This window comes from Lemur catta, chromosome 7 (assembly GCF_020740605.2).
Source record: "Lemur catta isolate mLemCat1 chromosome 7, mLemCat1.pri, whole genome shotgun sequence".
Lineage (NCBI taxonomy): Eukaryota > Metazoa > Chordata > Mammalia > Primates > Lemuridae > Lemur > Lemur catta.
Genome location: NC_059134.1, coordinates 98,634,924 through 98,745,814, shown reverse-complemented (window position 1 = coordinate 98,745,814; position 110,891 = coordinate 98,634,924). Strand labels below are relative to the sequence as shown.

Here is a 110,891-nt window from a genome sequence, read left to right as displayed (position 1 = left end):
AATTTTTTTCCTTCAGAAATAATATACATGCAGAGTTAAAAATCACATAGCACAAAAGGGCTTGTGACAAAAAGTTAAGGTTACTCCCTGGCCCTCCCTAGTCCTCAGAAACAGTTCAGCCTAGCTTTCTGGCAGCTGCTGGCAATGGGAGTCACTCTGACATTATGTTCAAAGTGAAATGTTTGCAAAACCAACAACATAGCATCCCTCAAAGGAGTCACCATTGTCCTAGGAAGGTCAGTAGCTGAGACTGCCTTCCTCGCTGACCCCTTCTGTTTAAAAAAACTTTAGACAAATTAAATATAACAGAATTTAATTGAGCAAAGAACGATTCGTGAATCAGGCAGCCCACAGAACCAGAGTAGGTTGAGTGACTCTGGGGCTGCTTCATAGTTGGATAACATTTATACACAGAAAAAGAAAAGTGATGTCCAGAAAATGAATGTGAGGTACAGAAACAGCTGGATTGGTTACAGCACAGCATTTGCCTTATCTGAACATGGTTTGAATTGTTGGCTGCCTGTGATTGGCTGAAACTCTGTGATTGGTACAAGAATAGGTTATAGTCTGTTTACATATCCAGTTAGGTTACAGTTAGCTATGGAGAAAGCTTTAGGCCTGTCAACATAACATCATGAGGTGTTTTATCAATTGGGAGAGGACAGATTTATTTCTTATAAAAAGTTACAACTTTCAGGCTGGGACCCAGGGTGAAACCAGAGGCAGGTACCTCAAAGCAGGAGGGGTTGGGGCAGGAGCTTTATGCTGACTGGGTTGGCTAAACATACATATTCAACAGGTTGCAGGAAGAGCTATGAAAATTCATGTGCATTGAATAAACATGTATGTCATATATGACCCATGTTCACTTGAGGGGAAAGACTTAACATTTAAATGCATTATAATTAGGCCCTATGCATCAAAAGGTGAAGCAGGGACATGAAGACACTCAGTGTGCAGCCTCTGTGAACTGGCCAGCCCAGCCCAGGGTCCGTGGTCTCTTATCAGGAGAAAGTTACTGAAATCAGGCCGGGTGCGGTGGCTCACGCCTGTAATCCTAGCACTCTGGGAGGCCGAGGCGGGTGCATCGCTCGAGGTCAGGAGTTCGAGACCAGCCTGAGCAAGAATGAGACCCCGTCTCTACCAAAAATAGGAAGAAATGATTTGGACAGCTAAAATATATATATAGAAAAAATTAGCCGGGCATGGTGGCACATGCCTGTAGTCCCAGCTACTCGGGAGGCTGAGGCAGTAGGATCGCTTAAGCCCAGGAGTGTGAGGTTGCTGTGAGCTAGGCTGATGCCACGGCACTCACTCTAGCCCGGGCGACAAAGCGAGACTCTGTCTCAAAAAAAAAAAAAGAAAGTTACTGAAATCAATTTCTTGTCCAATCAAAGCTGTAGTTATGGCTTGTGTAACAGTGGGGTAAGTGTCTGGCAGTGGATGAGCTGCAATTGTTTCAATATTGCTTATCTTGAGGCCAGTGTTTAGCTCCTAGAGAAAAAGAAAAATCTCGTGGTAGCTAGAACATAGTTTATTCTTTAAGTGTAGGGGTGCATGACTTAACCTTTGCCTGGCATAGCCTTAGGTCTTGTTCATAATTTGGTATCTTATTGCCACAAAGAGTCTTTCCTGTCAGTCTTATGATCTCTATTTTAACATTAAAGTAGGTCAAATGCAAAACAGAGGGGGTATAATGAAGTGTGTCTGACCTCCCATCCTGTCATGGCTGGGAACTCAGTTTTTAAGGTTTCTCTGAAGTCCCCTTGGCTAACAGGGGGTCTGTTAGGTCAGTTGGGGGGGGAGCTCAGGATTTTATTTTTTGCTCTAAGGCCGAACTTAAAATATATAAAGAAGTAGCTTTAGGCTAAACTTAATTTAATACTTCTAAAGTAGGCTGTGCTCTAAGGCATGACCACTGACTGAAGAAGGCTGAGCACCTGACCCAAGGGTCATTAATCCATAGGCTAACTGGCAGCCTGTGAGATGCAAAGGAAGAGGAACTCTGCTCAGTAGGAGCAATGATGATTATCTTACCAATCAGATTTATTCCCTCTAGAATTTGGATTAGAAATTTTAAGAGACTCTGCTGAGAGGGTGATAAAACACAAGAGAAAGAACAGAGTCAAGCTGAGGAGGATGAGGCTTAGGATGCCGCCATATGTGGTGCTAACACTGCCCTTGGACTTTCTGGTTATGTGACCCAATAATTCCCATTTTGCAGAAGCTGGTTTGAGTTGGGTTTCTCTCACTAGCAACAGTGGTCTTAATTCAATATCTAACAAGGTTCTGAATTTTGGGCAGCTCGGTTTCCTTGGTCTAAGAAGCCAGTCTCCTGGGGTCCCATTTTTACAAAGTGACAATTGTGACACCATTGAGGGGCAAAACGGGAACTGGGATTCACCTCCAGGCCTGGCTGTTCAGTACAAGCTGTGCAGGAAGACTGCGCTAGCATCAGGGGCCTGCTTCATTGGTCATCAGCCTTGTCACTCTGGGCAGGTGAGGATGTAAAGGCCGTCCGTGCTTTATAAAGCCCTACGCACACAGAACGGACTGAAAGTGTAGACTAGGTCCTTGGGAAACGGGTTACTTTTGGGGACATTTAGGTCTGTTGCCACTCCAGTCCTAGGGACAAACTGTGTGATGGAAATGAGCATGTGGTTGGCCCGAGGGCTCCTCGGTCTGAGCTCAGCCCATCTAGGGACTAACCTAGGTACTTCTAGGGCACTTTGAGCAGCTTCCCCAAGGCCAGGCACGGTCCAACACTCGCGAGCCCACTAGAGGCCGGACAGGACGATTGCGCAGGCGCACTCGCGCAGAGCGGCCTGGTCTCCGCCCAGTGAGCCGCGTCTCCCGGGGGGCGTGGCCGGCAGGGGCGGGGCCGGGCGTCCAGCGCGCGCGGGAGGGTCTCGTGGGCCCTCCCGCGGGTGTGGTCCCGGGAGGCCGCGAGTTTGCGGTGGTGGTGCCGTGGTGGTAACCCAGAGGCGCGCGAGGCGGGACGCCCAACGTGGTCGCCCGCGCCGGCGCCCGGACGTTGGAGGGGTGTCACATCCGGCGGGAGAGGGCGGGCCTCGCGGATCCCGGAAGTGTGGGTGCGGCTGTGGTTTAGCCCGCGGTGGCGGCGGCGGCGGTGGCCACGGCAGGTGAGGTGGCCTTGGGGAGGGTCCCGGCTCTACCCCAGGCGGGTGGGGCCGAGCGTGAGGGGTGGGGGCGGTGCTGGCAGTGGCTCCCGGCGCGCCCCCGCCCGCCCCCCTCGTCCTGGCAGACGCCGGTGATTGGGCACGAGGGGCGCGTGACTCGGGCGGAGGGCCGGCGCCCCGGCCCCTCGCTGTGGGAGGGAAGGGAGGGTGCGAGGCGCCGCCCCGGTCCCCCCCTCCCCTCCGCGGTCTCACGTCCAGCTCCACTCCGCCCCTCACCACCGCGCTCCATACATCACCCCTCTGCAGCCCGTGGTCCCATGTGATTGTCTTGCTGTCACAATTCTAGTGACATTAAAGCCAGTTTGCCCATTGTACAGATGCCTAAGAGTGGGGTCTGACTTGCCAGAGGGCACACGGAAGACCAGTGGCAGAGTGACGTTGAGATTCTGGTCGTTGACTCCCTGGCTTGTGCCCTTTCCCCAGGGCGGTGAGAGGCTGGGGCTTGCAGCCTTGGCTCTGTTCTTGTCTTTTATTCTGGAACCCAGACTTGGACATTCCAGCTTCACTGACAAAGGTCAGTGGCGCATATAGACCCAGAGCATGCCTGGTTCCCCATTTTACTCTCACAGCAGGTGAGGTGATTTCTCACTTTATGGATGGGAGAAGAAGTTACCTACCTAGTGCTATGGTGTGAGTGACTGACAGAGTTGATTCTGCATCTCACGGTTTTAGCCCCTGCATTAAGGCAGTGCTTTCTCAGCTACACCTTGTCTGGGCTCAGTCACCCTGAGAGTGTCCATCTTCAGCCCCGGAAACTTTTCACAGACTCACTTCCCTTCACTGCAGCACTATCTCAGTTCTGTTGCTGCCCAGGGCCTTTCCCACCCGCTTCATTGGCTCTGTGCCTCTTACCCAGGAGTCCCATTTCCTTCTGGTGCACCCAAGGTGCTGCCACCTGACTCTCAGTTCTCTGACTCTCAGCTCTAGAGCTGGAGGTTGTGGTGACAGAGGGACTTGGGAAGGAAAGACTCTTTACTTTGGCTGTTGTGCAGAGAGCTTCAACTCTGCAAAGACCTGAACTCTGTAGTTCTGAGTTGGACTGAGGACTGCTGGGGTGAAATATTGGATTCTGGAGTTTTTGTTCTTGGCCAGTCATAATGCCCAGAAAGCCTTTTTCTTAGATTATCCTGGAAATCTGGCTCTGTGCCTTTGTAATTTCCATTAAGTAGAAAATTTTCATTGTAGACTTCATCTGAGCCGTTTCTGCTGGCTGTTTTACGGGTCACAATAGCTCTGATTATTTGCTTGGCTACCATAGGCTAGGCACTGTTCTAGGGGTTCTCTGAATATACTGAATTTTGAGAACATGTCCAAGTAGGTGGTGATCCCATTTTATAGATGAAGTGAATGAGTTGTAGAGATATTAGATAATTTGGCTAGTGTCACACAGCCAGAAAGTGGCCAGGATTTTTAACAAGTCAGTCTCATTTCAAGACTAATGTGCATTTTCCTCTGTGATATTGCCTTTTAGATTTCTTAGTTTCCCACATTTGCGGGACCTTATGAATCATCTGTGATGCTTGTTAAAAATACAGAGCCTGCCTCTGGAGATTCTGTAATATTGTTTGGAGGGGGACCGAAATCTATTTTTAAGAAGTGCACTGGGTGTAAGGCAAGTTCAGGAAACACTGCCTTGAGAACTTTAGATTTCCTGGGCCAGTGGTAGCTTGGAAGTGATATTATTACTAAGGATTGTTGTTTTCTTATTGCTTTGAAATTTGCTAATCTACCCTTAAAAGAACATTAAGATAACTAGCCACATGAGTTATTTCTGGACACTGTTGGCCAATAGTAGTAGGGTTTTTCCAGGCTGACATAATCAGGTCACTGAAGACCTTGTTTTAATCCAGTTGAATCTCTGTTGTGTGGAAATTCTGTTAGAAGTTTCCTTGGAGGATGTAGAGTTTCCAGAAGGTTTTGATTTGGTTGCCCCATGACAGAGAGGTCTCTGTAACGGCAGCAGTCTTTGAGGTTTTCCTAGCTTTAAAGGCATGTTTAATTAGCAGGTGCCTCCTCTACTTCATTTCTTTATCTGCTTTTACTGGTTTATGTGAATACCATTAAGCAAATACCAAACAGGTTTGTCTTGATTTAGCTGGGACTGACAAGTAGGGCTCCTGGGGTTTAGGATGGGCTGGAGACCAGAGGAGCAAGAGGAGCCGAGGGAGGCTCCACCATAAACTTCAGACAGATAGCTCAGGCCAGGTAGGCCTTGCATTGAAGGCCTGTGAATACTTTTAGTCTCTTCCCAAGCAGGATTATAAGTGTCAAAGGGACAAAGTCAGCCTTATAGTGTTTCTTTATTCCCCTGTCCGATAAATGTTGATTTCTAATTTAGTTTCTTTGTAAATAGGAGACATACTTTGTATGATTTGAATTGTTTTAAATTTACTGAGACTTGGTGTATGGTCCAGGATGTGGTCTTCTAAATGTTGTGTGAACACTTGAGAAGATGGTGTATTCTGCTATTGTTTGGTCACATGTTCTATAAATTTCAATGCAGTCAAGTTGATAGTGTTCAACTCTTCTATTCCTTACTGATTTTCTGTCTACTGTTCTTTTAGTTATTGAGAGAGGGACATTGAAACTTGTGACTATTGTAGGGGTGAGGGGAAGCTTGCCCTTTCCCCAGAAAATTCTCTGAAAAATCAACTCACAATTAAGACAGATTAATAAGAGAAAGGTTTATTTACCATGTACATCGAGAGAATCACAGAAGGATCACTGAATATTCCAATGAAGTTCAGATATTTTTATAAATGGCTTTTAGAGAGGAGGGGGGAATGAGGAGTGTAGGTAATTCTATTTAGAGGTGATAAAGTGTTGCTAGGGAGGATGAATGGATGGGGGGGAAACAGATGGCTTGTAAATTAACCTGAGAGACAGGTATTACATTTTAAATGCTTTGGGCCAAGTCTGGTGGCATTCTGCAATAAATTGAGATAACAGGGAGAGGAAGGGAAGTCCATTGGCCCCCTTTGATCTTTTGATTGGGTCAGTCTTTTTTATGCCGATAAAGGGAAAGCCCCCTCCAGTGCTTTGTTGATCTCTGAAAATACTCTTTATACCAAGGAGTCATATTTTCGGGTGAAATTTCCTGAGCTCCTTCACTATAATTTTGGATTTGTGCATTTCTCCTTGTGGTTTTTATTTCATGTGTTTTGAAGCTGTGTTATTGCATAAACATTGATAAGTATTATATTCCCTTGAAGAACTGATCTCTTTTATCATGAAATGACCCATTTAGTCCCTGGAAATATTCTTTGCTCTGAAATCTGCTTTGTCTGATATTAATATAGCTAATCCAGCTTTCTAAAATTAGTGTTAGCAATTGATATCCAGAATATATAAAGATCTTCTACAACTCAATAACAAAAAACAAACAACCCAATTAAAAAATGGGTGAAGGACTTGAATAGATATTTCCCCAAAGAAGATATACAAATGGCCAATAAGTACATGAAAAGATGCTCAACATCACTAGTTATTATGGCAATGCCAATTATTACCATGAGATACCATTTTGTGCCCATTAGGATGGCTATTATCAGAAAAGCAGAAAATAGTAAGTGTTGGTGAAGATTGTGCATTTTTGGTGGGAATGTAAAATGATGCAGCCAGTGGAAAATAGCATGGCAATTGCTCACAAAATTAAAGGTAGAATTGCCGTATGATCTAGCAATTCCAATTCTGTGTATATTTCCAAAAGAAGCAAAAACAGGGACTCGAACAGACATTTGTACACCCATGTTCGTAGCAGCATTATTTACAATAGCCAAAAAGGGAAAGTCACCCAAGTGTCCATTGACAGATGAATGGACAAACAAAATGTGGTACATATATTAGGTAGACTATTATTCAGTCTTAAAAAGGAAAGAAAATTTGATACATGCTTCAGTATGGATGAACCTTGAAGACATTATACTAAATGAAACAAGCCAGTCACAAAAAAGCAAATATTGTACGATTCTTCTTATATGAGCTTCCTAGAGTAGTCCAGTTTCTAGAGACAAAGTATAATGGTGGCTGCTGGGGGAAGGGAAGAATGGGGAGTTAGGGTTTAATGGGTATAAAGTTTCAGTTTGGGATAATGAAAAAGTTCTGGAGAGAGGTGGTGGTGTTGGTTGTACCACAGAGTAAATGTACTTAATGTCAAAGAACTGTACACTTAAAAATGACTAAAATGGTAAATTTTGTTATGTATATTTTCCACAATTAAAAAAATCAAGATTTAAAAGTTATAGTATATCTTTTCAAATTTTTTTACTTTTTTTTTTTTTTTGAGACAAGGTCTTGATCTGTTACCCTGGCTAGAATGCAGTGGTGTCATCATAGCTTACTGCAACCTCAAACTCCTGGGCTCGAGCGATCCTCCTGCCTCAGCTTCTGGAGTAGCTGGGACTACAGGTGCACGCCACCATACACCTAGCTAATTTTTCTATATTTTGTAGAGAGGGGGATCTCACTCTTGTATAGGCTGGTCTTGAACTCGTGGCCTAAAGCCATCTTCCTGCCTTGGTCTCCCAGAGTGCTAGGATTACAGGCATGAGCCACTGTGCCTGGCAATAAATTTTTTTACTTTTAAATGATTTGTATCTTTATATTTAAAGTGGGTTGTTTGTAGGCAGCTTTATAGATGGATGTTGCTTTTTAAAATCCAATCTTATAATCTCTGCCTTTTACTTGGGGTGTTTAGACTATTAATATTTAATGTGATTATTGATATGGTTAAATTTACATCTACCATCTTGCTATTTGTTTTCAATCTGTCCCATGTTCTTTGTTCCCCTTTCCCTTTTTTCTGACTTCTTTGGGGTTGAGTAATTTTTATGATTCCATTTTGTTTCCTTTGCTGGCTTATTAGCTATAACACCTTTTTTTAGTGGTTGCTTTAAGATAGGTAGTATACATCTTTAATTTATCACAGTCTATCTTCAAGTGATATTATACCACTTTAGTGTAAGAACTTTGCAGTAGTATACTTTCATTTCCTCCCTCCTAGGTTTTGTACTGTTGTCATCCATTTCACCTCTATATATGTTATAAATCTCACAATACATTATTATTTTTGCTTTAAATAGTCAATTATGTTGTAAGGAAATTAAAAGGAATAGAAAAGTTCTTTTATATTTACTCATATGTTTTATTCCTCCATGTAGATCCAAATTTCTGTCTTGTTTCATGTTCCTTGTGACTTGAGGACTTCCTTTAACATTTCTTTTAGTGCTGGTCTGTTGCTGGTGAATTCTTCCAGCTCTTGGATGTCTGAAGAAGTCTTTATTTTGGCGTTGTTTTTGAAAAGTATTTCCCTGGGTATAGAAAATTGTAGGTTGACTATTTTTCTTTCAAGATGTTTCAGTGTCTTCTGCTTGCATTGTTTCGTATGAAAAATCTGCTATTATTTTTTGTTCTTCTGTTTATAATGTGTCTTTTCCCTTTTAGTTGCTTTGCTTTTGTCACTGGGTTTAATAATCAGTTTAATTATGATGTGCTTTGGTGTAGTTTTCTTCATGTTTCTTGTGCTTGGAGTTAAGTGAGTTTTTTGGATCTGTGGATTTATAGCTTTCATCTAATTTGGAAATTTTTCAGCTAGTAATTCTTCAAATATTTTCTCTGTTCCTTTTTCTTTTTCCTTTCCCTTTGGGACTTCATGTATGTAAGAGTGCTTGAAGTTGTTCCACATTCCTCTGGTAATTCATTTTTCCCACCAATCTCTCTCCCTCTCTCTCTCTCTCTCTCTCTCTCTCTCTTTCTCTTTGGTTTATTTGGAATAGCTTCTATTGCTGTGCCTTCAAGTTCACTGGTCTTTTCTTCTGCAGTGTCTAGTCTGGTATTCCCATTCAGTGTACTTTTAATCTCAGATATTGTAGTTTTCTTCTCTAGAAGTTTGATTTGGGTCTTTTTTACGTCTTCTGTGTCTCTGCTTAACACTCTCAGTCTTTCTTTTAGCTTTTTGAACATATGGAATGTGGTTATAGGAATTGTTTTAATGTCCTTGCCTGCTGATTTTATTATCTATATAATTTGTGGGTCTGTTTCTATTGATTGTTTTCCTTATCATGGATCATATTTTCTTGCTCTTTTCTATGTCTGTTTGATTAGCTGTCAGATGTGAATTAGACCTTCTTGGGTGCTGAATATTTCTATATTTCTATAAATATTCTTGATATTGTTTTGGGACACTTAAGTTACTTGGAAACAGTTTGATCCTTTAAGCTTTGATCTCTTAAGCTTTATTAGCTGGGAACAGAATGGCCTTTAAAGCAGGCCTAATTTTTCTTCACTGCTGAGGCAGTATCCTCCCTAGTACTCTACTGATGTCCTGTGAATTATGAGGTTTTCCCACTGTGAGAGATGGAGACAAAAACTATTTCTGCCTCCATTTGAGGTCCCAGGATTGTTCCCCTCTGGTCCTGATTGGTGCTAATCAGTACTAGCTGAGCACTAGAGGGCCCTCCGCAGGTTTCTGGGGTTCTCTTTGTAGCTCCCTCCTCTCTGGTACTCTGCCTTGTGAATTCTGAACCTTGGCTTCCCCGGACTCTGAATTCCTCTCCTCAACTCCTTGTGCCATGGCCTGGAGACCCTCTTGGCAGTAAGTTGGGTCAACTGTAGAGCTCACCTTGTTTGTTTCCCCCCTCAGGGATCACTCTTCTGTGCTGTCCATGCCCAGTGTTTGAAAACTATTGTTTCATTTATTTTGCCTGGCTTTGTCTGGCTTTGTAGTTGTTTGAGGCGAGAGAGTAAATCTGGTGCCTGTTCCTCCATGTTGGCCAAAAGTGGAAGTCCCTGTTTGATAAGCGATCATTGGGTGCCTCGTGTGTGCTCAGCATTGACCTTGGTGCTGGGATGCATCAGTGAATGAGACATGGGCTGTGCCCTTCGGGAGCCACATTCTTGCTGCAGAAACATGCTGATTCCTAAATAATAAATGCTGTGTGGTATTTACAGCATACCATGGCAAGGCAGGGTGAATTCTTTGAGAGGAAGGAGCAAGGAAAACTCCACAGAGTTGCTGACATTTGAGGGATGAGCAGGCACTTTCCAGATGGAGGAGGTGTGAGAAAGCATATTCCAGGCAGGGGGAACAGCAAGAGCAAAGGCACGGATGTGTGTGCTGTGAGCTCCTTGAAGGGCAGGATTCCCGTCTTACTGATCTATCGATCAGTATTTGGCAGGTGACTGGAGTATGTTTTTTGTTCTGGGAATACAAGGTAGAATAGGAGTTGGGTTGGGGTAAGCAGCCATTGGAGAAAGGGAGTTTGGGGGTCAGCTGATACAACGCCTTGTATACCAAGCCAAGGAGCACAAGATTGTGAACGTAATACCTAAGCACTGGGGAGCCATGGAAAGTTTTAAAGCAGGGCCCTGAGAGCTCGGATTGACTGGGTTCTCTAGAGGTTACTGGGGTATGTGGAGGAGAGCTGGAGAGGGCCCAACCTGTTAGAACCCAGTGGGCAGCTGCTGGCGAGGCTGGTTCAGGACATACATTCTGCACAAGGATGAAAATGAGTCCAGAGCTCAGTGCAGCTGCTGATACAGCATTGCCACCTTTACCTGTTTGATAATGGCCTTCATGGATTCCTACCTGAGACCAGAGTAGATATGAGGAGGCTCTGGCTTGGTTTCTCTCTTTCTGTGGCTGTACTATAACTCTCAACACACCTGTCTGCCTGTTTATGATTCTGCTGGACCCACAAGTTCATTGGGTCAGGCTTACCACTGGCATGCGTAGGGTCTGCAGCTACCCCACCTTATTGATGGCCAAACATCAGTGAGGACAGAGTCTCCTCACACACCTTGGGTGACCTGTACACACTCCTAGATGTTTGTCCTGAGTGTACCTTTGCCTTGACCTTCATCTCGATCCTTTCTTAATTGAATCTGCTTGCTCAGCTTGCTCTGTGCAGATTAGAAGTGTGGGGTGGGGAAAGACTGACAGCTGCATATTGAAATCCTTTCTGAGCCGATCAGGATGAAGGAGAAACAAATGGGAGTCTCGTGTGAAATTATTGAGGATGTTTTTCTTCTCAGATCAGAGCCATGAGCCAAAGAAGGAAGAGGCTGCCCCGTGGCTGGGCTTTACTGTCAGGAAGTTTCAAGAACAGGCTGTTTATTAAATCACTTGTTTCTTGGTCATCATGGTGATTGATGCTGAATGCTATTGATCCGATTACGTCCGGCCATTGATGTTGTGTTGCTCTGTTGCCTGCTGCCATCTCTGGAGAAATCTTAGGTTCTGTCTCCTCAGAGTCCTCAGGGAAAGTGCCTGAGTTGCAGAGGTAAGAATGGGCTGATGCATGAGCTCAGCCGTGGTGATAAAAACCACCACCATTTATTGATCTCTGCACGAGAGCCGGATGTTAGACTTTCTAGGCAGTAACTCAATTCATCCTTACGAAAGCCTTGTCTTTTTTTTTTTTTTTTTGAGACAGAGTCTCACTTTGTTGCCCAGGCTAGAGTGAGTGCCGTGGCGTCAGCCTAGCTCACAGCAACCTCAAACTCCTGGGCTTAAGCCATCCTATTGCCTCAGCTTCCCAAGTAGCTGGGACTACAGGCATGCGCCACCATGCCCGGCTAATTTTTTCTATATATATTTTTAGTTGTCCAGATAATTTATTTCTATTTTTAGTGGAGACGGGGTCTCGCTCAGGCTGGTCTCAAACTCCTGACCTCGAGCGATCCACCCGCCTCGGCCTCCCAGAGTGCTAGGATTACAGGCGTGAGCCACCGGCGCCCAGCCTGGAAGCCTTGTCTTATGGAAGAAATTGAGGCATGGAGAAGTTAAATTACACACCCAAGCTCCCCAGCCAGTAAGTGACCGAGAGCGCAGGCCTTCTGACTTCCAGATTCTGAGCCTTTAATCCCGGGTCTCCCCTGCCGAGCTGAGGTGAAGGAGGCGGAGGCGCTGCTGCTGGTGCTGCTGGTGGCTCCCGGGCATGCACCTGGCTGAAGAGTTGGTAAGGGAGAGAGAGTAGTTCCTGCTCTGGTACTGGTTGAGGACGGTATTAGGCTAGGTTCCTCACATAATATAAGTCCTACTCTTTGGGAATCTAGTTGAAAGATATCAGTAATAATGGCTATTTATTTAGTCCCCAGAGCCGCGCCATGTTCCATGGACGTGGACTTGACTGAGAGGCGGCCTCGAGTAGCGGGGAAGTGCAGGGGCCCCAAAGCCAGATGCCCCGGCTGAAATTCAGGCTCTGCCATTTCGTCCTTGTGAGACTGTGGGCAGGCACGAAGCTTCCTTGTGGCCCAGTTTTCTCCTGTGTGAGACGAGGGAAACCCAGGATGTATGGTGGCGTCGGCCCCTCGTGGGGATCACGTGAGTTGCCATGTGCAGAGCACCTAGGACAGCGCTCTGCTCGGTGCACGTGAGCCGTGGTACGTGTCCTTCTGTCCCACTGACAGGTCAGTGAGGCTCGGGAGGGCAGCCGGGCAGAGGTGGTGAAGCCTCCCTCACTCTGTCCTGCCGGGCAGACGTCACAGCTGAGAGGGAGTCGGGGAGGGGTATTGAGCAGGGGGTGGCGTGGGGGTGGCAGGGGCTGACACCACAGAAGTGAGGGGTTAGGGGAGTGGTGTTCAAATGGTGTTCTGCGAAGGTGCCTCAGGGGCCACCTTGAGGTCAGGGGGTCATGAGAGGAGGGCTTTCCCCTACCCCTTCACCCAGAACCTGTCCTTTGTGATCTGTTTTGTGTAGTGGGGTTTAGGGTAACGTTTTGTTTGGAAAAAAAATTTTCTTCTCCTTTAAAAAATGTTGAAAGTGACAGGAGTAGGTCATGCCCAGAAAGTGGGCAAAGAGGACAGAGGCGTCGAGTTGACTGGTCAGGCTGCTTAATTGTGCCCTCCCCATGGAAGGACAGGTGGGAGATACAGGGAGGAGGGGGACAGGGAAGGCAGAGGGAGCCAGAAGCCGTGTGACAGGAAAAACTAATCCAGAGGTGCTGCTGGGATGGGTGTGAGCGGAGACAGTGGAGGCAGGAAGACTGGTTTGGAGCTTGCCACAGGGTGGGGATGGGTGCACTTAGGAAACTGCCATCCCCACGTGCACCTGGCTAAATAAAACTTGATGATTGGACATCCCAGATGAGGGAGACCCATGTGTCCCAGCTGACCTAGAAGACTGGAAGTGAGAGTCCGGAGCTGAGGTCACTGATGGAAGTGGGGATTGGGAGGGAAGTCTGGTGTGGGGAGAGGAAAAGCTGGTGAGTGGGGACATGGGCATTTAGACGGGATGCTGGGAAGCAGGGAAGGGTGGAGGTTCGTCAGGTTTGGGAGGAGTCCCCTTAGGGGCTGGGTCAGCCAAGGAAGGTGAGGAGCCAGGGTCCCTGGGAGGGGCTCGGGCCCTGCAGCTTGCGCTGTGCTGACACAGCACCTAGCCAGCTGGTTGGTTTAGCCCATGGGGTGGAGAAGCCAATTTCCTGAAGTCTTCTGCCACTTCCGAGTGCCCCCCACATTCAGCACAGTGCATGGGCTCATCCTTCCGGGGTCTTCTCACTTGGGGGCCCTACCTGAGAAACAGAATGAGAAAGGCTGAATGATTTGCCCAAGGTTATATAGCTAGTGGGGGGTTAGATGTAGGAATCTTTGGCTCTGAGGCCCCTTCAGGAAGTCTTAACTATTTAGCCTTGGTGGGTGGGGAAGGATCTCCAGCCCCCACCCCAGCAATTCCTTAGAAAGAATGAAAACCGTAAACGTCTGCCTTTCTGTGTCTTATGTGCCAACTTTCCCCGTTATGGGGAAGGTCAGTTCAGTGGTGCTTTGAGTCAGGGGAGAAGAGTGCGATGATTGGATTTGTTTTTATTACCTCCTGTGGGAAGTTAGGAAACTAAACAGTCTGGCACTTGGGTGCATGGCTGGAATCATTCTGGGAAAAGTAAACTAGATCAGGTCAAAAAATATTTCCTCATTAAGCAGCAGGATTAGGAAGGTTTCTAAGGCAACGGCAGGTGTTTTCAACATGAGGGGTGGGATGGGGCCAGTTCCCTGTAACACATGCGGATTGAACTTTGCAGGTTGCTATGGTAACGACTTCTTCTGATGCCATAGCTGGCTGAGGGGAATTTATAAGAAACCAAGGGACTTCACAACTCTCCTTGCAGTGTGATTTCAGGCTTGAAGTCACTGGCAAGTGAGGGTTGGCTGGCACCTGTGCTGGGAGCCGACAGAGGCTGGAACGCACCCTACCTGATCACAGGATCTTTGTTGTGATTCAGTAATAGCAGTCATTTTGCTTGACTCGTTATTATACCCCAGGGGTTTCAGGACTCACCCCTAATCATCAGATTACCCCTGAGAGGCAGAATAATTCATCTTTGTTCAGTGCTCAGGAGTTTGCAAGGTGCTTTCAGGGCTGTTTGATTTTCTGAGCCACACAGTGACCCTAAGGTGGATTATCATCATGGTGCCCCATTTTCCAAGTAAGGAAACTGAGGTTAAAGGACTCGATCAAGGTCACACAGTTAAAGAGCCGTGGAGCCAAAGCACAAACCCAGGGCATCTGCCCCCAGATTCTGTGCTTTTCTGCTCTGCATCCTGTTGGGGAGAGCTGGCATCAACCGCTTAGACCGAGGCCAGGGGTGAGGGGTTCCGCAAGCTGCCTCTGCGACCGGCATGCCACACTCTGAGCTCAGCACCCTCGCTGCCTAGAAAATGCTGCATTTTGCATTCCAACTTTATTTTCTTTTTAAAGGTTATTCTTACAAGGGATTTCTGATCAGTTGAAACTATTCGTTTTTGAGTTGAACAATGAGGGCAAAGATCCTCATTGAGCAAGAACCATCAGTAAGTTGCTTTTCTTCCCTGATAAGGACATATCTGGAAGGCTGCCATGAGTTTGAACCCTCCCCGGCATCCTCCTCCACCCCTGTCCTCCGTGAGGTTCTGCAGCCTCCCCTGCTTGGGGACATGGCACTGCCTTTGGCCTAAATCCACTGTGGCCTGTGCTATCTTCCACTAGATCGTGTTCCCTGTGCTCAAGGCCTGTGGGATCGATTTAGTCAAGATACAAAGTAATGGAAAGAAGTTTGAGACCAGAGATAAAAGCAGCAGGTGCCAGTTGGCCAAGGCTTCGCTGTCCCTGAGGGGAGGGCCTGGCTGCACCCAGAAATGCTTCTTCCTTGGTTCTGATTGCAAAGCTCCAGCATTTTCAGCCTTCGTGCCCACCCCCACCCCCACTCAGTGCTTTGTGGCAGAAGATGGGGCTCAGGACTCCTGTGGGGTGTCTTTGTCACCTCTCTCCTCTGTCCCCCCACTCCCTTTTCTGTGATCTGTCACCCTGCACGTGTCTCCCACAGAGGGTTCGGTGTTGATTTCAGGTTAAAAACCAACTGCAACCCACAGGTTTTCATGGCCCACCCAGAGTTTTTTCCAACTTTGAGTTGGCTGTTGGAATTTAAAATGTGGAGATTCTCCTAGATGTGGATTTCTAGCTTCCCCTGGACAGCTGGCAGGTCTGGCAAGGCCGGGCCTGCTGTCCCCCTTGCAGGAGGGGCCCGGAGCACCAGGGCCGCTTCCCAGCTGGACGCACTCCCCGCCTGGCGCTTGGCCTCTGACTCGCAGGCCTGGCCCTTGTGGGCGGCTGGGGTTGTGCCCTCTGGTGGAGGTGAAAACTGCAGAGGAGACACAGCTTTTTCAGAAAAAAGGAAAAAACAAAAGCAAGCCTTTTCGCTTCTCAGGGGCTCTTAGCGAGGCAGCAGGGACACATTTTCTCTTCCTGGTGCAAGGAACACAGACCAGCTCATGCATTGCTTTCCCACCTTGTTCCCAGCCTGATCACCTTCGAGTTGATGGTATCACCCCAAAAAGAGTTGTTGTCCCGCTGTGCCTGTGAGCCTGTGCAGCTGCCAGCCCTCCCGTTCTCCCGGCCCTCGCATCTGCGTGGCTCCCACAGGGGCTCAGCTGCTCCCAGCCGGGCCCTCGAGCTGCCCACCCCCCACTCCTCATTCCGCTGGTCCCCCTCCCTCTGTTAGGCCCGTCTCATCTGTATGCACAGTGATTTGTTATGAGGTTTTTTTTGGCTTTTTAAAACCAAACCGAGATACTCGAGAGTCAGGATCAGTGTGGGGCCTTGTTCTTGGCGCACACTAACTGTTCATTCAGTAGAGGAGGGAAGCAATGGAGGGAGGCACGAATAAGTGGAAGAAGGCCCTGTCTTCACCTCCTCTCACAGGACTCATCTGCTGGCTGACTGCCGTGTCTGTCCCTCCCGCCCTTCCTCCATCACTCTTTGGGCAACATTATTCTGAGCTGTCTGCCAGCCTGTCTGGCTGGGCACTGGGAAGACAAAGGTGAATAAGACATCCTCTTTGTCTTCGAGGGGCTTATTTCTTTGCTCCTTCAACTCGTCTCTCCTCCCCTTCCCCAACAGCAAATGCCAGATGTCACCAGAGCAGTCCCCGCATCCTCTTGGGCAGGTTGGCAATGGAAGGCATCAGGCCAGGGCCCTGCTGCTGAGGGTCCTGGTAATTGGCCCTGCCAGACCCTCCAGAAACAAAAGCCCATGGACTCTGGGTCCCTGAATGACATCTCAGGAACCCCAGTTCTCTAGTTCGAGATATTTCAGGTGGCTGTGTCCACTCCGAGAAGCACTGGTTTGGACTTTCCCCACGCTGGGTGACTGGGAGTCAGATGCTGCCAGCAGGGGCTTCGGCGGCCCCTTCTTGGTCTGCAGCTTCGTGGGCCCTTCGTGCACAATAGTTTCCTATTCTCCCTCCTTTTCCAAATTAGGGACCCAGAGAAGTACTTGCTGCTTCCGACTTCCCTGGGTGGCTCAGAGGAGCAGGTGATGGGTCTGTGACTTGGGAGAGAAAGGTGCTGGTAACTTCCAGGGGCGGGTGATGCTGCAGTAAACCTCACAAGATGGTACTTGCCTGCCCGGCCTGCGTGCTGTGTGAGTGGTGGAGGAGCCGCCTGTCCTGGAGGCGGGGGCAGGGAGGGGCCGGGGTAGGCAGCCTGCTTGGGTAGGCTGCCAATCTCCGGATCTTGGGCCTTATCTATAGCCGAACTCCTTATCTTCGTTGCACCCTGTGGTGGGCAGAGCAAGTGAGGCAAAGGCCTTGGTGGAATGAAAAGACCAGGGAGGGAAGGGACAGGGGCCTCTGGTGGTTTGACCCCCAAAAGCATATAGGACCTGAGGCAGTACCCTTCCTATTTCTTTCTGGGCTTCATTTCATCTCTGAAATAAGGCGTAATTAAGCCCCGTGCTCGCTTTACTTACTAGAGTGATTACATAAATTAATGAGAGAGTTTATAGAGGGCTTTGATCTCAGAAGAAAGGAGCCATGTGAGTGTAAGGGTTTGTTTACCCATTTTATAGATGAAGAAAATTGAGCCCCTGAAAAGAGAACGTTTGACCTCTGGCTATTTGGAAAAGTTGGGAGCAGGGTGCTGAGCACACCTCATTCTGGAAGAAATGGGACATGTGTGTCTTGCATGTGCCGGCAGTGCCTTCTGAAGCAGAGGAGAGGCAGTGGGCAGAAGAGGTGGCAGCTGAGTAGAACCACCTGGGCCCTTCCCCAGCTTGGCCTCCAGGTAGGGTGGGGACCCCTGGCCTGTCAGCCTGATGGTGTAGCAGGCATCGTCTTTGTGTGACTCTCCGCCGTGGAGGTGGGCTCTCTTCTTGTGAGCTGTAGCCCCGATGTTCTGCCTGTTGGTGTTGATAACGTGCAGGGCAACTCTGACGCTGCCTCACTCGGCCATCCACATTGTCAGGGGACTGCAAATCTAGAGCTTAAATTCTGGCTAGAAGACCCCTGTCCTGTACACCTCGGCATCGCCGTCTCACCTTGTCCACACGGCCAAGCCGTAGTCACTGGAGGGAAGTACATCGGGGTCCTGGGCAGAGACTCACTCAGTAGAAACAGCACAGCCTGCGTTCTCATCCTGCCTCTGCCGTGACTGGTTGACAGACCCCTTCTTCTCCTGGGGTCTTTGCTTTTCCTCTGTCAAATTCGGCCATGTCCACCCTTGTTCCCTTAGAGTGTTAGAGAAAGGGAGAAGGAGGAAAATAGAAGCCAAACTAGTTTTATCTGTCTAGTTTGGTTATAATGAAACCTTCATTAAAAATTATGTTAAGAACCCTGGCTATTCTGAAGTTCTAGCTCTGGAGGGGGACTTTGGACTCTGGCTTTAAGCAGGGATTCCAGGTGATGCTGATGCACATGTTGAGAAACCCCCAGACTGGTTAAGACCCTGCCACAGAGCTGCGTTACGTTGCGCAAGTTATGTACCTCTCTCTGCCTCCTCTGGGAGGCCGGGTGACATTGATGCTGCTGTATAAGATGGTCTTGAGGGTCGTTGTGACAGCAGTTGCTCATGGGGTGCTTACTATGTTCTAGGCACTGCTCTGTTTTATGTATGGGGAAACTGAGGCACGAAAGGTTAGATAACACAGCTGGTAAGTGGCAGAGCTGGGATTCATACCCAGGCAGGCTGGCTCCAGAGCAGACTCCATACCTGTAGGCTGGTAGCTCTCAAAATGTGTTCCAGGGACCCCCGGGGGTCTCCAAAGACCCTTTGAGGCTATCCATGAGGTTAGAATGATTTTCATAATAATTCTAAGAAATCGTTTTCCTTTTCACTCTCTTTCTCGCATGAGTATACAGTGGAGTTTTCAGCGGCTATGCAACCTGTGATCATGTCTTCGTTATGGTGGCTAATGGGATGTGTGCTTGAGTATTATTCTTGTGTTTTAAAAATTCCTCGCTTTTAATTTCTAATGTGGTAAGTGCTGATACCTGTAATCTACATGAACAAAAACTGTCTGGGGTCCTCAGTACTGTTGGGAGTGAAAAGGGGTCCTGAGACCAAAAAGTTTGCGATCTGTTGTTCGAGGCTGTGTTGCCTTAAATGTGATACTTGTGCATGTAGCCACACCTCCCATGGTGTGTGGCTGTGGGGAGAGTTTGTGCCCATCCCAGGGAAGCTTGGGCGCGGAAGCCTCCCTGCGTGAGAGAGCGAGCGCTGAACCTGCGGGCTGCTCTGGCCGACAGCACTGGCGACCACGCTGTTTGTGTGTGGTCAGCCTGCTGCCCACGCCGGGGCTCCCATCCTCCGCCTTGCCGTGTCTGCTGTGCTCGGCCCTGACTGCAGGAGTGAGCAGGCACTCGGCTCTGTGGCAGGCCTCTCCCTGGGTGGAGCTGCCGTGGCTCAGCCAGTTTTCTGCTGGGCCAGGCCAGAGGACTTTGTGATAGTAAGTAATGTCTGTGCTGTTGGAATCTCGCACCAGTGTGTGTTCCAGTCCAGGCCTCACGCCAAGTCAGCTCGTTGCCTGCATTTTCTCATGGAACCTCACACCAACCCTGTGAGGGAGGTGCTATTGTTTAGACCCGTTTTACAGATGAAACACCTGAGGCTCAGGGAGGTTCCAGTTGTGTGAGGTCCCACAGCTGGCAAGTGGCAGGGCCTAGACTCAGACTAGCTCTGCCTCTCTGGAGCCTGGGCCCCTGATATGTTCTGGTATCTTCAGAATGGGGCTTCTGCTGTGGCAGACTCCCTTGTGTCCGTGGCGTGGTGGCGGCGTGTCTCCTGGAGTTCTGTTCCCTGGCTCCAGCTTTAAACCAAGGGTGTTTGGAGCAGCAGGCTGAGGTGTGAATTTTGGCTCTGCCATTTGCTGGCTGCGACCTCCCTGACCTTTCTGGTCTCCCGTCCGCAGTGGCACAGTTGCTGCTCCCTGGCCTCATGAGGAAAGACAGTGCAGGGAAAACTCACGTTGCAGGTGCTTAGAAACCAGTGACTTCCACTGTGACACAACTGGCACAGAGCTATCGTCTTTCTCAGAATCTGGCCCTGGACCAGCTGTGTCAGTGTCTCCGGGACAGACTCTGGGTTCTGGGCCCTGCCCTGACATACTGATGCGGACTCTGAGGCTGGGGCCGGGCACCTGTGCTGTCAGCCAGCTGTCCCTGGGACCCAGGTGCACCTTGAAGTTTGGCAATCCCTGCTCAGAGGTTGGGAGCTACATTCAACCCTCAGGAGATAACAGATAGTGCTTGGGTCCCTATCTGGATAGCTCTTTATCAGTAGGGTGGCCATATGATTTGTTGTTTCAACCAGGGTGTTTCTGAGCCTGAAAGGGGACCCCCGAGGAGTGCACAGGACTTCTTGGCACACAGAGCACTTCGGCACTGTTTACCAGTTTCTCCTTTCGTCTTTTGGACGGCCCTAGGAGATGCCATTCCCTTCCTACCGGAGAAGGTTCCTTCCGTCCACACATCTGTAACCCTGGTCCTTGATTCCAAAATGCCTGCATGGCTCAGTCATCAGCGTTGGCTCACCTTAGCTGAGCACTGGTGCCGGAGGGTGTGGAGGACCCTAGATTTCTGTTGGAATCTTTTGAAAACTAACATAACCTTTGCAGTGAGAAAAGCCAGCGTTAAAGCTATGAAACACACATCTAGAAAAGATAAGACCCAGATGAAAATGGAGGATTCTGTCAGCAGAAAGGAAGCAGGTGTGGGGTGTGTTTGTGCCTCCTCTCCTCAGTCCCTGGGGTTCCCTCCTGGGCCTGGCTGTGACCTGTCAGTCAATCAATTGATGGCCCTCTGGGCAGAGGGACAGGAAGAGACCCTGACACCAGCTCTCGGACAAAGCAGATGCCCTGTTCGGATCAATTTGTTTTCTTCCTGATTGCCTGAGAGGCCAATTGGGTGATTTTTTTCCCCCCTGCTCTGATAAGGACGTTCATGTAACAGACGTTCATGTAACAGTCTGTTTTTGTGATGTGGAGAAGGCTGCAACTGCAGGGAATTCTCGAGGGAAACCTGAGGTTATCGAGTGCTAAATATAACCAGCAGTGACACAGTTGAGCCTGTGGTGTGAAGCCAGCAAAGCCCCTGTGCATGGAGGTCGGGGTATTTCTGGTTCAGACAGAAATCGACACCTGCCAGAGGGCATGCTGGCATCAGTGCTTGCAGGCAACTTTGGGCCAAATTTAGTCTCTGTCCCTGCTGCCTGGCTCTCTCCTCCTGTCTTTTCCTGTCTGTTTCTTGGGGTGCTCCATCCGGCACCTGAGGGACTGTGGTCCTGCCTGCTGGCTGCCAAGTGCTGTCACATATGCTCTTGTTCCTGGTGTGGGTGGGAGGAGCAGTTCCTTGGTCTCCCTGGGGAGAGGGGTGGGCAGAGCGTCAGGAATGTGCTCACTGGGACCCTTGCCCCTCCTTGACCCTCCTTGGGGAGTGGTGTCATCGCAGGAAACCCCAGTTTGTTTTTGATGAGTAAGATGTATGGGCTCGGGGGTCCCTTCCCCCAGAACTGCCCCTTCCTCACGTGGGTGGTGCTCTGTGTTCACAGGGAAAGATGGAGACGCTGAAGGACAAGACCCTGCAGGAGCTGGAGGAGATGCAGAATGACTCGGCGGAGATTGACCGGCTGGCCCTGGAGTCCTCTGAGGTAGAGGGAGGCCATTCTGGGGCCCAGCAAAGGCCAGCAGATGGGACTTTTTAAGAGGCCATCTGAAAGGATGCTGCTTGTTAGGAGCTTTGGCCAAATTCATCTCCCTTTTCTGTGGACATCACCCTGGTTTGGACCCAGCCAGAGGAGCCCCTGAGGTTTCAGGCCAGTTCCTGGGTCCTCTGGGAGTTCTCGGCAGTGCTAGGGAGCCCAGGGCCCCCACGTGGACTCGGACTCCGGGCACTCCCCGGGGACCCAGGCGCCCCAGGAGTCTCTACACTGTTGTTCCAGCCGGAATCTGAGGCACCTCCTCAAAGCACTGGTATGGCTTTTTAACCACCTTTCCCAGGGGCCTCGTGTGACCCTGTATCTCCAGGTGATTCTAAGATGCCAGAAGCCATTCTTAGCCAGATATAGCCTCTCTCCTCTTTGATGTTGTTTCTTATTGTAACTGGCGCCTAATCCTCTCAACTCCTAATCACAGAGTCCTCGTGGCAATAACTGTCACCCTTGTGTGTGTACAGAGCCTTATACTTCATAAAGGACTTTCCCTGCCCTCCCCATCTCCTGTGACCCCGTGACTCCCCTGTGAGGTCAGCGACCAGATGTGGCCACATAGCTGGAAATGCCCGCAGTCACCCCTTGAGTGGCTGCAGCCCGCCCGTTGTTCTGGAAGCTCCTGCCTCCTGCCCCTGAGGTGAGGGAGACACACGAACACAAGTAATGCCAAGCTTATTTGATTAGCATTTGGAGTATATTTTTATTTTCATTGATGAACAGGTGTGGTATGTCTCTTCTGTGAATTCACAGTATGTTAAAAAAAAAAAAAAAAAAAAAGGCTCCGCAGCCAGCTTCCCTGTCTGTGCCCCTTCTCAGAGCACTTCCCCGGCCCTAGGATGTAAGCACCGACACGTCCCCTGCTCCTGTCCCTGCTTGTGCTCTGCCCAGCCCCTGCCCCCTGCTACCCAAGTGAGGAATCTTTGCTGGGGTTGGAGGTGGCTCCTGGAGGGCAGGATGTGAGGAGAGGTTTGGGGACTGTGTGGAGTGTCCTGCTGCCCAAGGCTTTATTACTGTCCCCAGCTGAGCTCACCCAGCAAGGGTGTGAAGCAAAGCCTGTCTCGCTTACGCTCCAGGGCCACTCAAGTGTTTACTTAGGCTGTGAGCTCTGCCGGGGCATTGCTTGTACCTGGCACAGGTGCTGGGTAGAGCGCAGGTCTTCATTCCATCATCGTCCGTTCATCACATAGGAGGCCCCGAGTGTTTCTTGGCTCTGCTGTGGGCACAGTGTCATGGGAAGCCGAAGGCCTGCTTCCAGAGTGCACAGAGCTGAGGAGGCTCATAGCATCTGTGATGCAGCATAGCTTCACGGGAAATGTAGGCAGAAACAACCTCTTGGGCAAAAAAAGGTAACTTGGCCTGCAGCCACACCTGCCCAGTCGATTTGCAAATCGATTTGAATCCTCTGAGGCCAAATACTCAAATGGATCAGGCAGCAGTGAAGCCTGGCAGCTACTTAGACTTTCCAAGCGCCTTTGACTAGCTTTTCCACCATGGGCTGTAAAGCGATGATTGGATCACTGTGGGATTGTGAGAAGAGATAGGAGCTCGTTTAGTTCGGGGCGTGGACACTGCGTGGAGGGAAGAGAGCTGGCAGAGGCTGTTTCTCTGTGTGGAAGAGTGCACGGTGGGGTGGAGGCGGGCGGGCTCCACAGCTGTCTTATTGACATGTTTTCAGTGACTGTGGGAGCACTCCATAGTGAACTCCTAAAGGAGAAAGATTTTTTTTATTGTTACATAATATTTTACATATTTATGGGGTACCTGTGATGTTTTGTTACGTGTACAGAGTATGTAGTGATCAAGTTAGGGTATTTGGGGCGTCCCTCACCTGGAGCATTTATCGTTTCTGTGTGTTGGTAACATTTCAAGTCCTCAATCCTAGGTGCTTTGAAGTAGACAATACGTGTTGCTAACTGCCTCACCCTAGTCCTCTGTCAGATGCTAGAACTTACTCCTTCCATCTGACTCTCGGTTTGTGCCCCTCAACCCACCTCATGAGAAAGGTTCTGGCAGGCGGTGAGGAGACAGCAGAAATGGGAAGGGCAGGATTTAGGGGAAGAGGATACAGCGTAGCGTTGTTGGTGGACGCAGATGAGGGCTCTGCGGGGGGCACCTGAGCAGGAAGGCTTCAGGCCTTGCACGCTGTGTCAGCCACGTGAATAAAGAAAAACTTCTGTGGCTAATAGAAAAGACATTGAAACTCACCAGTGTCTGTGTCCGTAAGTCAGTTTGCTTGTCCAGTGGCTGAAGAGAGTGTTCATGGCAGGAAACCAGACAGCCCAGTTGTCGGGACAGCTTGTCGGGACCCAGCAGGATGGGCTCTAGGCTGGACAGACCATGGGTCCTGCAGTCCCAGAGCCTGGCAGCCCCATCTGTGGGGGGTGGGCAGGGCGCCGCGGCAGCCCCTTTCCAGTCTGGAGCACGAGGCGCAGGCTGGGGGCCCGATCTGGAGCGCAGGACCTGAGGCTGTGTGGCTGGGGTTGGGAGAGCAGACTGCCCTGGAAGCCCCTTCTTCCAGGGTGCCCACGGGCTTGCTGTGCCTGGTGGGGGATAAAAGCCAGTCTGGCTGATCTGTCACACGCTGCCCATGGTGGAGAAGCTGCATGGTGCAGGGCCAGCGGCTCGGAGGTGGTCCTGCCGGGCTGTGCCCTGCACCCGGGAGTGGGTGCTGAGTCCTCTTCTGGTGCCACATGGTACTGTCAGTGTATTGTCACCACCATCTCAGTGTCATGGGTCTGACTCTTCAGTCCTCTTCTCAGTAAAGAAGAGTTCTTGGCAAATGCATAGGGTCATGGGACAGCTGGCCAGGCTTCCATGGCTTCTGCCTCAGCGGCCGGCAGCAGCGAAGAGCCTTGGGCAACGTGCTGCCTGTGGGGAAGCGTTTTCAGCAGGTGCATCCCAGGGTGCATCTGAGGTGGCCCCGCTGTTGGCTCATCGTATAGCTTCTCAGAGGGTCATGTGTGGCCTAGGAGGGAGGGACAAGTCTCTCCTGAGTCAGTGTCATGGTCTGGTCCAGGGCCCTGGGTCTCTCACCCCTTGAAATAATTTTATTTGGGGGTCTCATCGCACATCCAGCCTGTGGGTCTGGCCTGAGCCACCTAGTCCACCACAGTAGGTCTCTTGACCCCGAAGCTTGGGGATAAGTGGTGGGGACTTCTGGTCCCTTCCCTCCTATAAGGCCTCCAGACTTTCTTATGTGCACTGGTCCACCCCCTCCTTGGAGCTCTGCACACCCCATGTGGGCCTTAATCATGTGGCCTGGTGTGAGCTACTGACCCTCAGTGCCAGTTTGCCACGTGTAGCCATCTCCTGGGCTGATGGTCAGGGATTAAGTGGGGCAGAGAACTTTGCTCAGGGTTCAGACCCAGGTTTGTCTGACTGTAGCTGAAGGCTGAGTGTCACCCTGGCTTCTCCACGGTGAGCGATGAGTCGCTGAAGCCCTTGGCCCAGCCTGCGGGGACGAGTGGTGGTGGAGGTTGTCCTGATGGTCTGTTGTCCTCCCCTTTTAGGTCCAGGACCTGCAGCTGGCACGGGAAATGGCGCTGGCCACCAACCGGAGCCTGGCCGAGCAGAACCTGCAGTTCCAGGGTCCCCTGGAGGTCTCCCGCTCAGTGCTCTCTGACAAATACCAGGAGCTCTGGAAGCTTGTGGAGCGGTGCCAGGAGCAGAAGGCAAAGCTAGGTAGGGTGGCTGGCCCTGGGAGTGTGCTCTTGGGAGGCCCCTCTGTTGACTTGGGGTTGGACTGGGCGGGGCAGCTGGGACAGCGAGAAGGGCAGATGCCCTCTCCTTCCCGGGAGGGGAAGGGCCCATGGTTACCGAGGCTCGCCGTGTTCTGAGCCCAGTGCTAAGTGCTTTACGTACATTTTTCCACAACAGCTATAAAAGGGTACATACTGTTGTTATTCCCATTTTATAGATGAGAAAAATGAGGTCTAGAGAGATTCAAGAACTTGGCTCAGGTTAACCAGCTGGAAATAGGTGGAGGTGGGGTTTGAACCCAGAGAGCCTGCATCCTTTGCTGCTGCTGTTAACTCAGCCAGCTCAGCTTTGTGCTTTACAGAGCTGGTCCGGCTGTCTGTGTCCCAGGACCCGCCACCTGGGGAGGTGGGAGGGACTGTCCTGGTCGTGACAGTGAGGGAGCCTGATACTCACCCAGGTTAGGTAACTTTCCCCAGGCTCGGGGCTGGGTCAGTTGGACTCTGAAGCCTGGGTCCTTTCCTGTCCCAGGCTGGCATAGGGGAGGCTGCTTGGCCAAGGTCTGGGGTGGGCTCAGTCAGGCTCTTTGCTTAGAAAGGTGACCCAAGGGAACTGGACTGAAAGCACCCATGGGCCCACCCAAAGGGACTCTGCAGTAGACCCCAGGGTGGTGGTGGGACCTTGATGCACACAAAGGGCATGCTAAGCGCCTTTCCTGAAAGTTTGGCCTTCGGCACTGAACTGGAAGCACTTTTGAAATGTCAGCTTTTCTGCCCTCCCTTCCAGAGAAATTTTCTTCGGCACTGCAGCCAGGGACACTGTTAGACCTTCTGCAGATCGAAGGCATGAAGATTGAAGAAGAGTCCGAGGTAAGAGGCCAGGTTGACCCCCACTCCTCCTTGGATAGGTGTTGGCCCCTGGAGCAGGAGCCCTTGCGAGGGGCAGCAGATGTCTGCAAAGCATGCGGCAGGGAGCTTTTGTAAATGGCACAAGTGGAGGACACCTTTAGTCCCAGGGGAGGCCGTTTTGGGTACAAATAAGAGGAACCCAGTCCCACTAGCTAAAGCAGAAATGGGTGACGGTGGGCGGGGCCCCGGGCAGCTTGCACAGCAGGAGCCCCCGAGGGACTGAGCCAGGCGCCACCCCGCCCTCTCCCTACTTCCTGCTTCCCTCTGGGGTCTCTTCAGTCTCCCAGGTCTGCCCAGCCCCTGGGCTAGTGTTCATCCATGTGTGATGAACAGACACATGCAGTGGCCACTGTGCGCCTGGCACGATGCCAGGGTGGGGGGGACAGTGACCATGACAAACATAGATCTCGCCTTCCAGGAGCTGACATTCCACCTGGGGAGGCAGTGCGTGTGTGACATGTCAGCAGTGGGAAGGGTGTGAGGAAGAATTCCCAGATAGGGCCAGGGAAGGGCAGGGGGTGCCTGAGGTGGCCGCAGTGGAACCCTGACCTGGGGAAAGCGGGAGGCTGCAATCTCGGCAGGCCCCTGTTGTCACCCGACTTTATGTCTTTCCAGGCCATGGCTGAGAAGTTCCTGGAAGGTGAGGTGCCCTTGGAAACGTTTCTGGAGAACTTTTCCTCCATGAGGATGCTGTCCCACCTGCGCCGGGTTCGTGTGGAAAAGCTCCAGGAAGTGGTGAGGAAGCCCAGAGCTTCCCAGGAGCTGGCCGGCAGTGCCCCTCCACCCCGCCCGCCACCCCTGCCCCGCCCAGTGCCCCAGGCAGCGCCCCCTGTGGCTGAAGAGCAGCCGCAGCCGCTGCCGCCACCACCACCGTCAGCCGTGCCTCCCTACCCTTTGCCCTACAGCCCGTCCCCCAGCATGCCCGTGGGCCCCACCGCCCAAGGAGCGCTGCCACCAGCCCCTTTCCCCGTGGTGTCCCAGCCCTCATTCTATGGCGGGCCCCTGGGCCCCACTTACCCGGCAGCCCAGTCAGGACCCAGGGCTGCTGCGGGCTACTCCTGGTCCCCGCAGAGGAGCATGCCATCCCGGGCGGGCTATCCCGGGACGCCGCCTGGTGCTTCTGGCCCTGGGTACCCCTTGGTGGGAGGGAAGGCCCCCAGTCCTGGTTACCCTCAGCAGTCCCCGTACCTCCCAGCAGGAGGAAAACCTCCCTACCCCATGCAGCCCCAGCTCCCCAGCTTCCCCGGACAGCCCCAGCCCTCAGTGCCCACTCAGCCCCCGTATCCCCCTGGGCCTGCCCCTCCCTACGGGTTTCCACCGCCTCCAGGGCCTGCCTGGTCCGGGTATTAGACCCACGCCTGGCCCTCGGCCCCTCCCTCCTCCCACCTGTACTGCAGCCTTTGGCCCACCCGTCACCGAGACCCAAGGGGAAACTAGAAGTGGCGCTGGCGCTCCCTGTGGACTTGTGTCGACACACAGGCCTTGGAGGGACCTGGCTGGGAGCATGTAGGCCCCCAGAAGGCACTGGGCAGTGTGACCAGGTGGTCCGAGGCAGACAGTCATAACACTTGCCGGCGTTCTGGCCAGAGGTCCTCCTGGGCTCTCCTTTCTGTGACTGGCGGTAGCATTTCTGGTGCTAGCCAGGCTGGCAGTGCAGTGCCTCGCGCGGTGTGTGAGCGAGCGAGCGTATGCACGTGTCTGTGAGCATCTGCCGTGCCTGCGCGCAAGGCCGGCGAACCCCGCGCAGAGCTGTCTTGGTGATGCGGCGGCCCCAGGTTTCTGGCCTTGCTCACCTCCTCCCTCTCCCCTGGGGTTTGGCATATCTGACTTGGGGCCCATGCCAAGGGATGCAGCTCTGTGTGTCTGCCTAGTCCCTCAAAGCTGGTCTGCCCCATGCACCATGGCAAGGATCAGATTAGAGGGGGAGAACAGAGTTAGGAAAAACAATGATTTTTGAGCCCTATAAAGCCATAATTTCACTCCAATAGCTGATGTCAGGCAAGCTCGTCCCTGGCAGCAGTGCGATGCAGGGAGCAGGCTGTGGGTTGTGAAGGCTGACCTCAGACCTGGCTTGCGCTGGTTTGGGAGCCTTGGGTCCTCTGGCTGGAGGGAAGGAAGTAGCCCTAGCCCAGGAGACTGTGGTCGAATTGGGGTCTTTTAGGAGTAGGGGACCAGGTCACCTTCCCAGCCGCCCTTCTCTCTCCGGCCCTACACTTCAGGTTGACTTTTCCTGAGGTCCACCCATCTGTCCAGTTCTTCAGTGCCTTGAATCTCGTTCACAGCAGCCCCCTCCTTCTAGCCCCTCCTCCGGCCTCTTTGATGTAGTTCTCCCCTGCCCCGGTACCTCTCCTGGGACAGACATCGAAAGATGCCCTCACAGTTACTTCCCAAGTGGTGCTCTCTGAAACACCATCTCTACGTTGGGGGTGGTTTCTTTGCACCTCTCTCATCTTCAGAATGTAAAGGGTGGGGGTTGTGACTCCGTGTCAGGCGCAGCCCCAGTGTATTGTGGGGATGTAGGCACGTTCACTAATGAGAATGACAGCAGTAGACCAAGGGGGGTGTGATAACTGAAGCATTAACTTGGTTGTTCCGAATATGAACCAGGGCTCAGGGCAGAGCCTGGAGCTGCTATTGGTGGGGAAGTCGTATGTGCCTTGAAATGTCCACTACCTGAAGACCCAGCATCTGGAGGGCCGGGGGTGCTGGGGCCCAAGGAGGAAACTTGCCCTCCTGGTGCCTGCCCCCTCCCCGGCCTGCCCCCTCCCTGGCCTGCCCCTCCCTGGCCTGCGTGCCATCAGTGGGCGTGTGTGATGCTAGGTGAGTGCTGCCGGCTCCTTCCCAACTGTGCTTGCTTCTCCTAAGTTATTTATAAAGAGAAATCACTAATGGACTCTACTGGTTCCAGTGCTTCTGAACTGGATGAACGATCGCCCATATGTTTGTATAATTAATTGCCATAATAAACTTTGATGAGATATGTGGTGTTGTGGCTCTGCTGGGTTTGAAAAGTGAATATGTGGCTGCTTGTGGGGGCCTTGGTTTCTTCCGAGGCCTTCAGAACTGTGCCCTGCAGAAGGGCCTCTGAGATCCGTGTCCACAAAGCACCATCTGTCTGGATATCACCCTCCCCTGCTCCTTTGTCCAGGGCCTGGGTCTTACCGCATTTCTTTCTTCTCCTGCTCTCTTCTCTTTTTTTTGAGACAGAGTCTTACTCTGTCACCCTGGGTAGAGTGCAGTGGCATCATCATAGCTCACTGCAGCCTCAAACTCCTGGGCTCCAGCAATCCTCCTGCCTCAGCCTCCTGAGCAGCTGGGACTACAGGTGTGAACCACCATGCCTGGCTAACTTTTTCTACTTTTTTTTTTAGTGGAGATGGGTCTCACTCGCTCTTGCTCAGGCTGGTCTTGAACTCCTAGCCTCAAGTGATCCTCCCACCTTGGCTTCCCAGAGTGCTAAGATTACAGGCCTGAGCCACCGCAACCAGCCTGGTTTTCTCTTAGCCATTGTCTTGCTGGAGCCTGCACGGTTGCAGCATGCAAGGCCACACGGTCCCACGAGGGGGCGTCTGGTCCTCAGCTCAGCCTGGAAGGAGCCTGTATTCCCGCCACCCGCTGGCTGGCAGGATGTCTGATTGTCAGCCTGGCCACAGCCCATCCATCTTCTAACCTGGGATTTTGGGGCGTGGGCAGAGGGGCTGCAGGCCATAAACTGGCTGTGGCACCAGCAGGTCCTCTGCCTTGGCCCAGCCTGCCTCCCTGCCTGGTGTCGCCCTGAGCTCTGCTGCTGAGCTGGTTCTCCTGAGGTGTCTTCAGCTTCAGCAGGAAGGGCAGCTTCGAGGGAGTCGGGAGACTGGGCTTTGAACAGTCCCTCTGCCTTTCCTTCCCTGCATGGTGACAAGGGCAGCCACCGTGCATGATGCCCAGAAATGCCCAGAATCAATACTGCATACTCGGCAGGGCCACAGATTGCGTTGTGCTTGCTGTGAGCATTGTCTCCTTGAGTCCTCTCTCAGCCCTATGTTCTCAATTTAAATGGGGAGGAAACCATAGGGCGGTGCCTCAGTGACCAGGTGCACAGCCTGGGGGTGCAGAGGTGAGACTTGGACCTGTCCAGAGCCTGCAGGGGGCTCCTCTGCCCTGCCTCTGTGGTGCCAGAAGTCTGTCCCCAGGATACAGCTGAGAGTCACCAAGCTCCGGTCAAATGTTTACTGCCCTTTGCCCCTGGCTGAACGCTGGCCTTGCCTTGCAAATGTCTGGGGCTCAGGACGCAGGACACCAGGGAGAGCTGGAAGCAACTTGGCTTTGTAGGAAGAAGCTGCAAATCCCACTCTGGGTGCACAGTCAATTCACTTGCCTTGGGTTGGTGCCAGAGTGGCGCTGGGGGCATGGAGGGGCTGACTTTCTAGGCAAGGAGTGTCCTGAGCTGCCTCAGTGGGTCGCTCAGCACGTCTTGCCCTGCTGCTGTTTGCTCTCCTTTCTCCAGGCCACCACGCCTTAGATCACAGCACCACCTCCCTCCCTGCAGCCCAGGATGTCGCTGGGTGGCCGTCACCAGACCACAGTGTGCCTCTTGCTGCAGCATGGCTGCCCAGGGCAGACCCTAAGTGTCAAGTTTAGAGTCTCAGATTCCTAGCGTAGTGAGGATGCTTTGCTGTGCTGGCTGCGGTGAGGCCGTTTGAAATGTCCTTTCAGCTGTTGTGCCGGTTTCATTCCGTACTCCCAGATCCCTGGGTGCGTGGCAACTCTGAAGCTAGACTTGTTGCTTGATAGTCCAAGTGAGCTTTCCTCTGGGCCCTCAGTTGCCTCGACTTGATGTGCTGGAATCGGGTTCACACTCAGCTGCCTCCAGGGACTGGCCAGGTCGCATAATTTCCCTGGGAACATGATTGATTCTAGGGAAGTGGGCAGGGTGTGGGGGACACACGGGTGAATGGGAGGGGGCCCTGCTGGTCTCCGCAGGTGGCTGGGGTGCAGGAATTGCAGCAGGGCACCATCCACACTGGAGGGGCAGTGGGCTGGTCTACCGCCTACTGTGTGGTGGCCAAACTATAGATTAAAGAGTGTTCATCAGGAAAGGCACCGGTAGGAGATGTTTGGTGCCTCACCTCCTTTGCCCCTTCTAAGAGCAGCCTCTCTGTCCCTTTTGGAGGAGTCTCCTCACTCCACCAGGTAGGGGACATCACTGTTGCCAGCATGGTTGGGGCAGATCTGTGACCACCTGGGCTCTCAGAATGGAAGGTGTGGTTGTGGGTGCTGGGGGCAGAGTGCCACCAGACTCTCTGGCATGCTGGCGTCCCCTAAGCGCCCCCCTCCCATATCTGCAGTAACTCCCTTTTGCTCTTCTAGAACTGGCTTCTGTGGCTTGGCCCATTGACATCTGCACTCCCTGTAGACCCAGGGCCGAATCACGCTGCTGCGTCCTGAGGGGCTGCCCGGGGCCGAAGCCTTAGTGGTCCCGGCACAGCCCCTCCCTCTGTGCTGCTCCCGAGCTTCCTAGTGTCCACCTAAAAAGACGCTGAGGCAAAACTGGTAGAGAGTTTGGGCCAGGCTTGAGGACTGCAGCCCAGAAGTATAAATTCAGTTTTTAAAGGAAAAGAAGAGGCAGTTCCTAAACTGTTTGGCAAGAATTTATGTTAAAATGACATAAGCTGTTGATTGGATCTACTTTGTATCACAAATTCCAGGAACTGAAAGATAACGGGTGAGGCAGCCAGTCAGGAAGAAAATGCCTTCACACAATTGAGCCCAGGCGTGTGTGTGTGTGTGTGTGTGTGTGTGTGTGTGTCTCTCTCTCTCTCTCTCTCTCTCTCTCTCTCTCTCTCTCTCTCTCTCTCTCTCTCTGGGCCTGATAAATTTTGCATGCCTCACACTGCTCTGGGCTATTTTTCTCACTAGGTAGATGCCCTCCTCTCACTTGTAGTTAAGGAAACTGAGGCACTTGGTTAGAAGGTTAGCTGTGATTGGCTGGAACTACCTGAAGTTGGGCCTGCTAAAGTGAAATAAAAAACCGAATTGGTCAGGATTTGCTAGGTTTCCCCTCTGCACGGGGCCTTGGGCTGGCACCTGTGCCTCGTGAGTTTGACGGCCAGCGGTCCCTGCTCTGGCGCAGAGGCATCTGTGGGTGAGAGGTGCAGGGGGTCACAGGGTGGACGGCGTGGGCTGAGGCTGTGGGTGGGGCGGCCGTGTAAACCTGGTGCCCACACAGCCCCTGGCTCGCAGACGCTGTCATCGTGCTCAGGGGTGCAGCCTCTGACCTTGCCGGCCACAGAGCTCCCCCGGGAGGTTTCCCCAGAGGGATCCACAGGGGTAGACCATGGACAGAAGAGGCCAGAACATTCCCAGGAAGTACAAAAAGCATTATTTACAAAGAACGTATTAAAAATGCACGAGCTCAGGTGTGAGCTTCCTTGTCATTCCTTATCAGGGTCGGAGTCAAGGACGGAGCTGGGTTCTGCTGCTGCTCCCCTGCACACAGGGTTAGGAAAGGGACCCCCTTCTGGACACCCCTGAGTCTCTACGTGGAAGGCTGCTTGTTTCTGGGCTCTGCCCACCTCAGCTTCCTCACTTGGAGTGGCCGCCCGAGCTGTCGGTCATGGTGGTCCCCGCGGGGGCCAGGGGCCACTGGGGTGTAAGAGCCAGCCTGCCCCCGCAGGGCAGCAGCACCTAAAGGCACCCTGGCCTCTGTCCACGTTCTGTCTGGGCATAGAAATCGGGGTGTCATTTCCAAGTGGTGAATGCAGAGTTTTCTCAGGACAAAGAGGTCTGGCTCTTGGTTTTTTGTTCCCGGCTCCCAGTTCTGTGGGGTGAGAAGGAAACGTGTCAGAGGAAGACACCAGGAGGTTATTCAGGGAGATGGGGACACCGCACGCCCTGGGCTCCATCTCAGGGACAGCGGCGGCTGTCCTGCGTCAGGGGCTTCTCCATGCCGGTGGGCTGGTGTCGCTGGGGGTGTTACTCCATCATAGAACTCTTAGGGGCTCTGTCTGTGTGGCCTACAAGGTGATTTTTGAGGTCCACGATTCCTCTGCTTTAATTGCCAAATCAACTCCCATCACCCAAGTTGCTCGGGGTCCCCTATTCATGTAAGGGTGGGTGGGGACAAAGCCAGGCGCCAAGTGCCTGGTGCTTATCCCCGGGCTGTGGGACCCCTGGTGCCGGCCTCAGGCTGGAGCCGGGCTCACCTTTCACAGCCTCTGAGCCCCGTGCAGGTCATAGTCACTGTCGGAGGAGTTGTCGGGCTGGGTGGAGGAGCGACGCAGGGCCCCTTCCAGAGCTGGGGAAAGAAAGGAGGCCGTTGGCAGAGGGCTTGCAGGGGGCTTGTCCCGCCAGGCTACACAGAGCCGCCCCCCACAGTGGGTCGGAAGATCAGAGGGGCTCTAACAGCCAGAGACAGCTTGGTATCTGTTTTGATCAAATCAGCCAAACGTTCACTAATGATGCTGAACTCTAGGCTCCCTGGGCCCCAAGCCCTCACAGCCCACTTAATGGCTCTCTCCTGGCTCGGGGGGATCCAAGGGGCCTCATTTGCCAGGCTTCTCAGGGCCCTGCAGGGAAGCGGGCCCATTAGGTCACAGCAAGGCTGGGGTTAATGGCGTCTGAGTGCATTCTTCTCTCCAGAGGAGCGGACAGCTGAGGCCTCTGATGGCTGTATATCCCTCCCGCCCCTGCTGTGACCTGCTGTCTAGCAAGCAGTTTGATCCCCCGTGCCCTGGGGCCTCCCTTCTCTCTTTGGGCCGTCACATGACCTTCATGGCATCACATGCCGTGTCTTGGCCGGGCTGCTCCAGCTCTGCCCGCGTGCCTGGGAGCTCCCTGGAGCTTACCTGGGTAAGCGGACACGTAGGAGTTCCTGGGAGGCTGGCTGTATTCGTTATCCACGTGGGAGGCTGTGGGGTTCTCAACCTGGGACCGGACGGTGGCCGTGTGGTTGCGGTGGAAGGACACTGAGTGGATGCAGGAGACAGCATCGTTAGACTCGCTGCTCTGTCCTCTTCCTCCTTCCCCAGCAGGTGCCCAGCACTTCAGAAATTCAATTTCCTGTTCCCATTATGTCACGGGGGGCCAGGGCGAAGGCACCCAGAGCCCCTTCGTCACATCCCCCTCTCCTTTCTCCCTGGGGAGGTCCATGCTGGCAGGGCCAGCGGCAGACTCTCAGAGCAGTCTTGGGCAGGCCGGCAATCCTTCCATCGGCCAGTGGTTCACCCAGCATTTACCAAGCAGGAGACCGGAGCAGAAGTGACAGGGCACATAGGCTCCCTGCCCTTCAGGAGCTGAGGGCCTTTAGATTATAAAAAGGATTGAACAACACAGAGCCTTTTTTTTTTTTTTTTTTTTTTTTGGAGACAGGGTCTCGCTCTGTTGCCTCGGCTAGAGTGCAGTGGTGTCATCATCGCTCACTGCAACCTCAGACTCCTGGGCTCAGGCAACTGCCCGGCTAAATTTTAAACTTTTTGTAGAGATGGAGTCTTGCTGTGTTGCTCAGGCTGGTCTCAAATTCCTGGGCTCAAGTGATCCTCCTCCCTGGGCCTCCCGGAGCCACTGCACCCAGCTTGAACTTGTGAAGGGGGAGAATGTGGAATGGGTGGCAGGAGGTGGGATATGGCTCTAGCCACTAGGGTGGCTCGGGCAGTGACCAGGAGAGAGGACAAAGACCAGGGGTGGGGTGGGCCTGGCTGCATCAGAATGTGCTAAAGCTGTCCCTGAGTTGTTCCATGATAAAACTAGCTTGGCAACCTTTCTTAGTGTATCCCTGCGTTGCAGATGAACAACGCAAAAAGGCCCGTTGAGGTTCTGATAAGTCCTGAAATAATGAGCCGTGTTTAGCTTTGCTTAGCTCATGGTTTTCCAGATCTGTTTGATCATGGAGTCCTCTTTCGTGAGTGCAGCCTTTTGACAGCCACTGGCCACTGTGTTGGGGAATGTGCCGGTGGAGGTGAAGGCCCCCGGGGGCCCCAGAGACGAGGCAAGAGACAGAGGGGACACATGGTCTCTGAGGCTTCCGTGCTAGAGACCACTCAGCCATCTGCCCCATCAAGAAGCCTGAGCTTTCCCCAGTGTGGGGACATCTCTTCGCCACAGTCGCACCTTAGATGAGCACCATGGAGGTCACAGGCCTCAAGTAGCCACAGGCTTTGTCTGTGGTCAGCAGAGAACCTTGTCTCTGCCCCTGTGGCCTCTATCCGGGGGCCAAGGGAGGCTCCTGCCTCTGGGGACACTTACTGTTCTGGTTCATTCCCGTGGGGCCAATCCACTGGCGTTGCTTCTTCTGGCGGACTGGGCAACAGACAGGAAAGTCGCGTCAGGGCCGGTGGGGACGTGGGGCAGGTGGGGGACGTGGGGGAGGTGGGGGACGTGGGGGACGTGGGGGACGTGGGGGAGGTGGGGGAGGTGGGGGACGTGGGGGACGTGGGGGACGTGGGGGAGGTGGGGGAGGTGGGGGACGTGGGGGACGTGGGGGAGGTGGGGGAGGTGGGGGAGGTGGGGGACGTGGGGGAGGTGGGGGAGGTGGGGGAGGTGGGGGAGGTGGGGGACGTGGGGGACGTGGGGGAGGTGGGGGGCGTGGGGGACGTGGGGCAGGTGGGGGAGGTGGGGGAGGTGGGGGAGGTGGGGGACGTGGGGGACGTGGGGGAGGTGGGGGAGGTGGGGGAGGTGGGGGACGTGGGGGACGTGGGGGAGGTGGGGGGCGTGGGGGACGTGGGGCAGGTGGGGGAGGTGGGGGAGGTGGGGGAGGTGGGGGACGTGGGGGACGTGGGGGAGGTGGGGGAGGTGGGGGACGTGGGGGACGTGGGGGAGGTGGGGGAGGTGGGGGAGGTGGGGGACGTGGGGGAGGTGGGGGAGGTGGGGGAGGTGGGGGACGTGGGGGACGTGGGGGAGGTGGGGGGCGTGGGGGACGTGGGGCAGGTGGGGGAGGTGGGGGAGGTGGGGGAGGTGGGGGACGTGGGGGACGTGGGGGAGGTGGGGGAGGTGGGGGAGGTGGGGGACGTGGGGGACGTGGGGGACGTGGGGGAGGTGGGGGAGGTGGGGGAGGTGGGGGACGTGGGGGACGTGGGGGACGTGGGGGAGGTGGGGGACGTGGGGGAGGTGGGGGACGTGGGGGACGTGGGGGAGGTGGGGGAGGTGGGGGAGGTGGGGGACGTGGGGGAGGTGGGGGACGTGGGGGACGTGGGGGACGTGGGGGACGTGGGGCAGGTGGGGGACGTGGGGGGAGGTGGGGGACGTGGGGGACGTGGGGGACGTGGGGCAGGTGGGGGACGTGGGGCCGGTGGGGGACGTGGGGGAGGTGGGGGACGTGGGGGACGTGGGGGACGTGGGGGAGGTGGGGGAGGTGGGGGAGGTGGGGGACGTGGGGGACGTGGGGGACGTGGGGGAGGTGGGGGAGGTGGGGGAGGTGGGGGACGTGGGGGACGTGGGGGAGGTGGGGGACGTGGGGGACGTGGGGCAGGTGGGGGAGGTGGGGGACGTGGGGGAGGTGGGGGACGTGGGGGACGTGGGGGAGGTGGGGGACGTGGGGGACGTGGGGCAGGTGGGGGAGGTGGGGGAGGTGGGGGAGGTGGGGGACGTGGGGGACGTGGGGGAGGTGGGGGACGTGGGGGACGTGGGGCAGGTGGGGGAGGTGGGGGACGTGGGGGAGGTGGGGGACGTGGGGGACGTGGGGGAGGTGGGGGACGTGGGGGACGTGGGGGAGGTGGGGGAGGTGGGGGACGTGGGGGACGTGGGGGACGTGGGGGAGGTGGGGGAGGTGGGGGACGTGGGGGACGTGGGGGAGGTGGGGGAGGTGGGGGAGGTGGGGGAGGTGGGGGACGTGGGGGACGTGGGGGAGGTGGGGGAGGTGGGGGACGTGGGGGACGTGGGGGAGGTGGGGGAGGTGGGGGACGTGGGGGAGGTGGGGGAGGTGGGGGAGGTGGGGGACGTGGGGGACGTGGGGGAGGTGGGGGGCGTGGGGGACGTGGGGCAGGTGGGGGAGGTGGGGGAGGTGGGGGAGGTGGGGGACGTGGGGGACGTGGGGGAGGTGGGGGAGGTGGGGGACGTGGGGGACGTGGGGGACGTGGGGGAGGTGGGGGAGGTGGGGGAGGTGGGGGACGTGGGGGACGTGGGGGACGTGGGGGACGTGGGGCAGGTGGGGGAGGTGGGGGAGGTGGGGGAGGTGGGGGACGTGGGGGACGTGGGGGAGGTGGGGGGCGTGGGGGACGTGGGGGAGGTGGGGGACGTGGGGGACGTGGGGGAGGTGGGGGAGGTGGGGGACGTGGGGGACGTGGGGGAGGTGGGGGACGTGGGGGACGTGGGGGAGGTGGGGGACGTGGGGGACGTGGGGGACGTGGGGCAGGTGGGGGACGTGGGGCAGGTGGGGGACGTGGGGCAGGTGGGGGACGTGGGGCAGGTGGGGGACGTGGGGCAGGTGGGGGACGTGGGGGAGGTGGGGCCGGTGGGGGGCGTGGGGGACGTGGGGGACGTGGGGGACGTGGGGCAGGTGGGGGACGTGGGGCAGGTGGGGGACGTGGGGGAGGTGGGGCCGGTGGGGGGCGTGGGGGACGTGGGGGACGTGGGGGACGTGGGGCAGGTGGGGGACGTGGGGGACGTGGGGCAGGTGGGGGACGTGGGGGACGTGGGGGACGTGGGGGACGTGGGGGACGTGGGGGACGTGGGGCAGGTGGGGCCGGTGGGGGACGTGGGGCAGGTGGGGGAGGTGGGGGACGTGGGGCAGGTGGGGGACGTGGGGGACGTGGGGCAGGTGGGGCAGGTGGGGGACGTGGGGGACGTGGGGGAGGTGGGGCCGGTGGGGGACGTGGGGGACGTGGGGGAGGTGGGGCCGGTGGGGGACGTGGGGGAGGTGGGGGACGTGGGGCAGGTGGGGGACGTGGGGGAGGTGGGGGACGTGGGGCAGGTGGGGGACGTGGGGGACGTGGGGCAGGTGGGGGACGTGGGGCAGGTGGGGGACGTGGGGCAGGTGGGGGACGTGGGGGACGTGGGGCAGGTGGGGGACGTGGGGGACGTGGGGGAGGTGGGGGACGTGGGGGACGTGGGGGACGTGGGGGACGTGGGGCAGGTGGGGCCGGTGGGGGACGTGGGGCAGGTGGGGGAGGTGGGGGACGTGGGGCAGGTGGGGGACGTGGGGGACGTGGGGGAGGTGGGGGACGTGGGGGACGTGGGGCAGGTGGGGCAGGTGGGGGACGTGGGGGACGTGGGGGAGGTGGGGCCGGTGGGGGACGTGGGGGACGTGGGGGAGGTGGGGCCGGTGGGGGACGTGGGGGAGGTGGGGGACGTGGGGCAGGTGGGGGACGTGGGGGAGGTGGGGGACGTGGGGCAGGTGGGGGACGTGGGGGACGTGGGGCAGGTGGGGGACGTGGGGCAGGTGGGGGACGTGGGGCAGGTGGGGGACGTGGGGCCGGTGGGGGACGTGGGGCAGGTGGGGGACGTGGGGCCGGTGGGGGACGTGGGGGAGGTGGGGGACGTGGGGGAGGTGGGGCCGGTGGGGCAGGTGGGGGAGGTGGGGGACGTGGGGGAGGTGGGGGACGTGGGGGACGTGGGGCAGGTGGGGCAGGTGGGGGACGTGGGGGACGTGGGGGAGGTGGGGCCGGTGGGGGACGTGGGGGACGTGGGGGAGGTGGGGCCGGTGGGGGACGTGGGGGAGGTGGGGGACGTGGGGCAGGTGGGGGACGTGGGGGACGTGGGGCAGGTGGGGGACGTGGGGCAGGTGGGGGACGTGGGGGACGTGGGGCAGGTGGGGGACGTGGGGCAGGTGGGGGACGTGGGGGACGTGGGGCAGGTGGGGGACGTGGGGCAGGTGGGGGACGTGGGGGAGGTGGGGGACGTGGGGCAGGTGGGGGACGTGGGGGAGGTGGGGGCGGGGCAGGGCCCGGGAGGGAAGGACGAGGTGTGGGTGCTGCTGAGCGCCTGGCTGCTGGGTTCTCGGGGCCTCAGTTTTCTGACTTCCCTGGGAGGGGAACCGAGCTGAGGAGGGTGCAGAGGTGGCTGGTTCCCCTGGAGAATCAACCACAGGTGTTCAGAACCAGACCTGGGCAGGCGCTGGGGACACAACCCTGCCCCGCGCTGGGCTTTCTGTTCCCAGCCTCTCTGATCTCACTTCCTTGTCTCTGAATAATTTTCTCCCGAGTTCTGCAAGGCAGAGGCAACCTCTGCCTTCACAAGGTGCACAACTGCCAGTTTGGTAGATGAGGAAACAGGCTCAGAGAGAGGAAGCGGCCCAGGCAGCATCGCCGGCAGCTGGCAAGTGGTGGTGCCGGGCCTGGGCCGCCTCTGCTGCCGTCAGAGGTCCTGCCGATGACACTGTGGGCTGCCGCAGCCTAGGGAATGGCCACACCCTCTCTGGACTGGAACTGGTCTCCCTGGGCCCCAGATATGGGCAAATCAGTGATTGTGATTTCCCTGACTTCCTGCTACTTTGGGCAGGAAAAGGCCAGTGGGGAGGAGGGGGTCTGGGGGGTGCAGCTGAGGTGCCCTCAGCCCAGCCCTCTCGAGACGGGACCCCTCTCCCCAGGGTTCCTGCTCAGCCCTTCATCTCCGCACGCGGGCACAGAGCCGTGCAGGGCACCGGCACCTACATTTCTTCACCAGCTTCTTGTAGGCCAGGGGGCCGAACACCACCAGCAGCACCGCCAGGAGCAGCAGGGCCAGGATGATGCTCACCACGGTGCCGGCCGCCGGGCCCCTCGGGTTTGGATCCTGGCCTGGGGGAGGGGAGGAGCCGGGTCAGTTCTAGCCCTGGGGGATGGAAACTGCCCACCCCAGGGAAGCTGCTGGCTGCCGGCCGCCCCCAGCCACCCTTGCTCCTCCCGGGAGCTCCCCAAGCCTGTGTGGAAGGCAGTCACCTGTCTGGCTGCCCCTCCGTTGCTAGAAGTCTCTGCTACCCATTCATCCATCCACCATTTGTCATCTAACAATTGATCCTCCAGCTGTCACTAGCCACCCTCGTTATAAACTAACTCTACCATTTGCTGTCATATGCCATCAATACCAATCAATATACGATCGCATGCCGGTGGCCGAGCGGCCCTCTGTTTATCCATCCGTCCGTCCATCTCTCTTTTATCTGTGTTCAGTTACCATTCATGTAGCGAATAGGTACCGTCTACCCCTGATTGTCTACCTTCTGTCCTGGAGTGTGGCAGGGAGAAGGAAGAGCTCCGCCACCCGTCAGCTGACCTGCCCGTTGCTGTGCCCTGTCCTTACCCGTTCACATTCATTGCTATCTGTCTCTTCCTTCCGGTTCCCCACGTTCCCTCTCTCCTCCCTCTCTAGGGCCCTGTGGCTCTCTGTCTAGCTCCTGGGCCATCCTTGAGAGACATGCACCCTGGCCGGTCCTAGAGGGAAAGTTCGGAACTGCCCTCCACCCACCGTGGGCCGGGGCCAACTCACATGCAACAAACACCCTCTTGCAGTAGGATTTTTTCTCCCAAAGCTCGTGGCACTGGGACAGCTTCTCCTGGGAACAGGAAAACCCCCAGGAGGTCTTCTCGCCGGCGTCCAGCACGTGATAGGAGTGGACACTGCCACACTGCTGCTCCTGGCACACCTCCTGCCACCGCACCATGCCCTTGGCCACAGAGCTGTCGCACAGGGCTGCCCACTGCGTGCCCTGGCGCACCTCCACGCTGCCTTCACACACGCCGCTGCCCCCCACCAGGCGGCTCTGCACCTTGGGCTGGAAATCTGGGAGGGAAGCAATGGGAGGTGAGGGAGCAGGTATGGCCCTGAGCCCGAGTGCTGGTCCCTGCGGCCCATGCCCCCGGCAAAAGAGAGCCCTGGCAGGGTGGAGACACCGTGTGGGACCACCAGGACAGGCCACCTTCCTCTCTGTCCTTCCCTCTTTCTAGCGTCGTCTCTGGCTCTTCCCCCGACCAAGCTCTGCCCCTGGTGCCTCTGGGCGGCTGCTGGCACCATCCTGAGACGCAGCCACAGGGGCACTTTCTGTAAAGAGGCTGGCAGTGTGGCAATGCCTGTTGGCAGCCACCTGGGGGCAGCAGGGAGCTGGCCCCGTTCCAGGGGGGGCAAGGGAAGAGCGTGGGAAATGGGCGCCACCTGGGCCCGCTTCCCTCTTGGCACCATCCGCTCACTCTCCTGCTGCCCGTTGGCAAGAAGGAGGGCTTTTCAGAAGAGGGAAACTGAGGCCCAGGGAAGGGAAAGACCTCCTGCTTTGAGTCCTGGTGGTTCACAGCGGGACAGAACCGAAGAAGCCTGCTGCCCCGGCCGGCCGTGCACCCTGAGGGCCAGGCTTTCAGCATACGGCCCGCCAGAGACTCATATTCGTTTCTGCTTGCCGGGAGCTGGGAGTCCAGGGCTGAGGCCCACGCAGGCTCAGTTTAGAGCGAGCTGTGATCTCACCAGCTTTGGCCAGTTTCCATAGCAACATCCACCTTCAAAGCCCTAGTGTATCTGTTTAGAAGCAGCTTCAAAGGCAAGAACCCAGGGTATGGTTTTGCCCGTGTAGCCTGCAGGATCCTAGCTGAGGGCGAGTGGGGCTGAGAGCCACCCCGTGCTCCCCTCATGGGGCCAGGAGACCCTCGGGGGCTGCCTGTGCCTGGAGGGGGGCAGCGGTTTACTGATTGGCACCATGTATCCAGTGGTGTGGGGCAGCCCTGCTTGCAGGATACCAAGGGGCCCAGAGCAATGCCGCCTCGATCTGTGCGCACGAGTCACCGGGGACCTTGCTGAACTGTGGATTCTCATTGGCAAAGGCTGGGGCGGGGCCTGAGAGGCTGCATTTCTGACCAGCGCCCGGGTGCCGCTGCCGGTCGGCACCGCACTGTGCGTAGCTAAGGCTTAGACGACGGGCTCCGGAGCGACACTGCTTGAGCAGACATCCAGCTAGTGCTCTAGGCCACTGGGCAAGACATTTGACCTCTCTGAGCCTCAGTTTCGTCGTCTGCAAAAAGGGGTAACAATAACAGCCACCTCCTAAGGTCACTGTGAATATGTGTTAATAAAAATGCCCTGGAACGGTCGGCGGCACCAAGCAAGCTCCCGGGAAGTACAGTGTGGCCTCCCTCAGGATACTCCCGGGCCAGGACCCGCTGCCTCTGGAGCCGGGCCCTGACTGGCCTTCCTTGTTTTGAGGCCTTTGATTTCCTTCATCAATCCTGGTTTGGCCTCTTGGGGTCTTACAGACTCAGTCTCAGCTGCCTCCTCCTCTTGGTCTCACCATCGCCATTCTCTCCCCTGTGGCTCAGGGCCCTCTGCAGAGAGCCCTCCTGGGCTCCACCCCCAGGCCTCGGGGACCTCCCACCTCTCACCATCGCTGCAACCTCAGCTCTCAGGATCTACAACCCCCCTCCTGCAAGGCCCGCCCCTCCAAGTGCTCCGTCTTTGGCACAAGCCACAGTTCCCGCCTACAAACGCTTTTCTCTTTTCCTCCCCAAACCCACAAGGAGACTTGCCGTCTGCTGGAGTCCTGCTGCCTCCACTTCCCCACGTGGCAGCCGAGCCAGCGGTTCCTTTGGCTTTGGTCGGTGTTGCTTTGTGGAGACTCCCAGGGCATTGGGTGTGCGTGTGTCCTCCCCCCGCCACCCTGTCCCACCTCCTAGCGGCCGAGGACCAGGCCTCAGCCTCCCTCGTGTTCTCCACAGTGCCTGGTACCCTGCGCGGCAGGCAGGGCTTTTCAGGAAATGTGTGTTCCCTGGCCCAATGGGGACGCTCCGGCTGTGCCCACTCCCAGAGCAGCAGGAGGTGCCAGGGGGCTTGGCCAGGCCTCACTCACCCGAGCAGACGATCGCAAGAGCTTGGCCACCCTCCTGGGGCTGCACTTTCCGGAAGCACTGTTCCAGGGAGGCACAGCTCGAGTTCTGGATCTTCCACCGGATCGGCAAGGGCCTGTGCTCCCAGAGCTCCCCCAGGTCTGGTGCTCTGGTCGCCTCGGCCTCTGGCAGGTGCTTCAAGAAGGAACCGCACTGGAGGGCTGGGCACAGGAGCCCTCCCAGGCTCTGGATGCTGTCCTGGGGCTCATAGGCGATGGTGCCACCCAGGCTGCCGCTGTAGAACTCCACCACGCCGGCACAGCGCAGGCCCCGGGGCCCTGCCGCCAGCTGCAGCCTGGGAGGAGCTGGGAGAAGAGAGGCAGGGCCGGGAGCCGGCCTGAGTGCGGGGCCTTCTGCGGCAGCTCGCCGCACTCTCTGCTGTCTGGCCCCAAGCCACAGACAAATGCTGACCGATGGTTGGCCTTGAGGGGTGGTAAGGTCCCTAATATTGCCCATGACACACTTATACTAGAAATTTCCACATTTAGCTAAAATTCAAATGTACCCAGGCATCCCGGGTTTTCATTTGCTAACTCTGACCACAGGAAGGTCAGAGCCCTCTTACCTGTGGGCTCTGGCGTCGTCGTGGGCGGGGGACTTGTGGGTGGAGGTGTGGTCGTCTTGGGCTCTGCAATGACACAATGAGGGGGACTCTGGGGGAGGGAATGGCAGGAGGAGGGAGGATGGGGAAGGGAGGAAGGGGATGCGGCCGGGGGGTGTGCTGGGGGCAGCTGGCTGTGCTGAGACAAACCAGGTGCTTGCGACATAGGTACCACTTGGCACTTTAAGTCCACTTGATGCTCACATTGTCTCTAAGCCTCCTGGGAGGTGGGCAGTACCACCCCGTTTTACAGATGGGACAATGCAGGTTCAGAGAGGGGACGCTGAAGTTAGCAACTGGCAGAACCAGGTCCTCCTTTTCCATCCTACCAGACGGGTGCCGCGCCCTGTGGGCCCCCACCAGTGTATGTGTCTTGGGGGCTGGTTATCACCTGGGGACCCTTCACCACTTCCACCAGCCTGCTCGGGCCCCAGATGCAGGCCCTGGGCCGGCTCCTCGGGGCTGGTGCCCAGGCCAGGTGTGCCATGTGGCTGGCTGGTTACCCACCTAAGCAGATGAGGCTCAGAGGGTGGCACCCCTTTGTCAAACTGCAGTTGGAGAAGGACCCCATGTGTCCTTGGCAGGTGATCGGGTTCTGGGATCTCTTGAAGTGAGGCAAGGGGCCCAGGTTCAAGGCCTCCCCACAGCGCAGCTTCCGGCAGACTTTCGAGGCCTGGCTGGCGTCCTCCCAGCGGTCTGATGTCCGGCCCCAGCTCTGGCTGCAAACTGTGTGCCACAGGCCACTGAACTGGACTTCCAGCAGGCCCTGGCACCTCGAGTTGGAGCGGATTAGCCTCCCCTGGAAATCTGAGGGTCAGAGAAGGGGGTCAGGCTGGGAAGGGCTGTCCACAGTGGCCCCCCACGGCTCAGCGAGGTCCCCTCCTGCCCCCTGGCTGCCTGGTGAGTTCTGTCTCCTCTGGCCCCGCAGGCACTTTCCAGAAGCCCAGGCTGGGGTGGTCCTGACCCAGGCAGCCCTTAGCTGGACCCAGGAGGGTGGCGCTCCAGGTGTCAGAGCCGGAGGCAACTCAGAGCAGAGGGCAAGGTGTTCTCAGCACCTACCGTCCAGCACGACCGCCCGCTCCTGGGAATTCTGTATCAGTAGGTCTGGGATAGGGCCTGACGTCTTTTTTTTAACTTTTAAAATCAATTTTATCGAGGTACAATTTCCATACAGTGCAATGTACTCACAGGAAGGGTACCCGTTCAATGGAATTTGACAAATGCACATAACCACCACTGTAATCTAGATATGGAACGTTTCCACCACCCATTTAATAGAAAGTTCTCTCCTGCCCCTTTACAGTTAATTTCCCTGAATGCAGCCTCGGGCAACCACTGATCTGCTTTCTGTCACTAGAGATTAGTTTTGCCTGTTCTGCAATGTCATATGAATGGAACCATATGGAATCATACAGCATGTTGTTTTGTTTTTTGGTTTGACTTCTTTCATTCAGCACGCATTGGAGATTTATCCATGTTGCTGCATGTATAAAGTGTATGTATAAGTGATTCATTCTTTTTTGCTGCTGGATGTTTTATCCTATGGATATGCCACAATTGTTGTCCATTCACCATCTGGTTTGTTTTCAGGTTTTTCGACTACTCTAAATAAAGCTGCCACAAACATTCATACACAGGTCTCTGTGTGGGCACACGTTTCCATTGCTCTTGGGTAAATACCTAAGTGGAATCGCTGGGTCATAGGCATGTGGCTTGTGCGATTTTATAAAGCTCCACGAGGGGAAAATACATGTACATACCTGTGTGCACGTATTTGCATGAAGAGCTTTTGGAAGAATATGCAGGGAACAAATAAAAGTGGTCACTACCTGGGTGTTAGGGTGGTGGGGAACAGTTGGGGGGCAGAGATGGAAGTGAGACTCTTCACTGTGGATCTTTTTATATTTTTAAATTTTTGAGCCAGATGAATGTGCCACCTATACAAGAATTTTTTGAAAATGTAGACGACTCTTCCAGGTGATTCTGCAGTGGAGCTTTCCCTGGTTGGGAACCACGGTCAGGCTGCCTTTTTCTTTAGATGAGGACACTTTGGGGCCAAAGCGCAGGGCCAGGGCTTGCCAATGTCACCTGGCCAGTTAGAGGCGAAGCGGGGCTCGTCTCAACACCTAACTTTGGCGGAACACTTCTCGGCTTCCTGCCCAGCGAGTTGACGCATTACAACTTCACCAGGGAAGAAATTTTATTCCCATTTCATAGGTGGGAAAATCGGGGCTCAGGAAAGTCAAGCAACTTGCTAGAGCTTGGAGCTAGGACATGAGTGCCGGATCCAGGTCCTAGCTCAGGGCCTGCCAAGGGCCCTGCGGCCTCCTCTGGCTGCACCATGGCTTTGTGAGACCCTCCAGCCACATTTTTCCACAGACACATTTAGCATGTTGCTGTCCCAGTCAATGCGAAAAAGAGATCTGTGGTGAAACGGAGTGTGGGAACTGCTGGGTTAAAAATGGTTTAACATGTTTCTTTGCTGCAGGACTTCTCAGAGCCTTTACTAGGCCCGTGTATGCTGTCAGCCCTCAGTGGGAGATGAGGTGATGCCTGCCCTTTTTCCAACACATTCCATGGAACCCTATTTGGGAAACACTGGCCTCTAAGCCTGGACATTCAACACACTTTACAAAATCTGGCCCAGCTCCTCTCTGCAGCCTCAGCTGCACATGGCTTTGACTTTGGAACCAAACACAGAACTGGGGAGGAAACAGGGCTTTGCAAGATGCCTTTATGGGCCGGTATGTTTTCTGTGCATAGTGATAAAAATGATCACGAGAACCAGCATTTGTTGGTGCTTTGTGGCCAGGGAGGACATGCACCCGCATGTGGGCATCTTAAATGTGCACATGTCTGTGTCGGTGTGTGTGGTGGGCTTCACTCTGGCGGAGGTGACGGCTTCTTAATCAGAAGGTCCCCCTGTGGCCTGAGGGAACTGCAGCCCCACTCTCCCCCTGCCCCAGGCCTCCCTTCATGTGGCTCCTCCTTACCTGGGTCATCCCAGCTGGGCCCTCCGAGGCAGGAAGTGACTGCAGAAAGAAGAGACAATGGTCAGGAAGTGAAGCCTCCCACCCTCTCCCTTCTCTCCGGCTCACACGCGCAGCTTGAGCAATGGCCCTTTCTGCCTCTCCGACCCCACTGTCACGGGGTTCAGGGCCAGGGGTTTCCATGCTACAGCTTGGAACCCCTGAGTGATCATGAATTCAATGTAGTGGATTGCAACCATCATTTTTTTTTTCTTTTTAAAAATCTTTACTTTTTAAATGAACACTCAGTGAAATCGATTTTTGTTTAGTGCACAATTCTACGAATATTAACAGGTATATACATGTGTCCTGCCCAGGCTGATATGACTTGCAAGTGGCAGGACCTGGACTCAAACCATGAGTCTGACTTCGAAAACCTATATTCTCTGCTCTCGGCCACCCAGTTGCTCCTCCAGAGTGCACGTTTGGAGACACAGAGGTGAGCACGACCCAGACCCGTGGGGACAGGGACTGGGCCTGACCATCCTTGCAGATCCTACACGGAACGGCCCAGCTGGAGAAATTCTAAAAAAGAAATGCTCTGTTGAGAAAAGGTGGTTGTGCACTCCAGGGCTCGGCCTCCCTCTGGGCGCCTGTCTGGTCCTCGCATGAGCGGCGTTTCCTCCCTTCTCCCCCTGTCACCATCGTCGTCACCGTCGTCACCACTTGGACAGCTTTCACTCTTCCAGGCCTTTTTATACAGCGACTCTCTCGATCCTCACCCCAGTGCTATGAAGCAGGTATTATTATTTTGGTCCCCGGTTTATGGGTGAGGAAACCGAGAGGTTAAATGACTTGTCCAGGCAGCTAGTGAGCGCTGGGGCCGGGACTCTGCCCTGGCTGCCTGGCACCGAGTCTGTGCTTTTGCCGGCCCGGCCAAGCTGCCTCCCTTCCCTTCAGGGAGAAGCCTGCCGCGTCCTGCCCTGTGTTTCGCCGATTCCCGCATGTCCCCAGCGTGCAACCCTGACCAGAGGGAACGAACTTGGGGTTCTGTTCAGTCAGTAAGACATGCTGGGGGAAGACTTAGCCATGAACTTACTGTGTGACCGTGGCAAGTCGCTCAACCTTTCTGGGTTCGGTTTCCTCGTCTGTAAAGTAAGGAAGTTAGATTCCTCTATCCCTCACCTTCCTCTTGGTTCAAATTTTAAAAACTATGCAGAACAAATGAAACTTGGTTCTGTGATCTATCTTTAGTTCCTGATGTATCTCAGCAGCTGACGGAGGGCGGGCGAGGAGGACAGCGAGCTACACGGTGGACTTGGAGGCTTCTGGTCTTTGTTCTTTCTACCTGTCCATGAACACATTCATGGTGGGCCACGGCCTATTTTCATTCTTTCAGCTGCTTCTCACAGGGCTCAGACCCACACTCTCCTTCCCCTGAACCCTGCAGACTGTACCAGGGACTCCCTGACGCCCTACGGACTACAACTCACCCCTGCCCTGGGCTTCCTGGAACCCCTGCAGCCTGAGGACCAGTGCTCTGCGGCTGCCAGATCTGTGAGCAGAATCCTTGGGACCTGGAAGCATCGTGCCATTTCCTCATCTGCCATCCACACGTAGACCCCGAGCAGCAGGGGCTGGGAATGAAAATTCTCCGGAGGCCCTTCCTTCCCCTGCCAGCGTCCTCTGAAGCTCCCACAATTTAGAACCTGGACTGGGCAGGCCCAGGCAAAACTCAAGGCCAAAAATGCCAAAGAGGCTGGGCTCAGCGGCTCACGCCTGTAATCTCAGCACTTTGGGAGGCCGAGGTGGGAAGATCGCTTGAAGCCAGGAGTTCGAGACCAGCCTGGACAACATGATGAAATCCTCCATATCTATAAAAAATTTAAAAATTTAAAAATTAATTGGGTGTGGTGGTGCACAACTGTAGTCCCAGCTACTTGGGAGGCTGAGACAGGAGGATCACTTGAGCCCAGAAGTTTGAGGTTATAGTGAGCTATGATTGCACCACTGCACTTTAGCCGGGGTAACAGAGCAAGACCCTGACTCCAAAAAAAAAAAAAAAATCTACATATAAAAAAAGCCAGAGAGAGTTGAAAGGCTTTATTACTTTCCTCAAGCCCCAGTTGCTTTGACCCTGTCCGCCCTGAGGTCTTGGTGAGGATTAGCTAAGTTCCTGAAAGCAGCTCCGAGACCCTTATAGCCTCATCCGCTACCTCCCATCTCCTCTCGCCCCACAGTATTCAGGAAGAACCTGACTTTGGCCCTTAGCTCAGCATCCCATGGGCCGCATCCCACCATGGGGGAGTTTTGTTTGCTCTACACAGTGTTTAAAAAATGTCGAGCCAATTTTTTTTTTTTTTTTTTTTGAGACAGAGTCTCACTTTGTTGCCCGGGCTAGAGTAAGTGCCGTGGCGTCAGCCCAGCTCACAGCAACCTCAAACTCCTGGGCTTAAGTGATCCTACTGCCTCAGCCTCCCGAGTAGCTGGGACTACAGGCATGTGCCACCATGCCCGGCTAATTTTTTCTATATATATTTTTAGTTGGCCAGATAATTTCTTTCTATTTTTAGTAGAGACGGGGGTCTCGCTCAGGCTGGTCTCGAACTCCTGACCTCGAGCGATCCACCCGCCTCGGCCTCCCAGAGTGCTAGGATTACAGGCGTGAGCCACCGCGCCCAGCCTCATGTCAAGCCAATTTTACAAAAAGGTTTCTTGTTATTTTTCTTTGCTTTTTAAACAAATCGTAAGATCCAGATGTTTTTGGGAAACAAGACACGCTGGGCACACTGGCTGCATCACCGCCAGCCCCAGGCAGTGGCTGTGGCCCGTGCCTTCTGTTTTGCCAACGCCTCGGTGGCATCCTACCATCGCCACGTGTCTGGAGGGCCCTGGCTTCAAACACACGACAGTCTCTGCAGCAAAACGTATGAATTTCACACTTAGTGGGATGCATCGAGATTATAAATAGTCTCCCATTTGTTCAGGTCAGGATTTGCATCATATGCATTTGCCAGAAATTTACAAATCCTTTTTGGGTTTTGGAACTGCAGATGATCGTTTGTGGACCTGCACGGTCGGTTCCATTTTACAGATGATGAGGCCGCTGCAGCATGCAGGGGTGAGTACTCACCCAGGAATCTAGCCGGGCCAGCCGGCCTCAGACCCTGTAGTCCCAACCTCTGTCTTGGACTCACTACTACGTCTTGCCTGGACCCTTCGGCATTTGCATTTGAAGCCCCTAAACGCTGGGGAATGGAGGGCAAGGGCGTGGCCTGCTTAAGGGCCAGCGGGCACCTGGGGACACAGAGAAGGGCTGGGACATTACCAATGATAGTGACCATGACAGTGCTCCTGCCCTGTGCAGACCCCAGGGTGCGGGTTTTCACAGAAGACCCCATTTCTTTCCTGAAGCCTCATCTGAGGGAGGCTGTCACCAGCGGACTGATTTAGCTTGGTTTGGACGTCAGGTGTTCCCTTTTTTCCATAAAAAGCGATGCCCTCTGTCAGCCCATAACCCTCTTCGTAACCACAGCCATCTACCTACGTCAAGCGCAATGTGTCTGCCTGTCTTTTTGGGGAGGACTCTGGCTTTTCCTTCCTTGAATCCTCTACTCTGGCTGACTTGGAAGGTCAGAAACGCCTCTGTTCTGAAGCCGCAGTCGTCAGCGCAGCCGTGTCTAACGTGGAGCTGCGACAGCGCTTCAGGAAAACAGAGATCACAGGGGCCAAAGTCCTGTTTCTTGGGCTGAACCCCAGATGCAGTGGCCGGTTTATGATGAGGAGCCTTTTATGTGCAAAACACACATGGAACCCCACTGGGTTTAAACCAGGGAGGCCTGGGGAATGGAGCCGCTGGAAGGAACCCCCCATTTGGGTCTTTGGTTTCGCTCACCCGGGCCCTGCACCAGGCAGCAGACAGAGCATGGTGGGCGAATGGCCTTTGCTGTTTAAATTGTTATTTCTCTCCCTCCCTGGTGGCCTGGTGTGTCTAATTGAATTTGCATGAGTTTCATGCCATGTATGGTGTCTCTGCTGTCACAGTGACAAGCCTTTGTTTTTGTTCAGAGCTTCACATGCTCCAAAACTCTCTCATGACGAGGGCTTGTTCTTTCCACCCATAGCCCTGTGAAGAAGGGACCATTTTCAGATCAGGAAATTGAGGTTCAGAGAAGCTGAGTGACATGCCCAAGTTCACACAACTAGTTGGTGGTGCAGTCAGGACAGAAACCCTGCCTCCATCACCTGACAGGGCCCCCTGTGAGTCAGCCACGGGGATAATCCAGAGCCTGCTTGCCCCATGGTACAAATGGGGGAAACTGAGGCCGAGGGGTTCCCTCTGATGCCTCCACGGGAGTCTGTAGTGGTGCATAAGACCCTTGTCACCTCTGCTGACTGCCACCACCCACTTCTTTTTTTTTTTTTTTGAGACAGAGTCTCACTTTGTTGCCTGGGCTAGAGTAAGTGCCGTGGCGTCAGCCTAGCTCACAGCAACCTCAAACTCCTGGGCTCAAGCGATCCTACTGCCTCAGCCTCCTGAGTAGCTGGGACTACAGGCATGCGCCACCATGCCCAGCTAATTTTTCTATATATATTTTTAGTTGGCCAGATAATTTCTTTCTATTTTAGTAGAGACGGGGTCTCGCTCTTGCTCAGGCTGGTCTTGAACTCCTGACCTCAAGCTATCCACCCGCCTCGGCCTCCCAGAGTGCTAGGATTACAGGCATGAGCCACCGCGCCCGGCCACCACCCACTTCTTATCCTGCTCGTTTGGCATCTGTCCCTCTGTGCCCCCAGGGAGAAGGGAGCACTGGGTCCCTGTGGGAACCGTGAGAGTCAAGCCCCTAATAGGACATGATGATGATGGTGACAATAATGGTGACGGTGGCAGTTATAGAGGAAGTGATCCAGGCCCACAATCTCCTATCTGGAATTCAAAATCCAACATCCCAGAGTCTTTTCTCGTGCATTTGGCGGGAGGGTGTCAGCGGTCTCCCCGGGTCCCTCTGAGTGTGCTAACTCGTATGTTTCACTGCAGAAACAGGGATGCGTGTGATTATGGGGCACTGCCCCAGACCTCCTCGTGTGTGTTATAAACACACAGTACCTACGTGATATTACTTTGTACAATCTGAAAACTTCTGAATTCCCAAACACATCCGGCCCAGGTTCCAGATAAGGGCGTGAGGAGCTGGAGAGGTGAGAGTTATGGTGTCTCCTCTACTCACCCCTGCTCCCGTGTGGCTCTGCAGTGCATGGGAGGAAATGCCCAAGTCCTCACGGAGGCCTCCATGGCCCGTGTGGCGCCGTTTCTCTCCACTGGGCCTCCGCCTGCAGTGCCCCTCCCCGGGTCCCGCACGGCGGCCTCGCTCACGTGCTTCAGGTACTGGCTCACGCACTGAACCCTCCCTGGATACCGCACACCCCCGGCGCTCCCTGTCCCGGCTCTCCTCTGTCTGTCCCCACACCTCTTGTGACTTTCTAGCACTAGCTTAGTTGTCTCTTGTCTGTCTCCCTGTTGCACCGTGACTACCCAGATCTACCGGGACAAGGATTTGTGACTGCTGTGTCAAATAGTTCACTGCTATGTCCCCAGCACTTATACCAGTGCCTGGCACACAGCAGGTGCTCAATAAATCCTTGCTGTCTGAACGAATCTGATGTAATTATCGCAATTATCCTTTGAGGTGGGCGCAGCTATGAGCCTCTGAGAAGACTGAGGCTCCGACAGATGTTCTTGTCATTTGTGGGTGGCCAAGTAGAAATCAAACCTAGGTCTGCATTGCTCCAAAGGCCCCCTCTACAGGGCTGCACACGTGTGCACACACGCACACACATGCACACACACATACACACGCACAAGTAGATGTTCAATCAGTTCTGTCAGGTTGAGCTGAACTCTCTCCCTGGTCACTGCAGGGAAGACCTCTCTGAACTGGTGGAGCCGAATAGTGACAGAAAGGCCAGTGCCAGCCCCTGGGCCTCCAGGTCCCTCCGTTCCTTGCCGGGGGCAGGCAGCTGTGGGTCTGCAAGGAGCCTGATGCTTTGTGCGAAGAGCCAACGAGGGCCTCAGCTCTGCAGCCCGGACAGTGGGCCTGGCGCCTGCTTGCAGCTGGAGCCGCTCCCTCCTCTGCTGTGGATGCCCAGCCCCTCTCGGCCCGTCCTTCCCTGTTGCCTTTGCCCTTGCCGCCCCCTCTGCCTGGGACCCTTTTCTCTTTTTCTCGGCCTAGCTGGCTCCTTCCATCCTTTGGGTCTCAGTTGAGAGGTCACCTCCTTAGACAGGCCCACCGTGCCTGCCCAGCCAAGGGGCCACCCCCCTAGTGCACCCTGCATTGTGCCTCAGCCAGCGGTGCCCTCCATTGCACTTGTCACGGGATTTCAAAATCTGTGACTATCGCGGGTACTTGTTTACTCGTGTTCTCTAATGGGTCTCCACTGTTAGCTGGGCAGACTCATGAGGTTCGGGATTGCTGTCTTGGTCGCTGCTGTGTCCCTGGTGCTCTGCACGGAGTTGGACACACATTAGATGCTCAATAAATATGTGTAGATGAATGAATGGATGAATGAATGAATGAATGAATGAAGAAACAGCCTGTGCAAAAGGATTGCGGGAGGGAGGTCAAGGGCTGGACAGGCCTCTGGCGAGACTCTCCTCCCTCCTGGGTCCTATCTCTCCTTGTGTCTTGCTGACGCTGGTAATAATAATACTAACTGTTGTTGTTATCATGAATGTTTACTGGCACTGCTATACAATGCCAGGCATTGCACTGAAGCTCTAGATGCATTAATTTATTTCATCTTTGTAAGCCTCTGTGAGGGACTGTTACTATTCCAAATTTACAGATGAGGAAACTGATGCTTATAGAACTAGTCCAGGGTCAGCCAGCCGGCAAGTGGCAGACTGGACTTTAAACTGCAGTGGTCAGAGCCTCCCTCCCCCTGCAGGTGAGCCCAGGTAGGCTGGGCTGTGGGAAGTCCTGGCCTGTTGCTAGCACCCCAGGTTCGCCCCAGGGCCCAAAGGTCCCCAGACCCCCACGCCAGCCAGGAGGCTGCGGCGACCCCCAGGGCTCTGGCTCTGAGCATCTCTTCTTGGAAGGGCTGGAGGGGCCTGTGCTCTCTGCCCCCAGCCTCAGCCCTGGCCCCGGTGCCCCTGGCCCCTGGGGGCCGCATATCTGCTGGTGGAGGTTGTGTCCCACGGCCGCTTTCCGATGTGGAAGTGGCTTGCGGGAACTTACGCCTAGCTGAGGGTGCAGAGGCCCCGCGAGGGCAGGCGTGCTGGCTGGGGTCGGCTCTGCTGCCCGCCAGCTGCTCTGCCCTGGCTTTGCACTGGCTTTTCTCCACTGCAAAATGGGGGTCGGGGGCCTGCCCACTTCATAGGCTGCTGTGACGCTTACAGCAGAAAATGGCCTCAAAAGTATTTTGTAAGCGGTGACCCCTTGAACTAGGGGAATGCTTGTTACCCACCAACCAGTTCAGGCCAACAGACACACCGGGGACCATGTGCCCCTGGGCTTCCAGATGGCCCCCATACTGGGGGTGAAGGTGCTGTCTGCAGGTCTTCTGACTCTGGGTTGCGCTGGTCCTGCCAGGAGCCTCGCCCCAAGATGGGATTCAGGGGGGAGGGCCGTGGAGCAGGACCCCTGCTCACGCCCAGCTGGGAGCTTGGCTGGGCCCAGGCTCCCTGTCCCGGGGGTCTGAGGCCACAGGTGAGGGCAGGTGGAGGGTTTCAGGGCCTGGTCCTAGGAATCCCCAGGACCAAGGAGGCCACAGCGGCTCCTTGGCAGGGTCCCGGAAACCCACCGGACTGCCTCTAGGCCTCTGACCTGCGGACAGAAGGCATTTTGTACCTCTTGTTACGTGGGATAAGAGCCATGTGAACACGTCTGCACACGAGCCATCGTCACCTGTGCTGGGGGAGGTGAGCCTGCATTTGGAGGCCATGTGCCCATGAAAGCACACACACAGTTCTCACACACACACACACACACACACGCATGCAGACTCATGCACACTCACACCTGCATACCCAGCGTCTCTAGGAGGGGACTGAGGCTCCCTGCTCAGGCGGACAAGGCCACTGAGTCCTTTCCCTCCACGCTGGAAGCCGCCCGCTTCCGCCTGTTCCCACCCTGGAGTCCAACCTTCCCCCCCTGCCACACCTTCTCAGCCCTTGGAAGCAGTCGGGTGTCCCCCAAGTCACACCCCCTGCATTACATACGAGGGGAGATCGAGCGCTGGGGAGGCGCAGGGACCTACCCGAGGTCACACAGGGTCAGGCTTAGAACCCGGGGCTGGAGTGGGGGCAGACCCAGGGTGTGCTCACGCCCCCTGCCCGGCTGGGCCCCTCTGGGACCGCCCAGGGCCCTGTGCGAGAGGACCGGGGGCTACACTGTGTGTCCTCAGAGGAGGCCCCACCCTGCCGCAGCCCACTCTCTGCCCAGAGCATCATCAGAGCTGCCTCGGGCGGTGGCGAGTTTCCCCGTCCCTGGAGGCAACCAAGTAAAGGCTGGGCACCGTGGCGGGGACCCTGTGGAGGGCGCCCACACAGGACATGGGCCAGACGGCTTGATCTTAGCCTGGGTCCCGCCTGGAAGGGTCTGGGAAGGCCCTCAGCCGCCCAGGCCACCAGGGGTAGGAAGCAGGGCCGGGAGCTGAGCTGGGGCTGGGAGCAGATGGGGCTCCAGAGAGGTGGCACGCAGGCCCAGGGTCAGACTTGGGAAGAACTGGGAGCTGCTCCCTTGCCCCACCACCAGCCCAGGTGTCCTGGCATTGGCCCGGAAGAGGTACTCACCCAGCACCCCCAGCAGGTACAAGGCGGCCAGCCGCGGTTGCTGAGACCCCATGGGCGCAGCCTCTTCCCGTCTCAGTGTCGGGGCGCCCGCTCTCGTGGGTGAGGGTGTCTGCCCAGCGCCTCGCTCCTGGGGAGGCAGGGGCGGGGCGGGGCGGCACACGCAGGGGCAGGGGCGTCGGGGAGTAGCAGTGTGGGGCCTGCGTCATCCGTGTTTGAAGTTGAACTGTCAACTTCCTCCCAGCGAAACCATCTGCCCCAGTTCGAATGGCGGCCCTGGCCTCTGCCAGCTTCCTGCCTGAGGTGCCGAGGCCGGGCAGTGCCCCTGACCACCCCACTCGGGACCGGGCCGTGCATTCTGGGGGGACAAGGCTGGGGGGGGAGCCTGAGCCCACATTGTGGAAGGAGGTGCCTGGCTCCAGCTGAGGGCAGGCCTGGGGGGCGGAGGGGGGGGGGGAGGAGAGAAGCCCCTGATGCGGTGGGCCCCCCGAGAGGGCTCTGAGCTGTGCTGGGTGGTGAGAGCGGGGAGTGGGGGGCATCGCGTCGGTTCTTGCTGCAGACTCTGGTGCAAAACCCAAGTGAAACCCTTTGCTTTCCCTGAGGGACGAGGTCAGGAGTTTGAGGTCAATCCCCACAGGTGCCATTGCACCGGCAACGTGAGAGACGATGCCTCCACGGATTGCATCGGAGTGTGCGCGTGTGAGAGAGAGCTCCGTGTGGATGTCTGTGTGGCCTCTATGTCAGTGTGTGTGATCTCCGTGTTGGGGTGTGTGTGATCTGTGTCAGTGTGTGTGATCTCCATGTTGGGTGTGTGTGATCTGTGTCAGTGTGTGTGATCTCCGTGTTGGGGTGTGTGTGATCTGTGTCAGTGTGTGTGATCTCCGTGTTGGGGGGTGTGATCTGTGTCAGTGTGTGTGATCTCCGTGTTGGGGGGTGTGATCTGTGTCAGTGTGTGTGATCTCCGTGTTGGGGGGTGTGATCTGTGTCAGTGTGTGTGATCTCCGTGTTGGGAATGTGTGATCTGTGTCAGTGTGTGTGATCTCCGTGTTGGGTGTGTGTGATCTGTGTCACTGTGTGTGATCTCCGTGTTGGGGGTGTGTGATCTGTGTCAGTGTGTGTGATCTCCGTGTTGGGGGGTGTGATCTGTGTCAGTGTGTGTGATCTCCGTGTTGGGAATGTGTGATCTGTGTCAGTGTGTGTGATCTCTGTGTTGGGAATGTGTGATCTGTGTCAGTGTGTGTGATCTCCGTGTTGGGTGTGTGTGATCTGTGTCAGTGTGTGTGATCTCCGTGTTGGGGGCTGTGATCTGTGTCAGTGTGTGTGATCTCCGTGTTGGGAATGTGTGATCTGTGTCAGTGTGTGTGATCTCTGTGTTGGGAATGTGTGATCTGTGTCAGTGTGTGTGATCTCCATGTTGGGGGTGTGTGATCTGTGTCAGTGTGTGTGATCTCCGTGTTGGGGGGTGTGATCTGTGTCAGTGTGTGTGATCTCCGTGTTGGGGGTGTGTGATCTGTGTCAGTGTGTGTGATATCCGTGTTGGGGTATATGTGAGCCCCATGTTGGAGCATGTAATCTCCATGTCGACATGTGTGTGATCTGTGTCAATGTGTGTGATCTGCCTGTTGGGGTGTGTGTGTGTGTGTGTGTGTGTGTGTGTGTGTGTGTGTGAGCTCCCTGTCAAAGTTGTTCCTGGAGGGGCCGCACCAACCCCCGGCCCCCTGAAGAAGAGGCAGTGTCCCCAGGATTCTGCCAGGCAGAGGGGGAGGCCCGGGGCAGGGGCAGGGCTCTGGCCTCCCCTGGGCTGGGCCAGGTTCAGTTTTGCCCTCATATCCCTTGTGCTCCAGGATGGCAAAGGCCCAGGCCCCTCGGTGCTTCCTATGTTCTGGGCCGTCCCAGGCAGGTGTGTGTGAAGTGGTCGCTGAGTGCTCAGTGTTGGAGGGCGGGGGTCTGAGCCAGGCCTCTCAGCCCCTCCTTGTCCCCCAGTAGCTCCAGGTCCTCCAGGGTTGGGGCCTCTCCCTCCCTGCGCTGGTGAGGTTGGCTCATGGCCGTGACAGCCACTTAGCTGTCACACTCAGCACTCCCCGGTGTCTGCTAACTCGATGCTGGGGGGCTCCGGGTACTTGAGCCTGTTTAGCTAAGGGCAGCAGCTGGGCCTCCGGTCAAGGAATGAGGACTCCTAAGGAAGCTGTGATCGGGGGCCACACCCCCACCTCACCCAGCCTTTCCGGGCCAGGCCTGGCTGGTTCCCTGCCCCCACCTCACAGCCATCTCTCTGGTCCTGTGACTCTGGAAATCATTTGTTCACTCATTCATTCAACAGTTTTTTGCTGCACGCTGAGCACCAGGGATGCAGAGATGGAGACAGACACGGTCCCTCTCCGGCTTACACGCCACGGCGTCTTCTGGATTAGTTTTCTCTTGCTGACGCCATGTCCATTGGTCTCACAAGCTGTGTGTGTTTGCACACTTCGTTCACATCATTGCGGCCGGAAAGGGAGAAGGTATTTTCATTGAGCGCCTACCTCGAGCCGGGGGCGGCAGCTCCTTTAACCTTCCTAACCATCCCGAGAGGTGGGCACAGTTTCCCATTTCACAGATGAGGATACCGAGGCTCAGAGAGTACCGTGCTTGGCCCCAGGGGGTCAGAGCTGAGATTTGATGCTGCATTTTTCTCCCTCCATAACCCTTGCCACGACCCCCCACCTCCTTACCAAAAGCAAAGAAAACAAACCCAAACCCCTGGCTTTTTATTTGATCTTGGTGTCTTTATCACAGGCGCGGGTATGGTTTCGTCTCTTTTTTTGTTAGTCTGGTTTTGGAAAACTGAAAGTAGCTCAGGGTCTCGGTTGCTGCCTTGCCGGTATCTTGGCATCTGCCTGGCCCTAATTAGGGCCCTGCACCCCCAGAGCCTCCTCCCTGCTCCCCAGCTGCTCCCTCCATGCTGCCCACCCCCCATCAGATACCCCTGCGCTGGCCGGGCCACCCGTTCCGGCCCTCCCGGCCCAGGCCCCCTAGGCCCGCTGTCCCCGCTCAGACCCCAGATCCCTGGCGGGAGTTTCCTGTGCTCATCACCATCACTGCACTTTCCATGACACAGGAGGAAGTCAGCTGAGCCCTGGCTGGGTTTTCCACGCAGCCGAAGTGGGGGAGGGGTTGGCGAGCCCCCGAACTGGTGTCAGAACCTCCCGGCCTCCGCGAGGGAGAGGCGTCGGCCCGTGCCACACCAGGTACCGCTGGGCGGGTGAGCGTGTGTCTGTCAGCCCCCAGCGCTGCCGCAGCCCCTCCGGACTCGGTGACTCCCATGGTTTCCCTTCTTCGCAGGGGCAAAGGGGCCACAGGGGTGTGGGGAAGGGGGAGGAGCTGAGGGTGGAGGGAGAGGTGGCGCGAGGAGGGGCAGGATGCTGAGCAAAGTGACTGGAGCTTAGTAGGGCCTCAGTGTTTGTGAAGTGGAGGAAGGAAGGAATCTACAGGAAGGCTCCCAAAGACGGTGGGAAGGCCTGGTGGGCTGATGAGAAGGGTGGGAAGAGTGTTGCAAGTGTTTGTTGAATGACTCAGTGATCTGAATCCTTGAAAACCTCTACATGGCTGCCTGGGTCGGGGGGTCCGTGGGGGAGCAGCCTGTGCAGCAGTCTTCTCCCCACCCCTGTTTAGGAAGTGCATCCCCTCCCTCGGTCAGACCCTAGGTGGAGGGGAGGGTGGGGGAGAAAGAGGGATATAGGCTCCTGGTTCTAGAAGGGTTCTGGACAGTTCTGGATGGTTCAGGGCGGTTCTGGATGGTTCTGGAAGGGTCTGGACAGGCAGCTGACTGGCATGCAGGGGTGGTGGAGGGGTGCTGGCCTGGCAAGCACCTGCATTTGAGTCCTGCCTTTGCTGTGTGGCCCTGGGCGAGTTTGTGTCATGTTCTGGGCCCCAGTTGGCTCATCTGTAAAATGGGGAGATTGGATGGTTCTGAGCCAGTGCTCTTGTCTTGGGAACCCAGCATGAAGGTGGCCGGCAGGCAGGCCACGTCCCGTCGGAGGTGGGGGATTTTCTGTTCTGGGACCTGGAGGGTTTGACGCCTCCGCTGGGTGAGGGGCTGTCAAGTGTCAGGCTTCCAGGGAAGGACAGAAGACAGAGGATTCCAGTTGCACCGACTGGGGCCATGCTGGTTCCATAAGGTATCTCAGTACGTGCACTTCTCCTGAGGACCAGGTAGGGGTGGGGCCGCTCAGGGGGCCTGTCTTGCCTGCAGGGACTGGTCAGGGCACCCCCAGCCCCACTGTCCCAGCCTCTCCCGGACCACACCGGCCTCCAGTCCCTGAGGTGAAACCCTGAGTAAATTGCTCAAGCCAGTTCCCCCAGTTCCTCATCTGTACCCTGCGGGTGTCTGAAGATGAAGCAGGACAACCTGTGCAGAGAGCACGGCTCGTCCTGGCTGCTCCCAGGGGCTCCAGGAACCGCAGTTGCTGTGCCTTGATGGCCATTTTCAGGGCGGGGAGCATAGGCTTCGGGGGCCCAGAAGCCAGCTTCACGTTCTGATTTGGGTGACCTTGGGCAAGTCACTTTTCTTTTCTTAGACTCATCATCTGCCTGCATCCCGGGGCTTCTGGAAGTTTCCATGATGATGACACGAAGGGCTTGTAAGCCCTAGTGCAGCCCTGAGTGTGAGGGCTGGTCAGTACAGGCCTCCCCTGCGTCCCGCTCACGTCTCCCTCCCCGGGCTGTGCGTGCGGAGGCCCCCGAGTGAGCTGAGCGGCCCTTTCCGTTCCTGCACCCCGCACTGGGCCTCTGCAGGCCTCCCTGCGGCGGGTGTGTGCTAATCGCATCCCACGGCCTGTGGCCCCGAGGTGTCGGCATTCACGTTGTCTCTGCTGCTGCTCCTGTAAGTGAGATCGGACTTGCTCAACCACAGGGCGTAAGTTTTGGATGAGAAAATAAGGCCACCAAGTAGTGTAGGACAGGTGTTAACCCAACCCATTTTTCAGATGCTATAACTGGGGATCAGAGAGGTTAGGTGAATTCTCCAAGGCACACAGCAATCAACAGTGAGGTTTGGACTGGCCGTGGGCACCCCTTTCCCCAGTGCAGCCTCTCTCAGATGCGCCAGTGCTTCCTCGGGCCCTACGGGGTTTCGCTGTGTCATAGCAGAGAGCTTGGGGGCATAGGGGACAGGCAGACCCCGCTCTGTGCCCTTGGTCTGATCCAGCTGCCTTGGCTTTCAGAGCCTCAGATCCCGTCTGAACAACGGGCATGACAGAGCCTTCAAGACGTTCAAGGGATGCTGTGAGACTGGCCGGGGGCACGTACTGGGCCTTCAGAGGGAGGCCTTAGAGCAGCCGTTCAGCGATCCTCCAGTCCTGACTCCGGGCGGAAGCTCTCCTGCCTCTTTCTTTCATTATCCAACCCAAGCCTTCTCTCCCCAGCACCCGGCAGCAGGCACGAAGCCATTTCTCAAACAGATGAATGAATGAATGACAGTGCAGCTTGGACAGGGCACATGAGACAGACGGACCAACCCCTCACCCCCTGCCCTGAGCTTCCAGGCTAGTGGGGAGACCACTGGCAGGCTGCTGGGACAGACCACAAGAAGGGCAGGGCCTGAGGGAGCACAGAGGAGGTGTGTCCAGCCCAGCCTCTGGGAAAGTCAGGGAAGGCTTCCTGGAGGGGGTGACATCCCGGTGGAGACCCGAAGGATGAGTAGTTTTCCAGCACAGTGGTGGGATCCTGGGCTGAGGGACACGTGAGGGCAAAGGCTTCTGGGTCCTGTTAGTGTCATAGCTGTGCTGCTACAATCGAGAGGCGTCCAGAGGTTGGGGGATGCGGGCAGCAGTCCTGGCTCAACCCCTCACTGGCTCTGTGCCTGGGGATGGGGGTCTCCCGAGGCCTCAGTTTATCTATGAAATAAAGGGCTGCACCAGCTGGTCCCTGAGATTCCTCAGTCTGTGAGTCGAGGCTTAGAATCTTATTTAAGGAGCACCATTTACCAGAACCTGAAAAATCAATACAGCCTCTTTTAAAGGACAACAGGACAAAAGTGACAACATCTTTTTTAAAGCTCATACGCATGTTACCTTTAGAGAGCTCTCCTGTAGTCACCAGGGTGAAGGCAGTGCACACAGGGGCTTAGGCCACCAGGGATAAGGGAACGATGCAAGGACAGGGAGAAAGGCAAGTAAGTTCCAGCCCAGCTTCACTCTGGAACGCTCTGGAATACGGCCACCAAGAAAGGGGAGAGACCCCAGCGCAGATGCAGGAACATGGCCGTGATATTCTGCTCAGTGGAAAGACGAAATTGCAGAACGACTTGCAGAGTGCAGTTTTATTTTCATGAAATAAAAAATATGAGCGAGTTGAATAGTTACAGTTTTTACATTTATAGAAAAAGGTTTCTCAGAATATACATCAAAATAATAATAACAGAGATCAATTGTGGAAGTGGGGTTTGGTAGGGATGGTAGAGTAAGATTAGGTAGGACTTTTTATTTTATGCACTTCTTTTTTTTTTTTTTTTTTTTGAGACAGAGTCTTGCTCTGGTGCCCAGGCTAGAGTGCTGTGGCATCAGCCTAGTTCACAGCAACCTCAAACTCCTGGGCTCAAGTGATCCTCCTGCCTCAGCCTCCCGAGTAGCTGGGACTACAGGCATGTGCCACCATGCCTGGCTAGTTTTTTATATATATATACATATATATATATATATATATATATATATATATATATATATATATATATATTTTAGTTGTCCAGCTAATTTCTTTCTATTTTTAGTAGAGATGGGGTCTTGCTCTTGCTCAGGCTGGTCTCGAACTCCTGAGCTCAAACAATCCACCCGCCTTGGCCTCTCAGAGTGCTGGGATTACAGGCGTGAGCCACCACGCCCGGCCTATTTTATGGACTTCTGTATTAATTTTTTTCAGAGAAAGCATATTATGGTTTTATGATAAATTAACAAATAACATAAAAGGGATCTGCAGAAAATCTTTTAAAGAAAAAAGTCCCATATATTTGTTTGTATAATTACATATAACTTATATCATTTTAAATATTTTTCTTGTTAATAAATTAATGCATGTTTCTTGAGAAAAATCAGCAAATACAGTAGAGTATTAAGAAAAAGTAAAACCACCCACAGTCTTACCATCCACTATGACCACGGTTAACACATCAGGGTATACATTTTTATTCCATTTTCTATTTATAAATACAATAATTATACTGTGTTTCAAAATTAGAATCATATATTTATGATACATATCTTTATATATGAAGTATATGTCCTTTATATAAATATATTTTATATGTATAAAAATATATGTAAAAGATATATGCATATACAAAGAAATATACATAATCTTTGTAACCTGCTTTTTCTCTAAAAATATATCTTGAGTATCTTCCCATGTCATAGACTTATTTAATATGGTTTGTAAAAATGGTTCTACAATAATTATAGAAAGTTCTTATGGTCGTTTAACTAACTCCTATTATTGAACATTTGTTGTTTACTTTTTTTTTGCTATTAAAAATAACTTTCTGAGAAATGTTTTTGCTCAATCATCTTTTTTTCATATCCTTATTTCCTTTAAGTAGAATTATGTGAATCAAAGATCACGACCATTTTGAATACCAAAAGTCCTTTTATAAAAATCGAATTAGTGACGTCCACCTCAACTTAGTTCCAGTATCTCTGAATGCCGGTTGCTGCAGTTAATGAGGGGCTTGCTCGAGTAGGTTTATAACCGCCTCAGGGATCAGGATTTTCCATTCTGTGATGGGCTCCCCGGGTACCTTGTGACAGTCAGGAAGGGGCCAGGCCCCCTGCAGGGGGCAAACTTGAGGTAATAGTAAGCCACGTTTTTGATGATTTGCTGGCGTCCAGGGCTCTCCTTGCTGTTTGTCTTTGGCTGTGTGTCCTACTCCGGGCCCGCTGGCGGGAGGTTCTGGGGAGCCGAGGCCACAGCGTGTTCCAGGGATGAGACCGATGTTCTGGGAGATGAGGGGACGGCCCGGGTCAGCCTTGGCCTGGGGAAAGAGGCAGGTCCACACAGGCAACGGTCTGGGGTGGGCGGGTGGGGGGTGCGTACCCCAGCAACTCCCACCCCGTCTGCACCCACGTGGGGCCCTCGCCTGGGTGTGCATCCCAGCAGGCCCCGAAACCTCAGCGTCGCTTCCACGTTCTTGATTCTCTCTGCTCTGCTGAAGGCAGAGCCACACTGGGTTGATCCCATGGGATGGTCCGGAAGCAGGTATTTCCTGGCTTTGTACGCGGTGATAGATATGACGGTGACGATGACGATGTTGCCATTTACTAAGAGCCTGCACAGTGCTGGGGGATCCAAGTAATGACATTATCTTGGTTTTGTCCCAGAGTGAATATGCCACCTTTGCTGATGTGGAGGATGAGTTGAGGTGGCTCACAGATGAGCATTTTTATCTTAATAATCATGTGCTTGTTTTAATTCATATTAACTTATATACTAGGATACAGATATTTAGCACACCAAATTCATAATTTATGAGGATGATATGAAGTTTCATTTGTAGAGTATTTAGGTAAAACTACTGAGTTATGATTTAAAGGAAAACTATTAAGTGAAGAATAATACGTGGTACTTGGATAAGGTAAACATTATGAAAGGAAATTTAAATAGTTGACATTTGGTACCATTTGAGGCACATATCATTTTCATCCCTATTTTGCAGAGGAGAGAATGGAATCTCAGAAGAGTTTAATTAGCCTGAGATTATGCAATTTGCAAGAGGTGGAGCTGGGGCCGGAACCCGGATGCTTAATCAATTAATTAATTATTATTATTATTATTTTTTTGGAGACAGAGTCTTACTCGGTTGCCTGGGCTAGAGTGCCGTGGCATCAGCCTAGCTCACAGCAGCCTCAAACTCCTGGGCTCAAGCGATCCTACTGCCTCAGCCTCCCGAGTAGCTGGGACTACAGGCATGCGCCACTATGCCCGGCTAATTTTTTTCTATATATATTTTTAGCTGTGCAAATCATTTCTTTCTATTTTAAGTAGAGACGGGGTCTTGCTCTTGCTCAGGCTAGTCTCGAACTCCTAACCTCAAACGATCCTCCCGCCTCAGCCTCCCAGAATGCTAGGATTACAGGCGTGAGCCACCGTACCCGGGCTGGATGCTTAATTTAAAAAAACAACTTTTTACTTAAATGTAAGATACACACAGAAATGTGATGCAGTATATTGTAAATGCACCAAACAGCACCCAGAAGCCCCGTCATGTGCTGCCTTCTAGACACTCACTGCTTCCTGTGCAGGTATCCACTGTCCTCACTGTCACCTTGGATTGGTTTTGCCTGTTCTTGAATTTTAGCTAAATAGTCTCACACAGTTTATACTTTTTGGTGTGTGAATTTTTTCTACTCAACATTATGCTTGGGAGATTCATCCATGTGAGCGTGCATAGCGGGAGCTTGTTCTTTTTCCTTGCTGTGTAATATTCATCTGCATGACCACACCACCGTTCATTTACGCATCCTACCACGACAGGCATTTTGTCCGTGCAAAGTCTACATGTTTTAACCTTGAAGCTCTGCTGCCACCCGCAGATACTTGCACATCACAGAGTAAACAGGACTTTCTCTTAAAGAGCTAGGAGACCAAGGAGGATGTGAAACATGCAAAGCCACAGTTACAGAGACAGGTGCTTTCCTGGGCGGCCTCGAGGTAGCCGGGGCGGTGAGGGGTTTAGACGACCTTAACCCTTCTCTTGCAGCAGTGCACTTTAGAAAGCACCCTCCCAGAAGCATCCCTCTTCATGTCTCTGACAGCCCTGTCAGGTAGGGGAGGGTGCCTGTCCCCGGCTGTAAATGAGGAAACTGAGGTTAAAGTGACTCCAACATCACCCGGTGAAAAAGAAACAGACACAGAGTCTGAACTCGCATCTCCTGATGCTAAATCCTCGGCTATCGATGCCTCGTTCCAGTTGCTGGCAAACCCAGGGGAGTTTGCAGGCCCTGGAGACCTTTTCTGTCCTCTTTGAGGGGACTTGCAGTCTGGGATTTGAGCCTTCAGAGGATTTAAAGCACAAACAAGTATCTGGTTTTTTTCGGTGTGAAAAGCTGCTTTCCCCAGGCTCATTTTATTTCACTCGCAAAGCAGAGGGAGGGTCCCCGCTCCCCTCCAGGGGAAGGACTGTGGTCACCGTTGTCAGCACCGGGCGCCGACTGTCTGAGACAGCCGTCCTCACTGAGCACTGCACTTTCACATTCGGCGTGTATAGCCGCCCAGATCTGCAGAACAACCCTGGGAGGAAGGCGGCGCAGATAACATTTGCCCCATTTTCCAGAGATCTGGAGTGACCCACCCATGGTGACGTGGCAGTTAAGGAACGAGACGGACCCAGGGCTCCTGATCTCCAGCCCAGGAGGACGCCCTCCGCCCCTCTCCCCTGGGTGTGTCCAGCGGAGGCCTTTGGTTAGGGCACACCCCACTGTGAGGCCCGGGGGCTCAGAACACAGGGACAGGGAGGCCCGGCCATGTTAGGGGGCTGCCCCAGCACACGTGGCCTGGAGGGTTGGGCCGAGGAGGTCCCACGGCTCCGACATCCTACCCGCTGCAGGACTGTGGGGAGGCTGGGTGTGAGGACCTGCAGAGGGCCCCGGGACAGATGATTCTGGGGCAGCCGCCCTGGCGGGGACAGGGGGTTAAAATGGGTTCCTAGAGCCCCCTCTTAGCCTCTGCCAATCAGCAGTGAGGGAATGGGGACCATAACAGTACCTGCCTCATTGGACTGTCCTGAGGGTTCAGGGAGATAAAGCGGGTAAAGTGAGGCCAGTGCCTGGCACAGAGCACGCACGACACAACCCCCTCCCCCTCGCTCAGCCCAGAGCCTGCAAACGCACACCTCGTCCCTGAGGTTCCAGGAGCGAAGCTATTTGTAACTGTGGGAAACACGATGGGGCTGCGTGAAGCAGAGGAAACCAGTGTGTGAACTGCGACCGCGGACTGTTGTTGCCCGGATTCTGTGACAAGACCACTCTGCCACGTTCCACCAGGCTGGAAAGCAAAACGTGGCCCACGGCACACAAGCCACACCCTGCCTGTGGGCTGGCCCCGGGGGCAGGGGCTGCAGGGAAGCCCCTCGTCTGGGCTGTGTGTGTCTGTGGGGGCTGGGTGCTGCTCTTTGTGCAGGGCTGGCTGAGGCCCCTGGATGGGACAGGCCCTGGGCAGGAAGCCCCGGGCTTGCTGCTGGGCAATACACGGGGTGAGGTCTGGGTGGGGTATGGGAAGGAGGGTGGTGGGCGGAAGGAAGCTGGAGCTGGTCTTGCCTCCACTCTCACCCTCAGCTGGGCCCTGGGCCAAGGCCTCCTCCTCCAGGCAGCCCTCCTTGGTTCCTACTCTGCTTTGAGGTATGGCCAGTGCCATCTTCCTCCATCTTCTTTTCTCCTCTAAGCTCCCTCCGACCTCCTCTCTCTGACAAAGAGGTTGGACAGAAAAGCAAAAAGTCTAAACTTTTGTAACCACGAGAGCTCGTTCCTCTCCAGCCCCTGCTCACAGCCAGTGTGGCCACAGGTGTAACGGAGAAATTCCAGGTCAATTCTGATACAGGATTTGTGGAGAGAATGGAATACTTAAGGTGCAAATGAGGATTTGTCATGCAGGGTCGACTGTTTAGCTGGAAGTCCTTCCGGCACCTGGACCCCAAAGAGGGAGGCTGCGTGCTGGGGCTGAGGGCTGAGGCTGGGGCTCAGAGGGGCTTCCCCCACTATGCGGAGGTCCACAGTGGGGCAGGGCACAGAGCAGCCCCCTCTGGACGTGGGGTCTTACAGCCCAAGGGACACTCAAAGGCCTTGGACAGAGAGCTCCTTTTTGCGGTCCTGTTACCTACTGAGCCCCCATTGTGAGTGAATCTAAGGGAGGCCGTGGGGCCGGCTGCTGGGCTCACTTTGCCCTGGGGGCGCGGATAGCACATCCAGGGGCAGCCAGAATGACACCCAGCAGGACAGGGCTTGGGCCCCAGAGCCTGGACGGGGCTCCCTTCCCTGAGAGCTGCTGGGCCTCCAGGCTCATTCCTGCTGCCTCTGAGCCCCGCTTCAGGGCTCCAGCAGCTGTCTGATGTCATGGTGGCCTTTGGGTGTATTTCTGAGAAGTCCCACACCTTTCGTCCGAGTCTCGGCGCCTCCCGGGCACCTCACAAAGGCTCGAACCTCTGGTGCAGGAGGAGCCAGCGCGGTGTGGCGGCAGCGTGGTTCCATGCTTTGTTGATTCGCTAGGTTTTGCTGCAGTGAATGCAGCGTCTCCCCACTTAAGCAACCGCTGCGTGGTGACCTGGGCTTTGTGCTTTTTGTCGTTATTGCTGGGCTCCATGTGCAACTGATGGTTCTGCTGGAGATGACAGCATTTCCGCACCCTCCCCAAGTCCTGCGATGCAGAGGCCCCTGTTCTGGGGAGCCTCTGGTAGGATGCTGTCTGCTGGGGCTTGTTTTATTTATATTCAGAGCGGAAATGAACTTCGTTGTATAGAGGAGGAAACTGAGGCCCGCAGGGTCAAGTGACCGGCACAGGCCCACACGGCCAGTCCTGACTTCAGATTCCGGGTCCTGGGTGCTTTTGTCCCATTTTCCCAACCTCATGGCTTTCCCCATGGCTGTGGCAACAACAGAAAAGGGGCCAGAGGGAGTTAATACTAGCACTTCCCAGGCAATGGCCGTTTACTCTGCTCGGGATTCTTGTCCAAACGTGGCGGCCACGGCCAGGGTTGGATGGCAGACCAGGGCATGGTTCTGTTGTCTGACCCAGAGTCCCTGCAGGTCCCACAGAACCATCCTGTTTCCTTGACTGTTCCTGGCCTCTTGCTGCATCATCGCCGGCTCCTCAGACTCCAGGGACAGCTGCTCATTTCAAGCAAAACTCTAAATTTACCTGCTAAGTATAATCAGCTGAACAGATCTAGGTCCCAGGCCCCTTACTTTTGGTTGACAACGAGGTGTCACATGCTTGGTCTGCCCTGGGGGATTTGAGGAGCCCAGAGATTGGCCAGGTAGAGAGGGAGCCCCCAGAGCTCACCCCAAGGAGGGATTTGTTCCTCCTGCGGCCACAGTGCTTTTTGATGTTAGATGCTTCTTTGTTCCCCAGGTGTCCGGGGACCTGGGACCCGTGGGTTTTGGAGTGTCTGTTGTGACCAGTTGCAGCTTTGGGAGCTCACAGGGGCAGGGTGGGGACTCCCAGGTTCTCAGAGGAAAACAAAATCTATAAGTGACAGAAATGCGATAGATCTGTTATCAGCTCGGTGAGCTGCAAAACACAAGTTCCCTTCCTATTCTGACAGCGAAAAATTCACAGACGGTTTATCAGACGGCTAGAAAATGAAAAGGTGCCACTTCTCGGTCAGATAACCTGCTCCCCATCTCCTCGGTGTGTTTGCCTGTTTGCCGCTGTGCCGGGCCTGGCTTCGTGGGCGGACAAGGGGACGAGGGGAGGCTCTGGGGCCTTCTGGGTCCAGCCCCTACCTGCAGGCCCACAGGGTGGGCCCCCTCGGGGCAACCGTGGCCCCGTGCTACAGTCCGCCTCACCAATCCGAGGGCAGGGGACTTGGTTTTCTTAACTACCTTTTATTCTGATCAAGAAAAATAATACCTATTCACTATCCCTTGTACAAAGTTTGGACAATGCATAAAGTATATAGAAAAAAATTTAAATCCGCCCAGAATCCTACCACCCAGGGGGGCCCTGTTAATACCCAGCTTCAGCCACTCTCTCACTTAAGTGCTGACCTCCTGGGCTTAAATCTGACTTCTTTAGCACAACCAGTTAAACTGTTATTGACTTCAACTTTGCTTTCCCTTTTAATGCCTTTTGTTTTCCATTGTGAAGGTGGCATGCTTGCTGGAGACAATTTGGAAAGCACAGAAAGATGTTTTCTTGCTTCTTTAAGCAAAGACAAGACATTCATTCCCACTTCCCTAAAGCGACCACTGTTAACAGTTAAGCATAGTCCCTTCTCATCTGTTTGGACTTTTAAAACATGTTTCCTCATTTGAGATCATGTTATATAGAGAATTCTGGGTCCTGGTTTGCCATGGGACAGGGGAAACAGCATGTCCCATGTTAATAAAAACAGTGGCTCTCGCGTATGGCCTGTGCACAGACTCCACTGAGCACGTCACAGGCACCGTCTTGCCTAATCTTCACGTGGCCTGATGGGGCAGGTGTCGTTATTAATTTTGCAGAGGAGGAAACTGAGTTGACCTCATCTGAGGCCTCAGCCCGTCTAGCTTCAAGGTCCTTGCTTTTAATCACTAGATTATGTCTTCTGTGAATTTTTAATAACCTTTCTAGTTTTACATAAAAACAACAAATGACTGTTGCTAAAAATTCAGTAGTTACTGAACAGCATAAAGAATATTCAGGATCCTATTGCCCAGTGATATTTATTCTGACATTTGGCAGCTTTTTGTGCATATGTAGTCATCAGATTTTTATACTTGATATCATCCTTACTTCAGTTTTGAATGTGTTGTTGTTTTTTTTAAAATCTAATTTAATAGGCATTTCTCAAGCCATTAGACCCTCTCAGAAAAACGTAACACGTACTGGCGGTTTCTCAGGCCGTGGCTTGGTTGATCGTAATGAATGTAATCACTTTGCTGAGGTGGAGCTTTCAGGCTGGGGCTGTCTTTCTGAATGTATAAATAATTTAGGAATAAATATGTTTCTGCATTAAACTGTTTCTGTATTTCTGACAGTTTCTTTAGGATGTAACATATTCCCAGAAACTGAATTACTGGGCCGAGGATTTTGATAGCTCTTAATTTTTTATTGCCATGTTATTTTCAAGATGGTCAGTGACTCTTTATTCTTCAGTTAGCAGCATGATGTTTACTTCTAATTAGATGCATCGAATTATGACCTTGTCTTAATTTTCATTCCTTTTATTCCTAATGAAGGAAATGTGTTCATTGGTCACTTGTGTGTCTTCTTTTGTGAATGGTCTAAGACAGACCTTTCCAATCAAACTTTCTGTGATGATAGAAATGGCCTCTACCTGCACTGTGCAAAGGCTACCAGCCAAATGTGGCTATTGAACGCTTAAAATGTGGCTAGTCGACAAACTGAGTTTTAATTTAATTATATTTAAATTCAGATTTAATTTAATTTATTTAAGGTTTTCATTTAAATCTGAATTTAAATAGTCCCCTGTGGCACACTCCTAAGCCTTTCCCCAGTTAGGTGTTGGGGTCTCAGTGGGTGATTTGTATGAGCTCTTTATTTATTACGGCTATTAACCTTTTGTCATATTTTTTGCAAAGATTTCCCCCAGGTTGCTATTTGACCTTTACTTTTTCATTTATGTTGTTTACAGAGTGTCACAATGTTAGGTACCCAAATCTAGTGATCTTTTCTTTTGTGGTTTCTCCCAAAGCTTTAGGGTTAGAAAGTCCTCCCCCACACAAAGGTTTGATAAATTCTCTCATCAACTTTATTGGAGTCTTTCTGTGATTTTTTTCCTTTAGCCCTTTAATCCACCCAGAATTAATTTTGCTGTGTGGTATAAGGTACGGCATGTCTTAGTCACCTCTGTGCTTAGTATAGAGTATGTACTCGGTAAATTTTACCTTAGATGGGACTCTTTGGTGCCCTGCAGGTTAGGGTGGGGTGGGCAGTGGGTAAGCAGGGTGAAATTAAGTAGTAGGTAAAATACTACTATTATGAATTTGAAATGTTTTTAAATTTTTATGTTTATGAAGATTTTAATGACACAAGAAAATGACTCTGATGCGATGTTGTCTTCAAAGAAAGATACAAAATCATACCTACAATGTAATATCAACCATGTTTAAAAATGCAATAAAAATATTCAATGAAATATTCCAAAATATTAGTAGTAATTGTCTCTGGGTGGTCGGTATTTTTTTTCTTGCTTTTTAATTCTTTACGTCTCTAGTTGACTGTAGTACTTTGATGATCAGAAATGTTATTAAATACAGCCCTTGGAGAAACAATGCATGATCCCTTGCTACCTCTAACTCCCCACGGCCATCGTCCACCAAATCTGCGATTCACACGGCCATGCTCTGTGTTAGGTTGGGTGGGCTGTGACCAAGAAAGATCCTCCCTGGGTTTAGGTTCAGGGTGGGACTGGAATTCCTTCTTAGTTACTCACAGTGTGAGAATTTCTCGGGCAAGTGATATAACTCAGAACTGTTTTCTCATTCCTAAAATAGAAAAATAACAGCTTTGCACAGGGACAGTGAGGATATGTTGTTTTTTGTTAATTATACAAGTATGTGCGTGCATGTGTGCACACACACCATATGTATATGCAAAATTGCACATATCGTCAAAACGCATTCAAAGAGCACCAACATAAATTTGTAAAAGGCAACATTCTCTCATCCCTATCCCTCTCCACCAGCCCTATTTCTCAGATGTAACCACCATTGAAAGTTGGTCTGAATTTTTTTCTTCCTTTCTCTTTCTTTCTTTCTTTCTTTCTTTCTTTCTTTCTTTCTTTCTTTCTTTCTTTCTTTCTTTCTTTCTTTCTTTCTTTCTTTCTTTCTTTCTTTCTTTCTCTTTCTCTTCTTTCTTTCTTTCTTTCTTTCTTTCTTTCTTTCTTTCTTTCTTTCTTTCTCTTTTCTTTCTTTCTTTCTTTCTTTCTTTCTTTCTTTCTTTCTTTCTTTCTTTCTTTCTTTCTTTTCTTTTTTTCTTTCTTTCTCTTTCTTTTCTTTCTTTCTCAAAATGGGATCATATTATACTTATTGCTATATAATTGCTCCTTTTTTTCACTTTCCGATAAATCGTGAGTGACTTTCCATGTTCGTACATGTGGATCTGTGTCATTCTCTTTAATGTCTGCATAGTCATTCGCACGATGAATGTGCCATGGTTCTAGTCATCAACAACTTGTCTGCTGCCCCCGTTATAAGGAGAGCACAGCTAACATGCCTTTAGGCACCTGCGTTTAGTGTCTTGTGGGATGGATTTCCAGATGTGGGGCTGTTGCATGCATATGAACATTTAAAAATGTTGGAAGATGATGCCTAAATGGTTCTTTAAAGAAAGTTGAACCACTGACATTATTACTGTCAAGGTAGGAAAGCTCTGACTACCCTTCACCTCCTCAACTTTGGATGTTACTTTTAAAAAAATATTTTAAAATATTTTAAATTTTTTACCAATGTGATAGGTATAACATATCTAATTGAGTTTTTAATTTGTATTTCTTTAATTCTCAGGGAGATGGAAGACTTTTTTATATGTTTTGTGGACATTTGTGTTTTTTCATTGGTTGATTATTCATATCCTTTGCCTGTTTTTCTTTTGGGTTGTGGGTCCCTTCCTGGTTGATTTGTAGAATCTCTCTCTATATATAATGGATATTAATTCTTTGTCTGTTGCATGTGTTGCAAATATTTTCTCCCAGCCTGTCATTTGTTTGCAACTATTTATTTTTATGACATCTCCTACTGTTTATAAGTTTTAAATTTTTATGGGGTTAAAATTCTTTTTCTTTACCTTTATGACTCTTAGGGTTTATATCTTAGAAAGACCTTTTCCACATTGAGGTTACAAAAATTTGTTCTATATTTTCTTCTAGGATTTTTGTTGCTTTATTTTATTTCATAGGAGTTTTTAATTCAATTGTACTTCTATTTTTGAGTATGGTGTGAGATGTGACTTGTTTTAATTATTTAAAATTATCTTTAAAGTTTTGTATTTTTCAGTTATTTTCCTCCAAAAGGAGAGGAGTTGCTTGAACATTAATTTTTGAAAATTTCATGTTTTCCCACCACTGATTAAAAATACCACCACATTAGTGAAGTTTTAAACTAAATTTTATAAATTTATTTTTTTTGATTCTTTCTTCCTTTTCTTTTTTTAGAGACAGGGTCTCACTCTGTTGCCCAGGCTGGAGTATAGTGGCCAGTCATAGCTCACTGCAGCCTCGAACTCCTGAGCTCAAGCCATCCTCCTGCCTCGGCCTCCTGAGTAGCTGGGACTGTAGGTGCACACCACCATGCCTGGCTAATTTAAAAAAAATTTTTTTTTTTTAGAGACGGAGTCTTGCTATGTTGCCCAGGCTGGTCTCAAACTCCTGGCCTCAAGTGATCCTCCAGCCTTGGCTTCCCAAAGTGCTGGGATTACAGGCACGAGCCACTGCACCTCTTTAGTTGGATTCTTTCTTCTTTTCCTTTAATTAATCTATTCCTAAAATAGTACATCCAGTTTTAATTTCTGTAAATCTTTAGCTTGAACTATACTTCCAATGTGTGAAAGGACATTATTCTTCTTTGTCTAATTAATACTTCTTAGTTATTCCCATTCATTTTCAAATAAATTTGTTAAATCTCCCTACCCCTGAAAAATCCCATTGGATTTAAATTTCATTGAATTTATGAATTTATGATTTGAAGTAGAATTAATGTGTTTGTAATACTCAGACTTCCCATCAAGAATCTGGTATTAGATTAAAATTTATGCTCCTGGTCTCAGTTTCCCCATTTGTAAAGAGAGGAGGTTGGATTAGATCTGAAGTTCCCTTCAGGTTCTATAATTGAAAATAACAACAGCAGCAACAACAGCAGCAGCAGTCGTTCTACGGCCTCGAGCCCCGTGCTGGGCGCTAGACAGAAAGCTATAGAAGACATAATCCCCATCCTCCCGGAGTTTTTCATCCAGAGGGGAGATGCAGCACATGCAAGAAATTTTGACCAAAAAAAATTCCCAATTAACGTGTTCCAGATTCATGGGCAAAAGTAGATAAAAGAAAAAAGCTAATCAATGATTGGAAAGAGCTGCAGCTGTTAATCTGGCCAACAATGTTTAGATGCTTTGTAGGTAGAAAAGTTTTTCACTATTTTTAGTGAAATAAAAATAGGAAAAAAAAAAAGAAAAAGAAATTTAGTAAAAATAAAATTTAGCAACGGTGCCTGCATCTAGATTCCTGAACGACCCCCACCTTTCTTGGTGCCTTTTAATTTTTAGTAACCAGCGAGTTGCAACTGATTGTTTGCCTTCGACCCAGTTAGAACGTGCCCGGGCTTGGACTCTCACAGCTTCTTAGGGTCAGATGGAACCTCAGAGACCAGACTCTGCTGTGTAGACCAGGAAAATGAGTCCCAGAGAGGGGAAGGGACTTCCCCAAGGTCACACAGCATACTAGAGCCAGAGGACTCCAGGTCTGTGAGTGCCTCGTGGTTTATCCCCGGGCCTCCAGGGTCTGAGCGCACAACCTACTCAGTGGGGACAAGGGCAACCTGCCCACTCCGACTCCAGGCAGGGCAGTCTGGGGCTCTGTGGAGGGTCTGGTGGGCAGAGCGTGGGGACTGCCCCCCGGGGGCGAGGTGACACCACATCCTGCTGATTCAGGCCTCTTGGGACGCCCTTTTATCCTGAAAACTCCCCATGCTGCATCACCTGCGGTCTGGGGCCCTGGCTTTGGACCGGGGATCTGGCTCTGACTGGAGCCTGTCCCTCCCCTCTCTGGCCTGCTGAAGGAGTCGGCGAGAGCAGACGGTTTCCAAGTCCCCCTCCCGGGACCCCGACCCACCAGAGCTGGCTCGTTGTTTTTTGCATCTCTGCCTTAGGTTGGGTCTGCAGCCCTGTGTGTCCATCTCGTTGGTCTGGGTGCAACACAATCAGAATGTGTGATGGGGGTGACGGTGGGCAGTGGTGACAGATGGGCCCCCGTGGAGTGGTGGAGGATCGGGGAGGAGGGGCACAGCACCCTCAGGCTCACACGCGGTGGCGTGAAGCCATCTTGATGCACCAAGAGGCCACCTCCCTAACCAGCACTGAGCTCCCCAGGATCTGCCCCGTGTGCAACGTGTCAAGCTGTGCCCACAGGAAGCACGAACGTCCCCCAAGTCACTCAGTCTAACAGAAGAGCCCCTGGCTCAGGGTGTCCTCATCTGGCAGGTGGGAAGCTGACCGGGGATGGGACTTGGGCCTTACGACCCTGGGTGAGGACTGGCCCTCACTCTCTAGAGGTGGGAAACGGAGGCCCTGCACTGCCAGTGTCCCCTCCCTGTGGGACTGTCCCAGGTGAGGGCCCCCTTCTTCCCCGCTTGACCGGGTGGGGCCCAGACACTCCGGCTCAGTCCTGCTCTCTTCTCCCTCTGTAAAAACAGCCCCTTCCTTCAGGACGGAGCTGCACCGCCAGCCCCTGAGAAGCCAGAAGGGCCCAGCTTGGGAACTGAGATGTGTGTTTTCACAGCAGCGATGCGGGTCGTCTTGTGGGTGGCTCGTTCATTCACCGTCCCTTCATTCCATAAGCAAGTGCTACAGACCGTGCTCCCTCAGGCAGGCCCGGCTCCGCGTCCCCACGGGGGCCCCCTGCGTTGCTGGGCACATCTCAGCTGCAGGCCTGGTCGGCCTGTCATCCCTGGCCCTTGGTGGCTGGCAGCGACGGTGCTGCCGATCCCCGGCCACAGCGAGGGCCGCGCTGCCCCATGAGTCAGGCGGCCCCGTGTTGCCGAGGGAGCCTCTGCTTCTCGCCTCGGGTGGGCGTCTCTCCTCCCCCAGCGCTGCCACCAGCAGCAGCTCCGCAGGAAGTGGTTCTTTTCTCTCTGTTTCTGCCCCCTCAGTCACACGCGGAGGCTTGGCCGGGGGTGCCAGGCTCCCAGCTGCGGAGGCTCAGAGCACGTTCTCGACAGCAGGTCTGGCTGCAGAGATGGCCCCTGGGGAAACCTCTGGAATATTTAATTTGTCTTTCTAAAATGGATGCATCTTTTCTGTCTTATTCACTAAGAATATTGCCATATACTAGGTGTAAGATTGTTCACAGCATGCAGAAAAGAATAAAAAAGAGAGTAACTTCCCTCTCGGCTCACTAACTAGAGACAACTGCTGTTCATGCGTCTGATTTACGTCTTTGCAGACACTTTTCTGTGCAAACGTGCACTTTTAAGAAAAAGAAGAATGGACTCACACAACACATAGTTTTATGCTTAATGTCACAGCTGACTTCCTGAGTTAGGAAATGAAGAAGCACGTTCGTTGTTTTCAAGGAAGTCATGATGAATGAATCCCATCCTCCCGTCTGGGGACACTCAGGTGATTTCCATTGTTCTCTCACCAGCGCTGCCCCCAGGAACGTCCCTGTGCAGTTACCGTGTGCCCTCCTTCGATGATGGCTTTGCAATAAATCTCTAGGAGTAGTTTATGGGGCATAAGGAAGCACAAGGCTATTGCTTCCCAGCAGGATCTGTTTAAGGTTAGGGGGCAACAAGATCCAACGAAGTGCTCTGCTGTCCTCTCAAGCCCACTTTAGCCCTAATTGCTTCTGCACCTCGATCCCCAATCCCAGTCTCCTGGTTTCTGGCTGACTCATTTTCCCCTGAGGCAAGAGCCTCACCGGCTCTGTCCAGCATGGTCACTGTCATCGTGGTGAGCCTGCGCTTCGGGCCTGGAGGAAGCAGGTGGCGGAGACAGGGTGGAACTGAGCAAGGGCCAAGTCTGATGTCAGGATGGGGGTTCCGGTCCCTCCTGGGCTGCATGTCTTCAGGGCTCAGCCTGGGTGTCCCAGCCTGTGTGACAAGGATGCTGAGATCTTGCTCAGGGCCTCAAAGCTCTTTGTAAATTGTAACAAGCAGGACAGATGTGAGGGAGAAGGATGATCAAGGAGGCCAGAGGTATCTTGAGGCATCAGAACTGAGGGGTCCCTTGTCCCCACTTCTAAGGGGACCCAGGGAGAATGTGCTGTAGACACACTGGACATCTGTAGTCCTTCCCCGGGTGTGACACTGAGGGGCCAGGAGAAAGGGCAAGAGCTTTGCTGCCAAGGCTGTGGTCCCAGAGGGAGGGCGCTGACCCTGGACTCATTCATTTATGCAGCGACTCACCGAGGGCCTGCTGTGTGCTGGGCACCGTTCTTGGTGTTGGAGGATATAGCAGTGAACAAAACAGACCCAGAACATCCTGCCCCCATGCTTCTTACAGTCTGTGGGTCAAGTGGCAGTAAATGCTATGGAGGGGATGAAAGCAGAGGAGGGGAGGAGCAGGGAGGGGTGGCATTTTAAATAGAGTTGTTAGGGACGGCCCACCCAAGGTGGGGAGGGACCAAGTGGATATCTAGTGGAAGAGCATGCCAGGCAGAAGGACCAGCCAGTGCAAAGGCCCTGAGGCAGGAGCTGTCTGGCGTGTCTGGTGGCCGGTGTGGTCCCAGTGGTGCGAGCAGGATAGGGAAGTAGGCTGTGAGGCTGGAGAGGCGACAGGATCACTCTGTATGCAGTGTGGAGTACACCCCAAAGGGAGCGAGGGCAGGAAGCAGGCCAGTTAGGAGGTGAGACCAGGGGGTCTGGACCAGGGGGTTGCAGTGGAGGTGGTGGGGTCAGAGTCTGGCTACATTTTGAAGGCAGAACCAACAGGGTTTCTGGATGGATTGCAGCGGAGACGTGAGAGAAAGAGGAGTCAGGGCTGGCCCCGAGGTTTCTGGCCAGAGCACCTGCAAGGACGGAGGATTCCTGTCCTGAGAGGGGGACGCTCAGGAATTTGCTTTTGGCCACTGACACTTGCGATGCCGTCAGACACCAAGTGGAGATGCTGCTCAGGCTCCGAGGGGTGTGGGTCTGGGGCGCAGACAGGACCAGGCTGGGAGGTACTGGTATCATCACTGTGGACAGGAGGGACGGTGGGTGTTGGCAGCAGGGTCATGCGGTCACTGCCTGGCCTTTCTCCGCCCCACAGTTGTGCCCCAGAGAAGAGAGCCAGGAGCCCCGGAGCCCACCCCACTCTGCCTTCCCGCCACCCCCGTCCCCACCCTCCTCTCCAGCCTTCCCTTCTTAGTCACCTGTTGTCTGAGTGTGGGCTGGGGGAAGGGGTTGCTATTTTGGGCTCCCTCCACCCCCTACTGAGCAGAGGAAAGAGCACATCACCAGAGGCCACCAGCTCCAGCCCCAGCTCTCTCAAAACTAGGTCACGCTGGAGCCCGGGGTCTGTCATTGACCCGAGACTCACACGTCCCTGCTTCTGGTGGGTGCCATCTGTCACCCACAGCTCCTTGGCCTGAGCTCAGAATGCAGAATGGCCGACTCTTTCGCTGGGTCCAAGCACGGCTGTGGATAGGGGCCTTGTTGTGTCCATTGCATTTCCACGGACAGACTTGCTCCCTGGGTGACTGTGCCCTGTGGTCACTAGGAGGCACACAGGGGCCTCAGTCTCCCACTTCACAGGAAGGATTCAAAACCCCAGCAACACGGCCTGTGGCCGAGGCTTCTCATCGCTTGATCAAGCATATGTATATATAAGGTGAGCTCTGAAAACAGATGTGGAGGCAGACACTGTTAATGGCTTTCCTAAAAACACCAAACTTTTTGAGGTATAACGTGCATGCACACACACACACGCCTGTGCGCCCACACGCACCTACGCCCTGTAACCACCGCCCAGCTCGGGAAAGACACGGGACATTTCCAGCCCCCTCCCCTGGCCTCTTCCCGTCCGTCTCCCCCTCCCACCAGGAGCGAAGCCCCGTCCTGACACCTGTCTCTACTGCTTGGTTCCTCGCGCTGCACAGAGGATGAACGCTGCTGTTCGCCCTCTGCTTCCCCGGCTCTCGGGATGCCTGTGGAATTCACCTGTGTTTTTGAGTGTAGCAGCAGTTAGCACTTTTTGTATTGCTGTGTTGTGTTCCATTGTAGAAAAGCTGCCTTTCGTTTTATGCTAATGATTTTCTTCCAAGCACCGGAAGACCTAGACACTGGGTCTTTTCCAGGACTAGCTGCGGAGCCTGGCGTGGAGGCTGGCATGTGTTTGTTGGATGAGTGAGGGCATCGCTGTTATTCCCCCGGTGGGCTGCAGCCAGGGCTGGGTTCTAGCCTCGCAGTGTGTAGTCACCACATTCGTGGACTGCCTCTCAGTCATGCTGGAATTCTCTTTCAAGGACCAAGTAGTTGCTCATGAAAACCTCTGGGGAGGACCCGGAGGCCACAGTCTCCACCCTCCCCCTGCTCTGGCCAGTGCACGTCCTCTCGTCTGTCAGCCCCTTAGCAGACCACTCTGTTGTTGCAATCCCAGTTCTGGGGCTGCCAGAGCCTCTGGTGTGACCCCCTTCCCTCCTTGGGGGAAGGCATGGAGACATTCTTCCCTCAAGCAACCTGAAGCAATGCAGCTGCAGGGGTGAAGTGCCCAAGCCAGAGTGAGGAGACCCGATCCCAGAGCCTAGCTGTGTGACCATGGCCACACCACTGCCCTCTCTGGGCCTTGCTGCCCTCAGCTGAACAGAGAGTCTGGCTTTGTCTCATCTCGGGTTCTCTCAGGGCTTTTGTTCACCTTTGCCGCAGCTGGCTGTGGGAGCCTGGAGGACGGGACCAGAGGGTGACGTTCCAGGACGTCCCTCCGCTGTGGGCTGTCGGGATGGGCCGGGGGTCCCTAGGCTGCTGTGTCAGCATTGCCTGGCGGCAGAAAGCTGTTGCCCGGCGTGTTCAGATCAGCCTCCTCCCGGCTCTGCCCTGGCCCTGGCTTTGATGGTGAAATGTGAAATGAGGAAGCGGCGAGCTCTTGAGTGAAGTTGTATCGAAATGAATCCATCAAGGCAAAGGGATCTTGATTTTCTTCTGTTCCGTGGCTGCTGTTTCCTGAGTGGAAACGTAAGGTGACAGGGTGCTTTCAGTAGAAAACAGAGTGGGGTGGGTGACAGGCAAGCACAGAGGGAGCGTTGCAGCCAGGCTCTGTGCGGAGAGAGGTCCTTCCCGAGGCAGCTGGACCTTCTGCCTTCGTGCCCGGGGCCGGGTCTGCCTAACATCTGGGTGGACCCCAGCGGGAAGAGGCTGGAGGTCTAGACGTTTTGTCTGCTGTTTGTACAAATTCACAACCCACGGGATCAGCATGGATGTGCTCCTGACAGACGTCACTAATCAACGATAGCCTCAGTTTCTGCTGGGTTCAGACGCAGCTCAGAGTCACACTCAGCTTAACGAGTGTTTCATGCCGGCAGATCCGGCGTATGCATTGAAACCTGTTTGTTAATTCTGATCTACACAGACCCAAGGCGTATGTTTCCATGGAAACGTTTGCATGTCAGTTGAGTTTTTTAGCTTTTATCCAGGTTTTTGGCTCAACTTAATCTAGATGCCCGCTAGGTGGACTTTGAGAGCTCAGGAAAGGCCCACCTGGTGCCTCCTGAAACGCCAGGATTTGAGAGGCGTTCCTTGGGGTGCCCTTTTAAACATAGGAAATGGGGGAGCTTTCTGAGTAGCACCTCCGTGTGGATTTTTCAGCCTGAAAGGGTCTTGGGGCAGCGTCAGCGTGGAGGAACTTTGGGACGGGAGAGGAAAGATGGGCGACTTGACCTTCTTGCCCGACTTCCCTTTCGGGGCCAGCCCTGGATTCAAAAACAGACGAGCAACAACGATGACAACGCACGAGCGGCGACGCCTCTCATGTCTGTAGTCACTTCCCAGTGTAGAAAGCGCCCTCACAGCATTAACTTCCTTAATCCTCCCCCTGGGACGTACCATCACCCACACTGCAGAGGAGGAGACAGTCCCCGAGCAGTGCAGCCAGGTGGGCAGCGACACACGCTGACCATGGGCATGACCTCGGCCGAGGGACATGTCCTCATCCACCTCCCAGCTCTCGAATTCCTTTCCTACTTCTCACCTGAGCACGGCAACAGCGAGGCAGGGGGTGCCCCAGTGAAGGGGGGAAGCCCCCCTGAGCCCTCCAAGTGAGTTCTTGGCTTCGTGCGGGAATGAAGTCAAGAGTGAGCCAACCAGCGACAGAAAGTGTACTGAGAGAGAGAGACAGACAGCAGATCCTACTCCACAGAGCAGGGCCCTATCCTGAGCAGGGGGGGACCCCTTATGGGGAACGGTAACGTCCTTAAATGTTCAAAAACCCCATTAGGAGCAGCCGTATGTGACCAGCATTTTCTTGCGGTCAGGCCATAAAGGTGCTGTCACGGAAGGGTAAGCACAGTTGGTAGGGCATCCGGCTGAGTAGTTCATCCATCTTCAGGGGGTCCCAGCGGCTCGCTGGCGGCTTCCTTGTTCGGGGAAGTCAGGGTCCGGTATGGGCCAAATGGCTGCACTCGGGCTCTCTCGACCTTCCTTTCCTGCCTGACCCCGGCATCGTCAGCACATGCTCACCTGCTGTTCCGGAACTGAGCATGTTACTGGCACATTTCAAACGCAGACATGACCTGTCTTTCTCGCCGTGGTCCGTGGGGCTTGGCCCCGTGTCCCCCACTGGAGGGAAGCTCTTGGCGGGACATGACCTTGGGCTGCCCTTGGCATTCCGGACGGTGTGCCGTGGTGAGGGGCTGCTTCGAATTGAAAACGTGGCGGGCAAGAGGTTGAAGTGAGGCGGCTGAGCACGTGGTCGACCTGGCCACTGTTTCTGAAACCTCTGCAATCGGTTTCGTTGAACACTGATGGAATCAGCATATTAAATGCCACACGGCTTTCAGGTTAGCTCTCAAGAGCATCTTCCTTACTTTTCCCTTTGGCTCTCCGTAAGTGGTTCTGGCAGGGTCTCTGCGGGTCCCAGCCTTCCACGTGGAGTCTGCTTGCTAAGCAGCAGCTTCCATCCTGAACCCGGGGAGAGCATAGGGACAGAGTCCCCGTAAAAGCAGCTGCCACAGAAGTTCAGCTGGGGTCAGCCTTCGTACGCTTCCCCCAATTCCGATGCCATGTGGACAGTACTGTGTCTCCTCGTCCTCCCACCTTCCCCCATTTATGCCCCCTCCTGCCCCTCTTCCGCAGAGCTGCTGGAGTCATCTCTGTGCAGTAGAAATTTGGTCACATCATCATTGCCCTCCCCGCACTTAAAACCCTTGAGCCCCAGCTCTTCAGCTCTCTGCCCCGCCCCACCCCACACCCCGGCAGGCCGTGTTGGTGAGCTAACTGGGCCAACAGAGGAGACATCAGGGAGCGACGGGGGCTGCAGTGAACTGGGGTGGGGGACTACACTCCACCTAAAGAGAATTATCCCAACTCTGATTGTTGCCATGGAAGGATATGGCCTCCACGTCCCAGATCCTGGGTGTCCAACATGCCCTTGGAAATCCGGATTTTTATGTGAAATCTCCTAATTTTCAAATGTTTATATTAAAAAAAAAATAGAACGCCACCATGTGGTCACCAACAAAGCTCGTCAGTGGGCCACACACCCACATGTGACCACTGTGCCCTACATGCTACGCTCCCGAGCGCTGGCAACTCTCCATCAAGGCCAGGTTCTTTCCTCCCGTGACTTCCCCATCCCGATCCCGACGCTGTCGTTGGCAGGTCAGCCTGTCCTCGTGTTGTGCTCACATCAGCTACGTGACTTTGGGCCAGTTACCTACCATCTCGGTGCCTCAGTTCCCTCCTCTGCAAAGTGGAAATGGTAATGGCACCTGCCTCCAAGGGTGACGGGGAAGGTTCACGCGTCAATGAGGGTCAAGTGTCAGAAAGTGCTTGGCATATTGCAGGGCTGAGCCAGTGCTCACCGACATCCTCATTGTCCTCATGATTGTGATTGTTGTCCTTCTAGTCTTGACTGCCACCTCCTCTGGGAAGCCTGCCTAGACTTCTTGAGAACAGACTGTCCCCACCCTGCAGCACCCGGTGCACACGCCATCCTCACACCCGTCTCGCTGTGTCGATTGTCTGTTGGCTGCTCGGTCTCCCCTGGGCTGCGGGCACCTTGAGAAGACAAAGTGTGTGTTTCTTTCCATACACAACTCCTAAAAACACGTGTCCGGGAAGGGGCCTCCTTAGAGGCTTACGGAGTGGATGGACCTTGAATGAACGGTGGCTTGGAAGCCTGAACCCACTTGATACATCAATGCAGATTTTGTTTTTACCACCAGGACCAAGGCTGTGCTTCTTCTAGAGGCACAACAGGGTGGGCTTGTCTGGCCTCACCGTGGGGTGACATCATCCTTCCCTTTAGTCCTCCTCCCAGATGGAAGCAAGGACACAGGAAGTGAAATTGACAGTCGCCTGTCAGGTGTGAATGAAAAGGACCGAGCCTCCCCCACCCTCCCCCACCCGACTCCAGTCCCTGGGGCCGGGGGTGCATGAGTCATTGTGTTTTATCAAGATTTTTTGGATGCATTTTTCTGTTTCAAAAGCACGAAGCATTATTACTATGGGTTGAGAACCTGGAGTGCCAAATGACTGTGTCCCAAACAGGATGGCACGATCTGTGTCTGGTAAAGTACCTGGGAGTTTTCTTTGCTCCCTGTGACGGTGGTGGCTGAGCTGTGTGGCCTTACAGTGATGTTATGGTCCCATACAGTATCGATCCGGAACCTCTGAGCCCTGACTAATTCTTCTGCCCTTGAGCTGATGTTTAAAGGAAGAAGAGTAAAGAAAACCAAACCCTCTGTGGTCGCAACCAAGATGTAATGATAGACTTCGAGCCCCGAGAGTCGCACCCAGCCCACTCCGGCACGTTTTGGGGACGCAGTGAAACTGAACCGAGCTGCCTGGCGTCATAAGAGAACCGAGCGAGTGGGGTGAGGAGCTGTGATCAGCACGAGTTCTGTTTCTCGGGGGTTGTACAAACAGGCGCTTGCCGGAAGCTGCCTCGGCGGGAGCAAGGGGGAGCCTTGTGAGGGCCCCGTCCAGTCTTTGCTGGGAATGTTGGAGGTTTTTTCCATTTTCTCATTTTCCATTACTCTTATATGGTTATGACCTGGGACTTTTTTTGTGTGGGGTCCTGGCGGAATGTTTGTGATATTCAGGAGTTCTGGTGGGAGTCGGGTGGGGCGCGGGTAGGGTGAACCTGAAACTTACCCCAGCTTTGTGTTCCGTTCATCAGTACCGATCACTCACATCTTTTAACATTGGTTCAGAAGAGGCATGGCGTGGCGCAAAGGACTTGGGATTTGGAGCCAGTTGGGCCTGGTCTTTCCTGGACAACTCGGTTGGACAAGTTCCTCTACCTGTCTGAGCCCCGTTTCTTCATCTTCAATAATGGAATAATGTATTTGTAACATAGAATTTTGGGGAAAGAAGTAAAGGGACCGTGTGCAGACAGGTCAAGGCAGATTGACCGTGAAGCTGGAGTGGTCAGTTCCAAGGCCCCTCACCTGCACGGCCCTTCCAAGGCCCCTTATCCAATGTTATTTGGGTACTGTTTTATATATTCTTTTTAAAGAGGACCCTCCCAAATTGTATAGGCTTCAGGCTCAACAGAACCTAGACTCCTCCCTGATCATGTATCTTGAACAAAGGACTGGTTCTGCCATCTAAGTGTTAGAATCTTGGCTTCATCTCTTGGCAGGGTCGAGCTGTTGACATACTGTGTTTGTTCGTCTCGTATGTAGTTGCTATGAAAAGTATTATAGTTACTTATCGCCCCAAATAGGAATCACACCCTCAGGGCCAGCCACCCTGTGTAGGTAATAACTATGGAGAGTCCTTACTAGAAAAGAAAAGGCCCAACATAGTCTTCATTTGAGTTAGCTTCAGGGGCGGAGAAAGGAGTAGGTGTGAAGGGCTTGGTCCTAGTTGGGGAATGTCCCAGCTGACATGACAGCTAACACATGTATTGGCCACTGCGGGATCTCACAGGTAGGGTATCAACGGACAGGATGAGGACCCAAAAGGTGGGCAGGGCAGGGGTCATCACTGTCCCCTTTTAGCAGGTGTACACATAGACCCAGAGAGGTCAAGGAGCACATTCAAGGCTGCATCATCCCTAAAGGCACAGCCAGGATTGAAATCCAAATCCTCAAAACTCTAAATTCAACGCCCTTCAACCGACACCACGTTGCTTCTCCAAGAAGCTGCAGGCAAGAAAGACCGCAGGGTGGAGTTGCTGACAGCATTTGTTCCTTATGGAGAGTGACCCCATTTTAACTCTACCCACCGTGGGTTGACGGCAGGGGCTCCGTTTACTAAGCACCCTCCTCGGCGGGGCTCTCCCACTGCAGCCAGGTGCACGTTGGTCTCCCGGGTTTATGGAAGAGGAACCTGAGGCTCACACAGAGGGCAGAGGCTCTTCACCTCTCTCGCTCTCTTTCCTTGTCAGGTTCAAGGTAAAACTGAGGAGGTTGGCAGTGGTTCAACTTATGGAAAACAAAACACCCACTTGAGGCGTGATGACCCTTTGATTCCGTGACTCTATTTTTCCTGGCTGACTGTGGAATCAAGCACTTGGTATTGTGCTGTGATTCATGCTAAATACTGCCCATCTAACAGGTCAATGTTAGACATTAGCTGCCACTAATCTACCCGTATGTCTTCAGCAGGGCTAGGTATCAGTGCTAGGAAGACTCCTAGAACTCTAGGGCTACAAGGCGCTTTTGGGTGCACTCAGGACCCTGTGGGGGGTGGTCAGGCAGGTGACTGTACCCTGTGTGTCAGGCCAGGTGTACACTGACAGGGAGCGGTAAGGCTGTGGCATTCAAATCAAAAACTTCAGTATCCTCTGTGCTGACCAGACGAAACTTGTTGTCTTGGGCAAGTCTGGCCCTACGCTGCCGTTTACAACTTGAGTGTGGTCAAACCCCTTCATTACATCCCCAGGAAAACCGAGGTCCTGAGTGGCAATGTAACCTGCCCAAGGTCAAGTTAGACCATGAATGAGTTCATGAGTCTCAGTTTGTCATTGTAAATTAAGAAACAAAACAAAACATCTACACTTGGATATAAGGTTTTATAGTTTATTTAGTGTGGTCACACGGATTATTTTACTGAGTCCGCATAATATCCTCACTTTATTTTTAAATTAGTTAGTTATTTAGTGACAGGATCTCACTCTGTTGCCCAGGCTAGAGTGCAGTGGTGTGATCATAGCTCACTCTAATCTCAAACTCCTGGACTGAAGCCATCCTCCCACCTCAGCCTCCCGAGTAGCTGGGACTACGAGTATGTACCACCATACCTAGCTAATTTTTTAAACATTTTGCAGAGAAGGGGTCTCACTATGTTGCTCAGGCTGGTTTAGAATTCTTGGCCTCAAGGGATCCTCCTGCCTCGGCCTCCCAAGGTGGTCAGATTACAGGTGTCAGCCACTGCGCCTGGCCAATATCCTCACTTAGCACACAGCTTGCATTGACATTGTTGTTATTGTTAATACCACGGGGCCGATAATGAGTTTTTGGAATTGGTTAACCTTGGGCCCCCTGGGGAAGTGTCATGTTCTAAAACATTTGAGGCAATTCTCAGCCAGCAATTCACTTACTGCTCCCAAGGAAAAATAATGGCCTGACTAGCTCCCAGGGCAGGACGCCGGGCACTGGCCTGTGAGCTCAGGAGTGCCCGTGCCACATGGTTGGTGCCTGTGGAACTCAGCAGGGTGGGGGTGGGATCTTCGTGACTCGACACTTGTCGCACTGAGGCGGTGGGCTTGGAATTGAGTTTCAAGAGTGGGAGGGTGGCAGGTGGGCTGAGGTGCACTTTGGGGTCCAGCTAAGACCTGTTTTCCCAGGAACTGCTGTGGCTGTCGAGGGAGCTGGGGACAAGGAGGGCTGAGCAGGGGAGCTGGCTGGGCCTCAGGGTGGGTGGGCATTCTCCAGGGAATCCAGGGACACGCACCCAGACTGTGGCCAGGCTGTGGCTCCACCGCAGAGGAGCCCAAAGCCCAGCCTGGCTCTCCAGGGCGCAGCAGCTCACAGCCTCAGCTGCTCTTTGGAGTCCGCTTCATTTCGCTTAAACTAAAAAGTCCCTTTGTCCAGGGAGCACCCCAGGCCGACTGAGTGAGGATTCTGGGGTGGGCGCAGACTTCAGGAGTTCTTGTAGCCCCCCCAGGTGGCACCAGGGTTCCAGGCAGTGCGCCAGAGCTTGGAGCTCATGCTGGGCCCAACCGTCATTCGCAGACCCATTTGTTACTGTGACGACCAATTATCATTGCGAGCAAATGGGGTCATGCTGGAAAGCATCTTGCCAGCCACAGGGGCCCTGCAGGCGTACGGTCACAACCATCAATCCATCGCGGGCACCTCAGGGCAGCAGTCTGCTGACAAATGAGTGTCACCAGGCAGCCCCCAGCTTGGTGTTTACTCTGGCAGAGCCCCATTCCCTCCCTCCCTCATTTATCACCCCCCCAACACATCTCCTTCGGGCACCTGTCCTTGGGCTTTGGCGTAAGTGGACCAGGTTTGACTCCTGCGTGTGACCCGGGAGCATGTGTTCCAGTGCTCTGAGCCTCGGTCTCCGTGGCTGTGGAGCAGGGACACAGTTCAGAGGTCGGTAAGAGTCCGCCGGGGTTATCATCTTACCTGGTGCTGGGCGGGGCCCAGGCTGCTCCACCCGCGTCTCCCCCTGATCCCGGGGCCGACCCCCTCCCCTCCCCTCGCCCATCGCCCGTCTCGGGAGCCCGCTCCTCCCCACCCGGGCTTTCAGGCTGACCCCACATCGTGGCCGGAGTTTGGGGAACAGGAAGCAGCTCTGCTCTTGGTCTTGGGGGCTTTCTCTGAGCTGCGGGTCAGGAGTAGTGAGGATGAGGATGATAGTAAGAGCTACTGTTTGCTGAGCTCCTGGCCATGCGCCAGGCGAGTACCAGGGACACGTGTATTAATTAAGGCGTTTAATCTCCACATCAGCCTCATGAGGCTGAAACTGTTACTGTCTGCCTTGGAGAGGTGAGGGGGCGAGGCCCAGAGACGTCGGGAACTTGCCCACGGTCCCAGCTGGTGGGTTCTGGGGTCCCATGCTGATTCCAGGCCTGGGAGGTTATTCACAACCACTCTCTGCTGTGGCCTCACTAATGTATTTAGTCTCATTAGACTGGCCGCTCTGTAAGCCCATTACCGTTCTCAAAATGCTTTGCTATATGGTATCTGAACTGATCCTTACAATAAACACCACTTGCCAGGTACTTTTTAAAAAAACAGCTTTATTGAGGTATCAGTTACATACCATAAAATTCGTCTTTCTTTTTGAGAAGAGGTCTTGCTCTATTGCCCAGCTGGACTCAAACTCCTGGGCTCAAGCAGTTCTCCCACCTCAGCCTCTCAAGTAGCTGGGGGCACAGCCGAATTCATTTGTCTTAGTTGTACAACTTAATGATTTTCAGTAAACTTATAAAGCTGTGCAAACACAATCCAACACTGCAAAAAGATTCCTTGGTGTCCATCCGTAGTCACTCTCCACCCTGCCACGGCCCTAGGCAGCCACCAACCTACGTTTCATCTCTATAGTTTTGCCTTTTCTGGACCTTTCATATAAATGAAATCACACAATGTGTGGTCTTTTGTGCTGGGCCTCTCTTACTTAGCGTGATGTTTTTGAGGTCCATTGATGTCATAGCAGGTGCTAATGTGAGTTCTTTTTTCTGGCTGGGTAGCATTTCATTGTATGGATATATCACTTTTTGTTTATCCAGTTGATGGCCATTTGGGTTGTTTTTAGTTTTGCCACCAGGTTCTCTTGCTGTTGTGCCATTTTATAGTTGAAGAAACTGAGTCCTGAGGATTTTTACCGTCCCCATGTTACAGCTGAAATTCCTGGCTGGTTAACTGGCCATGAAGTCTCAGAGCCAGACCCGCACCCTCACCAGCCCATCTCCAAACCCATTCCATGGGTCCCGAAGTCCCCTGGCTTGCACCACACAGAGCAGCCGTTTTCCCCTTTGCTTTGAGAATTCCTGGCCCCTTGTTCCTCCCACGGTCCCACGGAGGGGCAGCCGCCAGCCGTGAAGAATTCCTGAGGCTGCTGAGGCCTGGAAATCAATTAAGACTGAATCATGGCTCCCTCTCCCCAGAGACACGGGCTCATTTCCTGCGGCCCTGGGGGTGGGGGTGGGGCGGGGGGGGCACAGTGAGGTGTGGTTTGGGCTAGACACGATCCCCCAGGTGGGAGAGCCAGGAGTGCGCTGAACACGCTCTTTTGTGTTAATTTAAAAAATTCCAAAGCACTGAGAAACTAGATCCAGAAACAAGCTGCTCCGGGGCACACAGACTGCATTTTCTGGTCTCTGTTTCCCCTTCCACAGAGTTGGGGAGACACTGCTGGTTGTTCTGGGGACTAATGGTTCAGGGCACTGCCCCGAGACCTCCACCTTCCCCACCTGCGGCCCCCAGGTCTCCTCCAAGGTGCAGGGTCCAGGCCATGGCTGGGGAGATGGGGCAAGGCAGGGGCCCCCCATCTGCGGGCCATGATCCCTGTGGTTGTGGGGGGAGGGTGGCAAGGACAGGGCTCCCCTTGCCCCCCAGGTTTGGAAGGCCTGCTCCAGAGAGGCAGGGCCAGGTGGGAACTGTAACCAAGGACCTGTCCTGAGCCACCCTGGGATGACATGTGGTCCTGTGTGGGTTTGGGTTGGTGTGTGCTGGTGCTGGGCGGCCCCCGGGCCGGGATGGAAGTGTGGGTGTGAGAGGGATCCCCATGCCCTCGGCCTCCCTGCATCGGCTGCTCCGAGCTCCTGTCTCAGGAGGACACTCACCTTTCCTAGGGGCAACAAGGGGCGGGGGAGGGCGTTAGATGGGGACTCAGCTGGTCCTGGAGGAATCCTGGCTCTGTCACCGTCCCTGTGACCCTGGTCCGGGCTATTCGCCTTCTACACGTCCACGTCCACACCTGTGGCGTGGGGTGGGTCACCTGCTCTCCCTCCTGTGTGTGTCTCTGGCATCTGAAGGAGAAGGGGGAGCGCCCTGTGATTCAGGCCAGGCTTGGAGGGTCCCCCGGTTTCAGTGTGACCCAGGGTGACCTGCTGGGAGTATAAAGCCTCTCATTTTCCTGGATTCCTTCCCAGCCCCCAGGCAGTGGTAATCGCAGGCGCCTGCAGGGCCTGGAAGACATTTCAGTAGCTCAGTCCAAGCACTTGAAGTTGAAACACTCGCTGTTTGATTCCTTCCATCCTCCAGAGATGGTTTGTTCGTTTTAGCTGGTGATTATAAATCAAAGGCCGAATGCACAGGAAGCAGCTCTTTTACAGAGATGTTAATGAAGCCAAAGGGAGTGGGGTTTGGAAATGGCCTTTTAGGGGGCCTGGAACGGGGACTGTCAATGACTCTCCTATCCTGGCTGTGCCTTTATAGTACTGAGATCAGCGGTTGGTTCTGTTAAAAATCAAAGATACAGGGAAGTGAGTACGATGCAGCCATTGAAAACAATACAACGGTTTGCAGCGACGAGAAACCGTCGCTCGGGTATGAAGGGCAGCGATCGAGCTCCACGTGTGAACTTACAGCGTAACCACAGCCTCATCATGTGCTATGATTTGTAATTTATAACTTTGTACTTTTTCATTTTTAAAATACTGAATATGTAATGCATACATATATTATAATTTTAATTTACAAAATATTGGCTGCTGATACTTCCGCACTAAAATGAAAGTTTATATTTAAACAGTTACCGTCAGTGGGTGCTCGCCGTGCCCAGGTGCTGCAGACGGCCCCGCGTGTCTTACAGCATCCGCACCACACCCTCGAGGGGCGACTCCTCTCTTCCCCGTTCCGTGGATGGGGAAACAAGGCTGGGGAAGGTTGAACCATAGGCCCAGGGCCGCATGGCTTGGAGGTGAAACCGCCAGACCCCCAAAACCCCAGGGCCCCGCCACTCCGGCTCCCCCACACTCCTCGCTGTTCCAGAGATACTCGCTTCCCAGGTATCTACGCAGCAGGGGCTGGGAGGCCAGGAAAAAAGATGCGTAAATGGGATTCATTGTCTCAGGGGTGGAGAGGTTATTTATGGCTGATTAAAATGTTTTCTTTAGATACTTGTGCATTTTCTAAAACGTCAACGTGTGACTGTGTAGAGGGGGAAAGAGCCTTTCCTCTACCCTCTTTGGTTCAGTGCGGGGCACCTGAGAATCGAACTCATGGAAGACAGTGGGGCGGGAGAGAAGGCTGATTTCACACGCATGCAGGGGCTCCACAGGCAAGCAGTGAAAGCCCAAAGAAGGGATCTCACCCTGGGGTTTACATACCATTTTAACAAGAGGTAGTAAATCACGGAAAAGCAACTAGTCAAAAGAAAGGGTGGGGGTTTTGACTTCTGGGGGCAGTCAATTGTGGGAAGGCAAATGCATGGGGGAAAGTAATGGGAGATAAGGAGGATTAGTAAGGTTTGTTATGCAGCCTAAGTGGGTGCCACATCCCCAGTGAGTAAGAGTGCCCTCCTCGTTCTGGTCTGGGGCAAGGAGATACCTTTGAAAGTGGAATTTTATGTTTCTTTTATTTTTTTATTTCAGCATATTATGGGGGTACATAAGTTTAGGTTACGTATATTGCCCTTGCCTGGAATTTTATGTTTCTTTTACAAAAGGAAAGATATCTGCTTTTAGATAGAGGGAGAGCGGAGAGCTTATTGCTTTCAGCTTAAAATAGCCCTGATGCCAAAGCAGCATATTTGGGGGTGGCATACTGTGATCTCCTTCAACTCTATATCACATTTACGCCAGGAAAAATGTGATTACATTTTTTGTTTTGAGTGTCCTACCTTTAAGGACACAAATGAAAGAAGAAAGATTGTGCATTTAAAATGTCTACTGCAGACTTGCCTATTGAGTGGAAAACCAATGTGCCACTTAAGACATGACTTAGGAAAGGACTGAAAAGCCACTTGGATTAAACAGGCATTAAGAACAACAGGCTGGGCTGGGCGTGGTGGCTCACGCCTGTAATCCTAGCACTCTGGGAGGCCGAGGCTGGCGGATCACTTGAGGTCAGGAGTTCAAGACCAGCCTGAGCAAGAGCAAGACCCAGTTTCTACTAAAAAAATAGAAAAATTAGCCGAGTGTCTTGACACGTGCCTATAGTCCCAGCTACTCAAGAGACTGAAGCAGGAGGATCACTTGAGCCCAGGAGTTCAAGGTTGCAGTGAGCTATGATGACGCCACTGTACTCTTCCCGGGTGACAGAGCAAGACTTAGTCACAAACAAAATCCAAAAAATAAAAAAACGAACAAAAACCAAAAAAGAACAACAGGCTGGAAAGTGACAGGGAGGGGCCCAGGAAAGCAGGCATGGGGCAGACCCTGCGAGGCCTCATGGGGAAACAGAGTCATGGGGAGCAGGGCCAGAGGGGGCCAGGGGCAGGGCACAGCAGTTTGTCAGGGACACAGAAGGGGGTTGCAGGTGGCTTTTCTCTGCTTTGGATGCCTGTGGTGGATGTTGTTTCACTCGTTCCCTTTTAGAACTTGAGGGAACCAAGGGGGAAAAAATCAGTCAATTCATTGTAGAAAAAGGAAACAAAAATCAAACTATAGCAATGATTTGCCATCACAAAGCATTGTTTCATTACAAAATAAAAAAAGACAGACGAGAAAAGCATCCTCTTCCCACAGCGGGGGAACGGCGGTGGCTGTGCAGAGAACACAGAGTTCAGCTGAACGTGCTATGACTGAGTGTGAAAAATAGATCTAAAGGGCTTTGAAAACGTAGAAGGAGTAACAACCACACAGCCTCGGCAGCTCGGGTTTATTAAGTGCTTACTACGTGCCAGGCACCGTGCTGGGAGTGTCACACTGTCACAGTAGCTCGATGCCTGTATCGCGACGGGTCCCTGGCGTCTGTCGTGTGCGAGCCTCGCGGTAAGAAGCTTTGGTGCCTTGGCTCCCTTGGAGTCCAAACGGCCCTGTGAGAGGAGGAGACACAGAGAAGGGACGTCAACAACTACTTAGCAGTGCGAGGTGGGCACCGTGATGTCTGCATTTCACCAGATAAGAAACTCCAGGGAGGTGAATTTCTAACTCCAGGTCATGGGTACATGTGCAGTAAATGTCGAGACGTATTGTATTGGAGAACATTTCCTTAGAGCCCTTGTGTTGTGGTGCTGGGCTGGGTATTGGGGTTTATCTTAATTTGAGCCACTTACAAGACACCGCAGCATGGAGAATTTACTGTCACTGTCTGCTGAGGCCAGGTCTTAATGACAGCTTTGGCCCAACTTTAGTTAACGAGGAAACGTTGTGCTTTCTGTGATCTCGCTTGAAACTGGGTTACTGTTTTAAGAACAGGCAGCCACGTGGCTTCGACTGAGAGCAATGGCCAGGAGGGGGGGCACGGGTCAGGATCGGAAGCCGTCACCTGCTGAACCGTGCTGAACTCGCAACAGGGGGACAGGGGGTGGGAGGACAGAGTGCCCAGCAGGGCCTGGATGGACAGGTCACAGAAGGCTTCCTGGAGGAGGCGGGGCTCACAGGACGGTCCAGAGAAGGGAGGCCAGGTGGGCGGGCCAGGCAGGGGAGAGGGCAAGCACAGTAGCTCAATGACCTGAAAGGAGGTGATGTTTGTGCAATCCGGTGGGGATGTGCACCTGGTGTGGACGTCTTGCTTGTGATTGGGCAGCAGCGTGGAGCTTTAGGTGCTGGAGGGCTTTTTGGTTTTCGTTTTATTTTTAAATTCAGGCTTTTTCTCAGTCACCTTAAAAACTGGTAGGCCACTAAGAGTTCTGGATCCACAGGAGATGGCCTTTCAAGGGTTATTTTAATTTACTGACTTTGTCACCTTTACGGGGGTGGGGTGCGGGGAGGACAGCAGGTCTGTCTTGATGGTTAAGAACAGAACGTGGAGTGGTTCAGGAAGATGTGGAAAGGGCCAACAAGGCACTTTGCTCTGAAGTGGCAGCGACTGGGGTGACTCAGACCAGCCCAACAGAGTGACCCCCCCTCCGCAGGCAACCCAACCATCAAAGGCAGGGAAGGGGCCAGGAGTTAGGGGACCTAACTTGTCCTGTCTGACTTCTAACGCTTATTAATCCCTTTCCCGTTCCACCATGGATATGAGATAGCAGTGCAAGAAAGGAAACAGGATGAAAAAGAACCAAGAAAAATCTGGGTGATAAGAAAATGTGGGTGGAAAATAAGATGAATTTTGTGGGAAGGTTATCCACATGGTGCATCATACCAAAAGGTCTCTCCATTTTATAGGTGGTGGGGCGCTGGTTTGCATCTGAGCTTCCTGGTGGCCAAAGCAAAGAGGCAAACTCAGAGGCCTGAGGACCCTCTCCATTGTATCAAAAGACATTCTCATCATTTCTATGAGCAATAAACAGCAAGTTTCATGGGACCGTTCCTTATAAAATCCCTTGATGACTGACGATCTCCCCCAAAGCTCAATTCAGTGAAAGCAGATCTTTAGGACCAAAGCAAGTTAATGCTTGTGAAAGATATCTATAAGTGGCTGGTTGTAATTACTGTCGTAGCAGGGATTTATGCATCAGAGGATTGGGCCTTTATAAGCCCAGTTTACAGAGTCAGAGACACTGTTTAAAGCTGCAATTCCTGATGAGAGTTTTCCCCAACTGCCTTTAGAAACTGCCCAGTCCTCAGAAATGAAGTGATGTGTAGCACATAGTAGGTGCCCACTTAATGTTTGTCATTGCTGTTGTTGGGTCAGAGCCAATCTGCCCAGTTGAATCACACTCTTTGGCTTGCTACACAACACGCTCTCTGTTAGGAAGAGGCCCATTTTATGAGCATTTGTGAGGGGCATGATGCTGATAGTAGGCAGATTCTTGAGAGACTTGCTGCAGAGCAAACATGAAGCTCAAGGCATCCTAGCGTGTGTGTGTGTGTGTGTGTGTGTGTGTGTATGTGTGTGTGTTCGAGGTTCAAGGAAAGATGCAGGGAAAGAAAAAGGGCAGGACTCTGAGAACAGAATCACTGGGAGGAAGGCAGGTGGCTGCACAGCCCTGCTTTTTGGAGAGATGCTGGCCTGGCTAAGACAGAGCTACATTCTGGTGGTTTATAGCCCAAGATGTTGCCAGAAGCCACCTCCCAGTCATCCTGCGGATCAGGAAATATGTACCGTTGAAGGCTGGCGATAATTTGAAGGCTTCCACAGTATTGTTTTAGAGAGGAACACTATTCTTAGCTGTGCAGATTGCTCTAAATTACACCGAGCACTTCATATTCCTGAGAAATCGGCTGCCACTGCAAGAAATCAGAGAATGCTGCAGCTGGAGGCATTTTGGGAGTCACCCGATGTCCACTATGTCCTCTTCTTACAGAGGAGGAAACTGAGTCCCCGACCAGGATAGTGAATTAACGGTAGATAGGACGCTAGAAGGGAGGCTGACCCCCAGTCCAGCTCGCTTACTTATGACTAAGTAAAATATTGCAGACAACCGCAATGTGCATCAATAATGCACTGGTTAAATAAATAATGGTTTATTCTCACAAGATGCATGGGTGGAAATATTTTAATGCAGACCATTAAAAGAGAATGAGGTTGATGGGCTTTTATTGCTGTAGAAGGATGTCCGTGACATATTGATGGGGGAAAGAAGCAGTTTGTAAAGCAACATGCATGTGTCTCTGTGTAGGTATCTACCTGCTGTTGTACAGTAAAATGTTAGAGGTGGTATCTCCAGGTGGTAGGATTTTAGATTATTTTTACTTTCTTCTTTAGGTTTTGTGCAATGATTAGGTTTAGCCTTTTGTCGTTTATCCTTTTGATGAGTATGGATTTGTTATGAAAAAAAGCTGTATTAATTTTGAAAAATATTAATTGTTCATTTAAGGTAGGTTTCAAAAAATTATCAAGAAAATACATGTGTATGGTCCAAAACTTGGAAAACTGTTTTAAAAACTAGAAAGAAAAAAGAATCCCATCTGATCCTACCAGCCAGAGCGTCATGGGCAGCTGTGAGGTTTGTTTGCTGCACATCTTGCTGGGGTGTATGAAAAGAATCACTTCTGAAAACTGCGTAGAACTCTGTCTGATCTACATACCAGAATTTACCAAATGGGTTTCCTAAATGTTAGACATCTAGTTCTTGTTTTTTCCTTCTGACTCATGTGGTAAATGGCATCTTTGTGCCCATGTTTGTCCACACGGCTTCCTTAGCGGTTCACGGATGTGGGGCTCCTCATCAAAGCACAGGCTTCGCTAAAGCCCTCGGTGCGCGTTTCTCAGCTTCTTTGGAAACCTGCCTCTCAATTGACATTCCAGCCTGAAGTGACAGAAAGTGCCTGTTTGACCCCAGTCTCACAGACTTGTGACTGTCTTTTAAAAATATTGACTAATTAATCAACTTCGAGCATATCAGGCTGAAAATCGAGAGGCTGGTGCTGAGCTCGGGGACGCTAGGGACGCCGTTAGATGCTGGCTTCACGACCTCTGAGTCCTTCCAACTCCCTCCAACAAAGGTCCCCGGGACATGAGGAGAGGTTGGTGTGAACGCACCCGAGGGACAGGACCGAAAGACCAAGGATCGTCACTTATAGATTAAAGGCAGTTCCTCCTAAGCCCAAATGGTATTTGTGTGTGTGTGTGTGTGTGTGTGTGTGTGTTGGAAAGCTGGGGGTTGAGGAATTTTAAAGTTCTCCTAAAGCATAAAATGGAGAGAATTAGCAAGAAATTCTTGAAAAGTAAGAATGGTAAAACAGAGCTTTTCCTTCCAAATATTAAGATTTAAGTGTTTTACAAAAATAGAACTAGAAGGTAATATAGGGCAATGTTTACCTGCTTTAAGGATGAGAGAAAGACTTACCAGGCATAGAATATGAAAGAGGCTGTAAAAGAAAAATGGAAATAGGTTTTAAAATTCTATAAATCATAAAGCACTATGAACAAGCTATTAAGCTATTTGATAACCAACACATATTTACAACATATGTGAAAAAAGATTAATGTTCCTCTTATTTATTCATTCATTTAACATTTATTAAGTGCTTATAATGGTTGAGGCACAGTTCTAAATGCTGGGGACTCAAAAATATATTAAACACTTTTACATGTCTGTAACAAAAAGGAAAAAATAGGTGAAAATATAAGCAACTTACAAAAGAAAAGATAGAAGTAGACAATAAACATGACAAAAACCCTTGACCTCTGCAATAATCATGAGCATGCAAATTTCTCAATAATTTTTCACTCGAAAATAGTTAAAAAATGTTAGGACCGTAGCACTGAATTTTGATCAGTTGAAGGGTAAATAGTTAAAACATTTTGCAGACAATTTAATAATAGTTTTTAAAAATCATTTTTAAGGCCGGGCATGGTGGCTCACTCCTGTAATCCTAGCACTCTGGGGGGCCGAGGTGAAAGGATCACTTGAGCTCAGGAGTTCGAGACCAGCCTGAGCAACAGTGAGACCCTGTCTCTACGAAAAATAGAAAAATTATTGTCTATAGTCCCAGCTACTCGGGAGGCTGAGACAGGAGGATGGCTTGAGCCCAGGAGTTTAAGTTTGCAGTAAGCTATAACAGAGTACAGTAGCCACTGTACTCTAACCAGGGCTACAGAGTGAGACCCTATCTCAAAAAAAAAAAAAAAATTACTTTTAAGTTGAATAATTTGCTCTAGAAATTCTAGCTGTAGGACTTTGTCCTAAGCAATGAATTGGAGATGCAGCCAAGTTTTACCCACAAGAGTGCTTATCGCAGCATTATTATACACACACACACACACACACACACACACACACACACACAGACTTAACTAAAGTGTTTAACGATTGAGTACTAGTTTAATAAATTAAGTTGCACTTATATAATGGAGTATTATGTAGACATTAAAAACCTTGTTTTCTAGGAATCTTTAATGACATATCACTAGGTGAAAAAAAGTAGGATGTAAAACTATATAAATTTTTAAATTATATGTGTTTAAAAGTACACAATGTTCATACATGTATATATATTTAAAGGACTGAAAAGACATGAACAAAAGTTGAAAGAATGCAAAGCATGTTGTCAACTTTGGGGAGCAATCTCTTATTTCTGCTTTTAAATTTTTAATTATTAATATTTTGTCTTAAAAATTACTGCTTTTGTTAATAAGGAGATAATTTAGAATGTTCAGATAAGATTAAAAGTCCAATTAATATCATTCAATGCACGTAAATACCTAGTAAAACACACAGGAGAAAATACCATTATGATGATTTGGATTTTAAACTATATTTTTCTTCTTTTTTGTATTTTCTAAATTTTCTACAACAAATAAATATAGCTTTTATAGCTGGGAAGTAAAACCACAACTATTATTATAAAGTGCCTAAAATGTTGAAATTATATTGCTAGTTATTTATTCCACATTCAGCATGCCCCTAAATTCAGGAGACATAGGATAAACTTATTTTAAAACATTATGTTAGTTATACTTTCCAAATGCTGTGCTCAACATGGTTTTCTTCAACCTCTAGATATTTTTTTCAGGTGAGGTCCCTCTATATTTGAAGCCATAGATCCAACTGTTAATCTGAAAAAAGTGTAATAAGTCTTTTGGACCCTCTGTAATGTGTCTGTGGCTCTAGAAGTTGAAGAAAAACATATTGAGCATAGTATTCAAAGCGTGTAACATGCTGTTTACGTAAATGTGGTCCAACCACTTTGGAAAATGGTTTGACAGTTTCTTATGCAATTAACCATACAGCTCCCATACAACCTGATAATTCTACTCCTAGGTGTTTGCCCAAGAGAAGTGAAAGCTCATATCCCCACATGGCTCGTACATGAAAGTTTATAGCAACACTGCTCTAAGAGTCCCGAATTGGAAACTACCCAAATGTTCATTAATGAGGAAAGGGACAAACAGATGTGTGTGTGTGTGTGTGTGTGTGTGTGTGTGTATCTCCATATTTCCCTACAATAAGAAAGAACAAACCACTGATAACACAACAGCATGGTGACTTCTAGAACATGGTGCTGAGGGAAGGAAGCATAGCATGTAATTCCATTTTATCAAATTCTGGAAATGACAAAAACAAGCCATAGTGACAGAAAGCCCGTCAGTGGTTGCCTGGGGCTGGGGTGGGGTCATGGCTGCAGGGGCGTGAGGACGCTGGTGGGGTGGTGGAGAGGTTCTATATCTCAGCTGTGGTGGTTACATGGATATATGTATTTGTCAAAACACGTCTTACTATCCTCTTAAAAATAGGCATGTTTTATTGTACACAATTATTTCTCAGCAAAGTTAATTTTTTAAAAGGGAGTTTATTCCATGCAGGGCCAGCTGTGTCATTAAAAATTAAGACAGTGGCAGCAAAGGATTAAACTGAGCTCGGGCCCTTCCGAGTGCGGGGCCTGCACAAGTCCTGCACCCACCAAGCTGGCCCCGATGCTGTTTCCTGACTTTTCAGATACTTTCAGAGACCTGGGGGTGTGTGTGTGTATCTGTGTGTGTGTGTGCATGAGAGAGAGAGAGACACACAGAAGGACTATTTCACATAAATGGGATCTTACTATCAATGCTGTTTTTAAATTTCTTTTTTCACTCAATAATAATGGGCTGAGTCACCTCTCCAAGGCAATAAATTGAGCACTACCGCAGTCTCCGCAGAGCATTCTGCTATGAGTGCGCCTAACTGATCAACCACTCTCCTTTGGATGGCATTTTGGGATGTTTTTCCTTCCTCTCAGTCAGCAACACTCAGCCCCCACACAGCGTGGGGCTCTCTCTGTACAACAGAAATTTCTAGGCCCTCCCAGCAGCCCGGGCCCCTCGTGCCCCAGGTGCGATCTCTGCAGACGCGCTCACAGACGGGCTGTTAGCCTTGAGCGTTTCCCTTCCCGCCTTCCCTTTTTCTTGAGCCTGAACAGAGGGGTCAGGGCTCTAGAATGATCCACTTTCTTTAGCTCAGAGGCCGCTGCCCCCTCCCCCTCCAGGACCTGTGTCCCCAGCTCTCGCACTGACTGAGGTCACTCGGAGTCCTCGAAGGCAGAGCACAGGACAGCGACGGGACTCCCGGGGGTCAAGGAGTCCAAGCCCCCGGCCCGGGTGGGGCGTCATTAAGCATCCCCTGCACTTCCTTCAGCCCTGCCAGGCCCTGCAAAGGGTTCTGAGCCTCAGGATTTCCAGAATCTGCCTGGAGGCGGCTTTCTATCCCCAGGGGAGGGGCACTGCTACATTTCAAGGGAGCCTCAACCTATATTTTTACCATACACAGCTCTGTGTTAGCTTCCCACGCCCGGAAATTTCTCCTGGCCGCTGGCTTTTAGGGTCTGCCGAGGTGAAATGATCTGTGCAGCCGCGGGACGTGGGGCCACCCTCTGTCAGCCACCCGGGTCACACGGTGTTTACATCCGTCAGGGCTGTTTGAAATGGGAGACAACGGCGGCCTCTGACTAGCTGCAGTGACTTAGGAAATCCCTCTGTCGCCCTCTCGGCTTTGCTGTCCGATGTGATCTGCGCGTTCGGGGAGCCGTAGGGTCTTTATGGTTTCCTCTAGGCCCGAAATTTCAGGAACTTGTTTCTCTTTGTCCAGAACAGAAGGCACTTTTCTCAGCTTAGAAGGACTTTTTAGTCTGTCCTTCCAGGGCGTCTGGCCTGGGCTCTGCAGAGCACCAGCAATAAATCCTCTGCAAGGGAAGACCCAGAAGGAGGAGGAGGAGAAGGAGAATAAGGGGGACGGGGAGGACGAGGAGGACAAGGAGATGATGATCCCGTGGGCGGGGGCTGCCGTGGGTGCAATGGCAGCTGCTGTTTCTTCTTGGCTGGACAGGCGGCTCTGTGTCCTCCTGGTGGCCTCGTGATCCGTTAGCGGTTGCCTTGAGCACCCTGGGGAGGCATCACCAGGCTCATCTGGATTCATGTCCCTTAGGAAAGAGACTGTAACTGATGAGTGGTTCTGCCAGGGGGACGTGTACACCGTCGAGGAGAAACAAAGCCGGGCCCTGGTGAGAGGAGGCGGAGATGGGTTCTATTCAGCGATTGCAGCTGCAGTGGGGAAGAGGGTCCAGCGTAACTGAGCTAACTCGGGTTCGTGCAGAGAATGGTGTTTCAAAGGGAGGGGAAGAAAGCCAGGGCCCAAGCAGAAGCAGGGAAGTGAAAAATTACAAAAATCAAGTTCGATAAGAGGGTGGTCAATGTGGGTGCCACGAGGCAGCTGTGTGGCTGACGGCCTTTACCAAAGTGAGGCTCCTGCCTGCTCTTGCTGGTGACTGCTCTGCACAGGGATGGCTCTGCTGGGGTGAGGGAGATACATGTTCATCTCAAAGGGACAGAGAAAGGATTTAACGACTGTAGGTTTTTAAATAAACATCCATGCTCAGGTGTTGGCAGCCCCTAGCTTTTCCAGACAGGAGCTCAAGGGGGCTGGGTCAGCCCCGGGGACGTGGCCTGAGGCTGCTGGAAGCTTTGCTAGACTAGAGCTTGGTCAGCGTGTTGGTGCAGGAGTTTGGACAGAGTGGTTCCCCAGCGCAGAGATCTGCCTGTGCATCTTCGCGCAGGCTGCGTGGGAACCAATTTCGAGCTCCTCGACTTCCTCCCTCCCTGTCCGTGCATCGTCTCAGCTTGTTTTTCCTGTCGGCCTGTCACAATCGCTCTGCTTCCCCTGCACTAAAAAGGTGCGGTCCCAACCCACCCAGGGTCACAGTGGGAGGAAAAACTTCTGGGGCTTGAATGAAGGGACAGTGAGTGTTGGCAGTGGGGCTGAGGAGTCCAATGAGTCTAAGACGAGTAACAAATCATTCTGCAAGTCAGATGCCTTCCAACTTTTGCTTTCAACAACTTTTTAACAATTAAAACAATAATTCGATTCTAGATGGCTTTGTGATGTTTTTGGCCTCAAACTTGGACAGAGTTGAAAAGAATTGAGTGGCGTCACTGTGACAAACTCCTTCTGGCTCCATGGACTCACTCAATAAAAAGAAAAACAGGGTGCTAGTCCTGTCTTGCTCTAGCAGCAAGTAATATCCACCATGGACACGTTAACTGAAGTGAAGGGGGAGAAACCTAAATGCCCCATTAAGATCCCTTTCCAATAAATTTAGCTTTTTGGGCCAACCATCATCAAATTTTGATGTTACTTATTATGTTGATATAATATCAAATATGACTATTATATTGATATAATAAGTGTTAGGTCCAGAGCCAAGAGAGAGACACGAAGTTTCCTGTGTAGTAAGATGTTGTTTATTTTGATTATCTGGGTGCAGATGGGTGGAGGCCAAAAGAGCGTCCACCCCAAGAGAGGGAGAGAGGGGAGAGCTTTGGGTTTTGTAGACGGTTTTTCCGGGGGTAGTGAGTACCTGGGCCAGAACAGCTGCTGTAATAAAATTTTTTTAAATAACCAATTTCTGGGACCCCTGCATCTGTCTTATCCTGTAGAGATAAGGGAGGGGTAGTTTTGTCCTTATCAGGGGGATAGGAATGCCGGGTTCTGTCTCTGTCTTGTTAGATTTATAATCTCCAAACTCTCAGAAGCCTGTAGCTATTGTTCTACAAGTCTAAGTTTTCCATTTCCCACATTCCGTCGTATACATACTTTTTGGGTTCCCACCTGGAGCAAACCTAACAATAAGTAATATCAAAATTTGTGGTACCCATGATTTTTTGCTTTATGTGTTAATAATAATTATATGACAACATAACCTAGAGCAAAAATTTTATCAAATCACAGGAAATGATAAAGTTTAAGCATTTTAATTTATACGCATTTCTGTTTCGAAGACTCCTAGAGTGATTACTAGAGGATTTCGAGGCATGAAAATATATTAGGATAAGATTATATGGAAAGAGCAGAAGAAGAGTTCAAGGAGACAAAGGAATGACGTCATGGCACTAACTTAAAGAATGGCTTATTCACATATTTTAAAAATGGATAAGGGTGGATGTCAAAGTTATATTCCACTAGGTTTATTTAAAAGGATGACATAAGTTTTCTTTTGAAATGTCAGTATTGAAAATATGACATTGTATATGGGATATGAATCATATCCTGCTTCATCAAACTTTTGATGAAACATTTTAGAAAACAGCTTAAAAATGCATGAGGGCGTTCAAGGTAGCTTTCTTGAAACTGTTCCACTAGACCAGGGGTATGCAAGCGACAGCCCTGGGGCCAGATGGCCCCGTGCCTGGTTTTGTGTTGCCCAGAAGGCAAGAGTGGTTTTCAGATTTTTAAATGGTTGAAAGAAAGGAAAAGACACATGAAATTCGAATTTTTTAGCACCCATGGCTGGTTTGACTAGCGCCCAGCCACGCTCCTTTCTTTTCACATGCTTTTTACAGCGCAGCGGCAGAGTTGAGCAGGGACTGTACGGCCGGCAAATCCTGAAATATTTCCTATCTGACCATTTCCAGGAAACGTTTGCTGACTGCTGCCCTAGACCACAGACTCAGAAAACCTCCTGGTGACTGTAGCTCTGCTCCTGACCGTGGATAAATCTGAAAAAAAGAAAAAAAAAATGTGCCGTTTGGACCAAGTGATCTCTGAGTTCTCTAAAAATTCGAGAAGCCTGGGAAAGCAGTTCATACGCAGGTATTAGCGGCTGGCACCTCCCAGGTGTACCCGCCTTTAAAAATGACCCCAGAGGAGGCAACACCTTTAACGCAAAGGGGTGAGGTGCTCACGGCAGGGGCTGGTGGTGGTGATTTTGAGGAAGGGGCTCTTCCCAGCATTGGTCGATGTCAGAGTTTGTGATGAATGGACGAAGATTTGTGCAAATCAGTCTACCCAGTTACAAACACCCACCAATGTCCCTAGAGGCCAATCCTGGCCCATTCCAGGCCCATACACTTCCTGGACCTTGTAGAAGTCTCTGGGAAGGCCAAGCACAGACAGACCGGAAGCCACGCAGCGCTCATCCAGCCCCACCCGGTGCCAGGCTCGGTGGCAGGACGGGGGCGTTGTGTCTGCCTTTCATCCCCTCCGGCTTTGTCTATGAAAAGCTCATCTCTTGTGTGGGCCTTGCAGGGTGCGGTGGGAGGTGCCACATGAGTTACAGGCCAACCAAGGACAGGCCGCACCCTGCAGGCCGTGGTGCTCCGGGAGCCCTGGGAGGATGTTGTGCAACTCCACCCCCGCAGTGTGACCTCGGCCAGGGAGGTGCAGCTCACAGAACATAGGGAGGGCTGGGCATTCAGGGTCTCCCGCAGCATACCCAGCCAGGGCCCCGCCGTAGCACACCCCATGGGTCAAGTATCACTGAGCTGGCCTTTGAGGAGGAGGAGGCCGTGGGCAGTGTTGCAGGGATGACAAAGACAGTGCCAACTGGATCCCAAACCCATCCGAGAGGGCAGCCTCTCCTGGTGCCAGCCCAGCCGATTATAGCTGACTGTAGAGGTTCCAGACATGGGGTTGCCAGAGTTTCCAGTTTTTCAAAAGAAATTAGGGATCTGGAATTCTATGTGAGATCTCCTGATTTCCAAATGTTGGCAATTCATTGCAAAAGAAATTTTAAAACACTGAGCTGGACTCAAAAAGCACGTCCGTAGGTCAAATTTGGGCCCCAGGCTGCCAGCCTGAGACCTCTGAGAGGGAATATAGACCAAACTTTGGACTTGGGAGGAAGGACTCCTGTCTTGGCTCTGGCACTAACCATGTGGCCCGTAGGCGTATTGAAGACACACGCCCTCTGAGCATCAATGTCCTTGTCTCCAAGGTGGGGGGATGGTCCCAGACTTCGCAGACATGTCCTGAGGCTTGGCCCTGCTTCCAGCAAGACGGTGCCTGCGTGGACATGGGCCTTGGAAATGTCGCTCCTTTCCTGGTTTAGAAACTTGGCACTGATTCCTGATGTCAAGAGAAGTGAAGTGGGGGCTGGTGTCTGGTGGACGTGAGGTTCTGCCCGCTGCTCCATTTCTCAGTTGCTTCTGGAAGGGACTTAGCTGGGTGACATGCCAGTTGGCAGCCTCATTTTGCCCTCATAGGCACTGCCAAAGGCCCACTCGCAGCCCCGCCACTCAGCCAAGGAAGCCTCTCAGACGGGAGGTGCTCTGCATCCCACCCGTCGAGACCTTGGGGAGGGGGCGTCTGCCGAGATGGCGCCGATAAACTTGTCACGTGACACTCAAGGCTGCTTTCCGGATTTCGTGTGGGCGTTTTTCTCTTAGAGGAAAATCAGATGTCCTTGAATTGATGTATGAGGGAGATCCATTGTCTCTTCCCTTCTCTTGCCGCCAGGGCCAGTGTGAAAACATCCCCAGAGAGGAGCCTGCAGCCCCAGGGTGCTGGGCCGGAGAGCTGCGTGGATCTGGGTGTGAATTCTAGCCCTGCTGCCAGTCGTCTGTTGTTCCCCACGCTACGGGATAATAGCGGTAGCTGCCGCAGAGGGTGGGTAGCATTAAATGTGATAATGTATGGAAAATGCCTGGCACAGAGCAAGGGAAGGGGAGGAAGAAGAGCCAGAGGAGTTGGAGTAGGAGCGGGATGTTTGCAAATTGAATGAAAACGGAAACGAGTGAAGGAGCGGCAACATCCATCCATTCTAAAGGCATCTTACAAAAATTATATCTCACTTCTTTAGAATAATACATTATAATTCCCACCACCAGGCCCCAAAGGCTTGCTTTCTAATTACGTCTCTTCTTTTCATCTTGCTTAATTAAAAAGTGATGTACTGAGGGACTTTGGTGCTCAGAGCTGTCACTCAGGGCTCAGGCGGGGCTCCCTGCCGGAGAGTGGAGGGTCTTCCAGCCCCCTCAGGCGAGGCTTGGGCTCCTAGAGCCTGGGACTCACTGGACAACCAAGCGTTGTATCTGGGATGTCCAGGAAACCTGGGCCTGTCCCACTGGGGGAATGATGCCCTGGGCGTGGGGCAGGGGGTGATGCTTGGGGAGGGGCACAGGGGGCCAGGCTGAGCCCTTTCAGTGTTTTAAATCGGAGCAGAAATGAGGGATGCCAGTGACATCCATTTACAACTTTTTAAAAACCTTTTTTGGGACACAGATGTTCGGGTTGCAGCATAACCTATTTATAGAAACACCCGTCAAAGGAACAGCAAGCCTGCCTCTTAAACAAGAGAGGCAATTAACCGGAGAGCTTCCGATGCCGTGTAAAAGCCGTGGAATCTATTCCTGGAAGGGCCCGTGTGCCTGGCGGACCTGACTCAAAAGCCAGCCAGCGCCTCTTCATTTCATCCTTTCCCTGTGACAGGGAAAAGTCCTGCCGTGGGGCGGCAAGGCGGACCTCAGGGCCAGTGTGGAGGATTTTCTGAGAGCCGGAGGGTTTCTACTTTGCCTTAACTGCACTAGATCAGCGAGACCGAATCTTCTCACTGGAATCAGCCCTTTGTGTTTCCATTTTTCACTCATCTCTATAGAGTAATACTTGACAAGGCAGCAAAATACCTGCACAGGCAAAGGCAGCCAGGAAGGTGGGTGGCAGGCCCTAGTGGCTCCAGCGCTCATTCATCTGCCTACGTGGGGGATGCAGGCTCTGCACAGAAGGGGACGTTTAGGGGAGCCTGTGCACCAGGAGCAGAAGTGCAAGGGGTTTGAAAGGCACTCACACAGAAGTGGAGGACGGCTCGAACATTTGTTGGGTGTCTACCACGTGCCAGAGCCGCCTCTGGGTGCTGGGGATGCGGCAGCGAACACTGCAGGGCCCACCCTGCCTGAGCGGAGCTGGCGTCCCAGGTGCTGTTCCTTTCCATGAGGTTCCCTGCAGTGATGTGTCGTCTTGTCATCCCACTGCCTTGAGTGTCCGACAGATATTTATGGGCACTGAGAGCAGCTGGGGAGCCAGCACCGCACCCGTCTTTGCATCCCTGGAGATGGGCAGAGAAGACGACCCATAGCAGACGCTCATGAAGTAGTATTTATGTTGTTGTTTTAAAGACATTCTGCTAGACATCAAAGGGGGAGGAGTGGGGACAGAAAGAAAAGAAAAAAAAAAAACCTCAGGCCTTGCCTTCGAGCAACTTATAACCTTGATGGAGAAAATAGGAAAATTAAGACAAAAATGACATATAGAATGGAACGATTAAGTAACTGGTTGGCGGACGGTGAGAACCAGTTCCTTGCTGTTGGAATGGGACGTTACAAATCCGTAAGAATGATCCATGTGGCAACGGTTTAGGGTTGGGGGCATTTGTATGAGCTCGCGTTTGCCTCAATATAGAAACAGATGGACATGTATGGGAGTGTTTATGGATTTTGTATATACACCCAGGGTGGTATACACACATGCATTTCCTTACTCCGTCAGCTAAGACAGCTTAGAAACAGCCACACCCCAGTAGCAACAAGCACACCAGGAACCCAGATCTTATTTTTAAACATTATTCTTATATACCAGATGAGCCTGGAGCATCTTTTTTCCTCCAATTTCTTTTATTGTGGTAAAATTCATATAATATAAAATTGACCATCTTAACCATTTTTAAGTGTACGGTTCAGTGGTATGAAATACACTCATAACATGCCACCATGGCCACCATCCATCTCCAGAACCTTTGCATCTTTCAAAACCGAAACTCCGTGCCCGTGAAACACCGACTCCCCAAACTCCCTCTCTGCGTCCCTGGCAATCACCGCTCCACTTTCTGCCTCTACGAATGTGACTGCTCTAAGTACCTCATATGAGTGGAATCAGACAGTACTTGTCTTTCTGTGACTGGCTTATCTCACTTAGCATAATGTCTTCACAGTTCATCCACATTGCAGCATATGTGACAATCTCCTTCCCTTTTAAATCCCGGAGCATCTTCTAGTCCCAGAAGGGGAAGAAGTGCTCAACCAACCCACACCAACAGGGGTCTGTGAAACTGTCACAGGAGCCCGTGGAAAAAGCTCCCAATAGCCAAAGCTGGATGAGCTTGAGCGATGTAATAAATTAGTATTAGACTATGACCCAAAGTAAAGACCTGTGAGCTCACACTGACATCCATAAATAATAGAATAAACAGAGGAAAATAGACAAATCTCCCATGAAGAAAAATTCGAGATAATTTGTTATACAGATGCTCTGCCCTTAAAGAGGTGGGACCTAATTCACTATTCTTAACTGTAGGCTGTGCATGGTGACTCCCTTCCAGAGGGGACAGTATAGAAGGGGGGGTAACTGTACAGTGGAGAAACCTGACCAACACTCCCTCACAGGTGACACTGTCAACATCCACAGTGACATGTCACATTGATAGTATGGCCCCTCGATATGATGGGATGAGAATGGCCCTTCACCTCTGTGGTCTTCCTCCCCCAACCCTCCCCCAGTCTAAGTCTGAGAAAACACCAGACAAATCACAGTTAAAGATCATTTTACAAAACACCTGAACGAATACTTCTCAAAACTGCCATCGTTATCAAAAACAAAGGAAGTCCTAGAAACTGTCACAACTAAGAGGAGCCTACGGAGACATGACGATTAAATAATGTGTGGACTGTAGTTAGTAATCAGGTATCAATGTTGGCTCGTTAACTGTGATAAATGCGCCATGCTAATGTAAGGTGTTAACAGTAGGGGAAACTGAGCATGGGGTAGAGGGGAACTCTGTGGGTTATCTATGAGATTTTTCTGTAACTCTAAAACTATTCTAAAATAAACAGTTAATTTTAAAAAATGAAATATGTCCTAAGAAAAATGGGAAGAAAATCCTCGTTGGCAGTCAGAAGGGAGCAGAGGCAGGGTATGGTGGCTCACGCCTATACTCCCAGCACTTTGGGAGGCCAAGGGAGAAGATTGCTTAAGCCTAGGAGTTCCAGACCAGCCTGGGCAACATACTGAGACCCCGTCTCTACAAAAAAAATCCTTTAAATATTAGCCAGGCATGGTGGTGGTGCATGCCTGTAGTCCCAGCTACTCAGGAGACTGAGGCAGGAAGATCGCTTGGGCCCAGGAGTTTAAGGTTGCTGTGAGCTATGATCAAGGCACTACATTCTAGCCTGGACAACAGAGCAAGACCCTGTCTCAAAAAAATAGTGGGGGGGGGGCGGGGCAGAATGGGCTCGGGGCATTGGAGGAACCAGAACAGATACTGAACGAAGAAGGGGCTCAGGCTGTGTAGCTTTCCTGGGTGTGACAGATGGGGGCCTGGGTCCTGCCACTTCATTTCTCACACGCTGATCGTGTCTTCTTTTCTTCACCAGCTCTGAGCCACTCCTGCTCTGCGTCTGCTCCTGGGGCTCCCGCCTCTGGACTCCCAGCACCCCAGGAATGCCGTGATTCAGAGACGCGAGCCCTGCCCTGGACGCTCTTCCGTCCCAGCGCCCGAGACTGGGAGCTTCCTGTGGGCAGGGGCCCTGCTCTCTCTCTGTGCCAGCGCTCCGTCATCGAACTGGCCCTGAGGACATGCAGTGGACTTTCATGAAATGAGTGTTCCGGACCTTGTAGCCTTGGGACAGGACTCTGAGTGTCATCGAGTCACACAGTGAGGAAGCCCTGGCCTTTTCAACTCCGTGCCCGTCCTTCTCATCGCAGCAAGCAGAACACTCGGTTGGTTCCATGCCCCCTACCCCTGCCTGTCTCCATATATAACCCAAACCAGGCAGGTCCTAGACTCAGACTTCGCAGACAAATGTGTCTAGCATTGTTTTAGTTTGGAATTATCTTCAATTTATTGCAAGTGATACAGGTTTTTCACTTATAACAGCAAAATTGTTTCCTTTAAATTTGTTTTAAATTTTAATTCATTTTCAGGCAGAGAGGAAAGTTGCAAGCACAGTACAAAGAATTCCTGGATACCCCCATCTGGATTCCCTAGTGTTAATATTCTCTCTCTCTCCTCCCACAACACACACACACACACACAACACACACACACACACACACACAGATGATTTTTTTTTAACCATTTAAGAGTTTGTTGCCCTTTTACCCCTAAATGCATCAATACTTCAGCATGTATTTCCTAAAAGCAAGAATGTTTTCGTACATAAGTACAGTACATTTTTCAAAATCAGGGAATGAACACCGTCATAACACTGTTATTGAATCTCCAGACCTCGTTCCTGCGTCACTACCTGTCCCAATAACGTCTTTGATAGCAAAAGAAAGTCCCCGGCTGCGCCTTGCGTTCAGGTGGCATGCCTCTTCGGCTCCTTTAATCTGAAACAGTTCTTGAGTCTTTGTATTTTGTGACATCAGTGTTTTCGAAAAGTACATGCCAGATGTTTCGTATAATGTCTAAAGATTCTTTTTAAAATAAATTTAAGTTCTAAAGAAGTGAGTCCATCTAAAGAAAAACCAAGTGACGGAAAGAACGAATGGTCCACAGACAAAGCAAAAACTGTGAAGATGCACGTGGATAAAAGTTTTGAGAAATGTTGAGAAACGATGCTTTAAATGAATTTCATCCTGCCCCTGGGTCCCCTTCCCCCTGGGATGGTCAGGCCCTGGGACACTGGGTTAAGGACTGTGGTTGAAGCAGTGACACAAAGGCTGTCCCAGACTACGGCAGGCAGCTGACCTGGGGCAGAGGTGGGGCCCTGAGCTCTGTCCGGGGTGCTGGTGAGGGGCGGGGAGGAAGGCGTGCTTTTGCGTAGGTGCATGGTACATGCAGACCCCAGCTGTGGCTCATTGAAAAAGCAGCCCATAAAATCAGGAATAGAGAAGAAAGCTTGACAAAGCGGTAGAAGACTTAAGTGTGGCCAAGAGATGAGTTTCCTGGAACCAGAATGCAGGGAGAAGATCTCTGGGTCTTCACGGGGCAGGGGGCCGGAGTCAAAGCTACCGCCATTTTTAATAAAGGGATTTGTTCTGTGAAGTTTGGATTTGGTAGAGGGGTCACACTTGGGGATCTGGAGGGCCACATGTGGACTTGAGGCTGGAGGTTCCCCAGCCCTGCAGGGTCCCCCACAGCTGGGGGCATTAGCAGGATGACCTGGCTACTTCTGGCCCTGCACTAACTATCCCCAGGGTAGGTGGCCTGGGGACAGAAGGCCATGGTGGGTGGCCTTGCCTGGCCCTAGACCCCGGAAGGGCCCTCTTACAGGATGGGCTGCTCTTGCCAGAGGGAGAGTGTGGGCAAGAGCTGGGGTGGTCCTGCAATGACAGACCTACGTCTCGGGGGTGCTGTGTGCCTCCAGCTCACACCAAGTCTCTGCTGCTGTGTGCAGGATACACCCCCCTACTCTTCAGGTTGCCAAGAA

The 110,891-nt window shown here is 52.6% G+C and overlaps 2 protein-coding genes and 1 long non-coding RNA gene across 6 annotated transcripts; 2 read left to right on the top strand and 1 right to left on the bottom strand.

The window, feature by feature from the left end:
* Nucleotides 1-2,885: 2,885 nt before the first annotated feature.
* VPS37C (VPS37C subunit of ESCRT-I) lies at nt 2,886-29,231 on the top strand. 4 transcript variants are annotated; one of them, XM_045558194.1, is made up of 5 exons: nt 2,886-3,143; nt 21,489-21,587; nt 25,157-25,328; nt 26,130-26,212; nt 26,867-29,231. In XM_045558194.1, exons 2-5 carry the CDS (start codon nt 21,495-21,497, stop codon nt 27,599-27,601), a joined length of 1,083 nt encoding a protein of 360 aa, XP_045414150.1. In that variant the 5' UTR covers nt 2,886-3,143; nt 21,489-21,494; the 3' UTR covers nt 27,602-29,231. The 4 variants fall into 4 exon arrangements, with proteins under 4 accessions (XP_045414150.1, XP_045414148.1, XP_045414146.1 ...); XM_045558192.1 differs by lacking the exon at nt 2,886-3,143 and adding an exon at nt 22,112-22,284 and having other exon boundaries at nt 21,505-21,909; XM_045558190.1 differs by lacking the exon at nt 2,886-3,143 and having other exon boundaries at nt 21,505-21,909.
* A 3,364-nt stretch (nt 29,232-32,595) lies between these two features.
* On the bottom strand, nt 32,596-55,493 carry CD5 (CD5 molecule). Its single transcript, XM_045558189.1, has 11 exons — nt 55,364-55,493; nt 46,597-46,635; nt 44,111-44,410; nt 43,568-43,630; nt 42,966-43,307; nt 40,628-40,921; nt 39,814-39,939; nt 35,474-35,527; nt 34,078-34,197; nt 33,436-33,527; nt 32,596-33,050 (listed from the first exon to the last, which is right to left on the bottom strand). Exons 1-10 carry the CDS (start codon nt 55,413-55,415, stop codon nt 33,439-33,441), a joined length of 1,479 nt encoding a protein of 492 aa, XP_045414145.1. The 5' UTR covers nt 55,416-55,493; the 3' UTR covers nt 32,596-33,050; nt 33,436-33,438.
* Nucleotides 55,494-58,522: 3,029 nt separating this feature from the next.
* Nucleotides 58,523-109,911, top strand: LOC123641879. Its single transcript, XR_006736361.1, has 3 exons — nt 58,523-58,587; nt 103,164-103,341; nt 108,891-109,911. It is a non-coding gene; the product is annotated as an uncharacterized LOC123641879 (long non-coding RNA).
* The last annotated feature ends 980 nt before the right edge of the window (nt 109,912-110,891 follow it).

What these genes read in the sequence shown, in the direction of transcription:
- VPS37C (XM_045558194.1), top strand. Translation starts at nt 21,495, where the DNA reads ATGGAGACGCTGAAGGACAAGACCCTGCAGGAGCTGGAGGAGATGCAG. An exon ending in TGGCCCTGGAGTCCTCTGAG is followed by an intron (nt 21,588 to 25,156) that starts GTAGAGGGAGGC and finishes CTCCCCTTTTAG; the next exon opens with GTCCAGGACCTGCAGCTGGC. An exon ending in AGATTGAAGAAGAGTCCGAG is followed by an intron (nt 26,213 to 26,866) that starts GTAAGAGGCCAG and finishes ATGTCTTTCCAG; the next exon opens with GCCATGGCTGAGAAGTTCCT.
- CD5 (XM_045558189.1), bottom strand. Translation starts at nt 55,415, where the DNA reads ATGGGGTCTCAGCAACCGCGGCTGGCCGCCTTGTACCTGCTGGGGGTG. An exon ending in TCTGAGCCTCATCTGCTTAG is followed by an intron (nt 43,631 to 44,110) that starts GTGGGTAACCAG and finishes GTGTCATTGCAG; the next exon opens with AGCCCAAGACGACCACACCT. An exon ending in GACGACGCCAGAGCCCACAG is followed by an intron (nt 43,308 to 43,567) that starts GTAAGAGGGCTC and finishes CTCTTCTCCCAG; the next exon opens with CTCCTCCCAGGCTGCAGCTG.